This window comes from Corvus cornix, chromosome 13, assembly GCF_000738735.6.
Source record: "Corvus cornix cornix isolate S_Up_H32 chromosome 13, ASM73873v5, whole genome shotgun sequence".
Classification (NCBI taxonomy): domain Eukaryota; kingdom Metazoa; phylum Chordata; class Aves; order Passeriformes; family Corvidae; genus Corvus; species Corvus cornix.
The window spans coordinates 13,000,899-13,142,485 of NC_046343.1; the positions used below are offsets into that span (position 1 = coordinate 13,000,899).

Sequence of the window (141,587 nt, forward strand, 5' to 3'; positions counted from 1 at the left end):
GCAGGCTCAGGGTGGACAGCAGCAGGAATTTCCCCATGGAAAGGGTGCTCAGGCCTTGGCAGGGGCTGCCCAGGGAGGTTTGGAGTGCCCATCCCTGGAGGTGTCCAAGGAAGGGCTGGAGGTGGCACTCGGTGCTCTGAGCTGGGGACAAGGTGGGCATCGGGCACAGGCTGGACTGTGGTCTGGGAGGGCTTTTTCAACCTCAGTGATTCCATGATTCTGTGTTTCTCCAGCACACTCAGTTGCTTTTTGAAGCTGGAGCTTGAAACTGACTTCAGAAGGAGGGAGAAATCCAAGAGCCAGAGTCCAAAGGCAGCTGTGCTGTGAGTGTTACCTGAGGCAGAGCAAGGACAGCCTGCAGCAGCAGCACCCTGCCCTCAATACCACAGTCCCAGAACCCCTGGGTGTTTTTTCAAGAAGCCTTTTCTACTCTGGATTTTGGGGCGAGGCCACAGGGACAGAAGTGTCCTGGCTCCGTGGATCTGCCCTGACCTCTCTGCCTTCTCCTGTGGCCAACCCCTGTGTGTCCATGGCTGTCCAGGGAGCACCTGCCTCCTCCTCCAGCTGGGCAGGCAATTTGTGAGAGACATCATTAATAGCAGGACTTTTAAAGGACGTTTTAAATCCCCTCCCAGCGGGTGTTGCTTGGCTGAGGTTCTCTGGCAGAGGCTGAGCCTCCACCTTCCATGGGAACAGCAGGATTTGGGTGTGAGGCTCTTGGCCTGTTGCTGTCACACTTGGGCTTGCACAGAGTTATTCCTGGGACCTCAGACTTCCAAGTTTGTGCTCTCTGCCTCACACAGTCTCTGATCTGCAGCTGTGGCAGGCAGGAGAGCCTGGCTCGTTCTCTGTTCTCTGAATTCCCAAGTTTTGGAGATGGGACTTTTCTGCTGGAGCAGACACAAAAGTGATGCACAAATCTCACACTGTCTGTGACCCAGGTACAGAAAAGTGATGCTGTCCAGCTCACAGTGTAGGTAAAGGCGTCAAGCTGAGCTCAGCACTAAATGAAAAATATAAAAATAATCTCTTCAGCTGGTGCAGTCGGGGGGAAGCTGCTGCCCCTGCAGTCTCGCCACTTGGTGCAGCCAGGCACGTGGGTATGCATTGTTTAATAAAACCCCAAAAATTTCTCATTTGACCCTTTGCTGGCAGCACCAAGGCTGGTTTCTGCCTTCCAGCTGTGCATTCCAGGGGAAGCAGGAGCAGCGAGGCCTGGCTGCCATGGAGGGATGCCCAGAGCTCTCCTCTGCTGTCAGATACTCCACGCCAGCCGTACTTGGAAGCTGCTCTTTCCTCACGGATCCTGGCTGGTTCCTGGCTCTTCCCCTTCACGTTTCAGTGGGAACACAGCTGTGTCTGGGTGGCTGTATGTGCTGGGTCCCCTCAGTGCCTGCTCCGCTCTGGAGCCTGCGGAGCTGCCGGCACCTGGAACTATCCCAGCAGCTCCAACACCCATGGAAGGGTGAGGCCCCTGGAGAGAGATGTGGAGAAACTTTTCTTCCTTTCAGCTGCCAGGATCAGGTCACTGAGGGGTCCCTTTCACCCCTCAGAAAGCAGCTCTGCCACAGCCTGGCTTTTGTTCCAGGTGCACTCGGTTGCTGTGTATCCACAAGTGCCTTTTTTCACAGTGAATATTGCAGAGTATCAGGTGGGTTCTCCCTGCCCTGTGAAGGTGAGCATCACCTGGCAAGGAGCCTCGACTGCCTCCAGCACAGGGGATTGCTGCTGGAATTGGGAAGAGAGTTCGGTGGGGCCACGTTTGGGCACTTCCAGCAGGTTTGGGGTTGGAAGCTGGGCAGGATGGGTGGCTTTGCACCCACTATGGTCTGGGAAATAACTATTTCCCCAGAAGGGATCCATTCTTGATTATCTGGAATTGAGAGAAAAAAAGAAAGTGTCACTTCCAGGATGTCCCATGGAGCTACTTCTGTGCATGCTGGAGAGGTTCAGAGGGCCCATCCCTGTGTGTGCCTAAGCTTGGATGCAGGGCTGGAGGCTCCTTGTTGTGGATCATCAGCTCCTGCTGGCCTGAAGGCTTTTTTTCCCTTGTGCCAAAGGCTTCAGCTCTTCTGAACGTTCCAGCTGTGAGTGCCTCACCCCCTGGGGAATACCTGAAATTTGGAGTGTCTGTGTGGTGAGGCCAGCCCGCTCCCACTGCGTTCCCCGTTCGGTTTCCAGTTGGTGCCGCGGGCTCAGATATTCTGATAATGCTCCTCTGAAACGCTCCTTTTTGTCTGGCTGTAATTAAAGCCAGGATTTGCCCTTTCTGAGTGGCTATTTCGGGAGCTGGAGCTCGGCCTGCGCTGCTGGTGCTTGTGGGCTGCAGATGCCATTGTCCCGGGCAGCCGGGCCCGGCGCGGCGCTGGGGCAGCTCTGGAATCTCTCTCCACTATTTTTAGTCGGTGGTGAAAAACTGCACTTCCAACACTTCTGAATGGCTGTCAGTGCTTAAATAAATCAAAGGGCAGGTCCTGGCTGCTGCTGAGGAGCGGGGTGAGGAGGTGACCTGGAGCTGCTGCGGGGCTGAGCTGGGAATGGGTGAGGCGGGAGGGGCTGTGAGGGGTCGGACATTGCTGTCCTGCCATAGCCCCGCCACAGCCCCGCCACAGCCCCGCCACAGCCACAGCCCCGCCACAGCCCCGCCACAGCCCTGCCACAGCCCCGCACAGCCCCGCCACAGCCACAGCCACAGCCACAGCCCCGCCACAGCCCTGCCACAGCCACAGCCCTGCCACAGCCACAGCCACAGCCCCGCCACAGCCACAGCCCTGCCACAGCCACAGCCACAGCCCCGCCACAGCCACAGCCACAGCCCCGCCACAGCCCCGCCACAGCCACAGCCACAGCCACAGCCCCGTCACAGCCCCAGCCCCGCCACAGCCCCGCCACAGCCACAGCCACAGCCCCGTCACAGCCCCGCCACAGCCACAGCCCCGCCACAGCCACAGCCACAGCCTCAGCCCCGCCACAGCCCCGCCACAGCCCCGCCACAGCCACAGCCACAGCCACAGCCCCGTCACAGCCCCGCCACAGCCACAGCCCCGCCACAGCCACAGCCACAGCCACAGCCCCGCCACAGCCACAGCCCCGCCACAGCCCCGCCACAGCCCCGCCACAGCCACAGCCACAGCCACAGCCACAGCCCCGCCACAGCCCCGCCACAGCCCCGCCACAGCCACAGCCACAGCCCCGCCACAGCCACAGCCCCGCCACAGCCACAGCCACAGCCCCGCCACAGCCACCTGCCTGTCCCGTCCGTGCATGTGTCCCACGGTCACTGCTGTGGTGGGGTGGCTCTGGGCTCCTTGCTCATCTCACTGCTCCTTTCGGGGTCAGTTCTCCCCGCTTCCCCCGTGTCCCCAGGTGTCCCCGCCGGCTCTGCCGCAGCTGCAGCCCCGGGGCTGTGCCCTGTGTGCAACTCTGCTCTCCCCAGAGCCACCGCAGGGCCCACCCTGGCCGTGGCAGCTCTTGGGCAGTCGGGACGGGAGGCAGCAGCTGCTGGAGGACACGCTGTAAGTCCAGGTGAGTGAATGTCCCATGTGTCCCATGTCTCCCCTTCCAGCCACCTCCAGAGCTGGGAGACAAAACCAGTTGCTAACTCACAGTTTCTCCTTTTCAGTGCCAGGGCAGGAGTTTCCTGAGGAGCTGCTTCACCTGTTTGGCCACCAGGTTTCCACAGTGGCACAAACCCCTCCTCCCTGGCTAAGGGACCCTCGCAGCTAAGTTTCCCTGCCTGGCTGTTCCCTGCCGTGTGCCTGGAGAGGCCCAGGTGGCTGCTTTGCCACTTTGCTTCCCTGTGCTCGGACTCCAGGACTCACTTGGGATGGGGAACCTTCAAATCAGGCTCCCAGGATCTCCAGTCACCCCCGAGCTGCTCTGCTCCACAGCCTGTGAGGTAAGAGGGGCAGTGGCTCCTGGAAGGACCCTGGTGACCCTGGGCTTGTCTGCGCTGTGCAGCTGCCAGGGAAGCTCGGCCGGCTCCAGGACAGCCCAACATGGGAGGATGTTGGGAGAAAGGGGGCTGGGGACGGTGTCTGTGCCCGTGGACACCGTGGTCACCCGCCCCATTCCCAAACCTGGCAGGCACAGGCCAAGGGGATGTCCTGGCTGTGAGGGTGGTTCCCATCACGTTCACAGGGGCACTGACCTCCTCTCCTCTGGGACTGGCTGCCCCTTTCTGGGACTTCTCTGGGTTTGGGGGCAGAGGGGCTGCTCTGAGCACCCTTGTGTGGGGCCCTGTGCTGTGCTGGGAAGGAGCTGGGCCCCCCGAGCACCAGGGCAGGCTGGCCCTGTGCCCAGGCTGCAGGCAGGAGCTTCACCCGGCCTCACAACCCCCTCTGCTCTTCTCCAGGAGCTGCTTTCAGCCCAGGGTGCTGTAATCCAGTAGAAAGGCTCCTGAAGGCTCCTGTGTGGCTGCCCACGCTGCTCCTGGAAACTCCCAGGAATGCTCAGACGTGGACAGCCATGCGGAACCACTCACCAGCTCAACCCACCAAAGGCTGTTTATCCATTGGATCTGGTAGAACTGTCCTCGTCACATGTGTACCCTCCTGGCCAGGCTCTCACATGAGCACTTCCCCCCACGTGCAGCCACATAAAACCTCCACCACATCTCCTGTCCATCCCTGCTTCTCCAGACTGCACAAACCTGGTCCTGGGCATGAATCCTTTCCAAAGTCCAGGCAGCTGCAGTGTGTGCTAAAAAATAACCTGGCAGTAAACTCCAATGAAAACCAACCAGAGGGCTGGGAGTTTCCCTTTCAGTCCCAACCCAATGGGATGTTTAATCCCTCTCTGCCCACAAAGCCCCTGTGTGAGAATTGCTTTCGTTAATTCTTATAACGGGAGAGCTGAGCTGCTCCACATCCCTCGCCAGGTGTTGGGCTGGGTGGAAGTGCTGAAGGGCAAAGCAAGTGTGTCCATGGCTTTATTGTCACCTCCCAATCAATTACTGGCTCCAGGAGTTTGTGTTACCCTTGGCAGGCCACCAGCTGCCCCAATGTCACCTCTCCAGGCTGGGGAGCCCTGCCCTGTGCCACACGTGGGAGCTCCAGTGCTGCTCTCACAGCCAGCGCTGCCCTGGGGGAATCTGCCTCCAACCACTCTGACAACCCTTCTGCCTCATCCCTGGGTCTGTAAATGGAATTAAATGCTGAGGGCTGAGCTCTGCAGTGTATTCGCCAAATAATGCAGTTCCCAGGGCTGTCTGAAGGCGTCTGAAATTTGGGAAATGGATCCCCACCGAGCTGCCAGAGGATTTGAGCAGCTGACTCTCACCGGCCCCACAAGCAAATCCCAGACTGTGTCATTTTGTCACTGTCTGTCTCTTTTGTTTCCATTTTTTTACCTGCCTGCAGCCGTGCTGGATCAGCAGTGGGACCGGGGCTGTGGGTTTGGAGCAGCCTGTCTGGGAGGCACCTGTGGCCAGTCACTCTTATCCTCACCCTGTGGGTGTTCAGCACTCCAAGGCAGCCCTGGAATGAGGGACGAGCTGCTGGGGTGATTTCCATGGGCTATCCAAGGCCTAGAGAAATTGCAGGAAATGGACACAGGTGTAGAAATAGCTCAGTTCATCATCCAGAAAAGATGTAGTGAGACAAATCAAATGGTGTCACCCCTAAGATCCTGCCCCAGATGGGCTGTGGTGGTGCCAGGGCATGCGAAACACAGAGCTGCCTGTGTGGGAATGGAGGTGGGGAGGGTCAGGGAGCAGATCCTTGCCTGGGACAAAGAATGGACAGAAAACATGGACTGAACTGATGGCTGAGTTCCAGTGGAGTCAGCCCGGGAGGCATGGGGTGGGTTGGGGCTGCATCCTGGAGCATCCCCAGCTCACTGGAGTGGCCCTGGCCAGGCGGACATGGGGACACAGAGCCCATGGCGACATGGAACTCTCAGCTTCCAGGGCAGTGCCAGTCTTGAGACCACACCACAAGTTTTCCAGGGTTTTTCTAAGCACAGGATGACTTTTGCTTCGATACAGGGAGGCTGAGATGACCCTCAAGGAATCCTTGCCATGTTGCACAACATGGAGATATCTCCAGGTCGGTGGTGCTGGGACTTTCCCTTCCACTTCCCCCTCATCCTCGCAGGAGAACTGGCAGAGCAAGTTCTCTTGGGCTGAAACTGCCCCACCGCCCTGCTGTGCCTCCACCTGAGCGGGCCTCGGGCCTCGTTAGCACTAATTAGCAGCTGTGTCCCTGCTGTGCAGATGTGTGTCACAGATCTGTCACACACCCGGGGAGGAGTGACTGGCACAGCCTTGTCCAAGCAGGGCACACACCCAGAGACTGCTCCTCAAATTCCTGCAGCCAGGTAGGCATGGGAATATTGAATCATGGAATCACTTAGGAAGGAAAAGACCTCCAAGATCAAGTCCAGCCTATCCCCACCTTGTCCCCAGCCCAGAGCACCGAGTGCCACCTCCAGCCCTTCCTTGGACACCTCCAGGGATGGGCACTCCAAACCTCCCTGGGCAGCCCCTGCCAAGGCCTGAGCACCCTTTCCATGGGGAAATTCCTGCTGCTGTCCACCCTGAGCCTGCCCTGGCCCAGCCTGAGGCCGTTCCCTCTCCTCCTGTCCCTGTTCCCTGGCAGCAGAGCCCGACCCCCCCGGCTGCCCCCTCCTGTCAGGGACTTGTGCAGAGCCACAAGGTCCCCCCTGAGCCTCCTTTGCTCCAGCCTGAGCCCCTTTCCCAGCTCCCTCAGCTGCTCCTCCAGGACTGACTCTTTCCCAGTGAGTTTCTATCTCAGAATAAATTTATCAAAACCTGTTTTTTCATCTTATTATGCCTTGGACACATTGCTCAGTCCTCATGAGGCCTTAAGTTGTGAGATGTTCAGAAACAATTTTAATTTACAGATACAGGGATTGATATCCCCTCTCTTGCTTTCCTTGGTGTTCTACACTAAAGCCAAAACATTTTGTTTTTATAATGCTTTCCTTAATTAATTTCTATGTTCTTCTCTTTCTCTCACATCATAGGAATCGCTTTTACCACACCATTAAGAGCAGATTACAGGAACTCCATTTCCATCTGACATCTCTTGCCAGACTGAGACCCATCCTGATGTGCAACATGCATTGGTGTGGTGCAGGAACCCTTGGAGCTGCCAGGATGGCAACACAGATTTACTCTTTGTACAAATTAATGGAAGAAATTTTCCCCCTTTTTTCTGTTTTTCATTTTCTCCTCATTCCCTCTGCCCTGGGAATTCTTCCCATAGTTAGAACACCAGGCTGTGCTTTGGAAAGCACCAGGAGCATTGTGCTGTCAGCAAATCCCTGCCCTGGGTATATTTAGACTGAGACATGCTGATTTTTTACTTTGGTGTCCTAAACAAGTATCTGCTGCCTTGGTTGCTGTCAGGGCCAATGTCTGATCCCAGGGACAGCAGAATGGAGCTGGATTTTGTCCTGCCTTTCTCAGTGGCACCGTTGTGTGGGGGTGTTATGCCGTGGGTATAAGTCCACCCGCGACTCCTTCATTATGGGTTGTGATGGGAAGGTGGGGAGGATCCAGCTCAGCTGCCAGCTGGGGGCCCAGGTTTGACAGGAAAAGGATGCATTTTCCATGGCAATGGAGCGTGTCAGGGTGAGGGGCAGCGCGGGCACAGCCCACGCTGATGTGGGCAATCCCTGTGGGTCAGGGCTTTGTGGCCCCGCTTAGAGGGACTTTGGGGCAGTGGCACCTTTGGTGTTGGCTTTGTCCCCACGAATGGAAATGGGGCAGCTTTTGGGGCACATCACATTGTCATCCCCAGGCTGTGAGCAGCAGCAGGTGTTCGATGGGGAAGGAGACTTGCAGCTCTTGCTTTGCCTTTTAAATGCTATAAAAAGGGTTTAAACCGCATGACTGGTATTGTTCTAAGCAATTTTGAATGGATGAAGGACATTTCTGCTGACACAAATGTCCTGTGGAACAGGTGAGCTGTCAATAAGAAAGGACTTTGCACCATTTCCATTCCTTCATCCTCCATCTCTTCACCATTTGGCAGAAACTTGAACAGGTAACAGAAAAAGACGCTCAGCAGGAAGCTCCAGGTCCATTTTCATGGCAAGCCCAGTGCTGTGCTGTCACACCACGCTGCTTAGGGCAGTTTTGCTTCCAATTTCCAGTGCCTACGGCTGCATTTGGTCCTTGCTGCGTGGTCAGCGAGCAGCCTGAGTGTCCTTGGTCACCTGCTCTGGATGCTCCCTGTCTCCCTGTGGCAGTGGCACAGGAGGATGGGGCCACACCAGAGTTTGCCAGCAGGATCCAGACCCTAAAGGCTGAAAAAGCTGCTCTTTGCCAAGGGTTGAGGTCAGCTATGTGGAAATGCCACCACCTGGGCCAGGGGTTTCCATGTCTCCTTGCAAACACAGCACATCTCCTTTACAGGCTTTTGTGTTCTGCCCTTTCTGTCTTCATCTAACCTGGACAGAAGTTTTCCCTGTCAAGGACCATCAGTTATTTTCTAGATGCTGTGCCTGCTGTCAGTCAGGGAAATTTTGGTAAAAAAATCCCATTTTATCCATGGATGGGGTGGATTTCCATCTCATCTGGGCCGCTGGAGGAGCAGACCCAGCAGAAACAGGCACAGGCTTCAAAGCACAGATGGGTCAGCCAGACCTAAGGCACAGGTTAGAATTTATTAAATAAAACTGTTTATTAAATAAACAGTACAACACACAGAGCCATCTCGTGAGTCCATGTATCCCAGAATGGTTTGGGCTGGAAGGAACCTTAAAGCCCATCTCATTGCACCGTGCCACGGGCAGGGACACCTTCCCCTGTCCCAGGCTATTCCCAGCCCCAATGACCAGCCTGGCCTGGGACACTGCCGGGATCGAGGGGCAGCCGCAGCTGCTCTGGGCACCCTGTGCCAGCCACGGAGGGAGCGGATGGGGGGAGTCTCAAAGGCGCTTCCAGGCTTCCGATCTCCCAGCGTCCATCCAGCACCAAACTCCCGCCTCGGCCTTTCCCAGCCCCCGAGGCCGCCTCGTGCCCGGCACCGCGGGACAGGAGGCTCGGCGGCTCCGGACGCCTCCGCCGTCCCACCGCTTCCCGCTCCCGCTCCCGCTCCCGTTCCCGTTCCCGTTCCCGCTCCCGCTCCCGCTCCCGCTCCCCTCACACCGCCCCCCCCCCGCCGGGCCCGCGCAGCTCCCGGCACCCCCCGCGCGCCGCCCGCGCCCAATGGGCAGCGCGAGGCTCCCCGGGGGCGGGGCCGGGCGTACCGGGGCCCCGCCCTTTCCGCGCGCGCCGTGACGTCACGGCGGGCGCAGCGCGCGTGCGTTTGCGCGTGCGCGCGGTGGGGGCGGGCGGGCCGCGGCGGGGCCTGGCGGGCGCGGGGCGGCGGCGGCGGCGGGGCCGGGCCGGGCGGAGCGGAGCGGAGCGGCCGCCGCGATGGAGCCCGACTCGGTCATCGAGGACAAGACCATCGAGCTCATGGTGAGTCACCCCCGGCCTGCGCGCACACCCTCCCGCCCCCTCTCGCCCCCCCGGGCTCAGGCCCCGCCGGCGCGCCGGGCCCGCGCCGTCCGGCGCCGCCGCTGCGGGGGCTGTGGCGAACCCGCGCTCGACCCCGGGCCGGCCGTGCTGCCCCCGCCGTGGGATCCGCTCGCTCCCGCCTCCACCGCGGCCCGCCCGGGGCGCCACGAGCGCCTTCGTTTCATTGAAAATAAATAAATAACAACAATTAACCCCCCGCAGGAGGCCGGGCCGGGCCGGGGGCGCGGAGCGGCGCGGCTGCGCTGCACGAACCGAAAGCGAAATGCCCCAGGCGGGGGGGCTCCGGCTCCAGCCCCGGCCCGGCCAGACCCTCCCGCGGCCCCGGGGGTGGATTAAACCCCGCCGGGGGGCTCGGGGCTCCGGGCCGGGGCAGCACCGGTGCTGCAGCTCCGGTCCAGCACACACGGAATTACCTAATGAGACCTAATTGGTGTATTGGTTATACCCCTTATTAACGCTTACGCCGCTAAATTCGCGTTAGTGGAGAGGCAGCCAGATGGGAGCAGTAGAAAGAGGCTTTTTTTTTTTTTTTTTTTATAATAAGCAAATTAGATCTTTATAGGCAAATATCAGAGGCCCCTCGTTTTTCTGCCTTTAGGCATGAATAAAATTAAGTTAGGAGCTGAGAGAGAATAGTAATCAGTAAATATCTTCTAATTTATTTGTTATAAGCATATTTGCTTTTTCTCCTAAGCTTAATTTGCTCTCACATCTACAATTTAATGCAGTTCTCCAGAACTGAGGGCCAAAATGCAAATAATTTCCCTTTAAGGCACTCTGAAGGTGAGCTGGGTTCAGTGGAGACATTAAATGGGTTTTTTAGCCAGTGGAGTTGTTGCTAAACTACCTGATCCGGAAAATATGAACTTTCTTTAAATGTGCCATCTGGTCTCAAAAAGCAGAAATGAAATGAAAAAGAAAAAGGGGGAACCTACAAAGCCTTTGTGTACCTTTCATTATTTTTACTGATCACTGAGGGCAGGGCCTTAAAAGCCGTTCATGGGGAGCCTCCTCCCCCCGTGCTGTGATCTCGCACTTCCCCTGGGGGACATCAGAGCCATCAGTGCCCTGCAGCAGGGAGGGGAAGGCTGGGGCAGCTCTGCAGGGATCCGGCTGGGGACCAGCCTCCCACAGAGATGCCTCCTAAATTCCTGAGGTGGAAAGTGTGCTCTGGTGGCTTTTTTCCTCCGTGGAACGGAGTCACCAGCACTCAGCTTTGGGTTCTGTGAGGCACTCAAATAGCGTTTGGGGCTGGAAGGTTTGGCTCCCTCAACTTTCCTGCTTGTGTTTTTGCTCTCCCATTTTAGTCTCTCCTCTTTGGGTCCAGGATGTATCAGGAGGAAGCAAGTGGGACTTTTGCTGGTGATTGTTGTCCCTCCACTTGCAGCTGGAGCTGGGAAATGTGCTAATCCATGCAAATATCGGTGCCGTTAGTAGGAGTTTTAGTATGTAGTAGGAGGTTTAAGAAAGAAATTTTTCTCTCTTTCACAAGAAATGAATAAATATAAAAATTTAATAAGATGAACAATTAATTCTGTCGTTTCCAACAGAAAATGGTACTCTGTAAAATGTAGTTAGTAGTTGAATTTATTGTTAACCTTAGTGGAGGCTTGCACAGGATCACTTGTGTTTGAGTGGAAATGTTTCCCTAAAATCATTGAAAATAATTCCTAAATGAAGACGTGGAGGTTTTGCCTTCTGGTGTGGTGCAGAAGGTGAGATTCTCCAGGAGATTTGTTTGACTCCACAGGGCAGAAGCCATTTGGGCCGAGTGCCCCGTCTGGGATTTCTGTGTGATCTGGGAACGTGGGAGTGCTTGTGGGAAACATCCCAAACCCAGGGATCATCCCTGCCTGGCAGACTTAGGGGGATGCTGCTCTTTTTTAGGAGTGTTCCAGATTCCTAAAAGCAGGTGTTTGTGCCTCTCCTTGCTAAGAGAGATGGGGTTTGGTGCACTTCTGCTCAATCACTTCCCTCCACTGCCAGGGATGAATCTGTAGTAAATACAGGAGCAAATGTGTGATGTGAAAGCTCTGAGGAGGAAATCCACCGTAATTCTCTCAGGCTGATAAACAAGAGATAATGTGTCAACATGTTACTTGCACACAAGTTTCAGAACTGTGTTCTAACCCTCAACTGTGCCTTCCCTGGATAGATCATTTGCATTTATTTAAAGGAAAATCAGTCATGGAAATAATACTGTTCTATTTTTAAGGCCGAAATCTAAGAGAAATATTTTAAGGTTTCAGAGTGACAACTTTGATTTGCTGTGTGAAGTTTTAGCGAGTGTTCCCAAGTCGCTGTGTCTCTCAGGACAGCTGAAGGCTTCCCGTGCCGTGTGCCGGTTCTGTGGATCCTGTTGTTAGTCATTCCCAGGGGGATGAGCAGTGCATTGAGTGATGCCATTCCACGGCTTCCATGTGCGGGTGGTGCCCAGCTGTACAGCTGAGATACCCCGAGCCTGCAGAAGGGTCCCCCCGAGGCCCTGAGGGTAACTGGGACTGACTGGGATGCCCAGGCTGAGGCTCACGGTGTCTGGTGAGATTGTGGCTGGTTCAGTGGTGGGCTCAGGCAGATGCTGGGTGTGAGCAGGCGAGTGAGGAGTGAGGAAGTAATCAGAAGAGATGGAGGGCCAGCCACAGTCACTGAAAGGGCTCTTTCTGCCCCTGGTTTTGGTTTTCTCAGTGAAATTAGATAACTGTGACCTTTTTGCTCTTTTAAAGAACCAACAGCAACACTTTGCCAAATAAGTTTTGTTACCTACAGATCTGAGATGTGTATAAAATCTGTGTTCAGTTGCATCAACCCTGCGATTTGCATTTCTCTTCAATACCTGCTCAAAGCCTTGTGTTCTTCATTTTCCCAGGAAGCTTCCCTGAACCGTAATTTAGTGTTACCAGCAGCTTTCAAAGTGGGGGGATTAGCTGCTTAGTTTGTACTGAGGTGGTTGTAACAGAATACATCAGTGTGGCAAATAGTTTGGGGGTCTTTTTTATACATTTATGGGGTGAACTGTGTGCAGCATATGGTGTGGATGGCATAACAAAATAAATCTGCTGCTCCCAGGCTCCTGTACCCACCAGACACATACAGGAGGTGGCTCCTGAGCAGGAATCCAGCTGTGTGTAAATTCTCACACTCACTGAGCTTATGACCCTCATGTTTCACTGTGGCCTTGCTGCCCAAGCTGCTCTCCAAACACAGGTCGCTGTCCTGGCAGTTTAAATTCAGCATTACACTGCTCTGTGGTTGGAGTGTGAAAAGATTCAGGAAAGGCCATGCCTAGGAATAAAGTGGGCAAGCACTTGTTCACACTGTTATCATTTGCATCTTGAAATCATGTGTATGGAAATAATCTTCCTAACTCACTGCCTTCAGTGTCTACAGTGCCTTTCTCTGGCTCTCATAAAAGTGTCCGGTGTTTAAGTACCTCGGTAAATAATAAATGAAGAACTATAATTGAGTATCTTGCCAAAAATCTTTCTGTTTCTCCTGGCAGGACTTTGATGGGAGGTGGAGGTGTTCAATTCAGAGGTACCAGTGTGAGGAGGAAGTGTTTGACACAGGCCTGCCTGAGTAGCAGCAGCTCCTCCTGTAAATCACTCCAGGGGTACCTGAAGTTCCTTGGGTTACTGCAACTGGAGATGGTTGTGCCCCCAAACTATTTAAAGCTTAAAGTGCAAAATAAATCCCAGTGTTCTGTTTGGAAGCTAAAATACAGCTGCTGTATATATATCTCAGTAGGGCTATAGTGCTCTGGCTTTTTTCTTCCCTGTCCCAGTCATTGCAAGCCAAGCAGCCAGTTGGATTTGTAGGATATTTTTTCCACATATTCTTAGAGGACTCCTTCAAAGAGTTGACTTTCGTAGTGACAGATACAGGCAATGATCATCTTTGCAGCTGAAACAAAGGAGGTACTGTTCTAGCTGAAATGTGACTGGTTCTTAATTGAAGCCTGGGAGTAGATGGAGTGTTAGTAAGGCATTTGTAAACCTGTGTGTAACCTAGATGTGCTTTCTTCATCAGGATAATGATCTGTTTACTTTGCAGGTATCTTTTTTTTTAATCTTCAGTAGCGAAATGAGCAGAGTTGAGAGCTGCATGTTGGACAGTAAAGCATGCAGGGTTTTATACATGGGGAAGAAGGCAGTGGCTGGAGCAAATAGCTGAAGAGGTGGTGGTTAGATGGATGTGAGGAAGGCACAGCCTTGGGGTGAGCCTTGGGGCAGGGGATATGAGGTCTGTGCTGCTGCCAGGCTCTCAGAGTGACAGTCCTGTTTCAGAGAGTGCCTCGCAGAGGAAGGATGCAAATCTGAAGAGAAAGGATTGCTGTGACTTTGGCAGCGGTGCAGAAAATGGGAAGGAAGAGCTTATGAACATGAATTAGAGCAAGGCAACTGCACTCAGAACCAGTGGAGTGGTGAAATGAGCAAAGTGGACAAAGGAGTGTGGAAAGCTTTTTCTTTTGGGAAGGCTTAGATGAAACAATGGCCTGATCGGGGAAATGAGATGGCAGAGGGAAGGAGGCTATAAAGATACAGAAGTGTATAAAGGAAAGTTATCTGAGGTTTGTGATGATGGTGGCAGCAGCCATCAGTTTATTCAGGTGACGGAAAGCTGCAGATGTGCCGGTTGTGGGGGAAATTCTGAAATGAAATTGCTTTTGGTTCTTAATAAAAGGAAGTTACCAATTCTTGGGGAGACTAAGCCGCGGTGTTTCACCAGAGGCTCTTGAAATCTCATTCGAGACTCAGAGATTTCTTTACCTCACGATGCAGTTACATTTTCTAACATGACTAAATTCTCCAACCTCTGCCCAGTGCTGAGCGAGTGAGGTGCAGCAGAGGAAGTTCCCTGCAGCCTGGAACATGTGCAGGGCTCCTCTGTGTGAGCGTGGCCGGGCAGCCTTCAGCTCCACGGGCTGCCCCAGAGCTCTGCCTTGGGGCCGGGAGCTCCTGGAGTAAATCCCTGCCCAGGTGTCCGTGTGGAATGAGATCCCATCTCTGCAGGCAGCTGGTGTGGGTGCAGCTGCCCTCTGAAGTGCTCTGGGGTTGCTGCTTTAAAAGCCCGTCTGCCTTTGCTGCGTGTCAGACGGTGCCGGCTGTGTCCCTCAGGATACAGAGCTTTGAGCACTGCTAAAGATTTGGGTCACTGATGAGTGTTGTGAGCAGCATCACAGCAAAACAACCTGCCTTGTTACAAGCTGTACCCTCAGAGAGACTTGGGAACGCTCTTTGAAGGATGGATGTACCATTTCATTTCATTTCATGTTTTCTAAAACACCTCTACTACTTGTTAAATCAACTTGCTGTGTGTCTCTTGGTGTGCTGGGTTTATTGCCATGCAGTTTAGAGGTCACTGGTGCTTTGGCATTTCCAGTTGCCCGTCCCTGGGCAGCTCGGAGTGCTCAGGGAGATTGCTGATGGCTTTCAAATGAAATGGATGTTGCAGCAAATGTGCCAATGCGAGAGGAATGATGTGTGGGAGAGAACAAGAGACTGTGCTTATGAGAGGGCTGCTCCGTGACAAGGATTTTTTTTTTTGTTGCAAGGCAGAAAATGAATTGAGGGGAAATGAGAATATTGACTGAGTTGTTTAAATTAATGCTGATGGGTAACAATCCTTTCCTTCCAGCTCTTTTTCTTGGGCGACGTCTTCTTTATATGAATGCCACTGTTTATGTTGTTACATAATCTGATTTTGTGGTTTGATTTTTATGGCATCATTATTCACGGAAAATCCACTTTTTCTGGAAAATCCCTTGCTTCCCCAGTTTATTGATGTATTTATGAGCTCAGTGGTGTGACATCTGACAGCCTACTCCGTTTTCCTGTACCACTTCCACTCGTTTCCCAATATGAGTAATGCATGACTGAGAGCAGATAATGCAAAAATAACGCAATGCCATTGGTGTTTTAACAACGAAAAGCACTGGCTCTTTCTGAAAACTTAATTTGCTTCTCATGCAGGCTAAATTAACAACGGGAACGTTTGAAGGCATGTCGTTTCTTTGGTGCTTTGTTAATCCACATCCCTGCAGGACTTGCATCCTTGTACTTCCACCCCAGGAAATTAACAGTTTTGTTTAGGATCAAAGAGTAGTTCAGCTTCCTGGGCCTGTTTGTAGGATGAATACAGATGGAAATTTGTAAGATGTAGGTAGGGACCTACTTGCTAGGAATAGGGAGTGATGTGCTTTCTGGGTAAAATGGTGAAAAAAGCTTTTTGGGTCAACTTTTAAGCTGTGGCAACACTACAGAATTTTGGTAGAATTTTCTTATTGACTTAGAGGAAAGAGGATAATCACTCTGTGTGTGTATATAATTATATCTGTATTCAGTGTTGCAAGTTTGTTCTTAGTTTCATTCTATTGAGGAGTTCCTGAGTGTGGAGTTTTGGTACAGAAGTTGTGACAGTGTGCACTGTTTGCCTTTTTGAGAGGTGTGATGTTGTATTTCAGCGCGGTTTGCACGATAGGGCTGTTTTCAAGTCTTCCAACCTTTGCAGTGGAGCCAATTTTTGGTTTTCAGACAAAAATGCCTCAAGCTTTTTGAAAACGTATACTCAGAATTTGCAAAACTTAGTAAGTTCCAGCTTGGACTTGACAGAGAATCTTGTAGGCAATTCTCTTAGGGCAGGGGAGGACTAGCTAGGGAAACTTGTTATTCAGGCTGTCTGCAGAACACCCGTCCCTCTGGAGACAAAAATCAGACCTGTGCTGTTACACTTGCAAATAATGTTAAGGTTTGGCTTCATGGAGAAGTGCCTCTCCTTCCAGCACCCTGCTGGCTCTGCAGTGACTTAGCAAATCGGTACATTTATATAATTTGATAGCTGGCTTCTTGCTGAGCTATAATGTACTCTGAAAATTCTGAGTCATATGCCTTGACATCTTAGCACTTTCCTTGGCAGCCTTAAAAATCATGCATTGGTCATGGTACTGGGCCTACAGCGCTGCTTTGTCCTTGAAACGCTGCCCTAGAATTGACCGGCTTTGCCAGTGGCTGAAAAGCAGGAGATTGCCCCACCATGAAGATGCTGCTTTCTTTGGGGAGCTGTGGGCAGTGAGGGACAGTCCTGTCCTCATGGAGATGGTTTCTTGGCAGAGCTGGGGACAGTGGCAGTTTCTCCACCCTTCTGTGAGTTGCTGGAGCTTGAGACTTGGGGCACAGCAGTGGAGGCTGAGGTTCAGCTCTCTGGAGGGGCTGGAGAGCAGAGGAGAGAGAGGGTGAGAGGTGGTGGTGGTGTGTTCCTCTGGGGATGTTGTAGCATTTTGCTCTCACTGCTGGCAGGGGAAGTTCTGCAGGCCATGGCCCAAACTTTTTGAAGATCTTGGTGGAAGTTGGATGTTTTGGTCTCTGTAGGCTGAGCTTTCTGTTGCACGTGTAGCGTGAGTTTTCTGCAGACCCCATCTTCTCTGAGGTGTCACTGTTCCAGCTGCTTTAAATTAGTCACACTCACTGTGCTGCTGACAGGACTGGCTTGGAGGCCTTTTATCTCCCTGCTTAGCAAGAGGTGACTGTTTCTTGTCTCAGGAGTACAGTGTCTTACTCTCTTCTGGTTCTAGAGTGTTTTCCAGAGACACAGCAGTACTGAAAATGTACTGAATTCAGTGCTGTTGTTCAGATCAGGAGTGTCTTGACAACTCCATCTTTGTGCTGCAGACATGTAAGGCAAATGAGGTCATTTTGAGCCTGGAAAAAGGGAAATAATCAGTGCAATAAAATGCTTTAGTGGATGTTTATGGCAGACTAGGAGAACTGCATTGAGTTCTGCTGTGCAAACCTGTGTTCCTGGAGCAGGCCTGCGAGGTGTGAGCTGGTGGTTGAAGCTTTAGGACTTGCTTTGTTATTTGCTTTGTAGCTTTTTCTCATCTTCCTTAATCTTGGCAAGGTGAGCTGTACCCCAAAACACTTGTTTGGGTGACCCAGGGTAGGGGAAGGAGCGATTTCTTGTCTGTAAATGCGTTTCTCTGTCTTAGATCCACCAATCCGACGACCCCACTAACGTAGTTGGTCCTGGGCTGGGCAGGTGCCTGGGCTGCCTTGTCTCTAACAGCATTAGCAGTAATTGGGATTTCGTTCAAGAAAGAAGTAGATACACCAAGCTGAAGATGATTGGCTGCTCTCTTTTAACAGACAAGTCTGAGAAGGAAAACCCATTCGAATCCCCTTTCATTCTGGATTGGTGGATCTGAAGCCCAGAAACAAAGTTTCAGGTAAGAAGCCTGTACTATGTCTTGCTGCTTCTGCTTAGATGAGTTTGTCCGCACATTCAGTCTCTTGCTTTAACTGCTTCATGTCCCCCAAGTGTGAGGGCACAGGGAATCAGCTGCTGAGCTTACAGTCAGACAGGGCATGGCCAGGAAATACAGGAGCTGTACTGGAGGGAATTGCCGGTCTGCTGTGAAACACAGGCCTGGGAACACGAGGGGAACTGGTGTGTGCAGGAATGGGCACGGAGCCACTGGCTGCCACATCCTGCTTGTGGAAGCAGAGAGCAGCCTTGCCAGTGACTGCCTTGGGCTCCCCATGGAGTTCAGGGAGGTCACAGCCCTGAGTTCTGTCGCTGTCCTCTGATGGGTCCATCAGAACTGGAGAGAACTTCTCTGGCTGTTCCTAGGACAAATTCCTGTAGCTTTTCCTGCTGAAATGCCATTTGAAAGTCTGTTGTGGGCAGCACTTGGAGTCAGCGTCTTAAATCCTTCCTGAGATGTCAGTGTGAAGGTCTGGCTGCAGCTGTTTTGGGACAGGTGTAGGGCGGGGCTGGCAGGAGGAGCCTCACAGTGATAATAGGTTTATTTCAGAGTAGGGGAGAGTGGTTGTACTTTGAGTCACAATCATCTGAGGTTTGGGAAGCCTGCGAAAGGCTACAACAGGTCATCTTGGAGATGGGTTTGGAAGGTGTTTGTGTGCCTCAGGAAGGCAAGCTGGGTCCCTGGCTGGCAGGAAAATAAAGTTATGTAAGTTCAGTATCGTATCTGGTGTGAATGGGAGAGCTGCACCTCCCAGTGCCCAGCTTTACTGTAAGTTGGTGCCAATGTACCTGGATTCCTTTGGACAGTAACAGCAGTAATGCTAAGCCTTTGTGTGTTCTCCTTTGTAGGCAGTTACAGTAGTGAATGGTGAGGCCTCAGTATTTACCCTCCTGTAGCAGAAACTCCTGTAGGTGCTGTTGATCTCATGCATTGTTTTAGTTCTGCGTTTGTTTTGCTGGTGTGGTATTTTGTGCCGAAGTTACATTTGAATTCAATTGATAAGTAATTTATAATGAATTACTTGTGCAAAGGGTGCTGTTGTTTCCTGGTTTGATTTTTCAAGTAGTTGAGTTTTATTTGGTTAGGGTGGAGAAATCTGTTTTAGTGTAACTCCTTAAAAGAAACCAGAGGGAGAATCTAAGGGAAATACTTATTAACCTTAGACTGACACATTTCTTGCATTCTCATCTAGTATCAAATTGAATTTGTTCCACACACCCATCAGACTCGCTTTGGAGTTAAAACTGTAAAATAACATCTTTCTGTGGAATATTTGCTGTTCAGGGTGTGCCTTTTTCTAAAATGAGAGAACAGGGAGGCAGAAGTGAACTTGGCCTCTTTAGTGATGAAAACTGAAAAGAGGAAATAATTTAAAATACACTGAGCAGGGAAAAAAAGGGGAAGCATAAATGAGTGCCCCTGCTGATCAAGATCCTCAATGCTATTTAATATTGCTTAACTTTTGGAAACATGCACCAGCCCTACAAAGGCTGCAGTGGAGCTGAGCAGGTTGGAGGCTTTGCTCTTGCCCGTGTTTTGAATGTTACATTTCAGAAAGTACAATGTGAGGCAGCTCTCAGAGCTGTGGCAGTGTTCCTCTGCATCCCCTGCCTGTGCATCCCCTGCCTGGGAATCCACGGTTTGCTCCTGGCAGCCCAGGCTCCACAGGCATCGGAAGTTGTCAAGTGCTTGTACCCTGCCTTGGCCATAGTAGGATTTACTGTTAGCTGTGTTAGGCCTCACCCTTAAAAACTTAATACAGAGGAGTCTGAGACAGCTTTTAACATGTTAGACAAGTTTCAGCCACATTTTTCTACGTGTTTGACTCCCTGCAAGTTTCTCCTGTGTGATTGGCAATGCTGGGTCTGTGTTTCCCAGTCAGGATGTGCCCTGAGCTGCTGGCTGGAGATGTCTGTAAACCCCTGTCCTGCTGCAGGAGAGCAGAAGAAAGTGTTTGCTTTAGAAATGGCCTTTTCAGTGTAACACAGGGGATGTTAGTGCAGAAAGGTGTATCACACTTAACTGTGGCAGTTGGGGTGAATGTACTAGAAGGAAGCAAGGGCTAATCTAAATGCTGTGTATTTTGGAAAATTTAGGTTATTTCAGTTAATGTTCAGAGTGACTTAGGCAAACATCTGAGGATTTTCTTCCCAGTCCTTTGTATCTTCCTGAAAACGAGGTGCTGCATCTCATGAGTCTTATCCTGATGAATAAATTATAATGGAGTAAGATGGTTATTCTGTTCAAAGAAAGCATTTAATCTTCTCTCCACTGAACCCATATTCCTTTTGTAGCATTGAGTGTGTGTAGCAATCACACACTTTGATCTTCAGGAGCAGAGTGGGACAGCGTTATCCGTCAGCCTCCTGTGAATTCAGTGTCCTATCTAGAGCATCGCTGTGGTAATGAGGAGAATTTCTCTGATCAATTCTTTTCCCTTGTCTTGCTTTAAATTTCCCGATTCCTCACTTAGTGTTTTTCCCCAAATGCAAGAACTTAATGCAGGTCTTGAATGGCTGTTGGAGGGTTGTTCCATTGAGCAGTCTTTATTGTGAATGGCCATCATTTGGCTAAATTGATTTTCCTAATGGCACTGTGACTCAGCTATTGGTCCTATATTTTTAGAATGATCTGATGGCAGTAAAAGAATAATCAAAAAATTTTCACAAGTTAAATGTTTGCCACTCTGTGGATATTTATTTTTGAGAAATTCACTTTTGCATTTGTAGTTCATAGAAGGACAGAAATAAGTGCAAGAGTAAATTACATCTAAAGCAACTTTGTTGACCTGGGAGTACAGTTCTGCTAAAGCTGAAGCAGATTGCTGGAATGCACAAGTAAAACTCCACGGAGTGTGGAAATCTGTTGTGTGGATGGTACTCCAACAGCCTTCCAAGTCACCCAGGCCCAGTGAGGTTGCATTTGGCCATGGAAAAGGCGGTGATGTGATGGCACCAATTCCAACAGACTTGTGTGGAGCATGTGAGCACAGGGCACCTCCCAGGGCACAGCCTGGCTGTGGAATGGCAGTAGGAGGAGTCCAGAGTGCTTCTGTTGGTCAGACAGTTGTGTCTGTGCCTCCAGAGCTGTGCAGTGTTGTACCAGAGGTGCAGGGACTGTCCCCTGCCAGCCGGGCTGTCCCTGGGGAACTCGTGTCACTGCTCCCTGCATGTCCCACAGAGTGTTCACACACAGACACTTGGATGTTGTGCTTTCCCACCTGTGCACACACTCGGGGCACTCACTCCCAGCCCAGGGATCCACCCCTGCCCTGCTTGGCACTGTTTGAGTAAAGCCCTTACGGGAAAAAGCACCAGGTAAGATCTGGAGGAAATCCCAGTCTGCAAACTGGGAGGGAGTTTGAGTTGGCTGCTGTTCCTGCCGAGTGTAAAATAACACTGAAGGCCTTGAAACTGTGTTACTGCTCATATTTTTTATGTCTTATTGTGGTTAATGCTGATTTTTGAGGAGATCTAAGCTTGACGTTGAGTTGGAGGTGGGAGCATAAGGCTTTCCCAGACTGTCAGACTGCCCTCGAATCCAAGTTGGCTTTTCAGAGCACCCCTTGGGCTGCATTAAACTGAGTCCCCAGCCATGGGAGGAGTTTAAGTAGCACCACTTACCCATAAAATCGTCAATATTAAGTGATGATGGAAATAAAGAAATACCAGTTGTGTTGGTCCAGGCCTAAATCGATGTAAACTAACCAGGAAATCACCAATGTTAAGTAGCATGTGAGTTTCTTATAGTTAAAAACCTGAAAAACTTCACAGTGAAGGTTGAAGTTCTTTGGTTGTACCTTTTTTGCCAGTTGAAATATCTGTTTATAGCCTCATGGACATCCAGAGCATGAACTAACCTTACGGAGGAGCTTCCAGCTTTGCTGTCACAAGAAAGCTGGAAAAAGTATTTAGAATTTATAAACTTGAATGATTTTTTAGGTTTTAATGTTCAAGTTAGTTTTGTAATAAACTGCGTAAGAAAAAAGGTGTTGCAGGAGGAGTGAATTAATATAATTAGCCATGCTCCTTGGAAAAAAATTGAGTGAATTAGCTCTTTCATTTATTTTACTCTATTTTCCTTTGAAATTCTAAAGAGCCTCTCCTTGCCAGTCTTTTTTGGACTCTGTCTAGAAACTGACTTTCAAAAACAAGGATATTTTTGCCTTACGACCAGAATTTCCCAAGCTGTAAACACACCAATAAATTTGGATTCCTTAAGTTATCTTGTATAAATAAAATGAAAGCAGTGAAAAATTCCGAGGTCATAATTTTAATATTTTATAAAACTTGCAGCATAAATCTGGGTTATGTAAACGTTGTCATTCTTGATTATGACACTGCAATATTGCCATGCCTGGCTTGCAGAGTGTTCTAATTCCATCAGGAATACAGGCTATAGGCATTTTTTGAGCAGTTTAATGGGCTTTAGAGGATAAACGGGTGATGGTTTTTCTAAGGGATAGAGAAGTGTGAGGATTTCTGTGTGACAGTATCAGATGTGCTGAGAGAAACCATTTCTGGGAATTTTGCACTGCTTTAACCAGACTGTGCTGTAACCTGGGAGAAGTCCAGAGTGAAGGGAAACTTTGGATGGTTCAGGGCCTGAGAGAGTGTTTTTAATACCTCCATCCTAAAAGTTCCCACCTACAAAGTTGGTTTATTGGATGCACACTGCTGTGTGCTTTGCTATTAACATAAGAAGTCCTTTACATCTAAGCCTTAAAGACATTGAAGCATCTTCCCTTGTTACTGGGGATTTACAGGTTTCACTGGGAATGCAGCATTTTGTATAGGCTGCTTAAATTTGAGATTTAAGATTGAAACCTAAAGCTTGAGATGCAATTCCTGGGGTAGACCACCAAAGCAGCTCTTTGTGTATGGAATTAACATCAGTAATCTAATAATAAAATTAGGGTACGACTCTTTCCAAGCACAAAGCATTGAAGAGATCAGAATAAGGGTTTCTGTGTCTGTTCCCTCCTTGCCCTGGAGCTCAGAGCCCCTCTCAGCTCTGCAAACTGGGCCTCCAGGTGATCCACAGCCCTCAGAATGTGAGGCAGTTGAAGCTCTGCATTACTAGTTACCTTATTCCTTAAAATCTGAGTTTCAGTTGGCTTTCCCTTAACCTGTGCAGTTCTGTTCTCTGTGTTCTCATTTAATTCTGTGCCTGTTGGCCACTGGCGTTTTCCCCTTCCCAGACTAGTGCTGCATCTCCCTGGGCTGCTGGCGAAAGCAGGGCCAGTGCAAAGTGAAGGCCTGAGCTGAGGCTCCTGCTATGCCAAGTGGAGTCTTTGGAAACCTGTTAAGCTTTTATTCGTGGCAGGGTCAAGCAATAACATGTCAGGGAAGCACACAAATATTTGCACGTTCCTGTTTTGGTGTGAAGTGGGATGCAGTATTGAATTTGTAGTGTTGTGCAATATCAGTGCTGCAGCTGAGTGTCCAGGGAGTTTTATAAACCCTTTCATGCAGGGTTTCGTAATATTGTGAAAAGGTTTTTGTGTGGCTTAACCTTGGCATGGAAATGGCCTCGGTGTCTAATGCATTTTGAATTAAATTTTAAAAAATGTTCTCAAGTTACCCATTTTTCTCTTAAGTGCTTAAAATTCAGTTTATTTAGCTAGAGTAGTTCCTAAAATGCCCACACATAATAACCTCGAAACCAGTGATTTTTAGCTTACAATTTGTGGACACCTGAAGATTCATTATAAACATTGTACTCAGCTTTGTACACCTGAGCTGAACATCTCAGGAGAGGAGTTTGCTGTGCTTTTTGTCAATGACTTTTATTAAGTCATGTGAGCAAAGTGACTTTTTTTTACCAGGCCTAAATATTTAAAAATGTGTTTGGGCTTTAATCAACACCTGAAGCAATACCTTGAATTTTGATGGTTCAGTGTTGCAGACACCCCATGCAGATATTGTCCTAAATAGGAGTAAAGAATGAAACAGATTGGAAAAGAAGTTTCTTGAATCATACACTCTTGTTTTGAAAAACAGACCTATAAAAAGTGTGTATCTTCAGTCAGTGGGTTTTAACAGTACATCCCATCTTTTTTGAAAATATGAAAACCTCTTTTTTTTTTTTTTTTGGTGCCTTGCTGAAGTTAATGTAGTTCCCCTGTTGTCACTGGTTGACTTGTCTTAGAAGAGTCTTGGGAACTAAATTTCAAGTGTTAGTATGAGGACCTGTCAAAGTAAATTACTGAAAAGGAATTGCAGATATACTGGATTAATTACTTTATAGCTAAATCCCATTTCTCTAAACTTGAAATAAACTTTAAAAAACTTCTAGTAATTGAAAACTATGGTTTTATTTTGCTATTAAAGAAAGAACAATACAATAAAAAACATAAATATGACTATTTTTACCCCGTCTGTAAGATATATGCTCCCGCTCTTCCCATGCCAAGTGCATAGCACAGGACATCCCTATGGAATCAGCACCTTCCTGCTGGGTAAGAGAGGAAATTTCAATGCGTTTTGATGCTGCTAGGGGCATTCTTGTGCTGGTTTTCCTTTAATTTCTCTCCTTAGCATGGAGAGGAAAAGATGAGTCTGTCTTTTGTTTTATTTGTAAGATATGAAACCAAAAAAAGAGTTTTTATCCCCTTCAGGTGCTCTGGGCTCTCTCCCCCTCCTTGATCCTGGCACAAACTGCTTTCTGTGAGGCTTCACCTCTGGTTATTCCACTTTCAGCTTGGACCTGTGTGGGGCTTTTCTTTTAAAATTTTGATGTTTGTTGTAACTAAATTGGAACCCTGTGTGGAAAATAGTGAAAGCTCAGTCTGTGCCAATTATTGGAGCTGGGTTTATGCACTGCTTCATGCTGAGGAATTGAATCCTTTCCCCTAGCCTTATCTGGTATATGTACTACTCTGTCCTTAAAAGGAACTGGGAAATAGTATTGGGGAGCTACAAAAGTTTTGGAGAGTCTGTCTGCATCAAATTTCTTCAGCTTCAGAAAAGAAACAAAAGGGATCTCCAGACTTTTCCTAGCTTCTTGTGTCAGCAATGGGGAATTTGGTAGTTAAGCTTGGGAGGCAGGTTGAGTAACAAATGTAGCCAGGGGATAATTTGTCTTTAGGATATCTTCAACTATAATTTCAGCATGTCCCCCCAGTTTATTAGGATACCTTGACTAAGCAGAACTTGGTCATGCAGTTTGAACTTAGCTAAGTGTGGTTCCTCTCTAAAACATGCTCCCATTGTCAGGTTGTGTGTCCCAGTGCAGACTGGGACCTCACATTAACACCAGCTTTGCCGTGGGAATGAAGAACCACAATTTGTTTGAGAAAGCTGAGGCAGTGGGGAGTACCAAACCTTAATTCCCAAAGCTCCTCCAGGTGGATCCTAAAGCCTTGCCACCCCAATGGCACCTCCTGGCCTCCTGTGTAGGGGACAGCTGGGCAGGGATTTTGGCCAGGCCTGTTTGCTGGGTGAGGCCTCTGCCTCAGAACGTCTGCCGTGGGCAGCAGTGTGTGGGTGAACTAAAACTCTCCTGCTGCTGGGAGTAAGTTAAAATGTTCACTGGGCACTAAAGCCACGAGGTTACAGATACGGGGAAAAGGAGCTCAGGCCAGAGGGATGGCTTGTCCTTGTTTGCTGCACAGGCTCTTCAGTGGTTATTTTACCCTTGGCCGCTAACATGTGATGAATGTAGAAGTAACATAGATAAGTACCCACGATAACATACTAATGAGTTGCCTGCCTTGAGTGATTTGTTGTGGCATCTAACTGCTTCTTCTCTTCCTTCCTTTTTGTCACCCTGCAGTGTTCTGTGCCAAGGTCTTTGTGGCTAGGCTGCTCCAACCTGGTAGAGAGCATGTGCGCACTGAGATGCCTGCAGAGCATGCCCAGTGTCAGATGTCTCCAGGTGCCTTTCTTCTTTCTTGTTGTAAATGTTATGCTGTTGAACTTGTGTTAAACTCTCAGGACTCTGTTTAATCAAATTGTTAAGTCTGCTAAATGTTTTTTTGTGCATCCTTTTCTGAAATCTTCTACTTAACTGCATTGTAGGAGTGACTCTTTAAGGGCTTTCTGTGCAGTAGGGCTGGGGGTTGAGCTGTTGTGTTTTATTGCCTGTTTACTGAAGTTGTGATACCAGTAGCATAGTTCTGCATGTTGCCTGCTACGTTTTGCTTTCTCGTTTAACTTAAAAAATAACATAATGAGCTTTGCCATTTCTCTTAAATTTGCAATGAACTGACCAGCCTGTGATATTTGTGTGATTTAATTTAGAAAGGATAAGCTTTTTATTTGCTCCTGAGCGTGGTACTGGGTGTAGCCTTACCGTAGTCTTTGCACGTGTTTTAATGCAGAATAGTGAGCATGGAGTCCTGGGGTCTTTGGGTTGCCCTGTTAACTCAGTTTTTTAACTGTTAAGAAGTGAAGAACAAGGGATGGGGTGGGGGGGGGGTGTTGCTCTGCATAGAAAACCACTAAATCCTAAGTTCTCTGTTGTTTTTCTTCTAGTAAGCTGTTGGAGCTGAGCCTGCATAATTTATAGATGGGGAATTGCTGCTTCACTGGTTTGAGAGGGATTGAAAATGATGAAAAGGGAGCTTCTGGGACCAGTTAACAATTTTGAACTCCCAGGGTATTTACCTTGGAGAGAAAATGCTGGACATGTGTAGTAACTGTGTGGCACTTCCTGAAATGTTTCTGAATGTAACCAGAACACACGGATTATTTAACATTAGTCTGTTTTGTAACGTAAGAGCATTATTCAGTGGTTCAGTCTTTCATGTGTATGAGTACTTAAAAGAAATTGCTTTTTTGTGAATGAAAATGAACAACTGAGTTTTGTGTGTCACTCCATTTGAGGTCAGCCACTGGACAACATCAGTGTCTTACCTTAGAGAGTAACCAGTTATTTCAAAACATCTCTCACCTGCAAAATGTGGCCACTTGAAATCCAGCAAATCTGAATTTCAGAACCAGAAATTCCTTCAAAATTTCTGTTAAAATACAAATCTGTTTTTCCATTTGAATGCTTTGTTTCCAGGTTTGAAGTACTATTCAAAGAAAGGACAAAAACTCATGTCCAAGACAAACTCATAGATGGATAATTCAGTTTTATAGAAATGAACAGTCTAATGGCCAAATAATGCTTACAGAACATGCCTACAGTCATGTCAGGGTGGAGTCCCAGAGGTTTGGTGTCTGTCTTGGGAATATTTGCAAGCTCCTTCTAATGTGAGATCTCCCTGCTTCCTTTCCTGGTCCTCAGCATTGACCCTCTCACTGGAAAAAACCCTTTATTTCAGTGGGAATTCTGAATTTCTTTTTCTCCCAGGATCTGTTCTGTCAATGGCCAAAGAGCATCTCAGAAGATGTTAGCGAGTGGTTGTGGTTGGTTTTAAGGTGGCTGGTGATGTTGGGAATGTGGTAGGAAGGGCCAGGGTGGTTTCGAGGCTGCTTCCCCAGCCCTGCTGAGGGTGAGCAGTGGCTGTGGCACAGCTGCTCCTGGGGCTGTTCTGTGCAGAGCCAGGGCTGCCATCCCACCTTGAGAACTATTTCAAGCCAGGAGCAGTTGTGCTGTCACTGATGTATTTTGTGTGGTTGGGATAGATCTTGCTTTCCTGGAGCACAGCCTTGGGCAGGGCTGGCTACTGGACCTCCCCAGTGGTTTCCAAAAAGCCTCTTCAGGCCAGGGAGCTCCTTAGCAAGTTCAGGCCCTGCAGGGCAAATTCCTGGTTTGGGAATTGCCCAGACTCCTTAGTGTTAGATCTGAGAACTTGGATTATCCCCGGTTTCTTACAAATCAACTCCACTAGGTGCATAAACTGTGAATTGAACAGGGGAGAGCTCAGCCCAGGCTGGGATTTGGTTAATTGGTGCAGAGTATGTTGTATTACAAACTTCTGTTGGTAATACTGATGACAGGATAAAGTACAAACTAGTTTGTTCATCAGTGTGCTGCTTTATAGATGAGATTCGGGGGAACCTGTTGTCACACAGTTATGGTGTCATATAGTTAAAATGCAGGGCCAAGGCAGCTCTCGTGTAAGAATGTGACACTTGGAAAAATTTCTCAGACCTGTTTTGTTTTCAGGAATTGTTACAGCTCCGTCAGCTTTCATGAGAGCCCCACTGAAGTACCAGTTAATTTCTGTAAGGCTTTTCTGCTCCGTGTGCTGGTGGGAATTTCACAATCCCAGAACATCTGTAGCCCTATAATAGTAGCACTTAGGTTAACAAATTATGAGGTACATCCCTGCAAAGGCAAGCACAGTGTTCAGGCAGGTGGAGTTGCTTTGAGGCTGTGGGAGCTCAGGGTGTGGAAGGAAACAGTGCTGAGTGTTCAGCCTGTTGCACTTCAGGAGTGACTGAGGAGGATTCCACCAGGCCTTGGCTCTCTGGTGTTGCTGGGCTTGTGCTTTGCTGCTGGTGCACCCTCCTGATGGATTGTCCAGGGAACAAGAGGGAGGAATGTCCTGAGCAGGAGAGACCTGGGACACCTGTGCTCCAGGGGACAGCACTCTCAGGGACAGGGTGGGATTGTTGGGGTGTTTGCAGGGCCAGGGGTTGGACTTTGATCATCCTTGTGGGTCCCTTCCAGCTCAGGACATTCTATGGTTCTATGAAATATTGTGCCAAAATAAAAGCTTTTTCTTTTTATTAAGGTTTGATTGTTTTTGTAGAGCTGCAACCAGAAGAGGCTTTGAGACTTTTGGAAGTGTCTGTGAAGGATTATTTTTTTCAAAAAAAAGTTCTCCTTTTGGGTGTGTGACTCAGTGATGCCTGAAGGGGAACTTGGAAGCAAAAGTGGCACCAGCTGCTTTCCCCATTTATTATTTCTGGCACCGTGACTTGCCCTTCATTGTTTCCTGAGCTCAAAGCCCACAGAGAAATCAGGTGGGGCAGACACCAGGAGCTCTTGGTTCTGTAGCACACATTTGGTTAGGGTGAAATGGTTAAAAGGAAGTGCAGGGGGGGAAATTCAGAAGCTCTTGGGTGATTCACAGAAGTTACCTGGGAGTTGTATCTGTTGTGTGTGGTGTGTGTAGAGTAACCAGTGAACAGGCCAGAGAGAGGGAAGAGCAGTCTTCAGTGTGGAGCCTTGGATAATCTCTTCAGGAAGCTCTTACTCAGTCCTGGGGCTTTTTCAAACCTTTAGGCTTCAGCAGTCACCTGCCATCCACCTAAAGGAAGAAAGCTCTGCCTTTCTGTGATGTTGTTAACAATCATCAAACCTAACAAGGCTGTTTAAAATCAAGCTGTAGCATTTCAGCTACCATGGATGGGGAGGTGTTCCCGTTCTCAGTGTGGGTGTGTATTCTGTGCTTTTCCTCATGCAGTACAATTCCTTCATAGTGCCTGCAGTTTACTGGAGAAGTATTTGCTTTCTCCTTTCTGTGAGCTGTTGGTGAATGCAGAAGAGAGACAACTAATTTATTAAAAAATACTTATTCCTATTTGTGGTACTTGTGGTTTGCTCTCATCTACTCTGGCTTTTGGTTTAATTGATATTATTAGGAAATAAAGTCCCTGACACTTAACACTTGTTTCTGTTGCATGGAGAAACACATACTAAATGCCAGTTCATAATACTTGAAACTGCTACAAGGCCTTAGTTTTAACTGCTTAATTATCTTTAATGATGTTTTTGTACATGAACGCACTGGTATCCAATAGCTCCTGTTTTCATTTGCTTTGATACGGATTTCTCTGCAAGATTAAAACCAAAACTCTTGTTTAGGTCTTTAGAGAAACTGGTTCTGTTACCAGTTAAGTGATGCAACCCTGTGGATACAGCACCTTCCATGGCCTCATCCTTGGAGCACTGCAGGGTTTTGAGTGTGTTTTGTGGTGCTGATTTGGGAAGTGGCTCCAGCAGGGCTGCCAGGCAGAGACACGTCCAGGGTTCTGGGCTCTGTGAGTAAACATCTCCAGTGTGGAGTGAACACTGCTCATTAAGCAGCAGAAGATAAGAGCCCAGGCATCACTTTGAATTATTGCATAATGTAGGAGGTGATGAAATAAGTCTTGGGAAATGAATTATTAGAGAGATGTAATGAAATTAACCCAGTAACCAAATACTGCCCCACCAAGTTTCTTCCCTGTCTTCAGTTACACTTTTCTTTCACTTCTTTTTTAAAAGAATCATTTTATCCCTCTTCTAAAACTCTGCTTAGGTTTCCTCATGCTTATTTAAGTCCTCCCAAGGTCTTTGGGGTTATTAGAAAAGTTTTTTCCTACACCTTTCCATCTATTCTTAAAGTTTTCAGCTTAATTGCATATAGTGCCCTGCTCCTCTTTCCCTTTGTGTTCGCACATGGCGTGTGTGGCCTGGAAGCTTTACCAGTGTTCACTGACTGCAGGAACAAGAAATGTCTCACTTCCTGAGCTGCCGGTGGGAGATGTCAGCTCCCTCCTGTGTTCCTCCACAGGCCAGATCTTAAAACTCATGCAGTGGCTTTTTCAGACTTGAGTCTCCCCTGACTCCTCCCAGCCCGTTCTCCCAGTACTCCAGAGGCTGGGGATAGCACCCTTGGCTTTACCTGTCCTTTGTACTTGGCTCCTGCCCAGCAGGATGTCCGGCTCCGTAGGCGCTCCTGGATCTGCATTTTCCTTTTCATGGAGTCCCCATCCCTGGAGGTGGCACTCAGTGCTCTGGGCTGGTGACACGGTGGGCATTGGGCACAGGCTGGACTTGATGGTCTGGGAGGACTTTTTCAGCCTTACTGACCCTGTGATTCTCACAGCACATGTCCTGGAGGTGGACAAGCAGTAGGAATGTGACATTGACTTGGTTCTTGCTGCTGTCGTTCCTGCTTATAGTTGACAGGAGTCTATCAATTGATCCTCCATAAGTGGAAGCTGTCTTCACAAAAATGGGGCTCTTAAAATCCATTTCAGTTGGGCAATTTGTAATTTATTACTGTTCTGGAGAACCTATTTGCCAGTGGCAGGTGGAGTTCTGGAGCATCAGGGTGTAGATGTTTATTCCCTGCTCCAGCACTCCCTGCAAAGGCAGTTATTTGTTAGCAGAAGGGAATCTCGGTGCTATCACAGCTGAGCTGGGGCACAAGGAGTCCCTGAAGGGTTTGGGTTGGAAGGACCTTAAAGCCCATCTTGTTCCATACCCCCTGCCATGGGCAGGGACACCTCCCACTGTCCCAGGCTGCTCCAAGCCCCAATGTCCAAGCTGGCCTGGAACACTTGCAGGGATCCAGGGGCAGCCCCAGCGTCTCTGGGCACCCTGTGCCAGGGCCTGCCCACCCTAACAGGGAAGAATTTGTTCCGTGTATCTAACATGAATTTCCCTTCTTTCAGTTTAAACACAGAAGTTTCCAGAAGGAAGTGTATCTTTCTATTTATTGATGTTACAATTTAGCATTAACTTGCTTAAGCTTCTGTTTGTTTTTCTTTACTAATTTTGAGCTGCTGTTGATGTTTCTATTCTGATACCAGAAGGAAGCACAACAACAGAAAGTGTAGTTGGAAAAACTTGTAGTTGAAAGCTGAGAACTGAACATGAAAGCTTCTTCATCCTCTTTCCCCAGTACAAATTCAGGCACAGACACGATGCAGTTTTCTTGGAACGACAGCGAGTGCCAGAGATGGGCTCTGCTCAAACCTTCTCCTCTAGAGCATGAAATCACAAATGGGAAATGATGAGTGGCCTGTCGCTCTGGAGCCTGCATCCCTTTGGAAATGTTATTCTCTGCAGCTGTTAAAATGAGTTGTCATAACCAGACAACTGCCTTGCTGCTTCTGTTAGGTCTGAAGTCATTTACAAATACCTCTTTGACATGTTTTCTGGGATTTTGCCTCAAAACAGTGGAACTGTTACCATTTCTTTTTGGAAACAGTCCAAGAGATCCATTAAAAAGAAATACAGATTTGATTCCATTTCTTTAAAGGAACAGAATGTTCTCTCCAATATCTGAAATATTTGTGCTTGTCCCTGTGTTTAAACAGACTTTTCAGAGACGGAGCTTTCAGACTGAGGCCAGCAGTGTAGAAGCAATTAAAGCTACCCGTGGTAGGTCTGGGGGCAGTGTGGGCAGGGGAATGGCCTGGATTCCCCAGTCCCTAAATCCAAGGTAAAAATGGCCAATTTTCCCTCTGGTAATCGGCAGCAGTGCTTTCCAGTGTTGTTCCTTCTGGCTGGAGTCTCCTCTCAGTGAAAAGTAATATCAGTTTGGGGTTTGTTTTCAGCAGTTCCTTGTAATAACTTTTTTTTTTTTAGTTCTCAGTGTGGGTGTTACAGCTTTTGAGGCCTGATCCGACAGCTCAGTTTTTGGTAGTTGCACACACTGCAGCTATTTTGCAAAGGGTAGCATTGCATTTTATTCCCCGCGGTGTTCCAGTGCTTGGCCATCCTGGTCATCCCCACCATATCCCAGCCTATTTTCTTTGGAGTGCCCAGACTGGGGTGAGCACTCTGGATGCAGTCTGGGAGGCCCTTACAGTCACAGCAGCTTCTTGTGGTGCTTCCTGATGGTGTGGCCAGCCATGGCTTGGTGCTGGATTCAGGCTCCTGGAGGATGGGGAAATGTGAAATGCAGGGATTGCTTTTGTGAAGCATGATTTATTCTCTGAAGGGAGGGGTTCTGATAAGCACTCCTCTGTTGTCCTTTGTGTATCTGAGTGCTTCTGGCTTTATGACTTTAATTATTAACTGAGCCTGTTCATTCTTAGGGGCAGGAAGAGACTTTCTCTGTATTGGGTCAGTTCCTAGTGTTTGTTTGGAAGTGGAAGTGAGTGGTTACTCACTGGAGCAAATCCCAGGACTGAGCTCTGAGTCGGAGCTCTGCTCTTTACTTTCCTCAGCTGAGGAGCAGAAATGTGTCCCTGATGTGTGAGAACCAGCAAATGGGGTAAATATCTGTGAGTTTTGGTTCCTCATTTGCCTGGCACATGATGTACATCTGTCACTTGTAGCTGGCTGTGGCTTGTGCTGAGGATTCCAGCTGTATTCCCTGTGGTCAGCAAAAGGGGGGAGCAGCCTGTGAAACCATGTGGCAGGCTGGGGTCTCCTGTGGTGGCCACCCCTGGCTGGCACCATTTGGGCGCTGCCAACCACTGACCTTTCTGCTTGTGGGGAAAGGGTTTTGCTGCTACAAACAACTTGATACACACGAGTGCTTATTTTGGACTTTGTTGTTTTCAGTGGTTTTTGGAGAGCACTGAAGGTCATACACTTCATCCTCAGGCTGCCAAGTGTGCTTGAACAGAAGAGTGGCCCTTTTCGGAAGCCTGATCCTCTTGGTGGGCAGTTCTCTCATCTTGGTCTTCTCTTCAGAAGTTGTCAGTATTCAGCAGTTAGTAATTGACTTAATCACTGATCTTTATGAGCGAGATGAGGAGGAAGTGGTGATATGAGTTCTTCTTGGATATGCCACTAAGCTGCTGCTGAAGGAGGGACTTGAGAACACAGAAAAAGTCATGGGAGCTTAGAGATCCAGTCCTTTCTCCTTTGGGTGCCTTGCTGGCCTGCGTTTTGCTAGTGTTTCTCGCCTGTTCCATGCAGAGATCCCAATCTATGCTCTCCACACCGGGAAGGATATGTCCCTGTGGAGGCAGGTTCTCCATGGTGAATTCATGGATCACCACGAGGTACTGCACCTTGCCTCAGCAAATGCGGTGCCTGTTGCTCAGAGCTGCAACAGTGAGTGTAATGTCAGACATAAATTGTGTCCCTCAGAAAGCTTAACACAGTCCCACTAAGCCTGAGAGATTTCACAAGTGGTGGGCAGGAGCTGTTATTCCTGATGGCTCTTCTGAAGCATCTGCAGAAGGGATGGTGTTAGCCTCAGCCTCGTGTTGATGCTTTCTCAGCCTTCTTTGGAGAGAGGATTTTTTCTCTGTCTGATCCTGTTACGGTGAAAAGAAATGTGTTAGGAAACGTGCCTTGCTCCCTGCCTGCCTTCTGGCAGTGCCATGCTCATGCTGGCAGGGATGGAGGAGGGAAATCTGACTGAGGAGAGGAGGAGCTGCAAAGGCAGTCTGTTCTGGGTGTATGTGACACAGTCCTCTTCCTTGCAGGTGTTGTCTCTTTCCCATAGAGGAATTTTCTAGGAAACAGAAATCTATAATCAAGTATTTCCTACCAAGGTTGAAACTCCATTTGTGCAGTGTCTTTGCGCTGCAGGCTCCTCATCAGACCCCCCTGGCAGGAGGGTGGGTCCCTTGTCCGGGGGAATTCAGCTGCTGTTTGGTACCTGTATTGATGGTTTTGCTGATTCTGATGGTGCCACTCTGAGTCATCATCAAAAGGACACTTATCCTTTCCATGTGACAGACTCCTGGGTGCTTAGCAGGCTGCCCATTCCCAGCTTTCCCTGAGCCTCTGTGATTTGCATCTGATGAGTTGTTTGTAGGTCTTCAAGACTGACATTTAAGAGTCTTCACAGAGGTGGTTGGTTTCTTGTGGTCCTTTGAAATGGTGGGAGAGTCCAAATGCATCAAGGGAGGCATGAGAGTCAAGGGTAGCGCACAGCTGGCTACAGCCGCAGCAGGGGATTGAGCAAATTGTACCAGTCCCCATCTGGCAGGGCTGGAGGAAGTGGTACAGCAGAGAAAGAAGGAACTGTAAACTGAGCTTTTTACTCCTCTGTGTAATATTTTTGTGGCAAAATAGTCCTGTTTGGGAAGCCTCCCTGCGGGAAGGCTCAGCTTTCTCTCTGGGACTGTCCCTGTGTTCAGAAGTGAGGGCAGCAGCTTTCCTTCCTCAGTGCCATCCTGCCCAGGCCTGGGGAAAAGGATGCTGCTGGCACTGCCACGGGCACAGAGCTGGGGCTGGGCTGCACCAGGGGTTGGTGTCAGCTGGCCCTGGCTTTGGTTTGCCGTGCCACAGCTCTGCCACCTTTCTGTCACACAAGAAGCTGTGCTGTGACATCAGGCACTGATGAGTATGGACAGAAAATAATCTTCCAAACGCAGGAACCTGAGACTTGGGGCAACTGTTCCTGTTTTCTCAAACCTTGTTCTGTAGAGTCTTACAGTGAGGTGCTTTTTGTATTCATCAACTGGATCTTGAAGTTGTGGAGAGAGAAGTGGTGCCGACCTTCCAGGTCAGGAACATTTACCATCCATTATATAAATCATGTGAAATCTAAATTACGCAATTGCACATGCCTTTGAATAGCCAGATAAAATCAGCACTCGAGTGCAGAGTGTCTGCCTAACCCCAGGCAAGGCTGGGTGGATATTTAAAAAAATGATTTGAGTATTTTTTTACATCTTGTATTACTGAAGGCTTTTTGCTTTAGCTGCAGTTAGGCTGCAGCCTTCATGGAGATAAGGTTTTCTCCAGCTTCTGGGTTGCTTGGATATCAGCAGTTCCAAACCCACACTGAACTTGTGCATAAACAAAAGCTTGTGTTCCAGACAATTAGTGAGTGATTAGAATTTCCTGAGCAGTTGTGAAGATTGATACACTTTCATGAGCTCCCAAGTCTGGAGTACAATGCCGTACATCTCTGGAGAAACAGAGATGAGCTTCGAACAGGACAGGATTCTTCCTTGGGGTAGCTCACTGGTTCTAGGCTTCAGTTCTGCTGAATTTTCATTGCAGTGGCTACTTTTTCTGTATTTCTTTTGCGTGCAAATACCTTCTATTTTGCAAAAGATCAATAATTGAGGGTTGCTGCATGTTTAGTATTTCATACTGTTCAGTGGCTTTGAGTAACCTTTGTGTAGCTTTTACTGTAAAAGTTTGTATAAAAGCCTGTTCAAAACCTGCTTAAAGTTTTGCTGATCCTTGGGGAAGAAGAGCAAAACCCAAAGAATGAGAATAAATTCTTGAGCAGTCCTGGTGCCAGGGCAAAGCAAGAAGGGATGTAAAAGAAAGTACTGGATGTTTAATTGAAGTAAATAACTGGTTTTGGTTCTCCAGTCCTAGTTCCTTAGTATTTAATGGCAATGAATTTGTGGCTGTGGGCTTGTAGTCGTTTGGAGCTCCTTATTTTTTAATTATTCTTCATTTATCTGTGCTTTGCTATGTGCTATTTGTTGTTCAGCCACCTCCTCAGGCTGCAGGTTCATGCCCACTGCTTCTCTTCCTTCAGTTCCATGTTGTTTTCCTTGAGGGTTAGAGGGCTGCAGGGCTTTTCATGGAATGGTTTGGGTGAAAGGGACCTTAGAGCTCATCTTGGTCCGTCCACCCTCTGCCATGGGCAGGGACAACTTCCACAATCCCAGCTTGCTCCAAGCCCTGTCCATCCTGGCCTTGGACACTGCCAGGGACTTTCTGGACCTCAGGGAAAAACAGAAGTACTGAGCAGTAGTGGATATGAGGAAAAAACAAGATCAATCAGGTTTGGAAAAAATGGCTTTAAGGATTGGGATCTTTCCCTGGCTGCAGTGTCTGAGGCTCTTGAGTGTCCCCTCCCTCTCACAGCTCTTCAAACCCCTCGTGCTGAGGGTTGTGCTTTGGGCTGGCACTTCGAGGTAACTCCCTTTGGTTTGATATGGAAACAGCAGGAGAGATCTGAACCTAAATTCCCTCTGGGAAACCAGGAATAACCTTTGAAGTATTTTAACTTTGCACCAGGCAGCCAAGTTGCAAATGTGTAGTTCATCTTAGCAGAGGCTAATTTATTTTTGATGAATTTGAACTGATCTAATTACTAGCTTAGCCTGAAATTTGCTTCCTAGATGTTACTTATCCTACCTTTAATCTGGAATACTGTTAACACTTATTAATTGTGTGGGGAAGAGTGGTGTTTTCTGCCTTGTTTACCCATGAATGTGGTGCAGAGAAAAATGTCCAACTTTTGGAGCTTTTGGAATTTGATTTTGCCTTGCCCTGGAGTGAGGATGTCCACACAGCCCCTGGGGTTTTTCAAGGATGCTCCATGGGAGATGCAGGGCTGTAGGAGGTGATGGGGCAGGTTCTGGGCTGTGAAACAGCAGTGCTGATGGAGCAGTTGGGTGTTGCAGGGATGCATCAGCTGGCTCTGGAGTGTCTTGGCTGCTCCTGGAGCCCTGGAATTCAGCTGCTGTTCTGTGCTCAACCCTCCGTCAGATGTGCTAATTTGAGCAGTCAGCACTGAAATGCAACTTTAAATAGTTTGTTTTCCTTTTGCAAGTCCTATAAATGATGAGATGAGTGGATCTGAAGAGGTCTCTTTGCATCTGCTCTAAAAGGAAGAAAAGCAGTGATAATCTCGAGCCAGTATTTCCCTTCAAGTTTTCTGTTTTGGATGCTTTTTTAATACAGGAAATAAAAGCTAAAGGGGCTCTTTACTAAGCATTGAGACAGTTTCTAAGGTAGTAAATACTACTTAATGTTTTCATTATAACAAAAAAAAAAAAAAAACCAACCCAAAAGCTTGACATACATAATCTCCTAACTACCTAACCAAATCCGGTTATTTAGAGTAGCTTCTGATACAGTTGTAGGTGCAGATGTTCTGAACAAGTAACATGGTGTAGTCAAAGCTTTAAAAACTTAAGCTCTGCTTTTCCTTCAGAACTTTCAGTGAGCTCACGGTGTAAGTAACATAGTTTGAAGTTTCCCATGAGTCTTAGACAGAGGAAAAACTGTTCTACTTTGGGATGGATTAAGATTAAAAGTGCAGATTCCACATAAATGAATTCATGTGGAAAACAGATGAACTGTTAGTGCAAAACCTACTGCTAATGATTGTAGCTGAGAACGTGGGGTAACTTCTCTTAATTTAAAAAAATAAATTGAAAAAGCAAACCAACACCTTGCTCCTAATATCTGTACCTTCCTACAGCTAGTTTGTCAGGGCCGTGTTTCTGGTTTAAACATTTTGCTGTTAAAAAAAGTTATTCACAGGCAGAAAGGATTTCTCTTTTGAGGTATTTGGCCTCTAGAGTAGTGAAAGGTAATTGAGAAATGTTTTAGGCAAGTGACTGCAACTGTTAGCAGTGGTATCAGTAATAAGCTCAATGACTGCTTTGATACGCAGTTTGAGTACTGAGGTTTTGCTGCTCTGGCAGGAATGTGGGGTGGGATTCCTGCACACATCCGTGTCTGCCAAGGAAGGCTGAGTGACTGGACTGTGAAAGGCATGAACCTGAAAAACAAACACCACTTGTAGGCCGAAGGTGGAATTAAAGCTCCTCTTGGGCTGGGCAGGGGCTGCAGAGTGCAGGGGTGGGAAAAGGAAGCCAGTTTTCATCTGAGTGAGCCTCAGGTGAGGCTTTGCAGGGAGCCTTGCTGGCTCCTCTTGCTGCTGGCTGCTCTCGCACCAGCTGGGGGAGTATTACGATTATTATTAGTAGCAGTGTTTTATTGACTGAAAATTTCCCCCTGGCAGCTCAAGCTCAGCACTGGGCACCTTAACATAGCCCCCAGCCCTGGCCTGGCTGAAGTGCCAAGTGCTTTTGCCTTTCTCCTGCATCCGCGGTGCTCTCTGTTTGAGGGGCAGGTGGACAGAGAGTGGTTTCTGTGTATTTGGGCTCTGGTTTTCCATCCAGCACAGGCGTTTGCACCATGTGCAAGTGTTGCGAGCTGTGCTTTGGTGCTGGAGTGGTGCAGGGATGAGTCATCAAATTGCTACAATTACACAATTCGCTACTCATTGTCCTTGTAAATACAACGTGTTTTTATAGGATGGATACAGGCAGGTTTGGGTTACCGACTCTTTCTTTACTCCAGACACTCAGAACATTAAATGAGAGTTTAGGGTATTTTTGGGACAGTTGCGCAAGGAAGGTGCTATTAGATGTCATCCTGCAGTACCTGTTGAGGTAAGGCTGCCCTTAGGAACTAACCGGTTACTGCATATTTAAAACCCAACAAAACCAAACAAACCCCCACTGGATGTCTCTTGGGATTGCAGTAATTACGTTGTTTTTCTGGTGACATCAGCTTGCTGTGTGGAAATGGAGGCATGCTGGAAAATAGCTCTGAACTTGGACAGAAGTGGAATTGGTTTGTTTCTTACGACGACCTAAATTGAACTAACAGTCAGTGAATATTTTTGATGTAAATCTTTCTGAGAGCGTGTAATACATTATTGCAGAAGTTCTAAAAGCCACAGAGTGATTTTGATATTACGGTTTTCCATCAGCTGTAGTCCTTCACAGGCTGGGGTAAGGATTAAAGTCCTGCCCTGCCAGGCAGGCTCAGGCTGCAGTTTGGGCACATTTTTATATATATATATATATATATACATATATATATATGTACAAGAGATCAGCAGCTAATTTATAATGTGTTTAAGGTGAGGACTGATACTCTAGAAACAAAGTTAAAATAGTGGTACTAATTGCCAATCATCAAGGCATTGGTGATTAAGCAGAATGACCTGGTTAGTAACTGCTTGTAGTCTTTGGAACCTGCAAAAATAACTGTTCTGGAACATTTAGGTGAGGAGTGGCTGGAGATTTTCCTTCTCTTAACAGAGGCAAGAGCAAGCAGTTTTAGTTTTGGGGAATTTATTGCTCTGGCCAAAACCTCCTGCAGAACAAACCCTTGAGAGGTGTCAAACTGGGTATGGAAGAGCATTTGGTATCTTTTAAAAACTTCCCATCTATAACTTGTGGTCAAACTTTGGAGTTTGTTTGTAGCAGCTTGAAACACAAACTGGGGCACTGTGGTGCTGAATTCAGCATGTCTTCTAAACTTTCTGGTGGTTAGTCAGAGGCCAAATAAAAATTGATGCCCTATTTTCAGTATGAGGGGTTTTTTTCTAATTTTGCCTTCAGCTGTTGGCTCTTGGTAGACTCTTTAAATATTTTGAGTATATTTTTTGTTTGAACTTCCAGCAATAGCTGCACTAAAATAAAACCTGGCAACTGAGAGAGCAGCAAGCTAGGTAAGAATTGAAGCATGTTCAGCTTAATTCGTGCAGATCCCCAGTGCTTACATAAATAGTTCAGTTTAAGCTGAAACAAGCAGTTACTAATACAGACATCAAATATAGACATGGCCATGGTCAGTGGAGTGAACTTTTATGTTTGGTGGACAACCAGCTGTCCCTGGAGGCCAAGGAGCCCGGTGGGATTCTGGAGGCAGCAGGCAGAGCATTCCCAGCAAGTCAGGGAGGGATCCTGCCCCTGTGCCCAGCCCTGGGGCACCTCTGGGGTGCCGTGCCCAGCTCTGGCTCCTCAGCCCAGCAGGGCCAGGGAGCTCCTGGAGCGGGGCCGGCGGAGGCTGCGCAGCTGAGGAAGGGCCTGGAGCATCCCCGTGCCCAGCACAGGCTGAGGGAGCCGGGGCTGCTCAGCCTCGAGAGGAGCCCCAGCTGAGAGGGGCCCTCAGCCCTGGGTGTCCCTGGCTGCAGGGAGGGCTCAGGGCAGGGCCCGGGCTCTGCTCCGGGGCCCAGCAGCGGCCCCAGAGCACCGGGCAGGGCCTGAGCGCAGCAATTCCCCCGCCCAGGAGGCAGAACTGCTGCCCTGGGCAGGGCCCGGCCCCGAGCAGATTGTGCAGAGAGGCTGTGCAGTGTCCCTCGCTGGGGATATTGCAGAGCTGTGTGGGCACACTGCTGTGCCCTGGGCTCTGCCATGGCCCTGCTGGGGCAGGGAGGTGCCGCCGGCTGAGCCCCTGTGGGCCCTTCAGCCTCACCCACTCTGGGGTTCTGGGAGTCATCCTGGGATTCATACGGAATCTCAGACTGGAGGGGATCCATAAAGATTGTCCAGTCCACCTTCTTGCTCCTCACAGGACTGCTGAAAACTAAATCAAGTTTAACTTGATGAACCTCAGAGTTTTGCTTTTCCAAGTGGCTGTGGACAGTGGATTAAGTTTGTCTAATATCAGCTATTTTCAGAAACTCTTTTTGTGGACAATCATGTGACTGTGGGCTCTATTTTCTGCTCTTCTGAATGAAATTAGTATTTATTTTTGTGTAAAGCTATGATGGGATTATCTCACTATATTAAAAATACAAAATTAGTGGGAAAATATTGCAAGGAACCCTTTTCTGTAGGCAATGGAGTGAGGTTAAACCCATAGCTGAAGGTGTGTTGGTGCTGGTGCTGCCTCCTCTGTGTTACTCATCATCTTTTTTGACCAGATTTGAATTACTGTCCACACCTTTTGATGCTTTCATGTGAGCTTTGATGCCATTGTTCCATCCACAGGCCATGGCTGTGCTCCCAAAGAAATGTTTTGTGGTGATGAATTTGCAGTGGATGGGATGAGCACCCTTTGTCAGTGACTGCCTGTTCCTGACCTGGCATTTTGAAGCACTGCAGGATTTTTTCATTTCTTCACAGATCTTGAGGAGGGTGAGAAGGAAGGGATTTGGTCCTTGGTGTGAGGGGAGGTTGATTCCCATTTTGTGCAGTCTGGGTTAGGGGTTCTCCAAATTAATTTCACATTTGTGCTACAGGTTATTTTTACTAAGAGCCTCTCCATAGTTAAAAGAGGAAAATCCCCTCTTATCCCTGATCAAGTATGAAGATGTTAATAAACATTGTTTAACAGGTTCCTGGGTTAGCAAATGCTGCCCATTTCTCCCCAAGGAGAGGCTCACATTCATTTGGAAATGCTTTGAAGCATTTGGCAGTTTCTGGCTCTATTGAAAGCAGGAAGCCATGAGGGGCACATTCTCATCACTTTTAGCTGGTGCAGATGGCTGCCCAGCTTCCTCCCTTTCTGCTGGCTCCAGCTGTCCTGGAGGATGGTGGATTCCTCCCTTTCCCTGGGAAATGTGTGCTGGGACCTCCAGCAGTCCCTGTGTGGCAGAGCTGGGTTCAGGAAGGGATTGAAGCTCCAGCTCTGTGTACTCAACCTGCAGAGTTTGACTCCACGGTATCCACGTATGTACTAGTTATTTTGTATTGGTCCTTCAACTTCTTCAAAGTCAGATGTCGTTTGTTAAAGGACATCAATCAGAGCCTGTTTAGCTGAATTGTTTTAATTGGTTTTGCTTCTTTTGTTAATTTTCACTGAAATTTCCTGGTGTTTTTTCCAGAGAGTGGGAATCTTGTGAGAAGTTAGACTGTTGAAGACTTAGCTTGGTCTTTAACTGAGATGGGAATTAATGGTGTCGTCTCAAGGGTAGTGGGAAACAGAAGTTCCTGTTTCCTATCCCTTTCCCTTTCACTAAAGCCCAAATATAAGACTCTTCTTTTTTTCAAGGTAACACAGCCGTTGTCTTGTTTTGTCCATACATCCTCTGTATCCTGTGAATCCCTTCTTTGTCAGGGAAGACTTTATCATCAAAGAAACTTGGCAGTGCTGTCTGCCTTGCTTGGTGCTGCTCCTGAAACTTGTGTGTCCTGCCCCAGTTCCCAGGATTTCCTGCTATCACTTCCATAATTGCTGTCCCGATACTGGAGCTCCAAGTGGGTTAAGAACAAAGCTGCACTGGGCTGTTCCCCTGCCCAGGCAATTAAGTGACTCAAGGCATTCCCAGCTCCTGGAGCCGGGTGCACACCCAGGCTAAGAGCAGCCTGCTGGAAATCTGGAGCAGCCTGTCCAGGTTTGGTGGATTTCTGCTGGAAAAGGTGCAGCTTTTCCTGCACCTGCTGATGGAGGGGAGCCTTGCAGTGCCAGTCACCTGCAGGGAAACACGGGATGCTTTTGCACCTCACTGCCTCGCATCCATGGAACTGCTGTGCTTGAGACATCAGTTACTACCTGGTATCCAAGGATCTTAATTGAAACTGTGATTTATGGAGTTTTATAATACCTACAGTTTCTGTGCCTTTGGGGATCATTCACAGTTGGTTCTATTTCAGAAGCTCTCATAATCTCCAAAGGGAATTAGCTTGATGTAATTAGGCTTGTCAGAACCTCTTTCTCTCCAAGTAACTTGTGAACCTGTTTTTGCCATGGTTATCTGCACCCCATAGAAATCCCAGAAACTTGAGGTACTGTGGAGCAGAAAGACTACAGAAAGCCTAAAGTTTCTGCAGGACTAAGCAAGGAATGTGGGATGCAAATCTCCAGGAAATGAGCTTTTAAACTTGCCCAGCTTGTGGAGCAATGTGTAAATTTTACTGCCGTTCCTGGTTACAGTCAGTGGAAATAGAGACTGGGGCTTTGCTCAGTGTAACTCGATTCAGTCGGGTTTTAACAACTGTAAGGCAGCAACAAAACATCCCAGCTTGGACCCATTGTTATCTCTTGGCTGTCGCTGCCATTCCCCGTAGGGATGGAGAGCACTTACTCCAGGCTGACTAATTAAGGCATGACAGCTGCTTGGAAATAATCATTCTACTTTGCAAGAGCTGTGAGCAACTTCACAAGAATCTCTGGAAAAAATGAATGTATAAACAAGATGAATTGACAATATTTAGAAGCCCTGCTTCCACTGTGAGGAGCTGCAAGGCTCTCGTGGGGGTCAAAATCACGCCGGGGAATCTCTGCAAGGGCAGCTTGGCCTTGCTGGGATCACTGGGATGGGACACCACTGCTTCCATCAGCCCGTGGAGCTGTTCATCAGCAGAGCTGCAGAGAGTTGGGGTGAATTCCATGGTGATGCCACTTCAAAGCCACTTGGGAAACCGGCTTTATGTGGAGGTGGGTGGGGTGAACAAGAGGTGCTGGCTGAGGGAAGAGTTGAACTTGGAGATGCTGATCTGTGTTCTTGCACAAGCACTGGAGCCCAGGAGCCAGGACTGGTGACACCAGCTGTTAGGAATTTTGAAGTCCTTCTTCTGCCAAGTGCTGGGAATGGGCAGGACAGATCAGAGTTGTCTAATTGCTTCTTCCAGACAACAGGGCAGGATCTACCCATCATCTCTTGGTCTCCAATTAGTAGGCTTAAGTGCTGGAGAGAGAGATTGGAGTCTGAATTGGGATGTGTGCGATGGGGGAATAACCCCAAAATGAAGTGTTTTAAAAGAGAAGCAGAGCAAGTTTATTAGAAAGAGAAGATGTAATAGCAAAAACATGTATTTGGGAGCAGAAAGGGAAAGGATGAAGGATTTAAAAGCTCTAAAATACAGTAAGAAAGTGTGGAATGAGTCAGGATGGGAAAAGAGAGAACACAACAAGCTGTAGTAGTAGATACCATTAAATTAATGCAGCTGCCAACTTCCTGGTGAAATATCTGAATACAGTATTCATTTCCAGGCTAAGAATCAAGCTGTGTTACCTGCCCCCACAGTCATGGCTCAGATGGTGACAGGACATGGGAGCATCTCTATCGCGGTATCCCACAGTGGTAGGGAGGAGAAGAGAGATCCAGCAGGCAGGAATTGTGCAGCAAGATTCCTTTAATTATTTTACAACTCCTTTATAGACTTTTTTCTTCGTAGTCTAATTGGTCAAAGGATCAGGATCAGCCACTCCTTGGGGTGATTGGCTAAAATCCTAAAACATCCATTGTCAAAATATTTTTCTACTGTACTATAAACAAAGGTTTTGCAAGGTCGCAGGTGTTCATAGTTTATACAACTCTACAAATATCTTCTGTGAGAGAAAAATATCTCACGGGACTGGAAAGAAGCAAGAAAAATTCTTGCTAGCAGCATATTTGAATCCACACATCTCTGGGCAGCAGTGCTGCCTGTACCAGGGCATCCATTTGTGGATCTAAGACGTTGTCTTAGCCAAGGCTGTGCTCTGCTGCTCTGAAGAAAGAGGGAAAAGCGGAGACAGGCAGGGAAAATGCAAGAGTCCTTCGTCTTCTCCTTTGGATCAGTGGATGTGGGAGTGGATGGTGCTGCACCCCGTTGGCAGCTGGTCACTGCTGGAGTTCCCCTGGGCTCAGCAGTGGCGCTGGTCCTGTTTAGTGTCTCTGTTGGTGACCTGGATGAGGGGATCGAGGGCACCTTCAGTAAATGCACAGACAGCACCAACCACCCTGTGCCACACTGCTGCTGTGTTTAGTTCTGTTGTATGTTCCCAGGATGACATCGTGTTTTGGAGGCAGTTCTTAGTCTCCATCCTTGGGAAAGCTGGCAAAGATTTCTGAGATATTTTCTGATAAAAGGAGAAATGCAGTGGCAGAGTCTCACCGTGCCCTGCTGAAGGAAAGTTAGGGGGGATAAATGGATAAAAATGTGGGGTTTCTGCTAAATTTGCTGACCCAAGCCACCTGTGTTAGATATTCTCAGTGTTCCTTGCTCGTAGCTCCCAGGATCCATGGGTTTATTTAGCCTTCAGCTGCCAAAGGAGAGGAGATGTTCCTTACTCATTTAAGGACACACTAATTGGATGTACCCTTAACAACATATAATCACTCTAATGAGTATTTTTACATATTCATATAGAAATAAAATAAAATCAAAGGAAGTGCATGGTTCCCTAGTGGCGTGTTTGCTTTCTGGAATGGTGTGGGCTGGCTGGGTCCCAGTCAGTGAGGGGCTGCTGTGTGCTCCCTGCTGGGGGAGAGCACCCCTTGCACTGGTTTGCCCCCGGTGAGCGGGGCTGCGTGGGAGCAGGGTGTGGTTATGTATAACTCCAGAGGCCATGACCATGGAAGGTGTGGTTGTCTGTTCTATGTATGTTCAGAAACACTAAAATCCATGTTTTTTGGAGTCACCCCAAACATCTCCTGCCTTTATCCCTTTCTGGATTCCCCTCCAGCCACCTCCTGGGCTTGTACATGTCATTATCACGTGTGTGATAACCAGGTAGTTGAGTCTTTCCATCACCTGTGGCCACAGTTTTATTCTGCTGTCCAAAGTCCGTGTGCCACATGTTTTTCCACACCTTCAGGGAGGGCTCAGGTAAGCTTGAGCCAAGGCAGCTGGGCGGGGGACGAAGGGTTGCTATAGATGGGATACTGTTCATTTTCCAAGTTTTCTGGGTTTGTGCAGCACGTCCTTATGGAAAAAGAGGAGGAGATGAATGCTTTTGAGATGGAATTGTGTTTTGAGTGGGGGTGGATGTATTTTCTAAGGAGTTATCCATAATCCAAGATGGCAGGAGTACGGGAATTGTGTGGCTTTACTCCATTGTGTGTTTTACTTGAGCCTCTTGTTCCTGTTTCTGCTGAGACAGAAGGGAAGAAGGCTGAAATAAATACAGACAGTGTTTGAGGACACTCAGTTTGTCCTGCTAACCCTCTGCCAGTCTCCTGGGCACAGGGATGGGGAGGGCAGGGCTGGGGGAAGCAGGAACTGCCTGGGAATGAGGGACTTGGGAGCAGGGAGGAGGAGATGGTGGGTGTGCCATGGACAGCAACAGGGAGCAGCTCATCAACAACAGGGGCAGAAAGGAGGGGAAGATTGGGAGAGACAGAGGTGAGCTCAGAGAAACAGTAGCAGCTGAAGGTTTATAGAAATCCTTCCATCTTTTGTTGGTGAAGGAAAGGGAGGGAAGCAGTGATGAGGAGCAGTTCTGATGTGGGGAGAGCACTGCAATAAAGGCAGGGGTGACTGCCAAGCGTTGTAGACACAGCCTGGGCAGTGAATTGCGGAGATGTTCTGCAGAGAATGATCCCTGTTCCTAGAGCTGGGGAAAAAGCATATTCGGTTGTATGTAAGTAGTGTATAGTGATTTTTTTTTTTTTTTTTTTTTTTTTTGCCTAGCTGTATGCAATTTAACTTTGGCAGAAAGTGCTGGTTGAATACATTGACAGGTTTAATTGCTTTGGCTTGAGTAGGATGAAAGTGAATTTATTTCCCAGTGAGAAAAGCGTTGAAAGGCTGCATGAAAACCTGTCAAAGGGAATTGAAGCGGGGTTGGGGAGTTATCTTTACAGTAAATGGAATTGATAAACATGTCAGTTAAAAGTGGAATTTATTTATAATACTCAGGTTTTGTGGCCAGAAGTCTTTGAGAATTCCATTCACTGGGAAAATGAATTTTATCCATTCAACTGATTTGCTTTTTTGTAATGCTTGTAGAGCAAGAAATTGTCACAGAGTAAAAAGCTGAAGTAATGTTTGTTCTTTTTTTCCAGAACACGTCAGTAATGGAGGATCAGAATGAAGATGAGTCTCCAAAGAAAAATACCCTGTGGCAGGTAGGACTAACATGGATGTAGAAGGAGAGGTGCCAGGAGTTTGTGTGTTCCCGCTTTTGAGAAATGTCCAAATCTCGGGTCTGCATAATCATCCTTGGATGTTGTTGGCTGTATCCTCCTAAAATTAGCTCAGCCTTCGAGTGAAGGATGATGCCAGTGGATAATCCTTGAGAAATTACCAGTTCTGCTCAGATTCTGTAGTTTGTGCTGACCTTGGAAGGACAATGCTGCGTCAAAGGATCCTTGGGAATAAAGTTCGTTTGTATTTCTGAGCATGTGACTGCTGTTTAAGAAGAGAAGTTCAGCATGGCAAGGAGTCACAACCCGTTTGCTTTGAAGAAGTTTGGGAATATTTCAGAGCTGCCAATTGCTCCCCAGCAGCCCCTTGGCCTCCTGAGGGGCTCAGAGGAGCTGGCATCACTCTGAGCCTGTTCTCACTAATTAGCAGTGACTCCTGCTGGGGCGTTCTTGGAGCATCCTGATGTGGAGCTGCAGCTCCCAGGATTTTAATGAGGGGTTTATGTGGATGTCCCAAACATTGACAGGAGCTGTTCCTCAAGAACAAACCAAGCCCTTGATTCTCAGTTTTCGTTTATGGACAACCAGTGCAACACTGACATAAGAGTCTCGAATTCTTGTGTTGATTAGCGTATTCATGTCCAACTTTATCTCTTATTTTAACTGCCAGAACCTGAGCAAAACATTTGTGGAGACAAACTTCAGTGTGCCCAGAAACCACTGTTTTGAGCTGGGAAAGGCAGTTGTAAAAACAGTTAAGTTCCTTGCAGTTTAAATGGTAAGAGGTGTAAGGGAAGAATTCAAGACTTGCAGAGTAATTTAGGAGCAGTCTATGAAAGACTTCGAAAAGTCTTTGAAATTTATCTGATGTAGCTCGTATCTTGAAGAACGTGTTTTAAAATTTAGCTTTGATTATTTCTTTGCATCTTCTTACACTTTCTTATTAAGCTGTTCCTATTGTTTATGTATAATTACCAATATTTAAATATATACTAACACATCAATAATGTTCCTTTTCCAACCCCAGATAAGTAATGGAACTTCATCTGTGATTGTCTCGAGAAAAAGACCATCGGAAGGAAACTACGAAAAGGAAAAAGACTTGTGTATAAAATATTTTGACCAGTGGTCTGAATCAGATCAAGTGGAATTTGTGGAACACCTCATTTCCCGAATGTGTCACTATCAGCATGGACATATTAACTCTTACCTGAAGCCCATGTTACAGCGGGACTTCATCACTGCGCTGCCAGGTAAATGAAGGGCAACAGAGCAAGGGTTTGCTCTGGGCTCTGGGAGCATCCTCCAGATTTCCATTGTCCCTTACAGATACAGTGCTGCTTCTGGTGCAGAGAGGGGCAGCAGGGTGGCTGAATCCCTTCTGTGATTAATTGAATTGGCCACTGGATGCCAGTGTTGTTCCACGTTAAAATAGTTGGACTGGTGTATCCCAAAGAATTTCTGCTGGAATTGGAACTGAGTTGTCACAGAAGTTGTGTATCTGCAGGCTTCGGTCTAAACTCCTTTTTCGTACAAACCCCATAGGTACAGAAAATACTGCCAGAGGTATTGTAGTTTAGGAAGTCTTACATTTTAATGTCGTTCTGAGTTTCTGCTTAGGTGAGTGCATCTAGTTTGTCTACTCTTGTTGCTGACCTAAGAGCAAAAACACTTGGGGATTTTTATTGTGCTGTCCAGCCCTGATTCCTACTTTCAGTTACTCAAAACAACTTCTGACACCCAGAAGTGTCACCTTGTGTTGGTATGTTCAGATATGAAATCTGTTTTTACACTTGCTGTATGCATTTTTTCACAAGTGGATATATGGAATCTCTAGGTTGTAATCTGCTGCTAAGTTGTATTTATTTTTCCATTAATTTTTGGAAGAAATTGTATCTCTGGATTTTTGCTGCTGGGAACAGTGATTCATTGGATTCTTGGAAAGGGAAGTGTGCGGACATTGTTTGCAGAGTGGGAAATAAGCCTGGGATAAGGGGTCAGTGTGTTCTGTGTGCCACTGGCAGCACAGGGGCACAGCTTCACCCTGCAGTGTGTGAGCAGCCTGGGGTGTTGTCCCAGGAATGCCAGGACAACGCTGAGCACTGAGGGTGGAAGAGGAGGCGATGCAAATCCTGAAAGGAGTCGGAAACTGATAGTTTTTCGTGCACAGGGAATATTGAAGTAAAGTCTCTGTAAAGGTTGGTGGTACTGATGCTCTTGTAGCCTTGGTGTGTTTGGGTGGGGGCCTTCCTGGTGTGTGGGACAGGATCTGCCTCCATGTCAGGGGGTCCTGGTCTCTGTGCTGCTGCAGTTTCACAAAACCTGGAGAATTCAACTTCTGGAGGTGCTGGGGGGGGGATTTTGGCTCTTCTTTCAAACATGGTTAAAAAGGGCAAAGTCCATGGAGGGCAATGAAGAACATAGAGCAGGGCAGAGGAAGTGATAGGGAATTTATATGTGCTCTGTTTTCTTAAAAAAGAAGCTTATAAAATGTGCAAGAGGGCTCTGAAAGGGAGGAGTGTCCTTTCTCGCACATCTCTGGCTCACAGGAGTGGCTTTCGAGAACACTGAGCTTGTCTGGCCACACAGGAAAACGTGCTCCTCGTTTCCTGGGCAGAGCTGTTTCCTGCAGGGACTGTGGCTGTTCCTTCCAGCTTGATCTCAAAATACTGAATGCTGATTTCTCTGGGGAGTACCTGGGATTTACTGAAAATCAAGTCATGGGGATCACATTAGGGTTGTCATTAGGGTTGGAAAAGCCCTCCCAGCCCATCGAATCCAAGCTGTGCCTGGTCCCCACCTTGTCCCCAGCCCAGAGCACCGAGTGCCACCTCCAGCCCTTCCTTGGACACCTCCGGGGATGGGCACTCCAAACCTCCCTGGGCAGCCCCTGCCAAGGCCTGAGCACCCTTTCCGTGGGGAAATTCCTGCTGCTGTCCACCCTGAGCCTGCCCTGGCCCAGCCTGAGGCCGTTCCCTCTCCTCCTGTCCCTGTTCCCTGGGAGCAGAGCCCGACCCCCCCGGCTGCCCCCTCCTGTCAGGGACTTGTGCAGAGCCACAAGGTCCCCCCTGAGCCTCCTTTGCTCCAGCCTGAGCCCCTTTCCAGCTCCCTCAGCTGCTCCTCCTAGGACTGACTCTCCAGACCCTTCATGTACAAGTCTGATCTTCAAGTATAATTTTATTTTATTTGCTTTTATACCTCAGGGCTGATACAGAGTTGTACAGATCTTTCATGTTATGTATTTCTGCCTAAGAAAATTTTGGGAGCTTTAGAAGATGACAGGCGTTTACACCACGTTTGTATATATCGAAATACATCTTTACAACTTCTGGTGCTTTTTTCCAATGTAAATACTGGGAATTGTTCCCATATTCAGCCTTCCTTGAAGGTGCTGTGGCGTGCAAAGAACATCTGTCTAAATTTATCCAGGAACTTAATCTGAGCTGATTGAAATCAATCCCGTGTTGGGCTGCAATCACATTAAAGGCTAGCAGTGAAGTACCACTCTCAGGCACATGGAGGGATTTTTGGGGTCATCCTCTGCAGGGCCAGGAGCTGGAATTGATGATCCTGGTGGGTCCCTTCCAGCTCAGGATGTTCCATGATGCCTTTTTAAAAGATGGGTTCACTTGTCTTAAAGAAATCAAATTCTTTTGTTTTAAACAGAAGTAGTTCTTGCTCGCTGCTGTCCTGACCAATTTTACACCTGTGAGAATGTAGGAAAAATGGAAGAAGAGTTGATGGACTCTGACTTCCCTTGTTTCCAGTGACAGAGTGGTAGCTGTGGTGTGTTTCCTGATCTAAGTGACTGTTTTGTATCTAATGTTGATCACATTTAGAGAGCTGACATCTCACATTCGGGTTTTATTTTCATACAAAGTGATATTTATACATGGACCTTTGAAATTCCTGTGAATTTTAACTGTTCAAATTTATTATTGAAATTCAACCAAACCTTCAGCTGGTCTCTCTAATCAGCAACAGCTCTTTTTCCACCATTTTCTGTAAAACTGCAAAAAGAACCCAAAGAGATGGGTGTCATGTTTTCCTTTGAAAAGTCTACCAGTAGATGTCAAATTCATTTTGCTTCAGAAAATGAAGAGATTTTAGTACCTAGTTCAGAAACTTTCTGAAACAAATCACTGTCTTTTAATGTAAAATAGGGATATGCAGCTATTTCCGGCCATAATGTGTCTTAAACTTAGTCCTGCATTTTGTCTGACATAAATCTAGTGGGCCTGTCCTTTGTATCTGTGCTTTGGACCTGTTCTTGCTATGTTAATTAGGGTAAATATTTCACTTGACATCTCTTTTGAATGTAGCAATTTAAATCTGTGCACTTCTGCTAGCAGTGGAACTCTTAAGAATAGATTCGATGGCAGAACAAAACATTTGTGTGTTCTCAGTGTGGGACTTTGGAGGCGCTCTGTGTGTTCATGGAAGATGAGATTGGCAGATTGTAACATCAGAAAAGAGTTTGTGACTCATTAAAAATCTGGTTTTAACTGTGGTCAGTGTTACACAGCATTGTGACAGTTGGGCATCTTGATAAAGAAAGGGCTTTTGCCTAATAATTCCCAGTTGATGCTTAAGGCTCAGTGAGATCCTGGATCACAGTGGGCAGGCTGTGTGTGCCAGGAGGGCATGGTGGGCACAGCCCCACAGTGACAGCACACGAGTGCTCTGGGGTGTGGGAGCTGAGTGCAGTGAAATGAGTAAGACTTACATGTATTGGTTTCTGCTTTCTGCTGCTGTTCAGTTTTATGAAGGCCATGTGAAATTCAGTGTGCAGTGGAGGACTGTATGAAGAGTTTCTTAATGCTTTAAAAAAATAACAGTAGTTCCTTTGATTTGTCAGGACTATTTGAAGCCTAAAGTGGGCTGTCATGAGATAAAGTGGAAAATTTAAAAGGTCGTCATCTCCTGGTTTGAAAGATTTTTTTCATGCTTGGCCAAGGGGTGTATGTTACTCATGAAAATGAAGTTATTCAGCATCTCAGATTCAGGGGAGTTTTGTGGAAAGCAAAATTGCAGGTCCTTTGAAATCAGGAACAGACTTAGCAGTGACTTTTCATGGGACTGATGATGCAGTGGTTGGAATGTGAATAAGGAAAGTTTGGTTGCTATTTTAAATTCAGTTCAAGTTCATTATCTAAGTGGTTTCTGTGTATGGACCTTTACTCAACAGCAATCCCATTTTTAAGTCAGGCCCCCTGAGCAGGAGACGAGGTCTGGGCAAGGGGCTAACCTTGTGCAGTGTCCCACCTGCTTTGTGTCCTGAGAGGTCTGTGCTGGCAGCTCAGCAGGTTTGTTGTGGTACTTACTCATCCTCCAAGCTCCTGAATGAGTGCCCAGTGCTTTGGAGAAGTATTGACTGAGTTAGGAAATCAGATACTGCAGCACAGAGTCCTGGATCAGTGGGCCACACCCCAATCCTGACATGTTTCAGGGGTGGTGAGTGCATTTCAGACATAAATCCAACCCTACTGTGATCTAAAAGGATCACAGGGGTTATCAAGCTGCTTCTGGGGTCTTCATAGGGGATGTCTGTGTGTCCCCAGTCCCCTGATAATGGGCTCTGAGCACCTGGTCTGGAGGTGCAGATTATGGAAAGGATTAAATAGGAAAGATGTCCTTGCAGGAAAGTGTCTGCATAATCTCTGCTCACACTTTCCCTGCTCTGTCTGTACTTCTGTGGAGTCCTGTCTGTGCCGAGTTGAATTCTCTATTGTTACATGTGAGGGAAGAGTCAAAGAATCATTATTTTAACCTTTTATTGCTGCTGCTTAGTAAAGCAGTGCTTGAAGACAACCATCTTTTGGGATTGTGTGCTCAGGAGGAAAAGGATTCTGTGCCCACAAGTAGCAAAATACTTTATCCTGCTTGTACATTCTGTTGAATTTTGGTTTTATAGACCCACACAGAATGGTTTGGGTTGGAAGGAACCTTAAAGCCCATCTTTCTCCCCCCTGCTATGGGCAGGGACACCTTCCACCATCCCAGGCTGCTCCAAGCCCCAATGCCCAGCCTGGCCTTGGGCACTGCCAGGGATCCAGGGGCAGCCCCAGCTGCTCTGGGCACCCTGTGCCAGGGCCTGCCCACCCTCCCAGGGAACAATTTCTCTCCAATATTCCGTCTAACTGTGCCCTCTGGCAGTGAAGCCATTCCCCCTTGTCCTGGCACTCGAAGTTCCTGATGCAGAGGAACTTTCTTGTAGCCCCTTCAGACGATGGAAGGGGCTCTGAGGTCTCCACACAACCTTCCCCTCTCCAGGCTGAACATTCCCAGCTCTGCCAGCCTGGCTCCATAGGGGATCTGCTCCAGTCCCTGTAGCAACTCCATGGCCTCCTCTGGACTTGCTCCAACAGTTCCATGTCCTTATGTTGGAGGCACCAGAGCTGTGATCCCTGCTCCAGGTGGGATCTCAGGAGAGCAGAGTGCAGGGGACAATCCCCTCCCTGGGCCTACCCACTCTGCTTTTGCTGCTCTGTTGTGCTGATTGTCCTTCCAAGGCAGAAGGAAGGTCCAACAGCCAGAGCAGAGCAGGAAAGGCCCAAAACCTCGGAGATATTTTGGTGTATCTGTGTGCACTCACCTGTAACCAGTGCCTTTACCAATGACAGTGTTCTCATGTTCCTGCAGTGCCTTGAAACTCTGGATTGTCAATGTCTCGCAGGGCTGGTTTGGTTGTTCTCTGTGCCCCGACTGACTGGTTGCCTTCATTTCTTTGTAGAGCAAGGCTTAGATCACATAGCAGAAAACATCCTTTCGTATCTCGATGCCAGATCCCTGTGTGCAGCAGAGCTGGTGTGCAAGGAATGGCAGAGAGTCATCTCGGAGGGAATGCTATGGAAAAAGCTCATTGAGAGAATGGTACGCACAGACCCGCTCTGGAAGGGGCTCTCAGAGAGGAGGGGTTGGTAAGTACCTGAACTCACCTTGTACACTGCTCTCCTTACAAATTCCCTCAGAATGAGCTCTGCCCAAAGCAAGTTTATAGTGAGTGGGTATTGCTGAGCTCCTGGTCTCTGCTGGGACTGGGGGCCAGAGCTGTCAGCTCCCCTTTCTGCTCTGGCTTTGTCCCCTTTTGTGCTCCCATGTCTGTCACCGTTTTTTCTTGCTTGAGTGTGAGCAAATTTGGAATTTCAGGTTTGCAGGGAGAACTAACAGTTCCATCAAGTCTCAAAAAACATCTGCAGGGCTTTTTCTCAAGTGAAATATTTCCAATTCAACTTTTTTTTCTTTTTTTCCCCCCCTTAAAATGTAAAGTAGCAGCTTGGGCTCAGAAGGCTCTCGAAGAGAAACCGTTGCTTTTTGTGGCAGTGGAGTTTTCCTGTCCTTCCCGAGATTCTGGAGGGCTGTTCTGCTTCAGAAACCTGTTTCCCTGTGCTCTCTAGTGGTGTGCCTGAGCAAAGGCACGTACAGAGCAAGGGGATGGCACCCTGCTGCCTGGAGAAGTTGTGGAGCAGGGAATCAGAACTGGAAAACACGGTTATCTTTTTAACCTTGGACAGCTTAAATATTTGTCAAATCGCAAAGTCACAAGGGTTGTAATAGTGATACTAAAAATTCTTCCAAGTGTTTCTGAGAATATGTGCTCAGGGTTTTTTCTGGGCAGGCTTTGCATTCCTGTGAAGTTTGGATTCTTTGTGGTACTCTGAAAACTGTGTTTTTTCTTCTTTCTAGGGATCAGTACCTGTTTAAAAACAGACCAACAGATGGGCCCCCCAATTCATTTTACAGGTCCTTATACCCAAAGATAATCCAGGATATAGAGGTAGGTGTTCTGATCTGTCCTATCTGCAGGACAGATAATGGTGCTGATTTTGGAATTCCACAGGTGGTGATTGTTGGAGCAGTGAATCTGTGTCACTGCTGCTCTTGGGATGATGTAAAAAACACCCTCAGCAACTCCCTGCCGCAGGAGGTGCAGTGGTTTAGGTGTTAACACCATCCTTTTTGCATTTGAAGAGTTTTGGAACTCTTCTGAGACTCTGGATTTTAGTACAATAGCAGGTTTAGGACACAGTACTCCAAGATAATTCCATGTATTGCTGAATGTTCAATGTATTGGCCACACTCACTTGGAAGGTGATCTGAGGTTGATCCCTTAAACACCAATTATTTAAAATGTGACTTACTACTTCTAAAGCAGTGACTGACTGTTGTAAATACAGCTTTGGTCCCCATATGGGGTTTTTCCTCTCTCCAGTGGTTTGATGGGAACAATAATCAGTCCTATGATGATGAACCCACAGGGGCATCACTGGTGAAGAAGCTTCAGATGTAAAATTTTGCTTATCTTGTTTTGAGGTTTACAGAGCTGAGCTTGCTTGGTGGTTTTGAAATATTTCTGATAAATCAGGATCATCCCAGTGTTCTGCCAGCAGGAGAAAATGTGTCTTTATGTGTTTGCTGTACCCACCACAAAGCTCTGAAGTTACACCACGGACTGTCATGGATTTATTTCAGGATGGGAAATTACTGGTCTGAAATTCATTAGTGGGGAAATGTGTTCTGATGTTGAAGACAGATGTGAACTAATGGAATCACTGCAGAATGGCTAATGGCAATTTGTGTTGCATGGCACTCAGGAAACAAAATTATCCTGAACTCTGAACCCAGCTGTAAAATGGTTCTGCTGGCAGCCATAATGTACTTTCCAAATACCTTTTAATAAAGCTTGCTACATCATTTATAGACATTTAAAGATAAAGAACTGAGCATGAAATGCACCCTAGGCAAAATATGACCAAACTTGATATTCACCTGTGAGCTGAATGATCTGCTTTGTTGTTTGAGGGAAGATGTATTTTCCCTGTAGGGAAGGAGAGTGATACTGTGGTGATAAGAAGCCTGTAGGATTAAGAGCTTTTAGGGTGATATTTTCTTGCTTTCTGCACAGTTCTGGTCTAGTTCTGTAAAGAAAATGGGCAAAAAGCAGCATGAAAACCTTTGCATAGAACACTAAAACAGTTTGGTGTTACTGTAACTCACACTTTCAGTGTTACTTTTCTGAATCTCATTTGCGTAAGTGGAACATTTGTGTAGACATTGTTGTCACTAAAGATGGAAGGACTCATTGAAGGTGTTCTGAGGGCTTTCTAAGGCCTTTTGAATTATCCCAATCTGCTCTTTAATGCTTTGATTCTTTACTTGCTGTAGATTTGCTTTCCAGTGCACAGAAACAGAGCTTCTGAATTGAATACTTCTTGCTAGGATGAAACAAGTAGGAAAAAACCGAAGCCCTTGTGCTTCTCTCATCCCCAATATCAATAATAAATATAAAAAAATTATCAGTCTTTGAATAGCTGAGAGTGGGAAAAGAGTAGGTCATTAAAAATGTAGTAATGAGCATGTTTCTTAAAAAGAAATCCTAAATTTCATTACATTAACAATAAATTTATTAAACCTCAAATTAAGAGACAAATTTGCACTGTGCAGCCTGATAGCAAGAGCTCATCCATTCAAAATGGATACGGAACACATTGGTGCTTGCAAGTCAAGAGACCCAGACTTTCAAGCCTCCTTTGAACCTTAAGTTTCTCTGAGTTTTAGCTCATGGCTGTTTATTTTCCATTCAGTGAGGCTCAGGTGGCTGCTTGTGGGGCTGTAGGGTGTGCAGTCAGGGCTTGTGGGGTGGAGCTGGAGCCCAACCTCAGGCATTAAAAGCCACCCTGAGGTATGAGCCTGGGAATGAGCACACGGTAAACTGGGAGCTGTTGCTGTGGTTTCTGCCCATTCCAGGCTGCCTGGCAATCCAGCTGCTGCTGCCTGTGCTTCCTGTGCTTTCTATCTCATGCCTGTGTCCTTAAGGCTGTTAAATATTCCTGGCCATGCCGGGAGCTCCGGGGTGGCTCAGGCTCAGGTGGAGCAGGGAAGCAGAATCAGGGCTGTGAGGGAAAATCCCCTGTAGTTCTCTACCTTCCCTTCCATGCTTGGCTACAGACCATGAACAGCAGCTTGAGCCCTCAGTGGCTGTCAGTCCCTTGGGGTAGAATTGAGGGTGGTGGCATGACCTTCCCACCATCCACGGCCCATGCGCACTTGGGAAGGGCAGGAAACCCGGGATCAGCCAGCACCTGTTGGCTCTGGGCTCCTGCCTCTGCACTTCCCTGCGGCAGGAGGAAGGGGAGCTTCTCTTTGCCCAAATCCAGGAAAGAAATGCGTCTCTTTCCAGAGTGGAGAAATGTGTGTTTGAAAAGCAGTTGTTAATTCCAGAGTCACCAGTGCTCCGTGGGCGCGGGCAGCGCATTTCCTGCTCCCGGTTCCTCGGAGCTGCTGGGCTGGAGGGAAGGCAGGAGAGCAGGACAGGGGGATTGTGCCACAGCAGGTGTTTCCCTGCTTACATATTCCCTCCAAGTCCTCTGAAATATTGCTGTTTGCAGAGGGGTTGGTGTTTGTGCTAATAGTCAAGGGCCCAATAATTCTTCCACTTCCAAAAGTCTATTAGAATTTTTCAAATAAATCACCCTTTAAAGTACTTTTCACAAATTGGTTCCCTAAAGGGCGGTCAAAAGAAGCTTTTAACACTGTTTAAAATGTAGAGAGTGAGTACCAATAACAACCAAACTTAGCTTTAAGATTAACTTTTTCCTCCTCTTCCTGTTTTGAAGCCTGAAGTTGCTCTCTACAGTTTTGTACTTTCCCCATTCTCCCATGTTTCACAGCAATGTGCAGAAGCTCTTAAATAAGACTTTCATCTTAGCTGTGATGAAGAATATTTTGTCTCTGAATACCAAAATATTTTTTCTTCAAATATTTGCCTGGATCTTTAATAAGATCTTCCTGTTTCTTTCAGAGGTCAGAGTTCAGGGAGCCATATTAGCATTTATAGAATTATATACCTGTTGTTAAAAACAAATCCAAAGGATTTCATTTTTTTTAATACAGTAAAATATATTTGATGTAGCACAAAAATCTTGTCAGTTGGTATTTTACCACAAAGATTAACCAAATTCTGCTAGATTGTTTCCAAGGGTGAGAGTTAGGAATTTACTGCAGCTGGTGCTAAATTGGGTTGTGGGCAGAGATAAACTCAAAGCAGAATGTGCTTTCCGACTGTCAGAATTTGAAAAATAATCCCAAACCTGAATTAACAATTGGAAGGAAAAATGGGGAATGATAAACAGCAAATTTGAATTCTTTCCCTTGGGCTCTGCTTGTGGGTCAAAAGTTCATGCAACCACAGAGTGGTGGTAGCTGAAGGTAACACAGGCAGGGATTTGGCAGAGGGAGCTTCCCTTGCCTCTCCAGAAATGTTGTGGTGCCAGTGTGTGTTTATTTCATGCCAAACACATTTTAGGAACATAATGTCACTTCTGAAGTCACTGGATTTGAAAATAAGAGGACATTCAGAGATCTGAAACCAAATTCTTGGAAAGAGATGGTTACTCCCCACCTCCACTGTGAAGCCAAATATTTAATTAGATTTAGTTTCACAAGAGGTGGTCCAGTTCCTCCAAACGTCTCCAAGTCACATGTTGAACTGCCAGGGTTCTTTAGGAGCTTTTTTAAAGGGAAAATCTTTTTGGATTTGGATTTGGGGGCGGTTATCCTAGAAAACTGGACTTGGTTTGAGAGCTTGTTTGTGGAGAGCCCCTGGCTGGAGCGGGGTGTCCTGTGTGGGGTCGGCTGTTCCACAGGCACAGTGCCAGGCTGGGAAGTTTAATCCTGCTGATTCCAGAGTCCCAAGTCCCTGGAATTTTTCCATATTATTTGTGAAGCTCGGCCAACTATTGTGTTGTCCCCTCAGGATTAGCACAGGTATCTATTTCTGGTGATGAGTTGAGAAGACTTCATTTCATAAATGTTCCCCTTATCTTTGAGGCACATGGTGAGTGCCCTCAGCTTGTTTCCATGGAGACTTGGGTCCACCTAATTAAGATGAGAATTAAAATGTGGTTTTTCTGAAGACTTGAGGAAAATGTGGTGCCAGGCCATCAGATAAACACTCTGTGTTCTTCTGATTTCTGAAAAAGTTCAGGTTTTAGGACTGGAACTGAAATTTTAAAGCCTTGGAACAGTTTAAAAAGGGGAAAAAGTCAGTTCTTGCCCTAAGTCCCTGCCTGCATTGGGAGATGATTGTTTATGAAAGTTGCAGGGTATAATTTCTGAGGGAAATGGGTTTGTTTAGTACTGCTCTAATTATGATGCTGGAGAAATTCTATGTGCATGTGTGGGGAGAATCTGGTCAGCATTATATGCCTTGAAATTTTTTCAGCCAGCCTTTGAGATCTCTATTCCACAGGCACTTTCCAAAAAGCATTTCTTAAAAATGAAGCTGGCCAAGGAAAGGGGAGGCTTTGGAGCAGGAGGGACCAAGTTCTTGTGGTGCATGGCACAGATTTCAGCTCTCTCCTCTGAATTCCCCTTTCAGCTGCCCCAACCACGGGGTGGGGCCCTGGCTTGGCTCCTTTGGTTGCCTTTGCCCACATTACTCCTGTTTTTTAACACAAATGGGCTGGAGAGCAGCCCCTGGAAAGGGACTTGGGGGTGCTGGTCCATGGCCAGTTGGATGTGAGTCAGCAGTGCCCTGGAGCCAGGAGGGACATCCCTGTCCTGGGGACATCAGGCTGGGCCAGGGAGGGATTGTCCCGCTCTGCTCTGGGCTGGGGCAGCCTCACCTCCAGTGCTGGGGCACCTTGGGTGCCACAACATCAGAGAGATCCAAAGCTGCTCCAGAGCGTCCAAAGGAGGGAGCCGGGGCTGGGGAAGGGTCTGGAGGGGCCGCCCGAGGAGCGGCTGAGGGCACTGGGCTGGTCCAGCTGCAGCAGAGGAGCTGAGGGCAGAGCTCCCCGGGGCTGCAGCTCCTGCCCAGGGCAGCGCAGGGACAGCTCCGAGCTCTGCTCCTGGGCCAGGGACAGCACCCAGGGAGCGGCTGGAGCTGGGCCAGGGCAGGCTCAGGCTGGAGAGCAGGGAAAGGTTCTTCCCCAGAGGGTGCCGGGCACTGCCCAGGCTCCCCAGGGAATGGGCACGACCCCGAGGCTGCCAGAGCTGCCAGGGGTGCACAGGGTGGGGTTGCTGGGGTGTCTGTGCAGGCCCAGGAGCTGGATTGATGATCCATTTGGGTCCCTTCTAACTGAGGATACTCAGTGACTGTGTGAACTTTGTACTTTCCATGGTGTTGTGCATAAACCGAGTTACTGTCTCCAATGAAACTAAAAAGGTACAATAATTTTGGTTTTCAGCAGCATTACTGTGGTCAGGTGAGGTATACATGTGTCACTAAAGTGCCTCAGAGGACCCCCAGCTCTTTTCGTTGTTACTGGCTTGTATTTTTAAGATTCCCTCTCCAGGTCTGGCAGTTACAGCAGTTACTTCTCCATTGCCTTGGTGTAAGCAGGAATGCATTTAAGGTCTGTATGCATTGATGTTGCACCTGTAACATAAAAGCTTGACATTTTAGTCTTAAGTGTGGTGGAAATCAGTGGAAATGAAGATCTTCTGAGAGAAAACCAGGCAGAGCCATCAGGGTGTATTACTGTGATCATGGCAGTTGCAGGGATGGAAAAGATGCTGCCCTGGAATCCCTTTGGGCTCCTCTGCTTGGAGGCTGTGTTTGCAGAGGGGCTTGGTGCCCAGGACAGACCTTTCAGGGAAGAGCAGCTTTGTCCTTCTGCATCCTCCTGTTCCAGGACTCCTCAGTGGGAGTTGAGTGGATTCTTTACTCGTTACCTGGGCAAGCAGAACAGCTCATGTCAGCTCAGGCTGGCCAGCACAGCCTCCAGAGACAGAAGCACAGGGACGAGGTGCAGCTGCGCTTGGGGTCATCCCTGTCTCTCATGCCCTTCCTCAGTGGTGTGTTGTGCCTCCCTCAGCACACCAGGCATTCCCAGCACCCTGGGCAGTGAGACAGTCCCAGTGCTGTTGACAGTCCCTGAGTGACTGTTCTTTGGGTGTGAGAGTGCAGTTCATGTTGCCTTTTTTATCTGGTTCGCCTAAGGTGTCTAACAGCATTTTGACACTTGGAGAACCCAACTGCCTTTTCCTCAGGCTTGGTTCCACAGTCAGTATTACACTGTCAGCTTTCTCCCAGAGTCAATTCTATATCCTTGCTTGTCAGTGGGCTTTGATGCAGTTTCTCCAAGCCTGCTCTTCCTCTGTAAGGCATCAGCATATTCCACTGCCCAGACTGATCTCACTCAGCACAGCAAGGTCGATCTGTGCTTTTAAAATGGGGCTTTAGAAGAGGATCAGCAAAGCTGCAGCAAGGGACAGAGCACAGGGATGGTTGTACCTGGTGGCCTTTGGGCAGCTCCGTACTTAGAGCATCAGTCCCATGCAGAGAGGGGTCACACTCCTCAGTTTGTATTGTCACATCTGGATCTTACCTAAGCAGCTGCAAACATCAGGAACTTTTGGTCTTGAATTCTGCTGAGAAACTTGCTAGGAAAAGCTTCCGTTTCCTTTTGGTCTAGAGTAGTTTGGATTTCTGGACTTCGCTGTTTATGCTTTGCTGAGTCCAGCCAGAAAGCCACTTCTCTGCAGAGTCCTGGGGAGCAGCCCGAGCCCTCGAGGAAATTAACATCTCACAGCCTTTCTTCTTCAGGCTGATGCAGACACTATGAAAACTCTTTGCCCCTCACTGTCTCTCAGCAGTTTGGAGCCCCAGCAGTGAATTCCAGAGTCAAGCCAGGATCTGGGGAATCCTTCTTCAAGAGCTTGATGCTGCTTTTTCATCCGAATAGACTTCAGAGTGTCCAAGAGAGGAAAGACCTCGAGGGTGCAGAGAACCTCGTGCCATGGCCAATCTGTCATTTTGTCTTTGCTTATCAGACCCTCTTAACTTCATCATGAATTAATTATTAAGCCCTCTCTACCCTGGTGACACAAGTTCATTTATTTGTGCCTTCCCTCTGCCACAGTCAGGAGGGATTTTCCTTTTTCCCTTTGAAGAAAGCATGAGAAGAACAAAGGGTTGGATTTTCATGGCCTAATGCGTCAGGAGAAATCCCTACATACGTAACAAATGTTGATGTTCCTTTTGCTTTTCCCTGCCCCCCTTGTCCTGTAGGAGAATTGTGTATTCAGAGGGAACAGAAACCCCTTGGTTTATGGGATTAAGATAAACCCACTTACTCTGCAATAACATTCACAAGGATAAAAATGCAATTGTTAGCCAAGGAGCTGAACATAGTGTACATTATCCAATGGGAAAAAAACCCCCTGTTCCTAGTAGATTATCCTTAACACTTCCAATGTATAGTTAGTGTTCCAGCTGTTAATCCAGATGAATTGCATTTTTTTCACTGTGCATCTTTGCACCAGTGAATGTATTCTGGCATGGTCAAGGCTTGGCTATACCTCTACATCTTGGACTATTTTCTATTTGTACTTTTCTCACGAAATGCTTTCTTTTCCTTCAGTCCATTTGTGCACCACTTCAGCTGCCAAATGGCTCTCCTGCTGTGGCAAATGCTTTGGCAAATGCTCGGTATTTATCCCTTATATGTCCAGATTTTGTTGGTTGTGCAGCATTTGTGAGCTCCTCGCTGCTGTTGCTCCAGTGAGCTTTTAGGAGAGTGTGAGAAACTGGGGGTGTGAACTCGGGAGACTGTTCTACTTTTAACTGGGAAACCTGAGTTCAGAGGCAGAGGAGACTTTTGAAGGGATCTGTAGAAAATGCAGTAGTGGGTGTTGGATATATTGGTGTTGGTGTGGAACCACAGATACGCAAATAAACTGTGGGATTCTTCAGCCCTCACCCCCTGGTGCTTTAAGGGTCCATAAGCACAGTGATCTCACCCCTCATACCTGCTGTCCTCCCTGCTCGGTGTATCCAGTTAGGATATCTCCTGGCAGGAGGGTGCAGATGAAGACTTTCTCTCACTGCACCATGGAGCAACAACCAGAAATGCCCTGCAGCAGAAGCTTTTGTGTGGTTGCCAGTTCTGCATTAACCATGTTCCTCTCGGAGGGTCCTCCAGTTGCCCACCCACTCAGTCTGTTCAGTCATCTCAAATGTTATTTCTCTGGATGTGCACATCTGGTTTCACTCTGCTGCCCAGGGAAGTGCTGCTGTACATTCTGTGTGTCGTGGCTGCTTTCCCAGCATCCCAGGAATTAAGGCAGCGTGAGGGGATTTTACAAGTTCTCCAAAAACAGGCACTGTTTTCCCACAGTAGCCACAGCACATAATGGCTACATGGAATGACATCTACTCGCAGAAGTGAAGTGTGCACCTGTATGTGACTTACTGCCCTCACAGAGATACACACGAGACTTGAGTTGCCTTTATCTGAAGCCAGCATTTTCTTGTGGGGAGCAGCTGAAGTAGCTTCCTATAGTGAACCTGTGAGAATTGAGCCAGCTCGTGTCCCGAGTGCCTGGTGAGCACATTTCCGCTGCGGGCTGCTCTGTGTGGGAAGCTGTGACCAGCAGCATTTGTGATTTGTGGGGTTCCCAAGGTGTTCTGGAGCTGTTGGGAGTGGCTGTCGCAGGAAGCTCAAGTGTGGAAGTGCTCCTGGGAAGTTTGAGCACTCCCGGCTCCTCTGGCACATGCATGGTGCAACTGCTTAGTGCAGAGCTGTCCAAGAACAGGGCTTTGGGGAAGCTCTCCCTTAAGACTGTTCAGAACATAAATAGTTTCTAAAACTATTGAAATTGGCCAACTGGGATCTCTGATGCTTTATCTCCTCTGTCTCCAGTGTTACTGTTGCACATTTAAATCTGCTGCCTTCAGATCTGTAATTATACTGGCTCCTGCCGTTAATGCCTGCAGTCCTCTCCTGTTTCTGAGGGTCAGAGCAGTTGATGAGCTGCAGTCCTGCTCTCCTAGCCCAGATGAGATAAAGCTTGGGAATTGCCTGTCCTTCCCCCTCCAAGCCTGCATTCCATGCTGAGCAAGGAAGGTGATGAGCTGGGCTGTTCCCTCCAAGGCTGACCCAGAGCAGTGTCAGGTTTGAGCCCAGGTCCCAGTGTGACGATCAGCAGGGCACTGGCTGGCCGGGACAGCTTATCCCAAACCGACGCCCTCACTGTCCTGATTCCATTGGCTTCCCCACCAGATTGGAAGGGAATGAGAGGGGATGAGTGACCTGTCAGCTGCTCCTCTAGAAGGATCTCTTAGCATTTATGATTTAGACGAATTCCTGGGGCACATCAGGTTTGTATTAGGACTGGGTATAATTCTCTCCAAATTTCATAATGGGAGACAATTGAAGGAGCACACATATGGAAAACAAAGTGGAAAGACAGTTTTCCCTTGAAGCAGACATGTTTTCCTAGAATTGGGATGTCACAGTCACACTCCACTTCTGTCTTTACTGAGGGTTCAGTCAATTTTAGTCTTGGAGGAGCTGCAGAGGTGCCTGCTACTGCTTTGGAAGTTAGGATTATGTAATAAATATGCTTTTCCAAGCAAATTGACAGTGTGTCAGCTTCTGCCCAGGTTTCCATGCAGTGTTTGGGAAGAATCTCAGGGAAACAGCTAAACAGATGGCCTGTTCTGGTGCCTGTACTGGAAGGTGAAAGCATCCCAGCCTGCCCAGGTGCTGCAGGTGTTGGCCTGGGGTTCTGGGCACAGATTCTCTTATGGTTGAGTTAGGATCTTCCTGTCCAAACCCCTATATTTCTTTGAACCCAGCATCGGTTTTCCAACAAGGAATAAAGCTGATTAAGACCTGAAAATCATGCTGGTTCTGCTGTGAAATAGTTTGCAGCTTTTTAAGGCACGTCAGGTCTCTTTCCTTAAAAATATCTCTCAGAATCAAAATGTTGAGAATTACCCTTCCACAGATTTTAACTGGGGGGAGGAAAGCAGGTTTGGGTTATTTGAAACCTTATAGTTCCTGTGAGCTTTATTTTTATCGAGGTTTTGGGTACTTTCAGGAGGGTTTCATCTGTCAAACCCCTTTCCAAGGGGTTCCTACAATTTATGGGTGATACGGCTGGGTAGGGGAAGGGAAGGCCCAGGAAATCCCTTCACCCACGTGTTGGACTCAGCAGTTCTGTAATGTTGGTCACTCAGGTGAGGCTGGATATGTGGGCTCCTGGTTTCATCTTTGCTGCTTTTGTTGGTTGGTCGCATAAATATGGGAGGAACCAAAGGGTTCTGGAATGTATCTCTGTAATGGCTCCTTGGGAAATTCTCATTAGGGTTGGTTGACCATGATTTCCTCCATAAACACAGCCTTTGTCATGACAAATTACACAAGTGCTAATTCTAATTCATTGTGGTTTGTGTGTATTTATTGGGAGCAGGAGAAGATATTTGTTGTATATCCTTCAAATTCAAGGATGGTGTGTGCAAAAGTGGGAAGCTGGTGGGGTGTGGGACAGTCCTGCTCCAGCCTCAGGCCCAACTCCTGTTTTTGCCCTCTGGTCAGACTATAGAATCCAACTGGAGGTGTGGGAGGCACAACTTGCAAAGGATCCAGTGCCGCTCCGAGAACAGCAAAGGGGTCTACTGTTTACAGTATGATGATGAGAAGATCATCAGTGGCCTACGAGATAACTCCATTAAGGTGAGCACTTCTCTTTGTCCTTTCCCTGCAGCTGAGTGGGCTCTGCCCTGGGGAGCTGCCTGTGCTTCCTTGGTGTCTCTTGATGGGACCCTGTGTGTGTGTGTGTGGTTGGTGAGGGTGGGATGTCTGAGCCTGGCAAAGTCTCACCTGCACTGTGCTCTGGAAGCTTGGGGCACTGCCAGGGATCCCTTCCACTGACTGCAAAGATGTGCCTTGAAATTAGTGTTCCCACAGGAGGGGGGAGGTCTCTGTGCTGCTGTCTCTGGCTGTGGCTGTTTGATTGCCAGGAGTTTGCTTCCATGCTCATCCTCCCTGGCACTCCTTTGGCCAGACAGGATTTGATCTCCTCATGAGGGCTGGTTATTTTACTGTTCTCTCAAAAACTTACATCAAAACTTCCTTAAGCTAAAGGGAAGGACAAGGCCCACTGATGGGACAGACTCACGACTCATGGAAGTCCCTGGTTTTCCTCCCTTCTTTGTAGCTGTGACGATGTTCAAGTCTTGGATCCATGTTCTTGATGTTGCTAAACCATTTACCCTTCTTGTTTCTAACAGATTTGGGACAAAACAAGCTTGGAATGTTTGAAAGTATTAACGGGACATACTGGCTCAGTTCTTTGTCTGCAATATGATGAAAGAGTTATTGTAACTGGATCTTCAGATTCTACAGTGAGGTGAATGTTCTTGCACAGAAATAATTTGAATATCAGGGCTGGGAATATTTTCAATAATCTCTAAATATCAGAAAACATCCCTAAGATAAAGGTGATATTTGTATTCCAGAAGCAAGATATTCATATTTGGCAAAGCATCATATTAAATAAATTTTATTTCCAAGTCTATTTTGTTCTTTTAGCATTAGGAATTTTGAAGGAATATGACCTAAGGGATTCAAGGCATATCCTGAAGTTTTGGAGTGGCTGATGGCCAACTATACAATAATTTATTTAGTTAGGGTTTCCCTCTGACATCTTGTAGTTGTGACTGTTACTGAGAGGGTGTTCAGTACCCAGGAGCACTGCCTGACTGCAGTTCTGCTGGCACTGAGGACACTTCCAGCACCATCTTCCTGCCTTCCCCAAGCCCTGCCAGGGCTTAGCCAGCCAGAGCTCTCCCTTAGAGACCAGAGCAGGCTTGTGCATGTTCATACCCTGCAGAGCCATCAGCTTCCCTCGGGATAACGCTGTTCTCTCCCGCAGAGTCTGGGATGTAAATACAGGTGAAGTTCTGAACACGCTGATCCACCACAACGAGGCTGTGCTCCATTTGAGGTTCAGCAATGGGCTGATGGTGACGTGCTCCAAGGACAGGTCCATCGCCGTGTGGGACATGGCCTCCCCCACGGACATCACCCTGCGCCGCGTCCTGGTGGGACACCGGGCTGCGGTCAACGTGGTGGACTTCGATGACAAGTACATCGTGTCAGCCTCGGGGGACAGGACCATCAAGGCAAGTGGCACAGCTCTGCTCCAGGGCCGTGTGGCTCCCAAGGAAAGACTTGGAGCAGCTGAGGGGTTCAGGAGCAGTTCTGGTGTCTCTCAGTGAGCAGCGTCCTCTCGCTGGCTGCTGGTGACTTTGGGCACACAGCTGCACTGGAATATTTTCATGGCTTCTGTTGTACAGCTGCAGAAAAGCAAAGCCCATTTGCTGTTTGAACTCTTAGTCTGGAGATCAGTTGCTCTGTTAAATGTGGCACATCCTGTGCCTTTTTGCAGTGGTATTTTTAATTTCACTTGGCAGTTCTGTCCAGACGTGAAATTCCTCAGCAGTGCCTTTCCTCACCACGCCTTCCCAGCAGCTCAGCCAGGCTGTGCCATGTCTGAAGGATTCAGAGGCTGGATTTGAAGGCTGTTACATACCAGAAGATTTGAGTTACCCAGAGTGCACTAATATAACAAAGGCATTTCCACCCTGCCCTCTGTGAACCAGAGCTGCCTTAGCCTGGGCCAAGAGGTTCTTGGCAGTTCCATGTCCAAATCTCTGCCAGAGATCCTGCTGCACTCTGTGTTGGAAAATGAGCCACTTGATATTCTGCATTACGACTTCAATTACAGTTCATTAAAAATGGGCAAAGTTGATTGAATCCTTTAATGTTAAGACCAAGCTTAAAGGCCACGTTCGGACCTTCTCTTACTAAAAGCTTCCTAGTAATTTCTTTGGTAAAAAACGTGAGAGTTTTGCATTCGATAACTCCATTCTTAAAAACGATTCTTAACTTACCAAGTGTAATCAAATTTTTGAAATCGTTTGGAGCAGTCTCTGCCACCTGAAAATATTTTATATACAGCCCCCAGCTCTTCTCGGTGCCACAGCAGTGCCTGTGGCTCTGTCACTGCTGGGTCCCCACTGGGGCCCAGGCCCTGCTCTTTGCTTCTAAAGATGCTCTGTGGGTTTTCACTGCTCTGTCCAGCAGAGCTCAGCCTCACGCCTTTCTGTCTGTGAATTCATAGTGGCTTCTCCTGCACTGCAGAAGCCTTGTTTGGTGCAGCTCTCAGGGGTTTGTCCCGTGTCCCCAGGTGTGGAGCACCAGCACGTGCGAGTTTGTGCGGACCCTGAACGGGCACAAGCGCGGCATCGCCTGCCTGCAGTACCGGGACCGGCTCGTGGTCAGTGGCTCCTCGGACAACACCATCAGGTGGGTGCCACGAGCTGCTGGCCCTGTGTGACGGGGGCCTTCTCACCTGAGAACACGATTTCCCTGCACTTGGATGCTGGCAAAACTTCCTTGGCGTGGCTTGCCGTTGGAGCAGATGGTTTAGGAATGGGGCTCACCTCAGTGTGGGAGTAAACATTTCACTACCCCGTGAAAGAGTGGGACACTCAGGTTTCAAAGTGAACAAAGCCTCTTATCTGCTGCTATATCACCGTGTCTTCTGCTGGGAGAGATGGGGAAGACATTGATCTCTGGCTTTCTTATTTTCTGAACTTCTAATCAGTGGTTTACAGAGAATAGAAAAAACTTGTTAGAATTTCCCAGAATAATGCTGAGCTTTACTTGCATGTGCTTTTGAATGTTTGCGTTAATTTTGGTACATGTACTGCAGCTGCTCTGAATGACACACCTTTTTAAGCAAATTACATACCTCCCACAGCAAGCCAGGCAGGAGATGTTTAACCCTGGGTGTGGGAATCAGCCTTTCTCCTGTGTTCTCCCCAGGCTCTGGGACATTGAATGTGGTGCCTGTTTAAGAGTATTAGAAGGCCACGAAGAGCTGGTTCGGTGCATCAGGTTCGACAACAAGAGGATTGTTAGTGGAGCCTACGATGGGTAGGTTTGAAAGCAGTTCTGAAAAGTTCTGCTTTTCTCTTGCGGGGCTCTCAGGAGTCTTCAGACCATTTCTGTGGGGCTGAGGGCAGGACCCCCTTCATGAGCACCTCTGGCTTGCTCAGTGTCTGCAGTGCATTGTGAATTCATGGCAGTTACATCCACATCCAGATTCTCCATTTCTTCCTCTGCCTGGAGAGTTAGTGAAAACAATTGTGGAACTGCGTTTGTCTGTAGCCTTTTATTTGGGGTCAGTGTCTGCCTGGGGTTGGTGGGCCCAGCTTCATTCCCACATTCCAGAGGGGTTTGTGTGTGCTTTTTCAGGTTGTCTGTCGCAGCCATCACAGAGCCATCACTGGAATGGCTGCTGCAAAGAAACACAAAACTACCTGGCTTTTACAAGCTTGAGCATTAGTATTTCTCACAATATGCTTGATCCTGGGGAACTAGCTATAGGGAAAACCTGGCAAGCTTTCCAGGGCTTTGGATGTTTTTTTCTATGCTTTCATAATGATTTTCTTATCTTACTTTCAGCAAAATTAAAGTTTGGGACTTGCAAGCTGCTCTTGACCCTCGTGCTCCAGCAAGTACATTATGCTTGCGTACGTTAGTGGTAAGTAAAAGTTAATTAATTGGGGGTTGTCTGGGGTGTTTAGTGCATTATTGTGGGATAGGTGGGAATGCCAGGATGGTTTATGAAGTCCATAGTGCTTAAGAATGAAGAAAACTGTATTGTCATATCCTGAATGATTTGCATCTGACCTTAAATGAAAGATCAAATTTTTCTGGTTTGAGATTCTCAAGTACTCTTAAAAGAAAAAGAAATCATCATGATACTTTATCAAATCACTCTGGGTATTGGTGTGTTTCCCTAGCATCTCTGTAGGGCTGGTTTTAAATTTCCTCTTATTAAAAAGGGGGCAAGAATATTGTGAGCCTTTCCCAAAGTTTTCTGGTAACCTTCACTTTGGAAGGAAGAGCTGGGAAGGGGGAGGAGGGGAGGCTGAGTCCAGCAGATTGCCACAGGAGCTCTCAGCCCTTCAGAGGACTGTCATTTAAGGCTTAAGTTGCTTAAGTTATATTTTTCTTTGTAATAAGGGGTTTGGCTTGTGACAGCAGACTTAATTAAAAATAGATGGGGGAAAGAATTCCTTGTTCTTTTCACCCAAATGTGTGTGGAATTTTACTTCAGGAGTCAGTTTGACAAGCCTGTAGCAACTCAGAGTCCTTGACTGTAGGTGATGCATGTGCTTGGTCTTTCCAACACCTGGGGAAGTGCTTATGTGGCTGGAAATGCTTCTCCTTTTTCTTTCTCTTCACTTGTCTTGATATAGAGATAAGATTTAACTATTCTTCTGTTTAGTTTCAGTGAAAAAGTTGTTTCTGTATTCTGTGGGTATCCTGTAGCTCAGGTTGGAGTTTGGGATCGCTCTGCCAGCTTGGGTTAGTTCTCCAATACAGGCAGAGTCCTCACTTTAAATTTAATGAGAATGGGTAAGCAGGACTAAGGGGAGAGCCTTTTCTGGGCTTCTTGGTGCCACTTTGAGATCTGTTGGAAGAGCTGCTGGAGCATGTACTCCCCTTCTTACGGCAGCGTTTGAACTCCTGGCTGGTGTGTGAGCCCTGAGGATCCTCTCAGCAGGGTGGAGCTGTGATGTGCTCTTTTGGGGCTGCACAAAAGCAGAATCCAGCAGAGAATTCTGCAGGAGAAGGAGCCCTGGCAGAGCATCAGTGCCAGCCAGGGGCAGAAATTGCTGCTCCTTGGTGGATGGGCAGCTTCTGTCTGGAACAATCTCAGCCTGTGGCTGGGCTGGCCCCACCACGGGAGGCTCAGGGTACAGCACTGGATTTGAGAGCCATGTGTTTTCTGTGAAGAATTCTCATACAAAAGCAGCTTTCCTTAAATGTGTGTGTAATTATGAAGGTTTTTTAGTCAGCACAGCAGAGTTTGAACACACTTTGTGTGTCCAGATAGCTGTGTGATACCAGTGCTCTGCAGTGTTTCCCTCTTGCCTTGCTGACTGCTTGCCTCTTGCCCACAGGAACATTCAGGACGTGTCTTTAGGCTCCAGTTTGATGAATTTCAGATCATTAGTAGTTCCCATGATGATACAATTCTGATTTGGGATTTCTTAAATGTGCCACCGAGTGCCCAGAACGAGACCCGCTCTCCATCTAGAACATACACCTACATCTCCAGATAACAGTCTGCACTTTACTGCCCTCAGAAGGTAAGGCTCCCTCGTTTGTTGGATCTGGGAAATGTCTGAAATGTTCCCTCTGCCTGCAGCTTGGCTTAGTTAAACAAGCTGAGGTTCTCCTTAAGAAAATAAAACCTTTTTATGCCACTCCTTTCCCTATCTAGTCTTTGTGTGGTCATGCTCCAGCATGTCCTGTTGGCTTACCCCCTTCTGTAATCCCTCCTGGTTATAACTGGGTGTTCAGGCATGTTAAGAGAGCTGTCATGTATTCACAGCATTCCTGGGAATCGAGGAGGCTTGGTGTATGGCACAGGCATTCCAGCTGTGCCATGAAATTGGAGCTGTTTGGAGCTCTCCGTGTACGTGCTGGCTGTGGGGAGCTGTGGAAGAAGCAGTGCAGGGCCTCTGCAGGGATCTGAGCCTTGGGCAGCAGCAGCTCCCTGAGAAGCACAAGTGGCAGGGGAAGCTCAGAGCTGAATGAAGCAGAGCCCAGGAACTCGCTGTAGTTGGGTTCCCTGTCCCAGTCACTGCTCAGAGCCCTTTGTTGTGGGAGTGTGGATTCTTTTCCTCTCTATTGCTGCCAACAATTGCACTTCAAAATACACCTGTGAGTGCTGGGACTCAGAAACACAGGCACTGCCCTTCCAAAGCACAGCAGGCTCTGCCAGTGCTTCCAAGGAACTGGAGACACCACAACAAGAGGAGCTGGGAGTGACATGGCCCCAACAGGAAGGATTTATTTTATTTGAAGTAGATAATGAATACTTTGCTTAAACATGGTGTGGAAAGCCTTCCTGTAAGAAGGGATTCTCATTATCTCTCTGGATACATTTGTCCCTGCTGTGGCAATATGCTCCTCAGGTTTTTGCACTCCTGCAGGATCTCTGCATCTGGCTAGGAAATCCCTTCCCCTGTGCAGACACACTTTGAGGTGCTCCTGCTTAAAGAAGAGTTTTCTTTCACCTCAGGAAGTGTTGGCTGCCTTCCCTGCTACTGAACTCCTTTTAAAAACGCCAGGGCAGTGCCCTCTCTGGATCTGACACTTGAATCTGTTGGCATACAGCTTTTCAGGGAGGCTCTGAGCCAGCAGTTGGCCATTGCCGGGCTGAGCTGCCTCTCAGCATTCCTGTAATCAGGCCCTGGAATAAGGAAGAACTGATGCTGTGAACATGAGCCATGTGCAGAATCCCACTTAAACCTTCCCCTCACAGCAGGTTTTAAGAGCACTGCTGCAGGGGTGGCTTAGTGAAACTCAGGGACTGGCTCATCCTTCCTGGGGCGGGACAGGGACAGCTGGGAAGGCTGAACTGCTGAGGATGCTGGTACAGGGTGGGAGTGGCTAAAAACAACTCCATAGGACATAATTCCTAAACTCCCCAAGGAGCCAGGGCCTCCAGCACTGCCTGCCTTGTGTGTTTGATCCCAGAGGATGTAAATGCATCCGTGTGGAAAGCTGGATGCTGTCACTGACACATCCCCAGGGACTGTGTCCTGCTCCTGGCATTGGCTTTGTGCCACTGGATCCAGACCTAAGTGAGCTGCTGCTGTGGGGCCTCCAAGGCTTGTTGAACCTGAATGATTTTCCCTCTCAGTGGAAAACTTGTTTTCCTCCTTTCTGTGAGTAATTCTATTTTTTATTTTTCTTGCCTTTTCAGGCAGGTAGAACAGGCTGCATTTTGTCAACAGTCTCCATCTACCTTCCAGTCCTGCATCAGTGCTTGGTTCTGTTGACTAAAATGATAATTTGAGATGGACAAATTCTGTTTTTAAATTACAGATTGGGCAGGCTTCTTTTATTAGTTTTGATTCATATAAAAGCCACACAGTGTGTTTTAAGGGCAAAAGAGACACAGAATCATACACTGTCCTGAGCTGGAAGGGACCCACAAGGATCATCCCTCCAGCTCCTGGGCCTGCACAGACACCCCAGCAACCCCACCCTGTGCACCCCTGGCAGCTCTGGCAGCCTCGGGGCCGTGCCCATTCCCTGGGGAGCCTGGGCAGTGCCCGGCACCCTCTGGGGAAGAACCTTTCCCTGCTCTCCAGCCTGAGCCTGCCCTGGCCCAGCTCCAGCCGCTCCCTCAGGTCAAGAACTCGGCACCTTGCTGGTGCCTCACGTGGCCCTCCCGGCTCTGTCTTTGGGATTTGCCAGGACAGTGTGAGAAGCCTTTGGCAGGGGGTTCTGCTGCTCACATCCTGCACACTTGGCACTTCTGCACAGCTCAGTCTGCCTGGCCCGGGAGGCACAGCTGGGACCACGCAGCCCCTCATCCTGGGAGCTGTTGGTGTTGGTAATGACATTCCCTGAACAGCTATTTCCTCTACTGCAGAGATGCTGTGATGTCACTTTTTGACAGGTTTGTCTGACTTCAGAATCCAAAAACCCTAAATCTATATAAAATTTTGGTCAAACAGCTAATATTTCATCATGACATTTAATGAAACAGTTTTATAAGCTTTCAAACATCACAGTCTTGTGAATTTTGAAGCAGCCCTGCACACGTTTTTACAGGCTTTGCAATGTGAGGCTCTTCAAAGTGGATCATTTTTGACAGTCCTGGCAGTTGGCTGTGAGAGTTTTATTGCTTTCTGTTGAATTCCTGTTGTTTATTGTAACATGATAAAAATTGTTCCCATATGATAGTCTAATATTCTGGTATTAAGCATTAGCCCTTGGGCTGAGGGAAGGGAAGCTGAGGGGAATTGCCTAAGGATGTTTTAACCTTTCATGGGAATTTCATATCAGAAGAGGGAAGTTCTCCCTAGTCCATAAAGATGGTTTTGGGAAGTGGCAGGTAAAACCAAAGCTCAGATTTAATTACAGTCAGACCTTACACTGCCTCCAAGCTGATAATGGAGCTATCGGGCTGGAAAAGGTCATGGGAGTATCAAAGTATTTGAGGTTTTTGTGTGTTTTCCTAAAAGCTGCTCATGTATTAAAGCAGCTGAACTTGCCTCCTGTGCAGAACTCTTGCTCTGCAGTGTGAGGAATAAAGGACAGTCCCCATGGTCGCTGTTTCAGTGAACAGCACTGGGGTTTGGGGGGCTGAGCTGGAGGGTCCCTGGCTGTGCCCACCAGGGCTGTGCCTCTGCCTCTGTGGAAGGGAACTCTGTGGGTCACTGCCAAGGCCCAGGAGAGCCTGGCTCTTGCTGCTGTGGAGCTCGGAGCACACCCCAGAGCCCCTGGGGGCAGCTCCCCTGCAGGAGGGGCTGCAGTGGGGAGTTCTGGCCAGCAGCCCTCCCTGTGCTGCACGAGTGTCACCTCCTGCACGTGCTCTGCCCTTCCCTCTCAGCCTGGATGCAAAGGCTGCTGTGGGCCTGAGCACCTCTGGGTGCTGTTTGCTCTGTGCCTCCCCTCAGTTCACTTGTCTTTTGTCTTTTTCAGGGTTCCACAGTCTTGAACTACTGGATTTTTGGCTACTACATGCCTGAAGATGATTGACAGCTAAAGTCAGAATTGGTTCTAGATGCTGTGTAGATGCAAAGCAGCACAATTCTATATCTAAATTTCTTAATCTTTCCTGCTCTCAGTGGTCGTCTTTGAATTTGCTACAAATTCACTGACTTGGAGTAGATGAATTTCAGAAGCCTATCCTCCCCTGCTGTGAGAAATCCAAAGCTTCACATGTAAATTGTCCGTAGAAACTGAACTCTGATGGCTTGTTTTTCAGATATAAATCGGAAGTCAAGAAAGGACTTGGCCTAATTTATATTGCTTTGCACTTTTGTCTGACTTTAAAGAAAAAAAAAAACATTCTCCAATGAAATTTGGGTGCCAAACACATGCCCAGAATGTACAGAGCTTTGCTTTCCAGTCACCACTGTCCTTTAGGCGTTCCCCATGGCAGGTTCAGAGCCCGTTCTGTTCCATAGGTGTACGTTGGACTCTTAGAAATATTTCTGAATTGCTCAGTAATATTTTTGGATTACAGTTTACTTGTTTCTGCACCAATAATTTCTTTTAAATTAAAGATTCCCTGCAATTCAGGCTAGGTTATCTGAGCTAGTTGTATAGCACTGTCTTTTCCTTTGCCCTGTGCTCTGTACTCGCCATCCTGCGCTTCCTGATGTTTGCTGTAGTCCCCCCTCCTTCCCTGTGTGCTTCCCTCATCTCGGATACTGTGTAAGCATGTAGATACCTTGTACATACAGCAGAGCCTCTGGTGCCAGGCTCGGGATGTCCTGACACTTCACACTAACACTCAGCGTGGTGGCACTTGGCAGCAGGACATCCTGACCCCTGGCACTGGTGGTGACATGATTACCTAGACATTGTCTCGCAAAAGGAGGTTTTCAGTATTCATTAGTTGGGTTTGTTTTTGTTTTTTTCGTTTCGTTTTTGGTTTTTTTTTTAATGGGAACTACATATTTTAAAATGTAATTTCTAAACTTTTTAAAAATTAAAAACTGTTTAATTTATGTTCTGTATCTTATATTTTTGTGCCGCGGGATTTGCAGCTGTGTGTCTCTAACACCAGTGGGGCCTCGCAGCCCCCGCTGATGTCCTCGGTAGCATTAGTGTGGCTGCTCAGTGGAGAAGAACCATGGGCCAAAGTTCCATTTATTTATGTTTGGTTTGTGACACTTCCTGACGGTGGAGAGGAGCTCCTTCCAGTCACCGCTCTGCTTCCTGTGCCCGTGCTGGGTTCCCGGGAGGATCGGCTGCCGTGTCCTGGCTCCTCCAGGCTTTTGTTAGGGAGCCTCCATAGCTGCTTCTTCAGTTCTCACAGTGTCCCCTTCCCTTTGTGTGGTCACACAACCCCCCTGCTCTGTCCTGAGGTCAGGAGGAGGCGTGGAGCAATGCAAAGTGAGTTTCCCATCGGCACCGGCCCCGTGGCTTTTCTGTCCCCGCCGCCCTGGGCGGGCGCGGCTGGCGCGGGCCGTGCCGCGCTTCCCCGGCTCTGTGTCCGTCCTGTGCTGTTCTGTGCTGGCAGCAGTGTTGGCTCTCTTGGGTTGTTGCCTTTCCCTGCGCGGTGCCGAGGGACAGCGGGGGAGCTCCAGGTGTCACCAGCCCAGCCCCTCCCCAGGGGCACTGCAGGGCTCCCCTCCCGCCCTTCCCGGGGAGCCCAGCTCCCATCCCTGTGTTACTCCAGCTATTTATTCATCGAGATGAGCGAATGTGGTGAAGTCCAGAAGAGTAAACTCGCTCCTGAGCGTCCATGAGGTCACTTTTTGGTAAGCTTGACAGTAGTTCGTGCAAGTGTCTTACTTTACCCTTCTCATCTAATAGCTTTAATATTAAAACTGTTTAAAAAAGAGACATCTGTCGCAGCCCTGAAGAAAAAGGTTCTTTGTTTCTGAAGAGCGGAGTCCTTTTTTTAAAAATGCATGTGTAAGATTTAAATTCCTGTTTTTCCTTGGGAGATAATGATATTTGAACATGCAGTCTAAACTTCTTTGTGCTTTGTGTAACATAGCAGTGGACTTTTGTGATTGGCACCCAAGGAACTCGACTCCTGGGATTCATGGTAGTGATCCTGGCTGCACTCTGGACTTTGTTTTGCTAACCATAATTGAGCAACTGTACATTACTGCGATATTAATGTTTCAAAGCACTGGGATAGTCTAATTCTAACTTGTAATTATGTTTGCCAATTATCTGTTTGGAAAGTTGGTGTATGAACAGCTTCTTGAAACTGTTAAATTGTACAGATATCGTTCATGATCTAAAGCTTTGTACTGTGGAATGTGCTTAATAAAAAAAAGTTTGAACTTAATTTGTCACATGAACGGATGAGTGATGTCACCTCAGCAGAGCTCGGTGTCGGGGTGGGTTAAGGATGGGCTGGAGCAGCCTGGGCTGATGGGAGGGGTCTCTGCCCTTCCAGCCCAGCCCCTGCTCTGACACGGGTGGTGGCAGCTGCTGTTCCACCCTTCCCTTTCTTGGGGCAGACTCTGGGAGGAGCAGTGAGAGCTGGAGCTGAGCTCACTCACCCATCACAGAGGTCTGAACCCCACTGCCTCTGCAGGAACATCACAAGGATCTTCTCTTCCTTTGCCAAGGGCGCAGATAGAATTTTTACAGTATTACCCATCTCCTGGCTTGTTGAAGGAATCTCCATGTCTTGAGCAATGCAGTCTTCCAGAGCTTGCTCTGACTCAGGAAAAGCTTTGCCTTGGGCTTTCTTCAGCTGCTGTGCAGTGACTTGTTCAGTTTTTGGGTTTGGTGGGTGTCTGGGAGGCACTGACCTGAGATGGTTTTGGAGGTGTCATAAACTCTGTGCTAAGCAAATGAGCAGTTCTGGCTCAGCACTGGCAAAGCCAGGCCTCAGAATGTCTCCAGTGCAGATGACCTCTTGCTCTCCTTGCCCCACTCCTGATCCTGGGTAGGAGTGTTGGGAGCAGCGTTGCTGCTGCTCAGGCTGAGGCTGCCCTCGGGCAGAGTGAGTCCAGTGCCCTCTGTTTGGTGCCAGCAGTGCTCTGTGGAAGTGCAGCCTGGCAGAGCTCCTCACAGAGGTTCTGAAGGCCTTGCTGGGTATCATTATCCAAATAAGCCACAAAAGCTCTGGGATGGAGCTGCAGTGTAAACCTTGAGGTCAGGCTTTCCATTCCACCTCACCTGGGTGGCCTTTGGGTTCAGTTGTTCTGTGGGTTTCCCCTTGCAGCCTTTAGCAGCTGCCTGTTACCTCCCACCAGAGGACTTCCCAGGGAAGTTGTGGAGGCCCCGCTCCCCTGGGTGCTCCCACCTATCCTGGAGTGATTTGGGGCCCCTTTGGACTCTCCCCTCCCACCAGAGGATGGGAGCCACATGCTGTCCTGAGCATGGAGTGCCCGTGGTGCTGGGCAGTGCCCTGGGAGGGTGGGCAAGGAGGGCAGGGCTGGGTTTCAGGGGCCCCCACAGGCACCAGGGTCTCATTTAGGCCCAGCATCTCCTACCAAGCCTTTCCCAAACTCCCGGGGCTGCCTGTGGATGGGGTTAGAGCAGCAAAATTCCAGAGGGAAACTCCATCCAACCTGGCCTGGGACACTGCCAGGGATCCAGGGGCAGCCCCAGCTGCTCTGGGCACCCTGTGCCAGGGCCTGCCCACCCTCCCAGGGAACAATTCCTGCCCAACCTCCCATCCAGCCCTGCCCTCTGGCACTGGGAAGCCATTCCCTGTGTCCTGTCCCTCCATTCCCTTTCCCACAGTCTCTCTCCATGTTTCCCGCAGCTCCTTCAGGCCCTGCAAGGCCCCAGTGAGGTCACCCCAAAGCTTCTCCTCTCCAGGCTCGACGATGCCAGCTCTTGCAGCCTTTCCTCCCAGCAGAGCTGCTCCATCCCTCGGATCATCCTGGAGCCTCCTCTGGCCTGGCTGCAGCAGCTCCAGGCCCTTCCTGTGCTGGGCCCCAGGGCTGGGGCAGCTCTGCAGGTGGGCTCTCACCTGAGGGGGCACAGGGGCAGAATCCCCCCTCCCCTGCTGCCCACATGGGGGGGGATGAAGGGGAAAAAAGCATTGGAATAATATAAAAAATAAGTTTAGAAAAGACCCTTTTCTGCTCCCCATCCCAGCAGAGCTTTTGCTAAAAATCCCAGGCCAGGCCCAGTCTCCAGGAGCGCAGCCTCTCCCTGGATGTGCTGCCAGACACAGCTGCCATCCCTGCAGTGGGAAACGCTCCCGTGGGATGCTGCTCTGGCGCCCAGGCTCTCCGTGGTGTCTGGACAGGCTGTCCCTGTGCCACCGTGCTGAGCACAGCCCGTGCTCTGTGACAGTGACAGGATTTGGGGCGGCCCTGCCCCACAGCCCCCGGCTTCTGGGCTCGGCAGGGAGGGGGATGGAGCCAGCTTTGGCTTCTCCAAGCTCCCGCTTCTCCCTGGATACTTTAAAAACATCTGTGCAATGCTCTGTGGTGCTGACACAGGACTCGAGTCAGTTGTTGATCATCCACATGCCAGGACAAAACCTCGCTCTGGGCGTCGGGGGCTCCACAGCAGAGCTCTGTGCCCTCTGCAGAAAGGCCTTTTGTTCTGCTCTGGAACTGAATTCAGAGCAGGAGATGACAAAGATCAGCGGTGATTACCCAAGCCTGTAGGTAACACCCTCATGGAACATCTCCGGGCACTGCAGCGGGGTGAGGGACTGAAGGGAGTCGAGGCCTCTCTGCTCTCAGCTGTCTGAACTCGCTCGGTCTCCCCGGGTGTTTCCATCATCACTAAACACGTGGCACGTGCCCACTGAAATCTGGGAGCACTGACTGAAATGGTTCATTTTTATCCTTAGAAGATTTTTCGTTTTGTTTTAGGATTGAGATTTTTTTTTTTAAAATATTGTAAATAGTAATTTAACAGATCAAAATCACAACTGAACCAAAGAGAGATCCTGCAGAATTTTCCTTGTGCTTTGTACATCTCTGCACAGGAGCTGGGTGTATCCAGCCGGGCACTAGAGATGGGCACCCTTTGGGAACGGCCCCGCTGCCTTCCCTGAGCACCATCGGCGCTGGGGGAGCGGTAATTGGGAGCCGTAATTGGGAACCGTAATTGGGAACCGTAATTGGTTACGGCTGCCTCTGGAAGGGTTTGCAGGGACCACCCTCTCTCCCGTCTCGTCTTTCCCACCGTCTGCTCGCGGCTGAGCCCGGAGCAGCCCCTGGCCGGATAATTCCCCTGCGCTCCCCACCCTGCAGCCCCTCGGGCTGGATTGAGTGGGAAAAGGCGCTGGGAGTACTCTGCAGACACCTCGGTGGGGCCGGGGCTGGTTTGGCAGCGGGCAGGGACATCCTGCAGGGACATCCCGCCGGCTCCTTCCCCGTGCCCGGGGGCTCCCCTGGACCCCGGGACGCGCTCCCGGCTGCTCCCAACCCTGTCCCGCGGGACTCGAGCTGCGCAAGGAAAGGTCCGAACCAGCAGCATTTGGTCGGGCCACAAACCTTCCCTCTAGAGCGGGGTTGCTCCGAGCGAGGAAGAGAAGAGAGGCGTAGGGAAGCGGCCAGGGTGTGTTGCCCCAAACCTTTCCCTTCCCTTGGGGAGGAGAGAAAATCGCTCCGGGTTCCGCATGTGGAGCCTCGGCTTTAGAGAGAGGGAGGCACAGATGGGCAAGTGCCTGCTCTGTCTGACCCTTCGTACTCCCCAGCCCTCATGCCCCTGCTCCTTGGCAGGGCACCCCGCCCCTCTCTGCCCCCTCTCCCTCCGATCCTGGCTGCGGAGCACAGCGATGGGCAGGGGATGGGATGCAGGGATGGGAGGAGCAGCACGGCCGCAGGGTGAGGCTGACGCTGGTGCTGGTGGCAGGGAAGGTCCCCTCTGTCCTTCACAGAGGAGCCTCCCCTGTCCTGACTGCACCAGTTTCTTGCAGAGGTTAACGTGGCTCTTGCTCAGCACCTCCCGGCTGGCGAGGGCAGGGGACAGCGACGGGGACAGCCCGGGCAGGTCCTGCCCTTCCCGAGAGAGCCAGTCCGGGATGCTGAGCCATCCCCACAGCCGGCTGGGATGAGGGGAAGCTGCTGAGCACAACCCCCCCGGGACCGGCTGCTCCCCGAGGCTCCGCAGCCCCTCAGGAGCTCTTTGCTGCCAGGACCCAGCGGGATGGAGCCCCGGAGCGAGGAGGGGACTCCCTTCCCCGGGGGTGGCTCTGCCCCACGGCCGAGCCCCGGGAGCCACCCGAGCGCGGCCACCCCGGCTGCTGCTCCGAGAGCCCCGCCGGGCACGGGCGATGCTCTGCCCCCAGCCACACCTCGGGACACATAATCCTGACTTCACACTTTTTCCCAGACAATATCTTTCCATATAATCTTAATGATTCCTGCTGCAATAACAAATAGGCAGCCCTGAGAATAACTTCACACTTAATTGCTCGTGCCAAGAATCTCACCACTTGGCCCTTCTCTGGGTGTTTTCCCTCCAATCCATCTGCACAAACAGAAGTGGGCCAGTTCTGTGCCTCAGGAATGAGGAGATAAAAAGGCAATAATTTATTTTTCCACCAAAGCTAGAAGTATTTTATAGAATTTGCTAAAGTTTTTGTTTCAGGAAATTTCATCATGTCTCCAGGAAAAAAAAAAGCGCCTAATTGGCCTCAGATTTTCTAACTCCCTTTTCATTTTTGTAATATGAGGAGGTCTAGGTCATCTCAAGGTCACTGCAGTTAGTGTTGCTTTAGTGCACCTCTGTGGATACCTCGTTTCTGCAGCAGTTTTTCCTTGAAGAGCAGCCCCAGCCTGCTGCTGTAACAGCCACTTTCCTTGGCAACCGGTTGCATTCCTTTAGCATATGGAAATATTTTTTAAAACACATAACATATAGGGCTGCTTGTAGGTGAAATTCTCCAACAGAAATGGAGCAAATGCTTCTAAGCCCTTTGCATGGTGTTGTAAAAAAAAAAACCTTTTAGCAGAAAGCTGCCATTTCCCATTATCTGCGCTGGGATCTTGATGTCAAAATGCTGGTGGTTATCAAATTAATAAAAATGTTCTGCTTGGGAAAAATTTAATTTTACCACCCTCCCAAGGCTTCCTGCAGTGTTGCCATGTTGGTTTACATGGCTTCAGGTGGTGAGGTCATTCCAGCCTGGGCTTAGCTTGATTTTTTTTGGTCTATCTCAGTAAAGCTGTGGATTCCAAATCTTTTGTTTTAGGAAAACTTGATATGTGGTATCCTGAAAATGTAACAAACGCTGAGTCTGCATCTGCTGGAGAAACAGAGTTTAAAAGAAAGAGGTGTTTGTACCTGAATGACCAGGTTGTTGTGAAGAGGTAAGGCCAAAGCAGAGAGGAGGCACCATCCCAGAATCCCAGAATGGTTTGGGTTGGAAGGGACACTAAAGCTCATCCAGCTGAGCTGGACCCATGCCCTGAGCTACTGCTCAAGGCTTTCCTCCAGAGGGCCTAGCCCAGGCTGGAATTATTGGGTGTTTCAGCTCCAGATTTAAAGCAAAGCTGATGCTTTCCACAAGTACCCCCACACTGCCTCCATCTGGGTTTGTCTTCTTGTGCTGTTCCTGTCAAAACCTGGCAAAATTTTGCAAATTCACCAAGGAAAGGCCCAAATGCAAATGAAAAGTGGAGGCGAAGCCTGGGTGGATGTGGGGAGGAAAAAGCTCCTGGTCCCTGATCCTTTACACAGCAGAGTATTTAAAATTTGCTGAGGAAGGGCCAACTGCCTGGATCTGGGGGGGGAGATAAATGGAGTGAGATCCTCAGGGATCTGCCACAGCCTCAGCCCTGGTGCATCTTCCCGAGCCTTGGGAAGGCTCAGGGAAACAGGGACCAGCTCCAGCGCCGGGCAGAGCTCACAGAGCTCACACAGCTTGGTCAGCTCAGCATCTGCCAAGTTCCTGATGGCAGCTCCTGCCTGCGAGGCTGGGAAAGGACCCCAGAACTCAGTGATGTCATGTCCGGGAAATTAATGACTAGCAGGACTTGGAAAGAGCTGGTGAGGAAGTGGTTGTGTTCCCATAGGAGAATTTTTTTTTTCAGGCAAGCACGTGGTGAATCAGAGTGCCAGGCTGGGCCCTGGGGCTGAGGGATCTCTGTGTTTATCTGTTAAAACAAAAGGGAGAGGCTGCACTGCAGCTGGAGGCTCTTGCTGGGGGTGCCTGGCCTTGGCTTCCCTGCTCTGACCTTGCAGTCCCTCTGGCACAGAGTGGGGTGTGCCTGTGTGTGCTCGTTCATCCTGAAAAAAATACTGTCTTTCCACTAGCAGCACCCTTACTGCTGTGGGAGCGTGTGCCCAGTGCCAGGGGTGCACAAGAGAAACCTGTGCTGCTCCAAAGGCAGGGGAGGCCAGACTTTGCTTTGTGCAGATCCCATTTCAGCAAATGGAGAGGCCAGAAATGCCTGTACCAGTTGCCTTGACAAGGGCTGGAAAGAAAACTGGAACGGAGGAAGAAAAATCACATATTCAGGGCAAGGGCAGCAGTGAAAGCAAGACCAAGATCTGCTCAGTGTGACCAGCAGAGAGAGGCTGGAGAATAAATTAACTTTCCCTTCAAAGCCAGGCAGGGCCTGGGTCAGCAGCAGGAGGGGGTTACAGGGGCCTGAGCTCATTCTGACACCGTGAGCAGCACAGTGATGCTGCCCACGCAGGTGTCTGCCCACCTTCGTGCCCCCTCACAGCCCCTGGTGCTTTGGAATCATTTTGGGAAGCCTTAGTGAGCAGCTCGTGGGCCTTCCAGGAGAGAGGGAGCAGGGGAAACACACATCCTGCATCGTTTCTGTAGGAGAAACATTCCTGTTCCTGCTTCTGGGCAAGAAAATGGACAAGGTGACCCCTGAGTGTTCCCCTGAGGTTGCTGGGATGCACAGCCCCTGACCCTGCGTGTTTGCAGTTCCCAGCCTGCACATCCCAACTGGCTCCTCTGGAAGGGGCCTCAAAGCCCATCCAGTGCCACCCCTGCCATGGCAGGGACACCTCCCACCATCCCAGGCTGCTCCCAGCCCCATCCAGCCTGGCCTGGGCACTGCCAGGGATCCAGGGGCAGCCACAGCTGCTCTGGGCACCCTGTGCCAGGGCCTGCCCACCCTCCCAGGGGGAATTTCTTCCTCAATAATCTCAACCTACTCTCTTCCAGTTCAAACCCATTTTCCCTTGCCCTGGCACTCCAGTTCCTGATGAATTGTCCCTCTCCAGGTTCCCTGCAGCCCCTTCAGACGCTGGCAGGGGCTGTGAGGTCTCCACACAACCTTCCCTTCTCCAATCCTCACAGCCAGCTGGTTTTTTGGTGAGCACAGCCCGGTTTGTTTGCACCTCCTGCTTCATCCTGAACACGTTTTGCCATATTAGGCAAGTAACAGAACTGGAAAAGGCGCCAGTAACAAACACCGAGTTTTTCTGTGGATGATTTCCTGCAAACACTCATTTCTAGGAGTCTGCTGGTCAGAACTGGCTGAACACCCCAGCCCAGTGAGCTTCCCTCTCAGAGTGCTGGTGAATTATTTGCCGTGACTTGCCCTTGGCTATTTTCTGAGGGTGATTAATGATGTACCTTGGGTGCTCTTCTCTTGTTTTGCTTTTTCTCTCCATGACCGGAGAACTGAAACAAGAGCAGTGAAATGAGGAAATTCAAGTTGCCACTTGGACTTCCAGCAGGAATTCCAGAGCCAGCACACATTCATGTGAGAGCTGGCGAGACTCTCACTTCTTCCAGCGCCTCTGTGACATCCTGGCAGTTCCCCAGCCCATTGCTGAGTGTTTAACTTGTCCCATGTGACACAATCCAAACAGGGCCATGCTCCTTCCCAGCTCCTGCAGCCACAACAGGCATCCAGATGATCTTCCTTTTTAAGGAAAATCAACATTTTCAGGAAGCTCATGGACCGGGCATGTGTCCTTTTCCTCAGCCAGAGCCGTGGTGTGGTGTGAGGAGAGCACAGAATTCCTGGGAGCCACAGGGCCACCAGAGGCCGAGGGCAATGGCAACACAAACCTAAGGCAAGCTTTAATTTAGCTTATTCTGAGACAATTCAAGGTCACCTGTGCCACACCAGGGGCTTTATTTCTCCATCCCTGAGAGGAATTCAGCAAAAATCCAGCCCCATTCCCAATAACCCAGTTGCCAGTGGGAGCAGGGCTGGCTGGGAGGTGTCTGGGCTGGCACCAGGAATTGTCCTCAGCTGAGCCCCTTGGCCACACGGGGCTGGTGCTGCTCTGCTCTGGCCCAGCCGTGTCCCAGGGAGGGCTGGGGGCAGGTTTGAGCTGAATGCCAGGTGTGGGACATGAAACACCAATTTTGAGCTGTGGTGCAGTGAGCTGGAGCCCAGAGCTGGGTGCAGCAGCACACGCAGACAGCTGAGGCTGCTCCCTCTGCATTTACAGTCCCTCTGTACTCAGGTTTTACCACCATGAGTAGCCCTGCTCATTACCCAACTCCTCTTAGCAACATCCACCGCCTACGGCTTGTAAAAGGTTTGTGAGCACCTTCCAAAGCAACCTCCTCCAAACGTGCCTGGGGATAAACATTTGCTGCCTCCTGGAATAAATGGGGCTTTTTGTCCTCACTTTAAATTCATGGGCAAAGATTTTGGAAAATGTCACATGATTTTGGAAATCACAGCGGTCAAAGACTAATTTAGAAGCATTGTTGAACTACTTTGCAACCCAGATACTGAATTTCAAGCAGCTCAAGCCAGAATAAAAATGTTAAAAATGGTTAGTTGGTTTTGAAATTTTTACTTATGCCATCTTTTATTACCTTCTTGGGTTTGAAATTCTGGCTTATGCCATCTTTTATTACCCTCTCACACTTTTCTTCACGCAATAATGTGATAAAACTACATTCAGCTGCAGCTGTGATTCTGGGCAGCAGCCAGGGAGCAGGGGGCAGGAGGGGTGACAGAGGGGGCAAAGGGGGCTGTGTTTGCCCTGCAGGGAATGGGGAATGTTGGGCAGGGCAGGCCCATCCACATCCCCCTCTCCCAGAGAAGCCGCTGTCCCCTGTGAGGGACACGTCGGTGTCCCTCAGTGCCCTGCCCTGCCACCAACCTCCTTCCCGGGCAGGGAACGCTGCTCCCAACCTTCCACAGGGAAAGGCAAAGCTCTGTAACATTCCAAAAGAAGCACAAAGTGTTGGATTGTTCTTCAGAATGAAATAAAACCTCACAGCACACTGATATCATTCAGGCTGGTGCTTTATCTCCTCGGCTGGAGCACAGCCCTTGCTGCTGGATGTCGACCTGAGGGGATCATGGATAAAAGCCTTCCTTTTGGGAAATGGGATTTCGTTGTTAATTTGTTGTTTCATTATGTGAGATCACATAATCAAATCACACACACAAAAATAAAATTTCAGTTGTTGCCCCAAATACAAATTTCATTGGGGTTGCTGGTGAAGCCAAAGGGGCAGAGAGATACAAAACCATCCTGTGATGATTTCAAGCAGCTGGTGGAACATGAGTGTTTACCAGGATGGGCCATTTGGTAGTGCTTTAACTTCTACACTTTGGGCCCGAAGACAACCAGAAATGGAGCAAAATATGAAATAATAAATGCATCCTTTAGGTAAGCATGAAGGATAAAACTGGCAGGGTGAAACCTGGCACCTCCAAGGAGAATCTCCTCTCTCTTGTCTAATTCCAGTGATTTGTGTGAAGTTCCTCACCTTGGGGATTGCACGACTCTGGAACATGCAGTGTCACATGCAATTACCTTTCACTGCCCAGACAAACCGCCAGGGCATTAACCTGAGCTTTTCCATGGAGAGCTCCAGAGGCATATCCCCCTTGGAAAGGCCCAGAATGCAGCTTATTTCCAGCTGAATGGAAGACAATGCCTCCAAAGAGAAGTCAGAGTGCAGAGGCACGGCCAGTGCAGCAGTTTAGAGCCCAGCTCTCAGCAGGTCGCAGGGCTGGAGAGAGGCTGCGGTGGGATATGGAAATGCTTTCCTTTTTCAGATCTGGCAGTGAATTCCATGATGTCCTGTTGTGATTTTAGGGCTGGTGGAGATGTGGAGTTGCTTTAGCTCCTGTGCTAGCTCCAGGCAGGGAGGAGCTGAGCTGTGTCTGCTCTTCACAGCAGAGGAGCAGGTGGGTTCTGGACCCATCCACCCATGAAAATGGCATTTTGGTGCCACAAAGGGCTGTCACAGCTCCTTGAAAAGCCTGGGCTGAGTCTGGAATGCGAGTGCCAGGTTACACATGGAAATGGAGTGTGGAAGCCAGACCCAAAGGAATGGATGTGGGGGATTTGCTGTCCAGGCTGCATCCTGGTCCCACGTGGAGACTTGGATCTGCAAACAGAGGCCTTGCAAGCTCTCACCTGTGTGAGCTGATTCTGCACCTGTTTGGTCAAAAACCATCAGCAAAGCACCCCCTGAGCCCCCTCTGTACTGCTCCCCTTCCTGCAAAGCAAACAAGGAGCTGGGCTGGGGAGTGTTCTCGTGGCACTCCTACACAGAACAGAAATGCACATATGACCTGGCATCTGCTTCTTTTTCCCAATAAACTGCAAAGTCAACACACACAAATATGTTTATGTGAACAGACCAGAAAAACAGCTGGTTCATCAAAGCAAAAGGGGCACGCTTGGCTCTGCTGGGCCAGGGTTCAGCGGGCTCCCATGTATTTATAAAGTGAGAAAGTGGAGCATGTTTGAACATGCAGGTGGATAAATATTCCTGCCAGACCTGCTGGAGTATTTGAAGTCTCCCTGAAGCCGCTGCTCTGACTCACCCCTTCCCAGGGAATGCTGCCCTGTGGGGAGCAGGGAATGCTGCCCTGGGGGGAGCTGCTCTCCCAGTCTGGAGCTGGCACCTCCTGCAGCCCTGGACAGCCCTGTGCAGAGGGACTGTGCCCAGGACACCCTCAGCTCTGCCCTCCTCCAGGTCCTGGGGCTAAACAAGGCTGGGTGAAGCTGCCCCCGGGCTGGAAATGTTGGGGTGACCCACGGAGGTGCTGCAGGCAGATGTGGAGCTGAGCATTTGTTTCCTTGGCCTGGCATCCGTGGAAGGAGGCTGCAGCTTCCTTGCCAACATGGAAAATCCGGCTCAGTCCTGAGGCCTGGACTTCAAAGCCACTCGTTCCATTTGATGTTACAGCCCCCAGTAATCCCGAGCAGGGAGGGCAGAGCAGCAGCGCTGGCACGGGGACACAAAGTGCAGATGCAGCACAAATATTCTGTCAGACGCTTCCCAGCCCTGCCTCCCTCTGGGTGCTGCCACTGCTGCACACGGAAGAGTAAATCCCTTCGGAATAAAACACACGCACACCCGCAGCCCAGGCACACACCTGCACGGCCAGAACCCAGCACAGCCTTTCCCACAAAGCTCCTGGAAGGTCTCTGTCCACCATGGAGCGATCTGGGGGTTTATCTAAGCTGCAGCCAGCCAGCACAGGCTGATGTGCTTCTACAAAATGAGTTTCCCTGTATTTCAGCTCCCTTTCTGTGTAGCTGGAGTGTCCAAAGCTAAATAAATCAATGGTTTGGGTTGGAAGGGACCTTAAAGATCATCCAGTGCCATCCCCTGCCATGGGCAGGGATACTTCCACTGTCCCAGGCTGCTCCCAGCCCCGTCCAGCCTGGCCTGGGACACTGCCAGGGATCCAGGGGCAGCCACAGCTGCTCTGGGCACCCTGTGCCAGGGCCTGCCCACCCTCAAGGCAAAAATTCCTTCCCAAGATCCCATCTATCCCTGCCCTCTGGCAGTGGGGGTCCAATTCCTGATACAGAGTCCCTCTCCAGGTTCCCTGCAGCCCCTTCAGACACTGGAAGGGGCTCTGAGGTCTCCACACAACCTTCCTTGCTCCAGGCTGAACATTCCCAGCTCTCCCAACCTGGCTCCGTAATTTGACCAAGCAATGAAGAACTTCTTGAGCCAAAGGGACAGAATGAGGTGTAAGTCTGTGGCAGAGTTTGGAATCCCAGGAAGGTTTATGAGCCTTCCAAGGCCTTGCCAGACAAGCAGAATCAGCTTTGTCTTCAGACAACAACTGGCAAAAGGTGGCAGCTTCTGTGCCCAGCTGAATTTTGCAGGCAGGCTCAGAGAGGAAGCCAGGGAACACACACGTTGTTGTAACATCAGTGCACAAATAACAAAAAGCTGATATTTTCAGCTACAAGACTGACAATAAACTGGTGCCAGCACCAGGAGTGTTGCCTTTACCAAACCCTGGGGTCAGCTTTCCCTCAGGAGCCCCGTGAGCAGCCCCTGCCTCTGCCAGTGACTGCACTGCCCCAGTCCTGTCACCAGCCCCAAACTCCCTGGCATTCCTGGCTGGAAAATGAAGCCTGTGTGGAAAAGGGTCCTGGTGGAAGGCCTGACGAGGGGCCACAGGTCTGGAAAAAACAACACTGAAGACCTGATCTTGCTTTATACAAAACTGGGTGACAAGTCCTGCTTTTTCCAAAGGAAGAAGTGCCCATGGTGTTTGGGTGACGTGGGCTGTAAATGGCCTCTGAATCTGAATCTGAATTTTGATGCAGAAAGCTGAGAATAACTGTTTCTGTGGTTCCTGGTGAAGGAGCTCCCTAATGTGAACAATACTTCTACCAGGATAAAGAAAGTCAGGAATTTCACCTTATAATGTGAGCTGAAAAAATCACCCATGGGTGTTACCTGATTAGATTTCCCAATCTTAGAGCGTATTTTCATTATATTATCAGAATTTTCGAATTCTGGTAAACTCTACAGAAGAGCTTGTCCAGCTTCCACTGACTCTCAACAATGGAATAACAACCCCAGACCTGGATCCATTCCCACATCCTGCCAGGCCCACCTTCCCCTCACTCATCATGACACTGATGGAAGCCACTAGATGTCACTGCTATATTGCACTAATAAAGTTAAAATAATATTTTTCTGGCAATAAATGTCCTGACTCACAAGGAAGTTGGTTTATAAAAGCTGTGGATAGTTTGGATTCCTTCCAGTCAAAAAAACCAAAACAAAACTTCTTTTTCTTTTCTTTTTTATTTCACTAAAAATATTGGATCCAAGTTCAAAACACTCATTTAACAAATAACATTGATTTGTGTTTTAAAAGGAGAAATACTTTGAAGTTAATACCAAGTAAAGAAACGTGGTCTGTGGCTCTGTGAACTGAGAGGATGGGAAAAAATTGTATCGGAAGGTCTGCAGTGCTAAAGATGAGGCTTGACTGAAGGCAGGGCTGGAGATGGTCAGGAATACTCCTGTTCCTGTGCTCCACCAGAGAGGGAGGCAAAAGGCCAGTGAAATAATAGTAACAGCAGCAATAATATTGTATTAATGTGCCTTTCACGTCCCAGGCTTCCCTGCTGCAGGGCAGGACAATAATCCCTGCACTCAGCAGCAGCAGGAGCCGCCCTTGGCAGCTGCTGGGAATTGGGAATGGCTGCTCCAATCCCAGCCACCACCAGGGCTTTGGGAAGCAGGTGAAGTGGATTTTAACGGGCCAGCTCTGGGCTTGCCTGCAGTGCTGGGGCTCACTCAAATTCTTTCATTTGCTTCTCTCTTCTGCAAGGGGAGGGTGCTTTGGGTTTGGGTTTTGTCTTTTAAGGCTTTGGCGATTGAAAAAACTGGCAGGTGAGCTCAAATTTTGAACCATTTCTGGGAAGAAATTTGATGTATCTCAAGTGGCCACCTGACAATTCCTTCCCTAAATGAATCCTTGGGCTTTTCTCCTGATGTCACCTAGGCAAGAACTGGCTGCTGCAGGTAAGGAACATCCTGAACTCCTGATAGTGGAAGATGCAGAGAATATCCTAAATTCTAATAAGAAAATGCTCAGAGGAGATAGCGCCTCCCTCATCTGTCATGGGAAGCTCTTTTTGAAGATGAGGAATGCAAAGCTCAGATGGGATGGGATGGGTATTTTCACTCCATGGGATTTCTTCACCTTCTCTCCCCCAGTTAGTGACCTGGACACGTTCATGCCATTTGGGAACCAGCATTTTGGTGGGTGTGAGAACGCAGATTAGGAGGGCAGCCATTTTTGGGCCTGTCCCCACCCCTTCTCGATTTTTTTACCACAGTAGAAGGAGCTGAAGTTATTGGCAATTTACTGAGAACTGTTTCCTACTGTGAGGAGGAGCCTGAGTGCAGCTGCAGCTGAGCAGAGCCCCATCCCTTTGTCTGGGAGCAGGAAACGTGGCTGCTTTGGGAGTGCCTGCCCACGAGGGTGGAGAAGAACCACGCTGTGGGTACCTGTGTGAGGGAGAACAACTGGGGTCCGTGGCAGGGGGAGGTTTAGTCTGTGCCCTCTGTGGTGTGTGGGTGTCAAATGGGTGTAACCCATGCTCTGGGTTTTGTCCATACAGGAGCAGCTTTTTGGCTGTCCTGGACCAGCACCAAACGTGGGTGAGATGCTCTCTGACGTGGCTGGAGCTGGGCTGGACTCGGTGCCTGGGACAAAGCCCACTGTGCAGGGGAAGTGCCTCCTGTGTGCCTGCTCTTCCCCAGTGATGCCTTTGTTTCAGTGTCAATGAGGACAACTGGAGTGCGTGAATTTCTGTTTTGGGAAGTACTTGGGGACTAATGGTGCAGTATCACTGCAGGCTCTGATTAACCACCTGGTATCCAGCAAAAACCTTGTCCAGAGCCACGCACAGACACCCAGGGTAATTGGAACTGGAGGGAAATCCAACCAGCCTCTCTCCTGAGGCAGTGCTACAGAGTTTGTGTGTTCCACGTCCAGGTAAACTCCCAGCCGGAGCAGGACTGAGACAGAGAAACACAGAAAGGCAAGAATAACTCACTTCCCTGGCTCAAGTTACTGACAAAGGCATGAAAGCCTCAGCCTGGAGGATAAATTATGAGCTATCAACCCAACCAGAGCCATAATAAGAAGGGAGGAATCAGATGAGTAAGGCAATAGGGGAAAAGCAAACACTGTGAGTAATGGCAACACGAGGTTGGTTCCCTAGAAGTTGTCTGACCACATTAGATAGCACAGCTCAGTGACTGGGGCTGGGCCCAGTGTCTAGAGAATAAATCAAATGGGTTTTTTGTTGTTGATAAAACATTCTCTCCACAGCAGATGGATTTAATATTTCCTGGATCCATACTGTTCAAGCCCAGGAGTGGGGATGCTTTTCCAGGTCTGCACTATTGATGGCCTCGTTTCCAAGGGGTGCAGACTCCTAGAGTTCTCCCAGGACTTGTTGCTATTAACTGTGAAGGGAGGATTTTTGTCTCTCTCTCCTTTGTTTCCCTCCTCAGTCTGTTGATTTTGTTTGCTCCTGATCCACTTCACTTCCCTGGGCCCAGTTAATTCCTCCCACCCTTCCTCCCACTTCCTTCTCTCCTCTTTACAGCTCCTTCTTTACTGGCACTTCCATGCTCTCCCTGCTCAGGCTGTGGGACCATGGATTGGGAATCCTTTACTGTGGGGGTGGTGAGGCACTGGCACAGGGTGCCCAGAGAAGCTGAGGGTGCCCACTCGGCTCTCTGCATAAACACATCCAGCTGCCACGAGCTGCTGTACATCCATAGGAACTGAGAGGTACAAACACTGCCAGCTTCCTCAGTGCAGCTGTGATCTGACCCAGGCTCTTGAATGAGGGAGGTGTAATGGATCTGGGAATTGGCATTCTGCCCTCTCTCCCCTTTCAGCTCTGTCAGAGGGGCTGGATTTGCAATGAGCTCGGGCCACCCAACCTTCCATTCTCTGGAATGTGGGTGCTGTCCCTTCTGCTTTGCCAGGCTGCCAAGCGTGGTCTGAGGGGACCAGATTGGTTGATTTGGTCTGGGATTGTCTTCAGATAGAGAGTTTTAATTCCAGAGAATTGTGGGACCTGGGACAGCCCAGGAGTGTGAGAGCTGCCCCCTGCCCCAGCCAAGGGCAGCATTCCCACCACAAGGGCTCTAATTAGACAAGCAGTTAATTGAAATGGCAGGATGACTGAGTGCCTGGGAGGGAAGGCCAGCTTTGGATGTGGAGGAAATGCAAAATGTTCCATAGCTGGCTGTAAATCCTTCAAAGCCCATCTTTACACACCAAATATATTGACCACAAATAAGTCAAGGGAAGAGCAACCTCTTTATAGGGCAAGTGCCCAGCAGGTCTGTAGGACCAGTACTGCCCCCATCCTGAGCCAAAGGTTGGATTCTATTTTTCAGCAAAAACTTATACATACAATTAAGAATCAAGTTTATCCTCCCATGCTTTTTGCTGTCCTTCAACTGTAGGAAAGGGAATCACTGCAAAATGTTTTGAGTAACAGAAAAAAATTTAGCTGTTAGTGATTAGTGGTTTATTTATTTTCTCAAGTAATTCATTAAGAGAAGCTGAATTTAATGTCTTACTCAGCCTGTAAAGCCTTCCTCCTCGTCTCCACCAGCCCACTTCCTCTGAGTTCAGCACTTCCTGCAGATAGATGTGGTGCTCACTGTTATTCCACAGTGACTAAGTTCTCCTGAATTGTGTTATGGTTTAATAACAACAGGAATTAGGTTTGCTGCTACCAAAACCATTCTATTATGACACATCCAAAGACATGAAACCCTCTTGTGCAATAATAAGGGGAAAAAAAAAATCTTTCCATCCACTTGTACAAAAGAAGCCTCAAGAGATCAGTGCTATAATAAGAAGAAAACAAACATGATTCAGTTTAGAAAAATGCAGCTAATATGTCTAAAGGAAACTGCAAGTACTTAATCAAACAGAGGGATTTGGGAAGCAGTGTTGTTGGACATGACCTGGGAGCTACAGGGAGAGAGCAAATGAGATATTAAACAGATAATTAAGCTTTTTGCTGAAATGGCACTGTCAGCATGGGATTTGGGATATTGTGTTCAGTTGTGTGCATCCCAAATGGATGGGAGGTACAAAGGAGCTGTGGGGATTGAGTAGCCTTGACATAAGCAGGTGAGGGAGACAAAAGAATTGGAAAAGAATCGGGACATGACCCACATGAGTCTCTCTTGGTGGCTCCTGGGCCTGACAGTGGAGCAGAGGGAAGGCAGAGCTCCCTGAGAATCAACACATCCCCACACATCCCTGGGAAGGCAGAGCTCCCTGAGAATCAACACCTCCCTGCCGGGTCAGGGTGCCAGCCTGAATTCCTGACATAGCAGCCTTTGAGCCACAGGCAGCTGCCAGTGGAGCTCTGGCCCAGCCAGGCCAAACAAAAAGTTCCTCTTGAATATTAAAATTAGAAATCAGATCTTGCTCAGTTGGACATCACAATGAGAGCAGTGGCTCGCACTTGTGTGGGATGGTTCTTGACAGGTTTAGGGCTCTCTCCCCTCCTTCCTAGGGCTGCAGGAACCCGGCCCTGTTCTGCTTGTCACAGCTCTGCTGATTCAGGACTGTGCAGCACGGGGTCTGTCACTGGGGAACAGCAATGCTGGCTCTGCTTGGGCTTGAAAGAAGCAAGAGGGAGTTTCATTTTTACTTAAAATCTTTTATGACAGTGCTTTGATGAACCTCTAATGTATGTGTTACTTATATTTCTTTGGGGACAGGGATGTAAAGAAAGGGGACGAGGAGCCTGGGGGAAGCCAAGCAGCAGAGCGTGGTGCCCTGTGGAGTTGTTCAGCACAACAAACAAATAACTGACTTAGAGAAGAGTAAGTCCTGAAGTTTAAATACTGTTTGTAGCACAAAAAGGGTCTTTGCTCCATAACTCCCATCAGCAAAATGAAAAAGTTCTCTGCCTGGATGGAAATCCCCTGTGTGCTCACTCTTCGGGAAGAAGCAGAGGGTGGCAGGCACACCCTGGCAGAGGCCCTTGGTCTGTGCTTTATCCCAGCTTGGTTCCAGAGTTCTCTGCAGCATTGATCACCACCTACCTAAAAGAACAGGGCTTGGGTGTAGACAATGGGAGTCTGCAGCTGGAAATGAAAAGCCAGCCCTGAAGCTGAGCCTTTAATGACTTTGGCTGTTAATGGACTTGTCCCCGGGGCAGAGGAACTGTGACATACACCAAAAGCAAAATTTGTTCTTTCACAGTTCAAGTATTTTAGCTTCGATTAATAAAAATGCAGCAGATTTTTGCATCCCAGCAGAGCCTGATTTCTCTGTCACTGTGGAACAGTGAGCAGTTAAAGCTCCATCATCATCTGAGCCTGGCTTGGCCGGGGAGCTCTGCAGCTGCAGCTCTGAGAGCAGCGTCAGGCCTGGCTCTCGGATACGACTGCAGTGGGACTTGGTGGGGTGGGGAGGGGTGGTTGTTAACTTGTATTGCAGACTCCTGGGCTATTTTCTCTTTGATTCTTGGTAATGAAATGTTCTTTCCTCGCTAAACCTTAGGACTGCTCCAGCCCAGCCACACGGGTGTGCAGGGGGACTGTGCTGCCCTGCCCAGCGTGATGACAGCTCTCTCCTGTCACGGCTGGGATGCTCCTGTGCATGCAGAAGCAGCAGGGTTGTGCCATTGGGTGAGACTTCTACATCAAAGAGGTTCATAAGCAGAGCCTCCAATGTGTTTGAGGTTTGCCCATCACTGCAGGATACTTCCCAAGAGCATATTTGCTCATTAAAAAGCAGCCAGACTTGTTCCTGACTGCGTTATGGTTTGTTTGGATCCAAGGCTGCCTCCAGGATCAATGGGAGTGTGCTCTTGGAAAGGGCTGCGCAGAGATGGGGAAACCTCAAACATTTTGGAGGTTCAGTTTGGAAACCTCTCTGGTTTGGAAGTCCACCAAAAGCATGTCATGAGATGGTTGGAAGACTGGGTGGGGTTTACATCTGAGGATAGAGTGCAAAAGTGAGAATTGTTTAGTTTGGAAGAAAAAAGGGTTGGAGGGTATGTGAGTGAGGTGTTTAAGAAAGGTACTGTGAAAACTAATCCACTCCTCAAGTTAACTTTCCACCCTAATATGAGAGCAAGGGGTCAGTTAGCAAAAATGAAACGGAAATTATTTTATCACGGACCATTTAACTGGGCTGCTTAGAAGTCCTGATCCCCTGAGACAGAGACAAGAACTGGTACAAACAGCTTGATTTAACAGAAATGCCACTGATTTTGAGACTCTGCTGTGTGCCCCTAAGCAGTTTTTCCTCTGCATGACTTGCCTGAGAAGGTTATAAATGAATTGGGCTCCTCAGCCCAGCAGGGCCAGGGAGCTCCTGGAGCGGGGCCGGCGGAGGCTGCGCAGCTGAGGAAGGGCCTGGAGCAGCTCCGTGCCCGGGACAGGCTGAGGGAGCCGGGGCTGCTCAGCCTCGAGAGGAGCCCCAGCTGAGAGGGGCCCTCAGCCCTGGGTGTCCCTGGCTGCAGGGAGGGCTCAGGGCAGGGCCCGGGCTCTGCTCCGGGGCCCAGCAGCGGCCCCAGAGCACCGGGCAGGGCCTGAGCGCAGCAATTCCCCCGCCCAGGAGGCAGAACTGCTGCCCTGGGCAGGGCCCGGCCCCGAGCAGATTGTGCAGAGAGGCTGTGCAGTGTCCCTCGCTGGGGATATTGCAGAGCTGTGTGGGCACACTGCTGTGCCCTGGGCTCTGCCATGGCCCTGCTGGGGCAGGGAGGTGCCGCCGGCTGAGCCCCTGTGGGCCCTTCAGCCTCACCCACTCTGGGGTTCTGGGAATTACAGAGGAGAATCAGCCTCATTTGAGGGCTTTTACAGCAGTTCACTCAACAGGCTTCAATCCAAACATCAGGCTTTTCCTCAGGACCTGACCTAGCACAGATTTTTGTGTGGCTTTGACAGAAACAGCTGGGGCAGTCTTGGGACTGTTCAGACATTTCACAATGACTTTATGTATCTGATGAGGCTTTTGAAAGTACCTACATGAGAAAATCCAGTCAGGAACCCATCATCCAGCTTCTTTTGAAAAGTCTACCAAGTGGGTATTTCTATTCTGAGAGCTTACACACCAAAAAGCCCCGTTGTCTTCTAACGTGCCTCCTGCTAATCCAACAGGTAATGGGGAACCTTGTGGTGGCAGATAGGTTCATTTTTAAGATTATCAGCCAGCAAGGACAATTTTGAAGTCTGCCAGAGCTGGAATAGCACGTGGGTAATGGATACAGCAATGGAACCCCTCCCTGGGACAGGTATGGGCTGGGATTTCTCGAGCTCGGGCTCATGTAAATCCCTGTGATGAATGAACTCACCACTGGATGTCATTGTTTCTCTATAGGAAAACGTCGGGGACGCTTTTATTTGGCAGTAAAACTGCTTTTATTGTCTGGGTTTTTTCCTCCCCCAAATAGCAAGCCCCACACACGGGATATTCAGGTGTTTGGCACCTCTTCCCCTTGGCTGCAGCAAGCCCAGGAACCAGATGACGCCTCTTGTTTTGCTAGGGCAGGGCAGCTTTGCAGCCCTGTGATGGATACGGTCTCTCCTCAGCCCCGCAGCCTTCGGCCAGATCGTCAGCTGGTGTAAATTGTGCTGCTCGGAGGAGGCGAGCGGCAGTGCCAACGCAAACAGCCCGCGGATCCAGCCCGTCCTGCTGCTTTCAAGTCCCCTCAAGCCCGGCCAATCCTTCCTGCTTCCTCCGACACCTCCCTCATGCCCCGGCTCCCACCTTTCCATTAATGTTCTTGACAACAGACCTAATCCTTTTTTCTCCTTTCTGTCTCAGTTCACTGTTTGAAAATTTCACCCAAATTATGACGTCAGTCAATTTCCCGTGTTCTTTCTGCTCCGGTTTGTGTTATCTTCAAGATGCCCCTTCCAGGTGCAAATCAGCCTTAGGGAGAAGTGGTCAGCTGGAAAGGGAAACAGGTCATACAAACACAGCCCATAATCGTGTCCAATTTAACATCTACCTTGGCTTTTTGGTCGTTCTGGATTTGCCTCTGATCCCGTCTCACTGTCAGTTTTCCACAATAACTCCCTCATTTTTAAAAATCTCAAAGTACATAATAGAATCGTGGAATACCCTTAGTTGGAAGGGACCAACAAGGATCATCAATCCAGCTCCTGGGCCTGCACAGACACCCCAGCAACCCCACGCTGTGCACCCCTGGCAGCTCTGGCAGCCTCGGGGCCGTGCCCATTCCCTGGGGAGCCTGGGCAGTGCCCGGCACCCTCTGGGGAAGAACCTTTCCCTGCTCTCCAGCCTGAGCCTGCCCTGGCCCAGCTCCAGCCGCTCCCTGGGTGCTGTCCCTGGCCCAGGAGCAGAGCTCGGAGCTGTCCCTGCGCTGCCCTGGGCAGGAGCTGCAGCCCCGGGGAGCTCTGCCCTCAGCTCCTCTGCTGCAGCTGGACCAGCCCAGTGCCCTCAGCCGCTCCTCGGGCGGCCCCTCCAGACCCTTCCCCAGGCCCGGCTCCCTCCTTTGGACGCTCTGGAGCAGCTTTGGATCTCTCTGATGTTGTGGCACCCAAAGTGCCCCAGCACTGGAGGTGAGGCTGCCCCAGCCCAGAGCAGAGCGGGACAATCCCTCCCTGGCCCAGCCTGATGTCCCCAGGACAGGGATGTCCCTCCTGGCTCCAGGGCACTGCTGACTCATATATTTGGGCAGGTATGACTAACACAGAACATTAAAACTGTTCAGTATTTAAGTATTTATATTTTGTATTTCTATATATATTTATAATATAATTTATGTATTTATAATATGTTTATATTCAGTATTTAAGGAACATGGGATTTTACCTTGTTAGTTCCTGACCTGGGCACAGAGAAGGGCTGGGAGAGGTTAATTTTAATGCAGTCACAGCCACCGAGGTGATAAGGCTGCCGTGCTTCCTGTGATGCTGCTGTTCCCATGCCCTGTGCCATTCTCCAGGACAGAGGGGATGTTTGGTACATCTGCTTCCTGAAGGGTGAGGAATTGAACAGCACCACGGGCAGAGCATTCCAGAGCAGCATCAGCTTTCTTCCTGTGTGCCATTCCCCAATTCCTCTGCCAAGGTTCAGTGCCAGCAGGAGCCTTACAGAGCTCTCTTGTCTCAACCTTCATTACCTAGAATGAAAAGTGAATTAAGCCAGTTAATTACTCACAGAGCGACAGACAAGGAAAACACCTTTGAGCATCACTTTGCTGAAGCAGCCCAGCTCTTTGTACTTCCTTTTGTATCTCTCATGTGTCCAGCAGCTCAGGTAGAACAGTGAGGGATTTTGAAGACTGCTTCTCTGATCTCAGATGTGGTGGCCTGCAGGAGAGTGAGATCCTGCTTGGTCAGATGAGCTGTCCATTGATCAGGTTTTTAATAAATCCTGCCGCTTCACACTCTGCATTGTCTTCCTCAGAGAGGTGCACCCCAGGCCCAGGGCCTTCTGCACTGGAGTCAGTGATGGATTCTTCTTTCTACACCAAATCAGGAGCTGGTCTGTGAGCAAAAGCATGGAAGAGAAAGGAGTTCGAGCATCTTGTTTCACTCAGGGCTCTGGAAGAGATGGAGAGCCTCGAAAAGAGGGCACAGAAAATAACCAAACAGTTCTGCCAGACAGTCTGCATCCAATTCATGAGAGATTTTTGGTGCAAGTGAAGGTAATTTGTAATTAACAGAGGGATGATGGAGCTGTTTGTGGATTACAGGAATTTTGGAGATCTGTGAGGTAATGAAACCATGCAGCTTCAGAGTGTAAGGATAAATTAATTATAATTACATTCTTAATTTCCCTGCCAAAGAAAAACAGAAGAAAAAGACTTGGCATCTCCCATAGAGTCTTTTGGGATTGGACAAACTGGAATTTTACGGAGTTTTAAAGTCAAAGTGTGTTATAATCCCAAATGAGGCTGCAATGACACCACCTTCTTACCAATTAAACTTGTGATCTGTGTGGGTTTGGGATCTTTGGGTTAGAACCAAATGAAGAAATATTGGTAACTTGTGCTCCTGTGACCTTTGTCATGAGGGCTGCAGCAGAGAGGGATGTATTCTGCTGAGCCTTCACAGTGGTAACTCATTTTATATCCTTTTCAGAATTTTTATCTTTTATATGGATGAATGGTGTCTCTGGCAATGGGATGAATAATGAACAAGGGTCTGCTTGGGGTGTCTGGTGCATCAGTAAGTCCTGAATCCTTGGTGGATAAGTCTGTACCTCAGAGTGACTCTCAGAGGTCACCTTGTGTAACAGAGGAGCACCATGAGCAGGTGGTGCTCTTGTCAAAGCCATCTGTGTCAGGCATCCAAAAAACTTCATGGTCAGAAGCTCAGGATGTCAGACTTTGGGTTGTTTTGGGTCTATTCTGCTCCTCCACAGTGCCAGGGAGGAGTTCACTACTAAATACTTTAGTTTTTCTGTAGGAGTGTGACACCCAGCTCCATTTGGGTGCCTTGGAAAATGCCCCTCCGTGTCCTGCTGGGGCTTAATTAAAAGCAATTTGTTGATTTAAAGCAATTTGTCTCCTTCCACGTCCTGAATTCCCAAGCAGCAGAACTCCCCTTGCCCCCAGAGCCAGCTCCAGGAGCCACTGTCCTTGCTGGATGCTCTGAGGGAATGTCTGATGCAGGAATATGCTGACAAAGGGAACAACAGCTCAGAGTCTCGGCTTGTTTGGTGACAAATTAAACTCCTGCCTCTTTCCCCAAACTGCAGCTGTGACCTGGACATTTTGCAGCTGCCACACCGTTAACTACAAGTTCATGGTATTGCCAATGAAAGATATGAAAGAAATAATTTTCAAGTGGTAGATTTGACTTATCTTCTTGTTCTAGGGGCTCTAAAGTGGATTTCAGCCCTGTTCACTCACAGCCATGTCAGACTCAATTACCCAAATTAAGCCTGTTCCCAACTGCCTAAAACTGTTTCAGTGTCAGGAGGTCTCTGTAACACTTCTCAGAGCTCTGACCTAGCAAATGTGCCCTCTGGAGCTGCTCTTTTGATTTTTTCCCAACACCTAAAATCCAATTGCTTGAAGCAAGTGCTTGGTAAAAGACTCAGTGACCAGCACAGTGTGGGGGGAGAGGCCAAAACAGAGCAACCACTGCAAGGTATCAACTTAGGGAAAGCTGAGAGTAGCCCCAAATATGCTAAACAGTAATAATGACTGTGCCACTCTTGAGGCTTAAATCCAGATTTTGATAGCAACTGTAAAGGGGAGTGATAAATTTCTCTTGGATGTAAAAGGATCAGACACACAATGTTCTCTCTGGCTTCTTTGAAGAGCATTTAGGAGCTCTCATGTTATGAGGAGGAGCAGGAGGAGCAATTAGTGCTGGAGCCAAGCTGCACCTCTCAGGCTGAGTGCTCCCTCACCAGCACAGACCCCTGAGCCCACAGATTTCATTTGAATCACACAGTGTTGCTCAGAGTAATTCAGAATTGCCAGCACTGGACCCTGAGAGCACAATAACACCCTTCTTCAAGGAGGCTCTGACAGCACGATGCAGGCTCCCAGTCAGGCTCCCTGCCTTTCCTTTTCCAAAGGAATCAGACACATTTTCTGCTCTTTGAGGCCCAGTCTCCCATTTAGAAAATGTTCTTTTTCATTTACAAAATGCACTTTTTCACTGAGCCAAGGAGCGACTGCCTTGCTGGCAGCAGTTGATATCAGAGCACCAGGAGGGCACTTGGCCAGTGAGCATCATCCTCTGAGCCTCCTCACAGCTTCAGTGCCGGGTGTCAGGGAGCCCCTCTGGCAGCCTGGAACGTGAAGCACTGAAGTGCTTTTTCATGGATGGGGTTTGGTTTCCTTTCTGGTGTGATTCCATGCTTGACACTCCCCTAATTTGTCAAGTTGGACCTCCCAGGTTATCTCTGTGACAAATAACCTGCAGGTGCTTTGAAGGGCCACCTGCTGTGTCAGGCAGGGTTGATAGAAATGTCTGAAGCACTTTCAAGTTGTATCCTTTTGTTAAATCTGCTGTTCCTTCCGTGGCTGGATGTGCTGCTGTGTGTGTTGAGAAGCAGCAGACCTGGATAGCACGTATAAGAAATGATGCACAAAGCCTGTGAGTTTATAAACTCCTTTTTGGGCCAAAGACTTCTCTGAGGGGGATTACTGTGAGTTGTAACTTCTGCAGCTGTTTCTCTGTGTTCATAAAAATTCAAAGCTCCGTCTCACGTTACACCAGGGTGACCCAGCTGCGTTCATGTTTCAGGTACTGCCCACTGCAAATTGCTCCTGGTTCACAGCAGCAAAAGTATTTCACAAATGGGATGAATTTGTCTTTTAGTGAAGCTCCGCATCCTTATCTCTCTGAGTAACCAGTCCAAAACTCCTCCAACTACTGGATCTCCTGTGATACTCATTCCTCCCGCTATTGCCAGTTCTCACAGTTTCATCATGAGTCTCTTGGAGCTGGATTTGCATTCTGATGAAACACATCAGTCATCACACCCTGCTCTTGCCTGGCGGAAAACCCTGCCTGGGTTGGATCGCTTTCCTGCCTCCTTCTCCCAGGTGGGTGCTGGGGAGAGCAGGGAGTGCTCTGACCTTCCCCATGGGAACTAAAAGGAAACGTGAGATAGGAGAGGGGGCAGGAGGAGAGGAACCTGGTCTTGTATCTGATAAATACCTTTGCCTCTCTATGGACATCAGGCCATTCTGCTGTGTGCTTTGAAGGAAAACCAATGGTCTCTTGGAGGGACAGTGGCTTCAGGAAAACAGAAGCTCAAAGACAAAATATTGGCAAATGATAGAAGATAATTAAGCAACTGTGAGTTTTGGGGACAGTAGAAGTCTTGTCTCATCAGACAGCACCTCATGCCAAACCACAATCCTTCCTCTGTTCAGTGGGGCTTTCTGTGAGTCTGGGAGAGCTGCCTCAAACTGGAGAGGAAACAAAGAGAAGAGTCTGAATGTCGAGGTGTAGGGCACCAGTTATTTTGAAAATGCCTGTTTTTTTTCCAAGCAGAGCAGTACCAGGTGGGAGCAGCGTGGGGACATCCCCAGGAGGTGTGTGGGGACCTGCCCCAGCCCTGTCCCAGCCCCAGCCTGTCCTGTGAGTGGAGCAGGTGCAGCCCAGGTCTTCCACTGTCACCTCACGCTGCCAGGGCAGCCCCCAGGAGAGCCGCAGCATCTTCAGGCCCTGGTGCTTTGTGTGCAGGGGCATTGCAGAATTTTTGTTATTTCCAGTCCAGTGCAGAGCTGATGGTGGGCAGCCCCTGCCCCGTCTGTCCTGAGGGACCCTTCCCTTCACTTGGTGCCTGCAGGGGACAGGAGGCTGCACAGGGCTGGTGCAGCCAGGATTCTGGGTGCATCTGTTGGAGTTGTGTAACCCCAGAACTTTCCTTTCTCTGTGTGCAGTGGGGCCTGTAAGGCTGTTATCTTGCATTTAGCGATAGCAAATTAGTATTTTATGCAGATTTAACACAATTACCCAAGTTGTGTGTAAGAGCATCTGCCTGGGTAGACCCCATGCAGATTCTGTTTTACAGAAATGCACACACCTTCCTTTTCTCCTCCATTCCCCTCTCAGACAGTGCTTCCCTGTCTTGGTTTTTTTATTACCTTGTCCTAGTGCCAGGGTGGCATCCATCACAGCCATTCCCTGTGCTTACCCCGTGGGATGTTCACCAAAGTCTTCATTGCTGTTTGGGTTGTCTCCAAGAAGGAAGCCCAGAACACTCTCTGGGCTTCTGCTCATGGAATAAGCAGATCCAAGGCCTGCCTCAGTTTTCTCTTTGCTGTCATGTTTTACATCTAATGCAGTGCCCTGTCTGCACTTCAGGTGTTTCAGCCACTCTCAGCTTCCACCTCAAAACCTGCTGTTTTTAAAAATCTGTCCTACCCACTCTTTTAAAAAATATTTTCTTATGTAATGTTTCTTTTCTCCGTCGTGCCAACAGTTTCTGCCGTGTTGCCTTCATCCCTTCCACGAATTTGACACATTTGTAATTTAATCTCACAGTCAATGTCTTGCTTTGCTCACGTCTGGAACATGCCAATGACGTTACACTGCTCCCTCAGCACATGTGCTTCTAATTCCCTGTATTGTCACACACCAGCTTCAGGATCATGTTTAGGGTTCAGTCCTGCCCTGTCTGCTGCAAGGAGGGGAGAGCAGTGACGTGTAATTCCTTCACTCTCCCTCTGGTACCAGTGCAGGGTGATTCCTGCTAGACTGAGAGGGTTCTGTGATAAAGAATCCTTTGATAATGAGCTTCTGTGGGGAAACCAGTCTTCCAGCTAGGAGTGTGTAATAATCATGGACTCACAGAGTCATAGGAGCATAGAATGATAGAATGGTCGGGGTTGGAAGGGACCTTAAAGCTCACTCCATCCCACCCCTGCCATGGCAGGGACACCTCCCACTGTCCCAGGCTGCTCCAAGCCCCAATGTCCAACCTGTCTTGGGCACTGCCAGGGATCCAGGGGCAGCCCCAGCTGCTCTGGGCACCCTGTGCCAGGGCCTGCCCACCCTCCCAGGGAGGAACTTCTTCCAATATCCCATCCAGCCCTGCCCTCTGGCAGTTTGAGTCTGTTCCCCCTTGTCCTGTCCCTCCATGCCTTGTCCAGTCTCTCTCCATCTTTCCCGCAGCTCCTTCAGGCCCTGCAAGGCCCCAGTGAGGTCACCCCAAAGCTTCTCCTCTCCAGGCTCAACAATGCCAGCTCTCGCAGCCTTTTCTCCCAGCAGAGCTGCTCCATCCCTCGGATCATCCTGGAGCCTCCTCTGGCCTGGCTGCAGCAGCTCCAGGCCCTTCCTGTGCTGGGCCCCAGGGCTGGGGCAGCTCTGCAGCTGGGCTCTCACCTGAGGGGGCACAGGGGCAGAATCCCCCCTCCCCTGCTGCCCACGCTGGGGCTCAGCCCAGGGCAGGGGGGTTCTGGGCTGGGGCAGGTCCAGCTCTCACCCCCAGCACCCCCAGGGCCTTCTCCCAGGGCTGCTCCAGCTGCTCATCCCCAGCCTGGACTGGACCCCGGGGCTTGTCCCGACCCAGGGGCAGCACCAGCACTTGGCCTCGTTAAACCTCATGAGATTCCCTTGGGCCACTCCTGGAGCTTGTCCAGCTCCCTCTGGGTGTCACCCCATCCTTCAGGGATGTATGAACGGGGCCATAGGTGCTGCCTTGTCTGGGTGCAGAAGTGCCTCCCTCAGTTGCAGGCTGTATTCTTTAAACACTGACTTCTGCTAGTGTTTGGAGGGTTCTGTTCTGCTGCTTGCACCTTTTGGCTGCCAGAAACCCTGGCTGTGCTGGGAGCTGCTTTCCCAAAAGGGGGAGGAGAGGGCAAACATGAGCCTGTCTGTCCTCCCATGCACGTTGCTCCACATGTAGCAGAGATAGCCAATCCAGGCCCTTAAGGATTTGCTTCCAAGAGCCGGAATCTCTGCTTTGTCAGAATGAACTGAGAGTGGGATGTAATAAAGGCTGGACTGTGGGTTCATCCCTCTGTCACAAAAATAATCTCTCCTTTCTATCTGGCCTCGTGCTTTCCTGACTTTTGCAGGACAACCAGTTCGAAACATGTGTGATAGAGATGTAGCAATGAATGACACAGGTTGTTGGGTGGAGCAAGCAGACTTTGTGGTTGCTGAAACCTTGTTTCCCTAAGAAAACAAACTGAAAATCAAATGCCTCCCAGTATGGGAGGACATATGAAAAATACTTGAATAAGGAATATACAGTTTCCTAATTGTGGCATTTTCCATGTCTCTCAAAACCATTTAAAAGCTCCTTCCTAACCACCACCTCTGTGGCTGTGGCACACTGGCTGGGATTTTTGGCCAGCACTGCTGCTCTGCCTGAGGAGGTCAGGTTTCATTCCCACAGCACAATTACCCATCCTGAGAGCCTCCAGAATGATCCTGACTCTGGAAGCCTCTCTTGGCGTCTGAGCTTTACAGAATCCCAGAGTGGGCAATCAGGTGGCACCTCCCTGCCCCAGCAGGGCCATGGCAGAGCCCAGGGCACAGCAGTGTGCCCACACAGCTCTGCAATATCCCCAGCGAGGGACACTGCACAGCCTCTCTGCACAATCTGCTCGGGGCCGGGCCCTGCCCAGGGCAGCAGTTCTGCCTCCTGGGCGGGGGAATTGCTGCGCTCAGGCCCTGCCCGGTGCTCTGGTGCCATTGCTGGGCCCCGGAGCAGAGCCCGGGCCCTGCCCTGAGCCCTCCCTGCAGCCAGGGACACCCAGGGCTGAGGGCCCCTCTCAGCTGGGGCTCCTCTCGAGGCTGAGCAGCCCCGGCTCCCTCAGCCTGTGCTGGGCACGGAGCTGCTCCAGGCCCTTCCTCAGCTGCGCAGCCTCCGCCGGCCCCGCTCCAGGAGCTCCCTGGCCCTGCTGGGCTGAGGAGCCAGAGCTGGGCACGGCACCCCAGAGATGCCCCCGGGCTGGGCACAGGGGGTGGGTGCACCCCACCTTTAGGTAGAATCTCCAGAGAGCAGAGCCCAAACACGAATCACAGTTCAGCAAGTGTCACCTGTAATGTCTTCAACAACATTTCTTTAGGTTACTCCATTCTCCATGAACTAAAATCTGAGAGGGATAATTCAGGAAGTCCAGGACCTGCCCACAAAGGCCACAAAACATCCTGGGTAAGCACTGGAGTGCTGGTCAGTGTGTCCTTTGTGAGCAATAGTATATTAATAATACATATTGTACATTAATAGCACACATTTCTGTAGCTTACAATATACATGGATATGGCAGCCACCTCAGCTTTCCTCAGTGTTACTAGATGTTGAGAGTCTTCCATGAAATGCTGTCCAATTAAAGCTGATGGCAGAGTTGGATGTATTTATTTTCCTACATAATGAGCTCTCTCTCTTTGTCTTTGTCCTTCACCAGTTGATTGCTTTCAACCTGAGAACTCTGCCTGTTAAGCTTGGGAGAATTCTCAGGTGTCAGGAGTGTAAGATTGTGGTTATTAGAAGGAACATGAGGTTCTAGAGTGGATCTTTTAATTGCAGTAATAAATCTTAAGAGATAGCAAACAATGCTCATCCCGATTAAAGTTTGGAAATAGGAATATTGTCATGCTTGTCTTTTTTGCTCATGTGCAGTGCTCAGCTCAGGCAGTGACAGGCTTATCTCTGGACTGGAAAGCCAATGCCATGTTGCATTTAGAGCTTAATGCAAATAAGCAGAATTCTTTTGTGCTTCAGTGAGCAAATGTAATTGCTGGCAGATGTGAGTTTCAGGTTAGCACTCCCAAATTGCTCCACGTTTACAGAATTCCCCCCAAACCAGGCTGCAGCTCCAGACACTGGTTCAGCAATGGGAGAGTAAGGGCTGCACCACTGCCATGCAAACAGGCAGGGGAGGCAAAAGGGACCAACAAGAATCATTGATCCAGCTCCTGGCTCTGCACAGACACCCCAGCAACCCCACCCTGTGCATCCCTGGCAGCTCTGGCAGCCTCGGGGCCGTGCCCATTCCCTGGGGAGCCTGGGCAGTGCCCGGCAGCCTCTGGGGAAGAACCTTTCCCTGCTCTCCAGCCTGAGCCTGCCCTGGCCCAGCTCCAGCCGCTCCCTGGGTGCTGTCCCTGGCCCAGGAGCAGAGCTCGGAGCTGTCCCTGCGCTGCCCTGGGCAGGAGCTGCAGCCCCGGGGAGCTCTGCCCTCAGCTCCTCTGCTGCAGCTGGACCAGCCCAGTGCCCTCAGCCGCTCCTCGGGCGGCCCCTCCAGACCCTTCCCCAGGCCCGGCTCCCTCCTTTGGACGCTCTGGAGCAGCTTTGGATCTCTCTGATGTTGTGGCACCCAAAGTGCCCCAGCACTGGAGGTGAGGCTGCCCCAGCCCAGAGCAGAGCGGGACAATCCCTCCCTGGCCCAGCCTGATGTCCCCAGGACAGGGATGTCCCTCCTGGCTCCAGGGCACTGCTGACTCACATCCAACTGGCCATGGACCAGCACCCCCAGGACCCTCCCTGTTTATTACATTATCACTGTTCTGTTGCAGCCCACGCTGCACTGTCCCCGATGTCTCCCAATGCTGACAGGCAGCTTTGGTGTTCCTTAGGAAAAAATGCAGCTTTGACACTTTCTTCTATGACTTGATCATCCAGTTATTTGTCTGGCTTACTCTCGATGCCGTGCTGGTATTTTTGGTAGTTCAGGATCTCAGTAAAATTTACAGCCTGTCATTCTGTTGTTCTGCAAAGCCTTTTCTGCTCTGAGATGTTGAATCTGTGACTGTAAGAAAATCCTGTCGATTTCACAGAAGTACTCCACAGGAGGAGATCTGATTTAAGATATTGTTACCCCACCATGTACAAGAAAATTCTGAAGAAATCTGTGCATGTTTATACACCAGATACCAAGGACAATTCTGTAAAAATGCTTCATTTCAGTTAAACGTTGTAAGATCCCTCTGAACATTTTGACAAAATTGAGTGCTACAGTCCTTGCTTGTCTAAAACTGTTCAAACATCTTTTCTTCATCCTTCGTTCCTTCTGAGCCTCCCAGCTTTTGATGTGAACAGGACTGGGGGTTCCAGAGTACTGACACTGAAAGAAGGACTCTATCTGTGGGAGTAAGGCAGCTTAACCACCCTCTGAACTGTCCACAGTGCTGCAGAGTACCCCTGGAGAAAAACATCTCCAATTCTTTAATACTCAAGACCTCAGATTGCACCTGAGCTTGCAGGGAGCAAAACTGCAGCACAAGTCTGGGTGTGAGGGTGAAGGCATTTTCACTGGGCTGGGTTCATGGGAAGTCGATGTTTAACTACTGCTACTTTGTTTGTGACCCAGTGGTGAAAGTGCTCTGAAACAGGAAGATTTCACAAGTGAAATGGAGTCTGTGCCCAGGCTGGGGAAGCTCTCTGCCTCCCTTAGATGTAGTCATGTCAAAGCTGGGTCGAGTCTCATTCCTGTAGAAACCTTCCTGGGAATACAAGTAGGGAGAAATGGCCACTGTTTGAATTTGCAGAGCAAGGCTTTGAGCAAAAAATACACTGGGGTTCTGCAGTAAAAATAGGATTAGCACAGATTTTTAGGAGGGAGGATAATGGATATATCCATCAACCAAGGAAAGATCCATATGTGTCTATCTTATATATAAAAACACAAGCTGGAAGAGTAGTAAGAACGTGCCTAATCTTGGTGTTAGACATGAAATGAAATGAAATAATGAACTGAACTGAACTGAAATATGAAATGAAATGAAATGAAATGAAATGAAATGAAATGAAATGAAATGAAATACTCTGATTTAGAGACACCTTGGCTGGAGCTCTTGCCAGGGTATCAGAGTGGTTCTGCCAGCCCAGCTTTCCTGGGAGGAATTGCATTTCTGTAATATCAGCCCATGGTGGTGCAAATAACCCAAAGAAATGTGGATGTTTTCTGTAATTTTTCATACAGCTGAAGGATTTTCTCTCCTCTGAAGCAGCACACCTGCTGAAGCTGAGCCCCCCACTGCCAACCACAACTCTGGAGCAATTTTTATGTCTGCAATGAACTGCAGGAGATGCTCACAGTGGCTCACTCTGGCTTGGGCAGACACCAGGTGGAATTTGCTGCTACAAATAATGCTCTTCCACATGGATGAAAACAAGGACGCTGCTGCAAAGCACAAAGCTCAACCTCAGCCTCAGTTTTGAACAAAACCCCCAAGGTGTTTCTCTGCTGAGGGCACCCCCAGCTGTCCCACAATCAGTGGTTGTTAGCAGCTTTATGACATCCCCCCAGCGGTGCTGCAAGATGGATGCAGGAACTTCTGTGCAAATATCACGAAGACGATGTGTCACCCTGGGTTCCTCACTGCAATGCAGCCTCATTGGCAAGGCCCCCGTGGAACAAACCTCCCTGGGCTATAAGTCACAAATATGAAGTCTTTAGGAAAGTTGGAGGAGTGCTTTACAAGAACCTCTATTTTTCCTACTGCGGATGCCTTTCCTCACAGGATTCCTTTATGTCACTGTGCTCTGCTGAGGGGAATAAAGAACTCACTGTGCCTTCAGCTGGGTAGGATATTTCACAGAAATTTGGGGGGGTTGCTTCAAAAGAGGAAAGCTGAAGAAGCACCAAATAAAGTCTAAATGCTTAATTAAAATGAATGGGGTTTAAATTCTGCTGAAAAGAAAGCATTTAGTCAACTGAGAGCATAGAGAGCTGGGATTTATTTCTGCAGCAGAAGTGCCTTGAAATCCCCCTGGGATTCGCTGCCATTGTACAGGTGGCAGAAGACAATGTCCAGAATGGGACAGTGCCTGCCTGGAAGAGCCTCCTGAGCAGGAGATGGTATTTACACCTGAAACATGGGGAGCAGAGGCCTGGAGGAGGTAAATGAATAAGCCAAAGTTTGTAATCAGTGAAGAGCTGGGAGCAGAGCTCCTGCATCTCAGGATGCTTCAATGAGCTTTGGCCAAAGGCTCATTCTGCCACTTGGTAAAGGCATTTACCATCGCTGGGAGAACAAAACATCACTTGGCAGTCATTTATATAAGATATATTTTCGTGCTTTTTAGGAAGTTAATAAACCAGACTTCCCTGTCCAACCCTGGCCTTGGACACTTCCAGGGATCCGGGGGCAGCCGCAGCTTCTTTGGGCACCCTGTGCCAGGGCCTCACCCCCTCCCAGGGAGGAATTCCTTCCCAATATCCCATTTACCCCACTCTCTCTCGGTTTGAAGCCATTCCCCCTTGTCCTGTCACTCCAGGCCCTTGTAAAAAGTCTCTCTCCATGTGATGCCAAATCCTGAGACATCAGGATGTCCATCTGTCTGTTTTGAAATTAGTTCCTTTCCTTTTGAAATTCCGAATATTAATTATTGAGCAGATCAATGGAGAATTTTTTATTAATAATTTGCTTTCATCTGGAAACCAACTCCTCAAAAAAAAAGCATCACCTTTGGACCAGCTCTGGAGTTGATTGAAATATGCAAACTAAAAAATGCCCACAGAAATTTGAAGCTTGTGTGGGTACGGGGATCCTTTGAAAACCTGTGGCTTCTCCTACTTCACATCAGACACGTGAGACCTCTTTTTCTGAGCAATGCCTCCTATTTCTGAGGGCTGATGCAAAGAACTGCCTTGGGGTTTTGGCCAAGTTTGTCGCAGACCCCAGACTTACAAACAGTCTGAAATTTAAAGGTATATAAGAAGGTTCAAATACTTATGCACAATATTCCTAGAAAAACAGACCTAGCAAAGCCAGTATGAAATTTTAGTCTTAAATACTTTATAAATGTTGCTGGTAGTGCTGCCTGTAATTAGGCTTGCCTCACATTTCCCATTATAAGCCCCAGTTTTCAGTGGCATAAATCTGTGCCAGATTTTAACTGTTTGGGCTGAAACTTTCCATGCTGAATGTCTGCCTCAGATGAATTGTTTGGAAAGCTTCAACAAAAAATGGTTTCACCATTTCTGGGAATGAAATTAAGAGAAAAATATTTTCTTTTGCCCATGCAAACTTAATTCTGGCATTTCCTAAGCTTTGAGTGCTGGGGCTGTAACCTTGATGTTTTTATATATGTGTGTTTATGTTTCCTTCAGAAAGGGAAAGTTTATAAAATAATGCCTACCTGGATATATTTGGATAGCCAGGCAACTTTGAACTCGACGTGAAAACTGTAAATAATTCAATTAGCTTGTAAACAATCTAATTACATTGATTTATTGTTTATCCTTGTGCTAACTGCTTGAGGCCTGACTTCAACAGGCCCCTCTTTCCTTAAGGACTATGGATCAGTTTTAAGATTGGTCTCCTAGTTTAACTTTTAGTTCAGTTCTTAGGTACAAAGTGTGGTGAATACTCTCTTCCTCCATGGCTGTCAGGCTGATTTAAAGTTTACAGGACATTTTTGATTTGATTTTTTGGGATGCACCCTCCTGTCACCCAATTCTAGTTCAGCAGCAGGCTCAGTCTTTAGCTGTTTGAAGGGACATTGTCTCCTGCATTGCCCTGAGTGTCTGCAGATACAGAAACCAACCAGAAGCCTGAGTTTAGCTGGGTCTCTGACAATTCCTATCAGCCAAAATTTGCCTTGCTACTCCCTAGGAGGAAGAAGACCACCCCCAGTAGCTTGGACTATGAAAGAGGAGTTTTGCAGTTTAGGGAAGGACCGAAGGGTGAGGAGGGTGAGCCTTAGAAGGGCAAAGCTTGGCTCAGTGCTGGCTTAGCAGCATCCCAGGGATGGGGCCCTCCCAGTGCCCTGCCTGTGCTCGGGCTGAGGAGACCCGGAGGTCACACAGGGGTGGAGGAAGGGCTTGTGCAGGTGTGTGGGTCCATCCTGCTGAGCAGAGATGTTCTGGGCTCCTCGTGGTGTTGGGAAAGTGCTCAGAAGCTCTCAGAGTGGCCTGCACCTCTGGGCTACTGACAGCCAGGTGATTTAGCTGAGGACATTTATTTTAGTGCTGCCCTCAAGGTCACCTTTATTTTTCTTGCATCTTTGACTTCACTTACTGGATAGGATTTTTTTATGGAAAAAAGGAACTTTCATGTTGAAGTGTTCAAGAAGTAATTAAGATGGATTGTGTTTTTTGAAGAGGAATCAGACAGGTGTGGAAATTATATCACTTGTTGTGTTAATGTTGTTATTGCCAGGGATTTTTAGTCGAACTGCCCAGGAAATTCTTTTGAAAAAAAAAATGGTGCCAGTTTGATCCATTTTTCTGTACTATTGGCAAGAGCTGTGACAACGATGAAATAATTTTCTGTCTCTGTGCTGCAGGCCCAAGGCAAAACTCTCTTCCTTTCATGGCTTCTTGTGTAATTGCCTTTAAGTAAAATTAACTGTAAATCGCAGTAGTTTGAGCAAAAGAACATTCGTCTCTATAAACAACCTTATATTCCCCCTGAGGCTGATAGTGACTGCCCTCAGCCACAGCTGGTACACTCCTCCCTCTGCTAATGGGGGCCACTGTGCATTAAAAAAAGAGGAAAAAACACTTTGCTGCAGCCTATCGAGGCAGGAATGACCAGGACAATAAACGGCATTCCCAGTTCAAAGGCTTTGGAGCTGACTGGGATTGGAGTCCCGTCCTGACTGCTCTCCTGGGGAAGGGCTCTTTCCAGCAAGCCTGGCCCTGATGTCTCTGAACTCGGAGCTGGGAGTGGTGGGATATTCCCAGGGGAAGTTGTTCACACGGAGTTTCTCTGGGAATGTCTCCATCTCGCCCTGCTCCTAAACCGCGGTGCATTCCTTCTCCTCGCACTCGGTGGATGTGGTATTTCCCTGAGCTCCCTGCGCTCCTGGGCTTTGTTCTGCTCCAGAGCTGTGGGTCCCTTCCTCCTAAGTCGCCATGGAGCTCTGGGATTGTTTGGGTCCAGGAGACCTGGAAAGGTTCTTCGGTGGGTCCCTACTGGGTCCCTGTTGGGTCCCTGTTAGGTACTGTGTTCAGCCTGTGTCTGTCACAGGTGAGGGATCCCTCCTGCAGCTCCTGTTCTCTATTCAGCAAAATATTGAACCAATTCTATGCCTTTACTTACTGAACCCAAACACTGAACTGAAAACCTGTTGTACCGAGTAAGAGCCTCAAGAATGGAGGTTTTCTTCAATAATGTCTCTGTAATGACAGCAAGATCAGGTCCCTGTGAAGGCTGTGTGCCAGGGCTCTGGGGACTCTGTGTTTTACACTCTCCCAGCTCTCAGAGGGCTTTTTCTCTCCACTTTATCAGTTCTGCACAGGAATTATCCTTCACTGTAATTCCTACATCCTTCTAAGTCTGGAAAAATGACATGATAAAAATGGGATCTATAATCTTGGTGGGCTTCCAGTTCCTCCTGCTCCTTCCTAGGAGTATCCCTGGATCACACAACATCCTTTTGGGAAACTGCTAAGAGTTTATTAATAGAGGAGTTCACAATATCCTATTAAGGCAATGATTTAACACGAAAGAAAAACTAAACTAAAATTTAAAGTAGTGTTACATTTTGAGTTTTATACTGTGCTCAGGTGTTGCTGGGATCTCTTTTACGAACACCACACAAAAAATAACAAAAGGAGGGCAGTGTCAACCCTCCTGTGCAGATCAGCCTTTGCATGTACATCAAGATGAAGAAATACCCTGAAAGGCAGCATCAAAACATGGTAGGAGGATAAAGCTCCAAGGCTGCTGGAGTTCAAGGGGTACTTGGACAATGCTCTCAGAGATGCACAGGGTAGGATTGCTGGGGTGGCTGTGCAGGACCAGGAGCTGGGCTTGATAATCCTTGTGGGTCCTTTCCAATTCAGGATATTCCATGATTCTCTAATCAGTGAGTACCTCCCATGCCTGCCCTTGTGGGGTGTCCACTGCCTGTGATAATTCAGGGCACGGACTCCATGTGCTGCTCTTGCCCAGTGTCCATGCCCTGCCTGTCTGCTGGTGAGGGAAGTGCACTCCTTGACATGATTTGCTCTTGAGAAATGCCTGTTGGCCATCAGTCATCTCTGCTCTGCCTTCAAATGTTTGTGTAATGATTTGTTCCAGCTTTTTTCCAAGAACTGAAGCAAAGTGAAAAGGCAATTGCAGCAGTCTCTGGAATTTTCAGATGCCAAGTACCCTGTGACACGATGCATCTGGGGCGGGTCAGCTCCAACAGTGGATCCATTTATGTACCCTCAGCTCTTCTCTCCATTGCTAAACTGGACCTCTTGGTCTTTCTCCTTACTCAATCTTGTCACTTGAGTGTGTGGTAAGATATTTAATTAACTGAAATGTGTTCCAGGCAACAAAACACTGGGACTGATAGGAGCAATTCAGTGTTTAACGCGGTGTACAAACCTTGCTGTAATTTCAGCTGGTGCAGATTTGGCCTCTTGTCACTGCTTATTATTGTTGGTTTGTGTTTAAAAACAAAAGTACAAATTGCAAACAGAATGGGCTTATTAATTAAGGATTGTTTTGTGGAATTGAACATCAAATAGCCTCCCTCTCCAGGCTGTAGCTGTTCCTGAAACCCGTCCGTGTCATATTTCTCTGCAGAGGTTGAAATATGTCAGGCAGGTGTTTCAAAAGTCCTTCTGCTGCAGGGAAATACACTCTGATGTAATCTGCCTAATTTGACTCTTTGAATTACTTTCAAGCACACTTGCTGTTTGTAATGGAAATAGCTCCCCAACCACTTCAGAGAACACTTTGTAATGTGAGCTGGTAAAACTCTGCAGGTGTAGTGGGTTTTTTATTTTATTTAACATCTTAGGTTTGTTTACTTTAATGTGTTACTGAAAAAGTGACATAAAAGTGGTTAACAAGTCATTTTTCATTTGAAAAATGTTTTCTTATTAACAAAGTTAACATCCAGTATTCTGCAATAGAACTACTGACTCCAGGAAATCACATTTTGCCCAGGAGAGTTTGTTTCCTGAGGCTGAAATTCCCCCAAGACTTTTGTTTGGGGTAGTACATACCTGAGGCCTTTTGGCACAAGCATCAATTAAAAAATGGGAAATGGTGTTTTCCTTGCTAATTCTTGGCTACTGAATGGAGGCTACTGAAAGCCCTGGGCTTAATTTAATTTATTTTTTACTTTGGTTTACTCCTCTCCCCACACCCATCCTCCACCCACTCATGTGAGTTTATGAATTAACTGGGTTGTCTCAGGGAAAAGATTCTGAGATGTCAGAGTTCATCATCTGAACTATGGAGTTCACAGTATCCCAGGATCCCTGAGGCTGGAAAAGCCCTCCCAGCCCATCGAGTCCAAGCTGTGCCTGGTCCCCACCTTGTCCCCAGCCCAGAGCACCGAGTGCCACCTCCAGCCCTTCCTTGGACACCTCCAGGGATGGGCACTCCAAACCTCCCTGGGCACTTCCAAGGCCTGAGCACCCTTTCCATGGGGAAATTCCTGCTGCTGTCCACCCTGAGCCTGCCCTGGCCCAGCCTGAGGCCGTTCCCTCTCCTCCTGTCCCTGTTCCCTGCCAGCAGAGCCCGACCCCCCCGGCTGCCCCCTCCTGTCAGGGACTTGTGCAGAGCCACAAGGTCCCCCCTGAGCCTCCTTTGCTCCAGCCTGAGCCCCTTTCCCAGCTCCCTCCATTTAAGCTGGAAAAAAATCAAATGAAAACTGATAATGAGCAGCCAGTACAGCCACTGGTGTCCAGGAATTGCTTCATCCTGCCACTAGAAACGTATTCCCAGCACGGTCAGTTTACTAACTTTGATTTCATTTACACCTAAGGCTGTTTTTCAGTGGAAGTAAAAAGATGAACAAAATAAAGTGTGGTGTTTCAAGGAGATGCTGTTTTCCCTGATATTTTGTTGTGGGCCTTACCATGGCACCAATTTCAGTACATTATTTTTTAAATGGTCTCTTGCTGTATTTCATAGCTGGGATTGCTTCAAACACTCCAAGTTCACACATCCAAATTCTAATACAGCCCTTCCAACGCTGCCTTTGCACCTGCCCAGGTTCAGAGCATTCTCCTTGGTGTCCTGTCAGGCTCAGGAGTCAGCTCTAAACATCCATAAGTTGGTTATTTCAGAACTACAAGCACAGCTCTTGTTTTTCAGTCAAGGCTACCATTTGTCCTTGCCAAGTCTGGAGTTTTAAATCAAAGCCATTTTTGAATTATCCAAGCACCAAAAAAAAAAAAAAAGATCTGAAAAATAAAGTTGACAGCTGTGAGAGTTTTTTTTCCACATTCATCTACCTCAAACAGCTGAATGGATTTTATAAGACTTTCCAAAAATATCCCCCTCTACGCTAAGGGCAGAGTTAGTTAAACAGCAGAAAAACTTAGTAAATCTACTACAACTCACTCTCTGTTTTGACAACTCTTGTCTCTTCCTCGTTTGCCCACTGAGGTAATTTACGTCGGTGTGTTTGGTTAGTGCTCGTGTTTCAGGGGTGGCTGCTCTCCCTCTGAGGATCTGTGTTTAGAAAAAGGTTCCCTGCAATTCATTATTTTCCAGAGCAAGGAGCAGGGTGTTAGTCAGAGGTCAAAGCAGTGACTGCAGCAGTCACGACTTTTGAACATTTTCTAGCTGAGGTTAAGCCTTGAGGAGTGAGCCACAGACTGAAAAAATACTCACCAAAATAGGAATTGCACCATGGCAGCTGGAGAAAAGCATTTGTAAAAAGGGTTCCCTTCATTTTGTGAACAATGAATACAATAATTTTCAAACATGACGTGATGCATAGGGAATGAAGAATAACTCCTATTTCCCCAAGAATGGATTTGCCAGCTCTGAGTGTGCCCAAATGAAGGACAATTCTGTCCCATCAGTTAATTTAATGGGGAGTTTACACATGGGTCCCAACGAAAGCTCACACTTTCTTTGTATTCAGTGACATTGTGGGGTGTGTGAGAACTTTTCATCCCTGGGAGCTGAGTGTGCAGAGCGCAGGATTGCCTTGGGAAGTGGAATGAGGAGTTCACAGCAGGCAGTTCCCCCATCACCCTTGGGATGAGCCATGCTGTGCCCCACAATGTGAACACAGAGCTGGGAAGCTCCAAGGAATCAGCTGGTGCTTGCTCCTGCAAGGGGGCATTTCATTACACCAGGCACATCTGGGGAGCACCTCATGCTCTGCAGCGTCCACAGAGGAGGATCTGCATTCCAAGCCAGGGCTTATTTTGACCTGTAAATCTGTTTTTATGAGGTGTATGTGTGTGCCTGCCCCAGGAGAGGGAATGCTGTTTCCAAATGGGCATTTGGATACCATATGCCTGGAAAATGTTGGCCGTGGCTCAGTAAAAGTGAAGTTCTTCCTCTGTGCACCTTCCTAGTGACAGATTAATCCCTAAACACACTTCTGAGGCATGATGAGCAATAGATTAAAAGCTTGAGCTGCTATCTGTGAGCTGGTCTGAAATTAAGCTATTCAATAGGTCTGGAAACTGAGGTTCATGGCTGAGGTATTGTCTTTCCATGTGTTCCATCAAACCCACACTAAAGTCAGCAAAAATACTCCTGCGTGGTCAGGTGATGTGGATTTGGGCTCATATGGGCTTGGTGACTGCACGGCAGCCTTAGTGTGTCCTTTATTAACTGAATGGAAGAGTTTCATTTGTAAAACAGAGCTCCAGCAGGTCTTCAGTTCAGATTCAGCTTGATTAGGGACTGTGGGATCTCAAAGGAAAGTCAAAGTATGGCTGCTGGGTCCGTTGGGCAGCAGGAACTTCTGGACAATAATCTTTGCAAAGTCTATAATAGATTATTTCACAGCTCCTGACAGCCCCCTCAAGAAATAGCCAATAGCTTTAAAAAGCATAAAAATGATATAACAAAATTTATGGCATGAAAGAACCAGACTGTGGATGTTAAATTGGCATCCTTAGGACTGCAGAGTAAGATTTGAGTGGGTTTTTTTCTCCATGGCTGAGTAAAGGTGTAAAACGGAGCAGGAGGAGGTGTGGGGTGGAACAGGGGGACACCTGCCCTAAAGCTCAGAGAAGGAAGTGTTTCCATGGGAGTTAATGCTGGTGGTTTGGGGGTGGAAAGATCTGCACAGCTCTCCAGCCTGACTCCTCCCTCCTTCCTCTGTGCCCACATCCCACCCCTTGAACACTTTTGTGCAGGTGGCTCCAAACCAGGCTTTTGAGAGGAGGTGGCCCAGCAGATGGCACCTTTTGTGACCTTTTGTGACAGGTCCCCACCCCTGCTGGAGGCTCCTGGCTCAGCCAAGTCCCTCGGGCTGGGGAGGAGAAGGCAGCAGGGTGGGAACGCTCAGCAGGATGAGCCTCAGGTTCAGGAGGGATGAATTCCTGAGATACTCCCAGTCCACGCCTGCACTGGAGTGCAGAGTGCTGGGGAGTCTTCTGGGTGTTGCCATGTGCACTGAGAATTCCCTTACAGGCAAGGAGAGGGAAAATAGAGTTTATCCTTAAAAAAAAAAAAAAAAAAATCCGAACTTTGAACATTATTAATTATTTTTCTGGGTGATCATCAAAAGCCCAATGGGTTTGTGTCTTCCAGGCATTTCTGGGCTTTTCAGAGCAACTTGGACTCAAAACCATTCTTACCAAATTGCTCTATGAATTTGATTTTATTTTTATTGACTTTTCCCTGGTTTGTGCCTTGACAGCGCATTTGCCATGTTGAATAATTCCTCATTCTGATTATGAAAATACCGTTTTCTGTGCAGGGAGGCGATTTCTGGTGACTCCAGGGGATCTGTTGCTGTTGGTATAAGGCTGAAGGTTTGTTTGTTCAAGTATTTCCGATAATTTTGTAAGATTCCATCAGAGGCATCTTTCTGCTCCAAGAGCAAACCTTCCTGGGCATCTCTGGCTCCCTGGATTTCTCCAGCTGCAGCTGCTCAGGTTGGGATCCCCCCCCCACACACGGCATTCCGCATCTGGATTGTCTGCCCAGCTCAGGCTTTTCCACGTGTTTCTCCTGCAGCAAACGGCTCCGCACTGCAGGACCTCACGTGCCCTGCCCAGCTCCGGGTTTTTGGCTCTCGATGCCCCGAGTGCAGCCAGGGCTGGGTCGTGCCCGTTCCCAGCTGCGGGCTCCTGCCCACAGCCCAGGTGCTGGCACTGCAGCTGCATCCAGAATCCTGTTTTCCAAGCGTTTTTCCTTCTCCCAGCCTGTTTGCTCTGGAAGGGACACTGTGGGGCAGGGGTTTGTGTAGCTGTTTTATGAAACTGAAATAAATGTAAAGATTGAGCAGCTTCTCCCACTGGGATGGGTTGCCTGAGGCTCGGCTGTGGATGGAGTTTTTCTGTCCCGGGAACGAGGGGCTGGGATAAACCCTGGTGTTTTACTGGAATTTCCCCTGCAGAATGGGAAGAGTCAGGCACGCTGTGCCACCACTTAGCATTGCCAGAGGTGAGGTCTGATCTCACTGTTCTCCAAGTGGGAGCTGTTGCTAAGCCCAAAGCAACTCCAGTTTTATTCTTGGGCAGGAATCAGCCTGGTTTTCCAAGGTCTGGTGTAAAGAAGACAGGTCCAGGGCAAATGTTGTTGACTTCCATGAATTTCCCAGTTTTCTCCCACTCTTTGAAGGCCCTGCATGGAGAAGTCACATCTCTGTGTGCCCCTGTTGTGCTTAAAATAAATTGCTGTCCCTCCAAAATATTTGAGAAGAAAAGCCAAGAAGCATCTTTGGGTTCAGCAAAAAAAGGACAAGTACAGAAAGTACAGTTATTGTTTTTCTGAAACTCATGACTAAAAAGACAGTTTTTTTCTGTTTTGAAACCTGATGTTAATGAAATACTTCTGGTTGCCATTGCTGGGTGAGTTGCTCTTTCTTTTAGCTCCCCATCTGCATAAAGGGGATAAATATTTTCCTACCACATAGAAAAATCAGGTAAAAAATGTACAAAGTCCAGAGACCAAGGTAGTGGTGACCACATAAATATCTTGGGTTAACCCAACTTATACTAGGATTTGAAATTGCATTTTATTTCCAGCAATACCTTTTCTGTATCTTTTAACAGACCTGGTAACTCACAAGGCTTCAGCATTCAGAAAGTCATCAGAGCAGATTAATAATTCTGTAGATGTTTTCTTTTTATATGTGGGCAAGATAATATCATTAATATCTGTCTGCCTTTGGCTGGCTCAGTGTGGATTTTGCACAGAGGACTATATTAAAAAGAGATTATCCTGCTATGACCCACAGAGTTTCCCTTTCCACCCAAAAAAACACGGGAGAGAGCCAGTGTTCTTCAGTTCGGATAGAAACAGATGTGCTTCACCAGTGCCCTGGAATGCTTTGTAGTTTTCAAAATAAAATCAGAATTCAATGTAAAATGTCAGCTTTGCTGCAACCTCAGGGCTGTGACTGCCCTGCTGGAGGGGAGTGCTGGGCTCATCTCCCTCTGCTGAGCCAAGGTTCTTCCAGGTGGGCTCCCAGCCCTGTCTGAGCCAGGTTTAGCTCCTGCACCATTCTTAGAAAGAACAGTCTGCTCCAAAGCAGGGCAGAGACAGCAGCGTTCCCGTGGATTTCCAGGGGCTTTTGATCCAGTTCTTTCTGAGAATGGTCAGGGTGGCACTTGTGAAGGTTTCTATGCCAAGCTGAAAAACACAGCCACACAAAGTTTGCTGTATTTGCCCTGAAGCCCAGGGAGGGATTCAGCCCTGGCAGGTGAGCAGCTGAATTCCAGGCCATGGGACACAGAGGGATTTGCTTTGGGCTGAGCTTCACTCCTAAATATTCCCATGCAGAGGTCTCCCCTTTGGATGCAGGTCAGAACAATATCCTGTGTTCCAACAGCCTGGACAGAAATGGCAGAAGGCTGAGGGTCTGCTCTGAAGTGTTTGAGAGCCATAATAAATCAGGGAGGATGAGAATTTAAGGGTGGATTAAAATCTGCTTTGGAAATCATTCCCCAAAACTTGTATTTTGTGTCTGATGAAGATTTTTTTACACGTGACATTGTGCTGCATTTCTGCCTTGGCTTCATAGAGAACAATCACTCCCTGCACCTTTCTGGGAAGCTGGATTAGACTTCAGACATGCAGCATGAATTCCAGTTTGGAGAGAATCCACTCCATAGTTCTCAAGATCCAGTATGCAGAAACCCCCTGGAGATTCAGTGAATTTCCCATTTAGGAAGAACACCCCAGATCTCTGCTGCACGGCTCAGGTCCCGGGGATGTTCACTGATTTGTCTTGGCAAGGGAAAGGGGGGAATTTGAGAAGGTAGCAAATTGCAAGATTATGTGAAAAGCCTATGATTTCAGTGCACCAGAGAGGTTCTCCTCGTTTCCTTTTCTGCTCTCCTCCAATGCCTGGTCCATGGTCTAAGTGCTGTGTTTGGGGATTAGTGTCACACACAATCCATCACAAACCCAACATGTGTTCATGGGATGTACCACATTTCCTTGCTTATAATCACACTTTCATTGTGCTCTCGAGGCAGAGGAAAAGCTCTTCTTCATCGATATTTGGTTGAACAGACTTGTACCAGATGTAGATTAGTGTGGGGTTTTTTCCATCTGGGATCAATCAATAAGATACCAGTTTAGTTTTAAAGACAATGGACAGATTGTGTGAGGGTATTTTGTACCTGTGGAGGTTGTGAATACCTCTGGTGCTGTTAATGCATCTCATCTCACTGGTTTTCTCCCTGCAAACTGCTTTTCTGTCAGTTTGAATAATTTTAAGTGGATGTGGAAGAGCAATCGTTCAACACTTCACAGGGCAAGGGAAAGGCACAAACCCTAAAATTGTGCATGGAAATCACAGTTCTGATCTGAAAGTACAGCCCTGGAGAGCTGCAAAAAACAAGCTGAAAGCCTTTGCTCTGTATTCAGCAGTTCTTGGAGCCTACCACTCTTACTCCATGTATTTGCCAGTGTGTTCTGAAAAGGCCTCAGTATCCAGAGACCTGAAATTATTTCATTACCTGTCCCCTACCTCTGAGCCCATGGTACTCAATTTGGGCTCTTAATTCTTCACAGTACCCCACAGCCTGATGCTGAGCTCTGTTCTGGGATTTTTAAATTTCAAAGCAGTTTGTGTGGGCATTATTTCCACACTGCTGGTGTAGCTGCTTGTCATGGTTTAGGAATGGTCTCCCCCAGTTCAGAGTTCCCACTGAAAGTTCAAACAACAGTGCCGGGATGGAGAGGAGAATGGAGGCACAAAGGGCAATGATCATGGGTTGAGATAAGAACAATTTACTGGAGACAGCAATGAGATAAGAAAATGAAAAGTCACAGCAGCGATGCTAATGACAGAGGGTGCAAGGAAATGTTATTACCCACCACAGAGCCCTCTGACAACAGACACTGCCCACGGCAGCCACATCACCTCAACTGCTCCCTCTCGCTCAGGACCGGTGTTACCACCTCCCTGGGCAGCCCCTGCCAAGGCCTGAGCACCCTTTCCATGGGGAAATTCCTGCTGCTGTCCACCCTGAGCCTGCCCTGGCCCAGCCTGAGGCCGTTCCCTCTCCTCCTGTCCCTGTTCCCTGGGAGCAGAGCCCGACCCCCCCGGCTGCCCCCTCCTGTCAGGGACTTGTGCAGAGCCACAAGGTCCCCCCGGAGCCTCCTTTGCTCCAGCCTGAGCCCCTTTCCCAGCTCCCTCAGCCGCTCCTGGGGCTCAAATGACCCCAGTGCCCCTGGCAGAGCCACCCCTGGGCTGGGAGCAGCAGGCACATGGAAGAATCCTGCAAGGTGGGGCTGGAGAGGAGTCACATCCCACAAAAAAAACCCCCAACCATCCAAGAAAGGATGTTTTTTCCCTGTTTTTATAGCATTTGGACTCGTGCTTTCACTGCTCAAGTAGGAGAGGGCTCATCCCAGGGCAGGGGAAGCTGTTTCCTCCCTAGGCAGGGGCTGTGTGTGTTTTCAGCCTGAAGATTTGGGAACTGGTGATCCCTGCCTTCCTCCATGGGGAGCAGTGTCTCCGTTCATGGCAGGAACCCTCTCACTGATATTTCCACACAGTGAGCTGGGACAGGGATCCCTGGAGTGTGGCTCAGAGTGGCTGGACAGGCAGGACAGGCAGCTCTGCAGGGGCTGCTGCCTGATGTGCTCCAAGATATACCCAGACATCCAAATTGCCTCTTCCTGACAAGGCCAAGTGCTCTTCCAGTTGCTGTTCTGGGAAGCCATGCCCTGGGTGTGTAATTCAGCTTGGAATTTCAGGATCAGACATAATGCCGTTATCCACTTCAGAGGAAAAGCCTTAGAAAAAGGAGGGGGGAAGCTGAGCTGATATTTGGAAAAATGAAAAATGTTTAAAATACTTTTTTTGGGGAAAAAAAAAAAACAACCAAACCCTCAGTGAATTCCACTGGGCTTCTGGCCAGTCTTGGAGGCTTCTCTTCCAGAATGTCTGAGTATGAATGAATCCCCACACAATCCTGGGAACTCTGCAGCCACGCTTGGGGTTCTGTGCATGGCACCGCCTGCATATGGAACGACTGGAAAACTTTGCAGTTCCTAAAGCTCACCTCATTACAGCACAGAGCACACTTAGAGCTGGACAGACAGTTCATGGTTGGTTCCCAGGAGAGGAAGTGAACCAGCAGTGAATTCACACCTGGCACCACTGGAGCTGTCCTGGAAAACTGATGTATAGACTGGGTTTTGGAAGAGGTCATGGCCAGAAATAAGGGCTTGTAAGAGACAGGGGAGAAAAAAAGCTAAGATGAACAGTAGTGAGCTCTGTGGGTTTGTTTGTTTTTTTAATAATCAGAACACAATTGAAGTAAATTTTGCCATTTCCAGCATCTCATTATCTCCCTGTGGACAAACATCTGAATCTGTCTGAGGATCTCCTTTTTTAACACTGAATATCAAATTATTTGGGTAAAACTGCCTAAATACAACCAAAAACCTTTTAGAGGTCGAGTTCTTTTCCAAGGAAAGCTTGAGCAAATCCCTTTGATAAAGGGAATTTGGCCAGGAGCGAGGAGGAAATGTGCTTTCCGGGTGACAGCGTGAGCAGAAGGGTTGGGATTCCAGCCCTCTGCTCTTCTAAGTCATAGAGTTTTTTCTGAATTAAAAAAGAATTTCATGTGTTTGTCTTACCAGTCCCTTTGCTCTGAATTTGAGTGGATGGAAATGAATTCAGGAGTAGTCTTATTTATCTTCTGTTTAAGCAGTTGAGATGTTTGGCTATTGGATAATCCAACAGATGGCATTTTTCTGGATTATTGGAGCAAGACTCAGAGATTTTTGTCTTACTGCTCTCACAGGTCTGGCAGCTGGCTGGTGGGCATTGTTAATAAATGAACACTGAGGAGGAGGTGAAAGCCTCAAGGAAAGCACATTCTCGTTTCAGCCCCTCTTCTTCCCCAGTCTAACTGAAACTTCTAACCAAAGCCTTTGGGACAACCTTTGAATCCAGGTGGTAAAAGGTCCTTGTGCTTTAATGCATAACCAGAAATGTTGCCAAAGCTCATAGAACTCCAGCCCCATTTCAGAATCCAGCCACGGGATGTCTGCTGGATGCAATTCTGGTGATTAATTGTAGGTTATTTGGGGTATAATGGGCCCTAATTTTAAAGGCTCATCAGCTGTGGACCTCACTGAGGTGTTTTAATACATTCAGCACTATGAGCTCAGGGAGTTTTGAAGTAAATGTTGCCTAGGACAGAATATTTAAGTAAAACCTCATAATCATTGTGGAATTTGAGCTATGAGCTGTGTCACCTTGTCTGTGCCTGTTCCAGGTGAGTCCTTCCTCATCCTCACCCTCCTGCCTGGCTTCCCCACCAGGTGAAGGCCTCACTGTAAAATTTCTCCTACAAACAGCACTTCCAGCCTGAGCAGAGATTCTGTTCCCTCCTGGTTTCTCTGTGGTGCCTCCCAGCTGTGATGGGATGAGAGGAAACAGCCTCGGGCTGTGCCTTCCTCTGGGCTTGCTGGGTTGGATCCTATGCATGTAAAGGTGTGTTCAGGCTGGAAATGTCTCCCTCAAAGCACAGTGAAGGTCAGAGCCAGGGCTGCTGCTGAACCCCCGGGGTCAGTCCAGGCTGGGGATGAGCAGCTGGAGCAGCCCTGGGAGAAGGCCCTGGGGGTGCTGGGGGTGAGAGCTGGACCTGCCCCAGCCCAGAACCCCCCTGCCCTGGGCTGAGCCCCAGCGTGGGCAGCAGGGGAGGGGGGATTCTGCCCCTGTGCCCCCTCAGGTGAGAGCCCAGCTGCAGAGCTGCCCCAGCCCTGGGGCCCAGCACAGGAAGGGCCTGGAGCTGCTGCAGCCAGGCCAGAGGAGGCTCCAGGATGATCCGAGGGATGGAGCAGCTCTGCTGGGAGGAAAGGCTGCGAGAGCTGGCATTGTCGAGCCTGGAGAGGAGAAGCTTTGGGGTGACCTCACTGGGGCCTTGCAGGGCCTGAAGGAGCTACGGGAAACATGGAGAGAGACTGGACAAGGCATGGAGGGCCAGGACAAGGGGGAACAGACTCAAACTGCCAGAGGGCAGGGTTGGATGGGATATTGGGAAGGAATTGTTCCCTGGGAGGGTGGGCAGGCCCTGGCACAGGGTGCCCAGAGCAGCTGTGGCTGCCCCTGGATCCCTGGCAGTGCCCAAGACAGGTTGGACATTGGGGCTTGGAGCAGCCTGGGACAGTGGGAGGTGTCCCTGCCCATGGCAGGGAACAAGATGAGCTTTAAGGTCCCTTCCAAGCCAAACCATTCTGTGTTTCTGTGATTCAGATGAAGGGTGATGATAAATTTTAATCACACTGTGGAGCTTAAATCTGCCAAAGCATTTCTGGTAATCAAATGCCTCAGGCAGATGTTTTAAGCCATTTCCAGTGGAACCAAACATGTGTTTGTTGTTTTGTGGAACAGTGCCCCAAGAGCCTGGGTTTTGCCTGGAGAAAAGGGTGTGTTTGCACACCTTGTGTGCTCTTCAGCAAGGAATTGTTCAAAGTTGCTCCTGGATGCTCGGGGAGGGAGCAGCCAGTGAGAGGCAAGCCCAGCCCATGGTGGGTCCTGAGCCAGCGGGTTCCTATAGCTCTGTCTAGACCAAAGAGGTTTGGAAATTTTCAGATTAGCTTTGGATAAGCCTCTGAACTTCTGGATGCTTCTCCCAGCCAGATCAGACCTCTAAAGAGCTTGAGGTTTGTCCATTGCTAATTTTCATGTGCATTACATTAGAAACGATGAAGTGGAAAGATTTCTTGTTTTAAAAATAGAAAAATAAAACAATAAATCAGAAGGAAAAGCATGCTGAAAAAAATTGTAGAAAATAGATGAAAAGCAAAAGGGGAAAGAGAACTTCGTAAAAATACTGTAAATGCCAGGCCCTTCAAATATGATTTCCTGCATATTCCACTTTAAAAAGCACGATATTGCAGCATGCTTTCACATGCAGGGCCAAAAATATGAAAGAATAAAGCCTTGTTTGATCTCAAGAGTTGAATGGATGTCATTTGACCCATCCCCGATCTCCTAGAGCTGGGCCATGTCAGCTGATTTTCCACTCCCGGTGTCTGCACCACTCCCTGCTCCTCCCCACCCTGTTTTTGGGCAGATAGTGCTGACACGCTTCCTGCTCTGGGCTGCTCGCAGCATCCTGGCACCCGAGCGCCTGTGGCTTGGGCACAGCACTTCAAAAGCAGCTTCTGGCATAGCAAGGGATATATTTTGAAGTGAGTTTGGAGGCTTCCCAAAGCGACCTGCTCCAAGCAGGCCGAAAGCTTACATTATCTCCTGTAAAGGACCCAGCTCCTTCCAGGAGCCTGCCAGGGCTTTATGCAATAACGTGTGGCTGCTGAGAAACCCTGACAAATGCAGTGGCTGCTGACGAAAACACAAAGCACAAACATGATGCAGAGGTAACAGCTCGGAGCTGTGTGTCTGCTCCCAGTTGCTCAGGATCTGGAATACACTCTCTGTGTGTTTTGCAAATGGCAAAACGAACTCGTCTGGTGATCAGTCAAAGCCAGTTGAGTCTGTGGTGGGAGCTGCAGAAGACAAAAGGGAGGGAAACTTTAAAAACAACATCTGCTTAATAGGAAGAAGTTGCAGCCACTACTAATACATCTTCTGGAATTAATGTGTCATGCAATTTCTCTCTGCTCAGTGAAAGTTTGTCTAATTAGAAGGACATTGGGAGCTTAAAAAAAAGGCAGAGGGTAAAAAGCAGAAACACATTGTGTTTCAGTGCAGAAGCAGCACTTGCCAGAGTCCTTGAACACATAATCATGAAATGGAGTAGTAACTACCTAATTTTCCTCCCAGTGACTCTCCAGATGCCTAATTTGCAGTTAGAAGCTGATTGGTTTTCTGCTCAGTGGCTCTTTTCCCACAGTAAATCAATTGAGAGGTGGCTGCTCATGACTCTGCAGTTCAGCGGAGTCAGAAAATACCCTGCACTGGAAACCATTGGTGCAGGAGCTCAGAAACAAACTGAGCTGCTTTCCTCCTCAGGAGCCTGTTCGGCTGAAGTGCACCCCTGGGGCTGTGTTCCAGGGCTCACCATCATTCCTGCTTGTGGGAACTGGGAGATGGGGACAGGACACCCTCCACTCACCTCAACGTGTGGCAGCCGCAGGAGAACTTGGCCCTGCAGGGCTGCTGCCTCAGGAGGTTAGGTTGGTTTCTTTTAAAGTCCCTAAATACAATTGTTAGTTTGGCTGCTGTGAATTAGTCTGGATAAATAATTTGGGAAAAGTTGCCAATTAAGTAAAATGGTACAAAAAGCAAAGTACTTTCCTCAGTTTTCCTATTTTCACTCTGTGAGTGGGAGAGCAGATGGTGAATGGGGCAGGGGAGAGCCAAAGTAACAGGTTAATGAGGTTCTCTAATGAAGTCCAGTGAGCAGTGGGTCAGCAGCAGCTCCAGCCCTTCAGAGCAACAAAGAGCTTTGTCAGGTGAGGGACCATGTGCCACCAGGTGCACCCACGAGTTTATCTGGTTCTGCCCCTGTGTTTTTTGTCCAGAGGGAGCAGACAAGGGGAAAACAGCTCATGGTTCTTCATATGCTGAGGAAAAGCACAAAAGGAGCTCAGCAGCCAGGTGTGAGTCCCTGTTCTACCAGGAGAGGTGAGAGTGGAAAGCTCAGTGGATTCCCAGGGCTGTGCTTTGTCCCTTGGTGTGCAGGTCGTGACTGGTTTTATTGCCAGTGTGGGGCTGGAAGGACATAACCAGGTTATCGAGCTCATCTCTCCACTTCAGAATTTCCCCCAGCCCGCCCTCTATGATCTCTGTGTATCTGTAAGACAAACTCAGTAGACATTAATGTATGGTGAGGTCTCAGCTTGAGATATTCAGCTTTACCATGGTTTAAATAATAACTGCTTGATCACATTGCTGGTCAGGTGATCACTTGGCAAAAAAATAGTGTTTGTGGGAAAACTCACACTTCCCTTTGTAACCAATATCACCAAAATGATCTAAAAATTACCTCTGCCTACAGAGCCTGTACTGATTTTGGTTTTGCCAGGGAATTCAGCATGGGAATGACTCCAAGTGTGTGTGCACAGTGGTATCTGCTGGCTGTTCCTGGGCTGAGTGACAGCTCCAGTGAACACTGCTGTGTTTCCTTACAGAGACAACCAAACCCTCCCAGAGCACAGAGTCACCAAAATAACCCTTCCTGACTATGCTTCACACTCTCAGGGCTCGTTTGTGAACTTGCTTTCTCAATATTCATGAAAAATTGTCATTGTCCCAGCACTAATAGGAGCAAACCACAGTGGGGAGTTTGTTTTTCAGCCTCGGGCAGTTTCCTGCACAGCACTTACCCCTTGCTGACCTTCTTGTCAACACTCGTAATTTGTGTCTCTGCCAGGAGTCCTCTCCCAATCTCTGCTGCACTAAATGCGCCTTCCCAGCCTTGTGGCACTTTTAAATAGCCCAGCTTTGGCTCCCCTCCTTTAAATGGCATTTTCCCTTTGTTACTTATGCAAATCTGTCATATCCTGCTGCTCCATTCATTGACTGAAGTGCCTTTAATATACACCAGACCCTCTGACACTTTGTTTTTCTTTCTATCTTTCTGTTTTGACATGGGGTGACCAAAACTGGCAGAAACAGGGAGAAATCTGAGCAGAGATGTGGCCAGAGGAGATCTGTCATTTTTATTCCTTATATATTGACAAACACCCCGAAATCTCTCCTCTTTTTTGACGGTAACTGAGATGTGAATTTTTTTGCCCTATTTCATTGTTCCATGAAAACCATGGGCAATCACTTATCTGGGATCTTGGACTAGGAATGAAATAGGTGTTGAGCAGTGCCAGGTTATCCCAGTCCAGCTGGGATATCCAGCCCCAGCTGGATCCTGTCCTGCTGTAACCTGGGAAGGAGCAGCCCAGGCTGTGGCTGACACCTGTGGGGCTGCTCACATGGGGGGGAGACAAAAATGAGCCCAGGTTGTGTTGCTTTGCCTTTAGTCACCAGTTTTGTACAGGGAAAAACCTCTTGATACAGTTTAGTTGGTGTTTTCTTCTGACTTTTCGAAGAGGCTTTAGGGCAGATTAAATAATAACTTTGAAATGACTTAAGAATCAGTGTTACTTTTCAGTTGACAAAGATGAGGGAAGTATAATTTTACTTGAAAAATCAGTTTTGATTCTAAGGTCACGAGAGCACTTCAGAAAATCTTGCTGTTATTCTTTTCAGTGCACTATTTGTTCCTGCAGTTAAAACCACATTTTACTCTCTGCTGTATACATTAGAATTAACTTAGGTTTAATTGCTTCAGATAAGTACAAATTTAAATTCTCTCACTGATTTGTATAACAATATTTGGTCTCTCAGTTCTTTAGAGTGCTTTCTTTGGGTTATTCAAAATGCATAACTGATTGAACATGCTTTTGTTTACTCACAAGAACATAATTCTCAATCAAATTTGTGACACAAACACTGTTGGAAACGTAAAATCCCCTTTCTATGGACACCCAGCAGTGTCCTTGTTTTTTAATTCCCTTAAGTATTTCTGCCAATAGAATACTGCGAAGAAACTGGAGGCAGATTTATTAATTGCTGTTTGATAGAGTCAGATGAGGCTTTGTGTAAATGTTTTATTCTAAACTTGTCCCTCACTTCAGGAAAGACCTTGAGGGGCTGGAGCGTGTCCAGGGCAGGGAACAGAGCTGGGGAAGGGGCTGGCCTGTTTGCCTCATGCAGCAGGGAGGGAACTGGGACAGGAAATTCCCTGAACGTTTCCTACGAGGAGAGCTGGCTGTCCTGAGGGTGACACCAGGAGGCGAAGGAGTTGTGGGGTTCTGCCCTCTGCACCCAGCTTTGGTTACCGGTCATCTTTTACTCCCTGAGTGCCTGAGAAGAACAGGTCTGCTCCTGCATCTTTTGTGTTATCCTGCATTCCTTTCTAGTGAAAAAACCCCACAAACAACCCCAAACCGACAGACGGTATCCCTCTGCCATGGCATGCCCAGCGTTCTCGCAGAAGCTCAGCCTGACTTCTAAAGTGCCTTGTTAAATTTTTCCCCCCAACTCTCAGGAGTCTAAAATGAATGTTCAAAGGACATGGCAATGGCTGGGAAAAGTGAGCTTATTTAGATAGTGGGAATGTCTTTCCTGTGCTAACAGCAGTGAAAAGCCACAGATAAGGCTGAAAGCCTTAATGTTAATTAGACAGGAATTTCCTTAATTTGTCAGTCTGTTTTAAAAGTTGTAAACCCAAGAAGCAACAGATGGCTGGGGGAAAATGAGAACAGATTAAGACCTACATCCTCTCTGTAATGCCAGGTATTATGGAAAATATTTCTGAACACAGAACTTAAGCACTTTGATTGTTTGAGCTATCGGGCTCTTTATCTGCTGTCTGTGCTGGAAGGCACTGGAGCACACACATCAGCTCTAAATGGATGTGTAATCCCATAACTATTCCCTGCTCTGCAAAGCTCTTAAGCGTGTCCTTCAGTCCCACAGAGACCAGAGGCTTTGAACACATGTTCAAAGTTAAAGCACATGTTGAAGTGCTTGTTAAATTGCTGTGCATCCCTAACAGTGTGAGTTTATTCCTGCTTAAACTCTGAGCTTTGTGTTCTAAGCCAGCCAGAAAGAAGAAATAAAATGTTTGTAAATGTGATGTCAAATATTCAGTCTCTACTCTGAGATAAACAGGACCACCAGCTCTGCTCATTTGCTTATGCTGCTTTAGTGATTCCTCAATTTATATAATTTTTCTTATCACTCCATGAATTATGTTCCTTTGCAGAAACTTAAAGGCCAATTCACAAAGATATAAAACAACTGTTGGGGTCAGTGAGGAAATCTGTGAATTTTTGAGAACAGTTTCTGGGGCTTGCCAAATTTCCCACATTTGAGAAATATGGAGAAGGAATTTGAAGAACTTCTTATCACTTCTGCAATCAGAGTCCCTAATACTGGCAGGTTTTTTTAACAAGTTCTCATACGATACTGAGAGAGGGAAACACATGGTGTGTTTTTTAGTTGGTGGGAAGAATGCCTTTTCTGGCACTCAAAAATAAATGCAAATAGGATGAGAACGTATTACAGATTGCCAGCATTGGTGAGGAGCTGATAATGATCTCCACTGCCTGAAATAATAAAAATAAAACACATAAAAAAAGGACAAACCCTGTACTTTATTGTATGAACAGAAGTCTTCTGACATATTTGTGTGCCATGGTGAGAAGCTTTTGAATCAAAATTTTGAAAAAGCAAAAAACTGCTATGGGGAACACAGGCATATTTGAGTGGAGAAATATTTGGGGAATTTTTGTACACCCTCCTTGCAGTGAAGTGAGTGCTTCACTCAGCGAGCAGCTCCAGCAGGTCTCACCTGAGAGGGGCAGAATCCCCCCTCTCCATGCCCTGGGAATGCAGAAGTGCTGCCCCGGGTCTCCTTGGTGCCCTGGTCCCATGGGCTCTGTTAATATCAGTGATTATTGAAATAGCTGAGCTTTAGTCTATACCCTGTAGAGAAGCCCTCGAGGAGGGTGTGCACTGCAATAACTGACACCGTAATTCCTGTGACATAAATAAAACAATGGAAAAGTATAACATGTACCTTCTCCAGGTAAATGTGACACATCTGGTAGCTGCAGAGGGATTATTGCCATTCACCCAGTGACTGCAGCACTCAGGGCTTTACTGAGGCCGCAGTTCCTGACACCATCCAGCCCTGGCAGAGCTGTTCTCACAGCACCAACAGGAGCTCAGCTGCACTTCCCAGCTCTTCGTGCTGGCCCTGGGCTTTTAATGACTGAGGTTTTTAATGACTGAGGGACATTCTGCAGGTTCTAACCACAGGTGCAGTGCACCCCTGTAAATACCACTGCAGGAGGTATCCTTAGGCTGTAGTGGGACTTTCACTGAAGGGAGGAGAGAGGGAAAATCAGAACCTTTAAGTCTAAAACCCCCAATCAAACAGGAGGGTCATTTTAAGACAACCCAGTTTGGCTGTAAGGATCTCAGACGCCTTAATGATGGAAATATTATAAATGTATGGCTGTGTATTAACGCTTGAATGGATGGTTCCAGCAAGGATTGTTGTGAGAGGCTGCTCTCTATAGGGACCAAGCGTCCAGCCAGGGACAGCAGGGACAACATCCAGACTCCTGTGGGATCAAGCAGTGCCTCATATTTTTTCTTTTCCGCCTGCTCCGCCACACCCCAGCCTGAGGTGGGACTGGAAGCGAAACTTCTGGAATACACGAGGAAGACCATTCTTGTGGGATTGCCATCCCAGCCAAAACCGGGAAGCTTTGGAAAACTTGCCAAGAAGGGAAAAAATATCAGACTGCTCGGGAGAGTTTGCAGCCTGGTTTCCAAGCCAAGGGGATTTGGAGCAGCATCTGAATGTTTCAGAGGTTATCCAAACCAGGGCAGGAGACTCTCACTCCCTGCTCACGTAGGAGTTCAGCCCTCTGAGCTGGGCTGTCAGCGAGGATGTTCCTGGGTTTGGATGCTCATCAGCAGCTCCAGCCTTCCAAGAGCACTGACTTATTTCCTGTGACCAGAGGAGCTGCTGTCCTGCTGTCCAGCTGACCACAAACTGCAAGTTAAAAAAGCTTCTGCCTGAAAATAGAGGAGAACAACCAAAAAGCCATTCTTGGCATTTTTCTAGAAATGTTTCTGTCTCTCATCCTTTCCACAGGCCATTTAAAGGCAAGCAGGAGAGTAGACGGGGCAGCTGATCTTGGTGGGCTCCCAGGAGAGTTTAGACTTCCTGCCTTGGAGAGGTGACACTCTTAGAACCTAAGACAAGGCCAGTACTTAAGGCTCCTAAGGGTGTACTTGGTCTCCTCTTTATTAATAGAAGGTGTATTTTGAAAGCCACTGGGATATTGTTGTTGGTTTTTAGGAACTGGCTTTGGAGTTCCAGGAAGCTCCGTAGAGGTTTGGTTGATTTTAGCACGAGAAATGGAGCAGCCTGCAGACTTGACCTGCAAGTTTTCTCTGTGTTTGTGACTCAGAGATGGAAATGAAATGTTTATGTTTTATTTCCATTTAATATTCTGTTGTGGTCCGTGCATGCTCCATGGGCCTTGGGTTTGGAGTGGAGCACCTATGGGTTCTTCAGAAGACTCCAGATAAAAATGTGCATTTCGGGAGCAAAGCCCATCTGTGCTGCAGCACGGCGAGTTCAAAGCTGGGGGAGGAGTTTATGGGGAGCAGCTGCTCTGGTAATTGGGAGCAGAACGGACTCGAGCACTTGACACAACAGGTTCACACAGAGTGATTGGGTAAAGAAACTTAATGTCTGCCTTTAATAACCAGAGCAAGTAGCAGAGGTGGCAAAGTATTTCTAATGACATCATTTGCCCAGCTGTTTTACACATCTGTAACGTGCAACATCACTCCCATTCTGTAACACTTCATCCTTGCTCTTCCACACCTTTGGGATGAGGGATAGGGTTACCTGTCTGCAAGGGAGCAGCCTGGGAAACGTTTGTGTTTGTGGGGAGTTATCAGCACTGCCCGTGTAAAAGCCTTGGCTGCAGAGCACTGCATTAGGTGTATTTTTTTAACGTGCTAATTACTTCACTGTGAGGGAGGCACAGGGCCCCGTGCTCTGGGCCAAGCTTACAGCTAGGAATGAAACGTCTGCAGCAGCTGCAAAAATGTTTTCACTTATTTAGAGCATGATAATGTTTTATAGCCATGAATAATGACAAGCCAATAAATCATTCATTAATTTGTAATGCTGGAGCTTCCCCTCGCAATGTCTGAGCCATGATGGCACGGGGAGGATGAGTTTGGTGGCTGCTCTGTGTTTATAGGGAGGGACAAGAATTGGCTGCAGATAGAGGATCTGTTTCAGCTCTGGTTAAATCCAATGGGATTCGCTTTTGAGCTCCTTTCTCTCCTTTGTAAAGATGGAGACACTATTTACAAGAGCTTGCAGTGACAGGACAAGGGCAGCGGCTTCAGACTGAGAGTGGGTTTAGATCACGGATAAGAAAAAACAATTCTCCCCGGTGGGGTGGGCAGGCCCTGGCACAGGGTGCCCAGAGCAGCTGGGGCTGCCCCTGGATCCCTGGCAGTGTCCCAGGCCAGGCTGGACACTGGGGCTTGGAGCAGCCTGGGATGGTGGAACGTGTCCCTGGCATGGCAGGGGTGGAACTAGAGGATCTTTCAGGTCCTTTCCAACCCAAGCCACCCTCTGATTAATTCTATGATTCTATGAATAGTTAGGTTTCTAATTCAGTATTTCTCTTTTATAAACCTGAGCTGTTTACTTGCTCAATGGAAAAGTCTGGGAAATTTTCTTTCAAAATAATTTTGGGAATTGTCACCTCTGGGGATCAATGTCTCTTGTGCTCCTCAGCCCAGGAAGGGTTTCAGAAAGGCTCTGTCATTTGGGTCCACTCACAAATAGCTGTGAAGGGTTTGAAAATGTTGGTGTTCTTCTCTAGTGATCCTTACGACAAACAGACCTTCTTGGAGTGTCAGTGTTGGATGGAATGAGGATGTTTGGGCAGAGAAGGACCTGGAGCTCCTGGAGCGGGGCCGGTGGAGGCTGCGCAGCTGAGGAAGGGCCTGGAGCATCTCCGTGCTCAGGACAGGCTGAGGGAGCCGGGGCTGCTCAGCCTCGAGAGGAGCCCCAGCTGAGAGGGGCCCAAAAAACAAAGCAAGCAGTGACAATTTGCATCAGTGGGGAGCTGCCCCAGGATGGAGACTGCAGGAGATTGCAGGAGATTGCACATGCTGTACTCATTTTAGAAGTGGGAAAATCTGGCCAGGTGATCACTGAGAGTCAAGGTTGCACAGTTTGATTCCCAAGGTAAACTCTACCCTCTGCTCTTGGAAGAGACGAGGATTTCCCATTTAATTTATCTGTGTTTTATTAGGGATACTGATACCTTGATGAAAAATTGCCAAGCCATTTCTTCATAACTTGGGTGATTATAATGAAGACTTAACCTTTTTCTGAAAACACATCTTATCTGAACCAAGAAGATTTGGCCTGAAATGTGAATCATGCATGAAATCCTGAAGGCTGTGCTGTGCAGACAGTTAGATCATAGAATCACAGGGTGGTTTGAGTTGGAAGCGACCTTAACGATCATTTAATTCCAACTCTCTGCCATGGATGATCATAAGTTTTCCTTTTTGGCTTTATTAATGCTTCCTATAGCTTGGAAATATTGCAACCCCTAATGAATCTGAGTCAGAAAAAGCAGGTGAAAAATGCAGCGCTGTGAAGCTCAGGGGTGTTTGTGTCGGTGCAGCCCAGCAGAGGAGGGGTTAATGCCCTGGAGCGTTCCTGCAGCGGTGCCTGGATGCATCCCGGGATGCAGAGGGCTCAGGGATCCATCCCAGAGTGCAGAGGGCTCAGGAATTCTCCTGCCTGGAATGCAGCGTGCTGCAGTTTGCAGAGTGGGGCCGGCTGCCAGGCCATTTAGCAGGCGGCTGTTTTTGTTGAAAAGGCAGCTTGAAAAGTTAAAACCTTCTGATTTTTGAAAATCAGCTGGAGAACATTACAGTCACGCAGAACTGAAGGCAAACAACTCGTTAAAATTAGCATTGGCTGTAATTAAAAACATGCTGGGGGAAAAAGGCCCTGAGAAGAACCAGACTCTTGGAAAGCTCCTGACATCGCTAGATGTTGAAATGGAAACGAAGCTTGCTAATTGATTTCAATAACTGCCGAGTAACTACGCCCTGCAGGAGGTACCAGAGCCCGTGGTCAGGTCCCACAGCCTGGGAACAAAGGGAGGACCCGGCCAGGGGGACCAGGGACACAACTGGGGCCAGAGCTGCTCCTCCTTCCCAAAATCTTACTGGGCTTTTGCTTTTCTGTGTGGCAGCTTTGCTCCTTGTGCCAGGCAGTGCTTGCCATGGCACAGGAATTTGCTTGGCTGTTGGCATTCCCTCTCCAGAGGTCCTGTGCCACCTTGGGGTGCCGGCTTGGCCCGTGCCATCTGCAGGGTCGCACCTGGGCCACATTCAAACTCTGGGTTGCACCCAGGGAAGGGATGTTCAGGGGGAGGAGCCCTCAGTTCAGCCCTGCTGTGGGTTCATGCGCTCACCACAGGTGATGCTGACTGGCTTGGGGGAAAAAAGCTGGGGAAAAGTGGGTATTCTGGGTCTGTGCCTGCTGATATTGTGATGGGATAGGTCTGGGATGACCCATCCAGCCTGTATTGCATCACTGAATTGCTCTCTGCAACACTGGAATTACGGTTTCTCAACAAAATGTCATAAATTCCCTCTCAGCCTGCTGCTCTCACCCCGTTCCTGAGGGTCAGTACAACGAGGTGTGAGGTCAGGAGTAGCCTCTGAGTCTTCAGCAATGCCAGGGCTGGCTGGGGCCGTGGGATCTCCAGGCAAGGAAGTTGTGAATGCTGCTCGTGGCTGGTGCAGGTGACAATGCAGATGCAGGATGGAGAGCCAAGGAGCTCGCCTGGGAGCACATCTGTGCTCCTTCTGCAGCCTCCTGAGGCTGATGGACCTCCAGGTACAGGGAGCACAGTCAAATTAGCTCTGTCAGCAGGTGCATACGGAGTGTCACTGCTCAAATAATGCAGCATTTGTACCTGCATGAGGAGTTTCTCTGCTGGGTAAAGTAGCATTTTTCCATTTGTTCTGGAAAATACACTTAACTTTTACAAAAAATGCCCCCAGAAGCGCCAGCAGTAACCTTTCCTGAAAATAAACACCATTATGGCTCGAACAGTCCCTCAGACCCTCCTGCATTCTGGCTTCAGGTGAACAAACAACATGAGTGAACCCCCTCCTGACTGCACTCTTGGGCCTGATTTCGGGTTGGACTGCTTGGACTCGATGCTCCTGGAGGTCTTTTCCAGCCTCAGTGACTCTGGGATTCTCTGACTTCTCCCCACAGCACAGGAGGGAGCAAAGGGTGTCCCAGGGGTCCTGTGGTCTGGGGCAGGACTGGTGCTCAGCAAACTTTGCCCAGACCTTGTAGAAAATAGAGGGATGGAAATGAAAAATAAGAATTAACTGTTGGGTGCTGCACTCCTGTGTGGGTAATTCATTGTTTAATCAGAGAATTCTGGGGCAATGATTTTTTTTATGGAAAATTACTTGCCTAGAGCTGGTAGATTGCAGGAATCTGGAATGGTGACTCGATGAGGTTGTCATCTTTACGTGGTTTGCACTGCATTTACATAAAACTTCTTAGTATGTTATAAATAAATTCCTTTTATTTAGTGCATCAGGACTGTGATATTGCAAACAATGGGTAAAAACATTGAAGAGAATGCTCAGATTTTCTACGTTGGAAAGACATTGTGTGAGCCACTCAAGGTAGGAAGGGGTTGCTGTTTCAGCCGTGGTAGGAGGTTTGATGTAAAAACAGGTGAATTAAGCTTCAAAAGCCTCCAATCAGATAAACTGCGGAACAGATTAAGTGCAGTAGACTGGCACTGTTTATTAGAAAATGGCCTATGAAGGAAAATTGGCTAAACTTTAAAGAGGTGCTGGAGTTGGCTCGGGGGGGAGTGAATATAACTTTACATAAAACTAAACATAAAACTTTAAGCCCAATGTGGATGAGTGATAAGTTGTTAAAGTTAATTGTGAGTGAAAATAGAGCTCCAAAGTGTGCAGGGAGCAGGGGAGTCTGGGGCTGGGGGGGTTTGCAGGGACAAAGCTGCTACACAAATGGAGGACCTGAGGGGCTAAGTGGAGAGGGAGCAGTTCAGGCCATTAAACTCAAGAATATTCTGGTGAATAAAGATGTGAAGTGAGGCAGGGGGACTGCTCTGGGGACACTTTGTGTTCTAGGGAGAGAACCCCAACAGCTCCCTAGGGATCCAGTTCCATTTAATGCTGTGCACTACAGGGTGCAACTCTTCCAAGAAATTGTAAAGGGAATAAATTCAGTTATTCAGTGTATGTACAAATTGCCAGTAATTAATAGTAATTATTGCATCAAATATTTCTATAGCTGTTCAGGGGTCCCTGTGTGGTTATACATTGTGTGCTGTGAGTGTACAGTGATGGGGCCACACCGTGTGTGTGGTTCTGCATCTATAGGACGTGGATTTGAGTTATGAAAAGGCCTCTGTATAAAATGTGTCCTGTAGGAGATGGTCACAGACATGGTTGGTACATCCCATAAGGCACTGGGATGGAGCACCTGCAGAGAATACACAGATACAACACCTATAGAATGAGCACAGATCCAAACCCAGAGGGAGCTGGACAAGCTCCAGGAGTGGCCCAAGGGAATCTCATGAGGTTTAACGAGGCCAAGTGCTGGTGCTGCCCCTGGGTTGGGACAAGCCCCGGGGTCAGTCCAGGCTGGGGATGAGCAGCTGGAGCAGCCCTGGGAGAAGGCCCTGGGGGTGCTGGGGGTGAGAGCTGGACCTGCCCCAGCCCAGAACCCCCCTGCCCTGGGCTGAGCCCCAGCGTGGGCAGCAGGGGAGGGGGGATTCTGCCCCTGTGCCCCCTCAGGTGAGAGCCCAGCTGCAGAGCTGCCCCAGCCCTGGGGCCCAGCACGGGAAGGGCCTGGAGCTGCTGCAGCCAGGCCAGAGGAGGCTCCAGGATGATCCGAGGGATGGAGCAGCTCTGCTGGGAGGAAAGGCTGCGAGAGCTGGCATTGTTGAGCCTGGAGAGGAGAAGCTTTGGGGTGACCTCACTGGGGCCTTACAGGGCCTGAAGGAGCTACGGGAAACATGGAGAGAGACTGTGGAAAAGGGAATGGAGGGACAGGACACAGGGAATGGCTTCCCCCACTGCCAGAGGGCAGGGACGGATGGGATATTGGAAGAAGTTCCTCCCTGGGAGGGTGGGCAGGCCCTGGCACAGGGTGCCCAGAGCAGCTGGGGCTGCCCCTGGATCCCTGGCAGTGCCCAAGACAGGTTGGACATTGGGGCTTGGAGCAGCCTGGGACAGTGGAAGGTGTCCCTGCCCATGGCAAGGAGTAGAACAAGATGATTTTTAAGGTCCCTTCCAACCCAAACCATTCTGTGATTATACAATTCTATCCTTTATTTTACAATGAGTTTTTTCTTTTCTCAATCTTTTCCCATCTTATGCTAGAAATATATGATTGATAAAAGGATCCCAGGTCACTAATCAATAGTTGTTTTTCCTTGAATTTAAGACTCAATTTGCTGGACTCCTGTATTATACTTAGAGCAATAGGGTTTTTGATGTTAGGAGAGGGTACAGCCAGTGCCCAGAGCTCCCAGTGAGCTCTTTCCCATACCAGCATTGCACTGAAACATCCAGCGACATTGATTCCCTTGATCTCATTTCTTTGATAAGCCTTTCCTGCTATCACCTCCTGTGCCCTGGAGAAATCTATTCCTTGGAGGGTTGCCCTGATCCACATGCAGAACCTTGCACTTGTTTAACCTCATGAAATTCCGATTCTGAGCTTTCCCAGGTTCCTCTGGATGGCCCCAACCTTCAGGTGTGGCAACCTCCCCACCCAGCTGTGTAATTCCAGAGAGGATCACTGTCTGCTTTCACCTTGGCAATCATTCGCTCTGATTTTCTTCATAAAATCCAGAAATTGATTGTCATTTTCTGAGCTCTGAGCTTTGGGCAGTGTGAGTGGGTTTGGGTTGGCTGGGTGGGAGGTGCCGGAGCGGAGTCTCCGTCGAGGGCAGTGCTGGGGTCAGGTGGAACTGGAGGCACATCCAAGCAAAGTGAGTTTATAGCCTCCAGAAGTGGCAGGATAATTTTATGGAACACTTGAAGGACAGAGGTCATAAAATGAACCATCTTCACCTCCCGACTCACAGTTTCTTTCTTCTTAATTAGACACGGAATCACCAACTTTGCAGAGCAGTTAATAACTCCGAGCAGTTGCCATGGGATACCAGACATCCTCTAAATGCTGCAGCTTCACAGAGCTGCCAAACACAGACCTGGCTGACATTAAAAGGTGCTTTGGCCAAGTTTTTGTAGCATTACCAAAATGAGGAAAATCAAACAGACATCTTGAGTGAGGTTCCAGAAGAAGGAAGATGCTAAAACAACTGAAAGAAAATATGTCTTTAATAGCAGCTTTCTCAAGAAACGTAGATAGAAAATAGCTAGAATATAATCATATTCAGTCATTGCATTTTTCCTACCATTACATGGTACTTTGTCAGCCTTTGCTGCTTCTGCTGTGTATTTCATAATTATTCTAGAATCAGGAATCCTTTTTGATGTGACTCAGTTACAGTAAATATTGTATGAGTAAACAATGGAGATGCTCAGCAGTGCAGAGTTTCAGGGATAGAATTTTTGTACTCTGAAAACAGGGGAGTTCTTTAAAAATCCCTCCATTTGTGAGACACAAAGGATAGAACGGAGGTGCCAGTATTTATTCAGCTTCATCCACAAACTTCGTCCTTTAGCTGGAGCTCGTGCTCTGCACAGTAACTGCTCAGAGAAGTGCCTGGTTGGTATCCTGGGATGGAAAAAAAAAAGATATTGATAAATGACAGAGAAAATACCCTTTAGAATCAGGTTTAAAGCAGGGAGTGGTGGCCATCAGCCGCCTGCTCAGAGGCTGAAGGCTGTGGGGGGTTAAGGTGCATTTGGCGCTTGGTCCTGCTCCTTGCAGTTAGACAGTAGTGAGAGCTGACAATCTTCATTTCACTCAGAATCATATTCTTGGGCTTGCAGGCCTCTAAAAGCACCATTAAATACTGTCACGATGGCTTCTGGTCTAGAAGGGAGCAGGAGAATGGTTCTGATAGCTCAAACCTGCTTTAAATCCCAGCAGCAGCAATGCCCAGGCACATCTCATTACAGCCAGCTCAGAGAGGATGAAAACAGATCCTGGCTGCTTTAGCACCTTTAGGAACACGGTGACAAATCTGGAATAAATTCTCCATCGGTGACCCTGATTTACACCAGTTCAGCAGAGCAGAATCTGACGTGTTCCGTGGATCCCTGGGTGTAAAGGGCAGGAGCAGTCCCACCCTGGTTTCTGTAGGAATGAAGCCTGAGCCTGTTGATGTCAATGCTCCAGTCCCAGGAAGATACAGGGGAATCCTGTGCATTTTCCTGTGCAATAACTGCGCTGTGGGTTCTGATAATTGCCTGCCAAGGAGCCCCGGGCAGGTGGAGTTTGCGAGCAGAGCCCAGTGCAGCACACCCTGCCTGTTCTCCTGGGGGAATCAGCGCTGGGCCGTGCACGCTCCTTGTGCAGACTGCTGGGCAGAGGGCTGGGGGCTCAGGACAGCAGCGGGGGGAGGGATGACCCAGCTGTGTGGGAACCCTCTGTAAAGTTCAGCTTTTAAACCGTGGGTTTGGCCAGGTCTCCCTCCGTGTGTCAGTCGGTTCCTTTGTTTGGACCGGGGTTGATTTAAACATTGTTTTTGTGTGTGGATCCATTGATCTTTTTTTTCCCCCCTAATCCTTTGGTTAGAAATAATTTGGAGGGAGATGATTTAAATAAGGCCTGATGTGTCCTGGCTGGGCTTGCTGTGGCTGAGGAACGCGTTCTTGGGCATGGAGCTGCGTCTGCTCGTGGCTGGCCGGGACATCCAAGAGCTTGGAACACACAAAGTCTTCCCTGCTCTCCCTAGGGACGCCTAGCAGGTTTTATGGCAAAGCCTTATCCCAGCTTTTAGTTCTCGGTCCCTGTATCTTCAAAGTATTCCAGGTATTTGACTGCAATAAGAAAGAGAACTCCAGTGTCTCCTCAAGAGTCAGCAAATGAATGAATTTAATATTGAGAATACACAGGCTTGTTCATTTTCAGCCCTGTGCAATTTGTTGGTGCAGATTTTCCAGGCTTTTTATGAACGGTGGAGAAACTCTGTGAGCTGGGGTGGGGAGAAGGAACCTTGGAAAAATGCTGTACTTTATTAGAAAACACCATATTAAGATAAGCAAATGCCTCCAGTATAGAGACTGGCTGGAGATGCAGCCTCAGAACGAGGACCCCGGGGTTGCATTGTTCTTTCCACCTCTGCTTGCACGTGTTGCTCTGGAGAGCTGAACCTCTGTGACAGGATTTGCTGCTCTTTCCTACAAACTGCTTTACTGCACAAACAACTCCCACTGTAATTTATTCTTTGAGGATAGTATATATACACACGTGTAACGTTTTAATAAAAACCAAATGAATTAACATAGTAAGTGTATTTATGACATGTATTTCCTTCTCCTTTTCTCCTCCATGGCATTTGCTGAGATGCCTGCACAGAGCACTGGTGATGCTCTAACGTGGCAAAGTGCAGGGGCCTGGTTTGAGGATTGCAGAAGGGAATTTTTTTTACTCCCCCTATTTAACACTTGCTATTTTCCCAGCTCTAAATGATCTCCAATTTCTGCATGTAATGTAACGTAATGTAATTCCCTTTCCAAGTATTTTTTCTCCTGTTTTTCTTTTTCTTTTTACTTCAAA

General features: G+C 48.4%; 1 protein-coding gene across 4 annotated transcripts; it reads left to right on the forward strand.

Moving 5' to 3' along the window:
* Window positions 1–9,313: 9,313 nt before the first annotated feature.
* On the forward strand, window positions 9,314–76,221 carry FBXW11 (F-box and WD repeat domain containing 11). Of its 4 annotated transcripts, XM_039559514.1 has the most exons (15): window positions 9,345–9,433; window positions 17,632–17,711; window positions 25,527–25,628; window positions 46,489–46,551; window positions 47,597–47,822; window positions 53,303–53,489; window positions 54,256–54,346; window positions 64,899–65,036; window positions 65,594–65,712; window positions 66,238–66,487; window positions 67,555–67,673; window positions 68,196–68,306; window positions 68,838–68,916; window positions 70,346–70,534; window positions 73,890–76,221. In XM_039559514.1, the coding sequence occupies exons 3-14, from the start codon at window positions 25,578–25,580 to the stop codon at window positions 70,505–70,507; spliced, it is 1,596 nt and encodes a 531-aa protein (XP_039415448.1). In that variant the 5' UTR covers window positions 9,345–9,433; window positions 17,632–17,711; window positions 25,527–25,577; the 3' UTR covers window positions 70,508–70,534; window positions 73,890–76,221. The 4 variants fall into 4 exon arrangements, with proteins under 4 accessions (XP_039415449.1, XP_039415447.1, XP_039415448.1 ...); XM_039559513.1 differs by lacking the exon at window positions 17,632–17,711 and having other exon boundaries at window positions 9,335–9,433; XM_039559516.1 differs by lacking the exon at window positions 25,527–25,628.
* The last annotated feature ends 65,366 nt before the right edge of the window (window positions 76,222–141,587 follow it).

What these genes read in the sequence shown, in the direction of transcription:
- FBXW11 (XM_039559513.1), top strand. Translation starts at nt 9,389, where the DNA reads ATGGAGCCCGACTCGGTCATCGAGGACAAGACCATCGAGCTCATG. An exon ending in ACAAGACCATCGAGCTCATG is followed by an intron (nt 9,434 to 25,526) that starts GTGAGTCACCCC and finishes GTCACCCTGCAG; the next exon opens with TGTTCTGTGCCAAGGTCTTT. An exon ending in CCAGTGTCAGATGTCTCCAG is followed by an intron (nt 25,629 to 46,488) that starts GTGCCTTTCTTC and finishes CTTTTTTTCCAG; the next exon opens with AACACGTCAGTAATGGAGGA.